We start from the raw sequence: 118,456 nt of genomic DNA, 5'->3' as shown, positions 1-118,456 counted from the left end.
CAAAGCATTGTGCAGCAGTCTCCTGCCTGTGCTGGTGACAAGTCCTCTGCAGTGAACAGCCATGTCACAGGTGGAGGTGTGAGTGTGCCATGTGAGCTGCTGTCCTGCCTGTCTGCAGGGACCTGGGTCTGAGCACTGCACCTCAGTGCCACCTGAGCCAACAGGAGCATGTTTAGCCCATGGATGAGCCCTGAGGGCTCAGGAATGCATGGGGGGTTGGTGCATGGCCAGGCTGAATGAGCCAGTGGATTGCTGCTACAGGCTTTGCCTGGGTGAGCAGAGGAGGCAGCACTATTTATTTCATTTGAATAATACATGGCTAATAAGTTAAATAAGAGAAGGCAGAGTGAGCTTTCCGGTTAAGCCAAAAGGTTTGATGCTTGTTTCCTGGGCATTTGGAGTCTCTGGGAAGCTTTGAAGTGGTCCTAATGAACTTGCCAGTGTAGATAATGTAAAATCTTTAATAATTCATTTATCAGGCAGAGCTATGATATATGTTATTAAATGTTCAAAGAGATGAAAATGTCCTTTCTAAGTGGTTGTTTGACCTCAAATAAAATGATGGAAATTGTGATGCAAAGAATTTTATGGGAGCACTTCAATCTACCTTGCTTTGGATTAAATTCTCCTAATTAGGCTATCTTTTATGTCCTTAAATTGCTGCTTTTGCATCAGATAACAAAAGAGAGGGGTAAGGGAGAAAGACCTGAAGAGAAGCAACCAAAATTCCCAGAGACCAACATCACCAAATAACAGCCATTAACTGTTGTAATCTTGATCTGTATCAAGTGATCAAGGCCAGGAAATAAGCCATAAAAGAACTTGCTTTATCTTATCAACCCTCCTATACCCATTATACCTTTATTGTGGTTGTAACTTCCATTTCCTTCACCTTCTTCTTTTGGGGCACCTGTGATATTTAGACTCCTGCTTTGCAATGTAATCACCAAAAATGCCCCCTGCCCATCTCGAGCATCCCGCAGCCTTTTGATGGCAGATGCTGTTTGACACCTTGGTGAGATTTTGGTGACAGAAGTGACCCAGCAACCAGTCTGTGACCAGGATTTTTTTTTTCCCTTCAAAGTAATGCAGATTTTTGTGGGAGACAGCAATGGAAACTGGGGATTTGTAGGAGGGGGCTGAGCATCTACACAGCTCTCACCAAGGGCAGGGGATGCCAGTGGTGTCTGCCAGTGGCTTGGGACATCTCCTGGCCACAGGACAGATGAAAGGGTGCTCTCAGCCCTGCTCCCCTGACACAGAAGCTGGTGCCACCAGCACCACTGGGCTCTTTGCCATGGCCCCACAGTGCCACAGCCTCAGCACTGTTTCCACGCTGGGAAACACAGCAGGAGACACACAGGGGGTTGGAGGTGAAGTGTGGGATCATTTCCTCCCTGCCAACACAGGTCCAAAACACATTTTTACAAGGTTGCACACATGACTGAGCAGTCCCTCCCATCAGTGTGTGAGTGCTGGGATTGCCTGGACAATAACCCAGCCTCTTGTGTTTGTGTTTCCAGGGACTGTCCTGCAAACTGTCATGTGAAAGTTTTACTCACAACAACCCAAGTGAGCATCTCAGTGCTGGCTGGGCAGGGTCACATTCTCCCAGCCCAGGGGCACACCTATGTCCATGTGAGGGACAGCAAGTCCAGTTTTGTTCCTATTTCTACCCTAGAAAATTACCTAACAACAATTAGTGCCAGTGTTTTGGTTGTATATAACAGCAGTGCTGTAATGTGCCAAGACAAGGAAGGGCCTGAGAACAGCAAAAAATTGTTTGTATTTTTAGCTCTCAGCTCTGAGTTAAATGAAGGTTTCAAACATGTGGCATGAGTCCTCTTGGATCATGTTTAAAATAAATTTTGTATGTTTGGAAACAGTGAAACAAGAAACTGCAACAACAAATGTTGTGTTTGGGGGAAAAGATAGCAGGGAGAGAAGAAACAAGCCTATCTGGAGATCCTATCTTCGTTTTCCTTGGGAGGACAATTTATCTGGCCAGCACTGGAAGTTGATCATGGTTGGGTGGTTCCCAGCAGCCACATTTGGAAAGGAAAGGGAGGCAGCAGTAGGCCAGGTAGATATCTGAGTACTTCCACGTCTGCTCTTTAAGTGAAATCCCAGATGTTCAGGCTCTGCCTGCAAACCTTTAATGACTCAGATGAAAACGAAATGTTTGCTGCATTCTCTGCCTGGCTCCACTTCAACACCACAGTGCACACACATCCCCTGTCACCTGCACTTGCCTCTTTGCAAATGGCCCAGATTTGAGCCTTGTGGCTATTTCCAGGACTCCTTAGTTTTCCCTTGTCCATTCTAGCAGGAAAAGAGATGGGAAAAGCTAGATCTAATGTATGCAAAAGACACCACAGTGGTCACTGGTGCAGCACTGGTGATAAATGCTTTAGGAGACCCTTTGTTCAGCCTGCATGAAACTCCATTCTGCCAAGGAATTATGTCCTGATGAATTGCATATATTTATGGATATATACCATGTCTAAATTTTAAAATCATGCTCATTGCACAACAGAGACTTTATCCAGTTCCTGTGATGCCATTCTTCCTCAAAGTCTTCACTAGCACAAACATTAACAGGCCCCAGTGACCTGCCTGTATTTTGGCCTGACACCTGGGAAATATTTTTATTACACAAGGTTTCCTTATCTGCTCCAGCTATAAAACTAATGGAGCCAGGTGTCTGCTAGATCCTGTCTGCTTGGGAGGCAAATGAAAGCCCTCCTGTGAGCTCCTGCCATGGATTGGGATAGCAGCACTCCTCCCAGTGTTAACACCAGTTTAGCATCTGAGATTGCCAGGGGATTTTGTTTCTAATTAATATGTGCAGGGTAATAGACATTTATTTGTGTAAATAAATATATAAAAGGGCCACATTTTACAAGCCCAGTTCCCACCCAAAGTCACTGCTTTTGTGAGCAAGGCCCACTCACCTGCTGAAAAATCCCTTGAGCCTGAATGTGTTGAAATAATTTGGTGTCCCAAGCTGTATAATATATTAAATGAATCACAGCACAAGAAACAGATGTTTATTCCAGTGAGTGCAGGAGTCCAGACAAAAAGTATTAGGTTACTGTCTGTCTCAGATAACAGTACAAAGCAGAGAAAAGTTGGGATTAAATATCCTACATGTGTTCAGTGGAGAAACTTTAAAGCTTAAAAATGTAGCCCAGGTTCTGTGCCTGGCCTTATGGGACCAAACCTGCAGTTGCCATGAGGCATTCCTCATTCCCAGGCTGTGGTCAGCACCTGGGCACAAACCTGGCTGCTGGCACATGCCCTGCACATTACACCAAACTGAGGCTTAGCTGCTTTACTGTGGGGTCTGGCCCTGTTCCTTAACTCTCATGCCCAAGGCACAGTGATCCATAGCTGGTATCTGTGAGAGATTTGGGACATCTGAGACCCCACCTAGGACATTTCAACTCTTTAGACACTGCTGTCCTGAGATCTAACTGCAGAACTGGGCTTTTCAAATTAGCTGTTTTCCTTAAAATAAAGGCTCATTATATTTGATTAGTTGGTTTTGTCTGTTAAACCAAAACTCTAGATTAGGAGTGATAAAACCTGGGCTGATTTTTTTTTCCCCAAATGAAGCATGAAATATGAGGCACTCCAGAGAAATCTGGGGGCCAGGGTATCTCTGTCAGACTGGCCCCTTGACTCTTAGCAACTTCATACAGGGAATGTTTGCTCAAAACTCTGAACAGGAGAAAGAAGGAACCCAAGAAAGCAAATGAGGTAACTTTTCTCTCTGTAGAAAGATCATGCATATCCAGGGATGCTCCTTGCCTGAAACTTTTGTGCCCTGCACTGATTCTTTTATCATCAGCATTACCCACATGAGTCCTGTTTGGGGTCATTTCTAAAGACCTGAGGGTCCAGGCTGTGCTCTGTGCTTGGGGACCCTGAGGGATCTCAGCCTTTGGCCCCACAGCAAGGCAGCCAGTGCAAAGCAGTGTGACCAGGTCTCCAGCAGCTCCTGCCACCAGCAACCACTGTCCTTCAGCTGGCAGCAACTGCAGAAAATGAAAAGCACCATTTCTATATTATAAAATCTGTTTAAACAAACAGACCTTTGCTCAGAGAGAGCTTTGCCTCCTCCCACATCCCACCAATTGCTGTATCACAGGCAGTGGTTCCTGGCTGCAGAACCTAAGCTTCACTCATAAAGGAGGAAAGACCTGCTGCTTCTTTTCTGTTCCTGTTTGCATCCCTCGCCACACTTGAAATGAGCTGTATCCTGAGTTATTCTTGTACAAGCCTTCCCATTGTTCACGTCACGGGTTATGGATTCTGTCCCTTGGAAGAAATATGAGCCATGTTATGGAAAAGTGAGAATGGTGTTGAGTCTGCACGAGATACTCATGGATGTGACATACAGGAAAAGGATGAGTGCTTTGCTCTGTCCTCATGAATGAAGCCACAGGAAGGAGATGTGACAGGGCACTGGGCGAGCTGCTGAGAAATTTCCATGGTTTGTGACTCTGCACTGGCTCAATTTGCATCCTCATCCTGCATTTTCATTGACTGAAAGCGTTCCTCATAAAGGGCTCCTGTGGCACAAACAGTCTTGTCTCTGCTAAAAGGTTTTTTAAATACCTAGCACCAGTCATTCAGACTTAATTTGCAGAAGACTTGGAGTAGAGGAGACTGAAGGGTGTCTTCATAGCAGGCTACAGCTTCCTCACAGCAGGCAGGAGATGGGCAGGTGCTGATCTCTCTTGGGTGACCAGCAATAGGACAGGAATGAAGCTGTGCCAGGGGAAGTTCAGACTGGACATTAGGAAAAGGTTCTTTACTGAGAGGGTGTTGATCTCTGAAACCAGCTCTGCCAGAGTTCAAGCATCTAGAGGATGCTCTCAGTCATAGGGCTTATCTGTAGGTAATACTGTGAGGAGCAGGGAATCAGACTCAGTGATCCTCATGGGTCTCTTCCAGCTTGAGATATTATATGATCTTATGACAGTCATTGGTCCCTTGCCCAACTTTCCACACTACACTGCTCCTATATTGTCATCAGCACTGCCAGCTGAACATTTGCAAGGATGGGAGAAAACACTTTGTGCTGGTAGAGACCAAAAGTGCCTCTCTGCTGGCTGCAGTCTCCTCCCCAGGATGCTATTACCACAAGGTGTATTTTGCTGGAACAGGGGAAAAAATCCAAAACACCACAGCCAAAGGCCTGATTCAGGCAGGTGCTGAGCATCACCAGTCTGAAGCACTGTCCCTGGGATCTATTGGCATTTTTCTCCCCTCTCCCAGCCCTGGCATGGTCACCAACACGGGCTGTGCTGCCCATGCCGAGCTCCTGCAGGCTGCTATCATGAGCACAAAGGAAGGAGAAGGCAAAACAAGCACAGCCAGGAATCGCATAATATTGCTGCAGCCCTGCCAGGAAACAGACTGTAGAAGTTCCTGTATTTAAAAGCCAGGAGATGAGTTTTATTGTTAGGAGTTGTTATAGCAACCGGAGGTGCTGGAGAGTAATACATGCTCGGCGCGTTGCAACAGACTCTGACAAGTTCAAGACTGTTGCCTTGCTGCTAAATCTTGTTGCCAAGGCAATGCAACACAAGGCAAGAGCCTAGAGAAATTAATACTGCTGACAGCTCATGCCAGCAGGCCCGGGCTGATTAAAAGGGAACTTTTAAAATTGATGTTAAGTTAAAAAGCACAGCAGCAGAAAGGAAACGGGAGCACAGATATGGAGGAGAGCATCCAGAGGAGGAGCAATGGGTTAATATCAAGCAATAGGTAAAGGAAAGCATTTGATTAAAAAACAATGTGGCTGAACAGGATGTCTTAGCTTGTGATGCAAGAAATGTGCTGCATTTTTGGAGAGAGTAAAAACAAATTCACTAAATCCTCACTTTTTATATTTGTTTAGCCTGGGCAGTGCTGCTGTAATTTGAATGGGAACTTTGTCTTTTTCCCAACAGTGTTGACAGCAAAAATAATTTTCTCAGTAAATTTGTTTAGTGGCATGAATGTTGTTGCTGCTGTAGTAAAAACCATGAAGTAGCTCAGTCAACTTTGAATTTTATGTTCATTTCCAGCCTTTTAAAATGCTTCATGGCAAAAGGTTAGCTGGAAAAGAGATGAAGCTGCAAGCTGATTATTCTCTCCTGTCTATGATTCACTGTTAATGCTGACAGTATACCCTGAATTGAAGGAAGAATATTACCCCAAGGACCACAGAGTCAAAATAAATGATCAGTGCTGAAGAAGTTAGGTAATTACGTTAATTTCAACTACACATACAATATTTTTACATTGCTATGGGATACTAGGGCTCTAAAATTCAAGTACTGCAGAAGTACCTCAGATACACAATGATCTCAGATGAACCTGTTGACTTGTCAATTGATTTGTGAATAAAAGCAAAACATTTCTTGGACAAATACCATAGCAATATTCTGTTCCACTCCCACTTATGCCCCCCATATTTTACATTTCCATGAATTATCAATAGCTAAAAATGACCTCATGTTTTCCTATTCAATGACTGCTCCATCATGTGCAACTTTCAGTACAGTAGTACTTCACCTGAGCAAATGCCCTGTGTGGGAATTTGTTCTTCTGGCACCTGCTGTGGATCATGGAAAAGTCAGGTCTGCAAGTACTTTCTATTATATTAAAATGGGAAACTAAGACATGGGAAGTGGTTTGCCAATTGTGCTGGAAATTTTTGTGTGTGCATTCCTTGGCAGAGCCATCTCTATTGACCTTCATAAAAGTCAGGGGTTTTAATTAACTGGCAAATATTTTTGTACTATTTTGAAGTTCTTAAGCTGTGGGCCAGGAAGCAGGCAGGTGACTGGTCATATGCTTGTAGCCATCATTTGGTTTTCAGCAGCTAAATTATATTCAAAAAATCTGGCAATGTGTTACTTGCACCCCTACTACTGTTACTGGCATTGTTCCACAATTGCTGTAGCTAGCTGTGAGATATTATACAATCAGAAAGAAGGGAAAAACTGGTTCAGGCAATTGTGAAAGGAACATGGCATTGCCCCAGAGGATGTTTTTGTTTGGAGACTGTCCATTAGATAACAAAACATGAGAGTCCATGATCTGGGCATTTGCATTTTTTTTTAAATTTTAATAAGAAAGCAAAAAGAAACTCTTTTTTTAGTCTCAGTTTAATTTCTCTGCTGATAATTCCACATGTGGTGTTATTTCTTAATATATTCAGGAGAAGGTTTTGAAGCCCTCCAGAATATCCTTCCTTTTTCTGAAGGGAAGCCTACACAGAAGTCAGGCTAGCAAAAAGGCAAAACCATATGGGCCGGTCACACAGCAGCACCAACATTTAGCTGAACTGCAGGACCCCGGAGCACTTCCAAGACCTGGCTCTCCTATCTGCAAGTCCCATCTGCCCCTAGAGCCTGTGACAATGGGATCCTTCTTGGAAGCTTTCTGGACCATGTTTACCAGTCTGAATGTGTTCTGTGATGCCTCCTCCAGGACAGATGGGACACACAGGGGAAGCTCAGACCCCTCCAGAAAGAGCCAGGGCTGAAAAGCACTACAGCTAAATGCACCTTGGCACAGCTCTAAAACATGGATGTACAACCCAAGGGCATCCCCCTCTGCTTCCTTCTGCCTCCTGTGCCCCTTCCCTGCTGTGCTCTTGCTGGAGAGCCACCCCCAGAGAGCAGGGAGGCAGTGTGGAGCTGGGACAGTGTGTCATCGAGATAGCTACTGATAGCAGAGCAGACAGAGCTATTTCCAGAATGATTAATACTATTAGCACATGCTGAAGCTTTAGGCTAAACATAAGCTTCAGAGGAATGGATTTTGATGTAAAAAGTGAATAAATGAGACAACTGTCAGAACAATGAGTGGTGAACCAAGTAAAGATTCTTAGTGTAGGAGATGCAAAGCACTGCCTGCTGGCCTGTTTTCACTGAACCTGCTGGTAAAATTCCCCCTGCCCTTCAGGCTGGAGAAACAGCTCAGCAATGGCATGTGGCACAGAGGTAACCCAGCCAGCAGGCACCAAGGCTGCTCCCACAACTCATTAGCTGCATGGCATTTGAGCAGAGGCACGGCCATGGTGACACCCTGGGATCCAAGGCACCGATCCTCCCCCAGCCCAGAGCATGCTCCACTGCCCCTGGAGCCTGTTTGAAGATCTTTGTGCTGCCCTTTACTGTACATACCTTGAGTGCTTGCAGGAGTACCAGTGTGAGGGCTCATCTGTCACTGAATAAAAAGCACGTCTCAAAAGGGCCATCTGACTTATGCTGTCTTCTCATAATCCCTATTCCAGAGGTCTCAAATGCCATAATTGAAAACCTGCTGTTCATCCCCTGAAAGTCAGGTTTAACTTATTGTAAGCAGCTCCCAGAAGGACAGTATTTTGCATAATCAGTTACAGGGTATACATGTAGCATCTTTCTGTTTTTCTTCTCCTGACACTTTCCTCACAGAAGAGCAAGCATATAAAATATAGGCATAGCTGTGCAATGTCCTCTTCCCCACTTCCTTTTATTCACCCCAATCATCAAGTCTACTTCTTTTCTTATGGTTATAACATTGTATGTACAGTTCTTAGTTTCACTTGGAAAATTTATTCTTATTTTTCTGACATAAGACATCTTGAGAATAGATGTCTTGAATGAATTCACCAAAATCAGGTGGGTTTCTTACTTTAGATCCATGTCTGCAAAGAAGTCACATGCTCAGGGCGTTTCTCTGGAGTAGCTAATTCAGCTTGGGCCCAGCCACATGATCCCCCTTTCCAGCCTTGCCTTATGGCCTCTGAGGAATGCTGCATTGGCTGCGAGGGAATTGCTAGGTCTTGGCAAGACACATTAATATCTTTGCAAAGACTTGTTAGGGACCAAGACTTCAGCCTCCAACTATTTCCTCTGATAAAGCAGAGTATTCACAGCAGCTCGTTAGTCTTGAATCACCAGATTGACTTTGAGAGAAATTAAAGTTCCTCAGAAACCAGAGGAGCTCTGTAAGTAAAGCTAGCTGGTGTTGCCAGCAGGCTTCAAAACAGAAGCATAGTATTGGATCCAGTCAGAAAAATCAGTGGCTCAGGACACTTTAGTCAAGGGTTGGGAAAATGATCACCCAGGTAGAAGAAAGGTTATGAATTATGGCCATACCTGCTGTAATGGGATTTGAAAGACCAGCTATCAGCACATGGAAAATTTTGACATGGGCATTCAAATTTGATGTTTTCTCCTGAAGATCTGCCCATGTTCATACACCAAGTTTGTAGCAACAGCAGAATTATAGTCTTGTTTTATTACAGCAGTTGTTTTGAGTTTTTTTTAAACACTCAGTGTATCTTTCCATTAGCATCCAACATTACACTGATAATCCTTGAAAGCACCAGAGCATAAGTATCATATCTGCAGCTGGATCTCTCTGCTAGGAAGTTCGTTACACAGCATGGAAAGAATTTTTGCTATCTCATTTTGAATCATTGATAACAATATCACAAGTGAAGGGAATGTATTGTTCATCCATGAGATTGTAAGGGATCACTCCCACAGTCCCAGCACATTTCTGTCCCAAGCAGCCACTTGCAAGGCAGAGAGGCAACATCTGAGTTACACATTTTGCAATCCAAGAGCAGTTTTCCTAAAGCGTGGGGGGCACAACACTGGTGCAAGGGACAGAAGGTGTATGACAAAAGGTCCCTCCATGCCAGCTTCCAAAAGCACTTGTATCATTGAGCTGAGCTTCACAGTCAGAGAACATTAAAGGAGCCTGAGAGCTGGCCCCTAGCAGCAGCAGCCAGCTCTAGCAGCTGGAGTGCTCCATCTGAGGAAGGGTAGCTATCAGTCAGATGCTCAGAAAATCCCAGCTGACTCAGGGCCCCATTTCTCGGCTCTGTGCTGGCCTCTTTACACCTCTGGTGTTGGAAAAGGAAGTGGAACAGCCGGTTCTCATGTATAGGTTCAGCAGCTTTGAAAAGCCCCCCGTTGTAGAAAAGCGCAGCAGAGCTGCGAGGTCTGGAGCTGGTTTCCTATCTGAAAGCCAGGCAGGATGCCTGATCTGTAGCTGCAGTTCAGCTTGACAGAGGGCCAACTCCAACACCGCTGTTCTCATCTGCTTCAGTGTCAGATGAACACTTGTGTGCCATTTTCCAATCCAGCATCAGACAAGCCTAAACCAAAGAAAAACGTTCCCCCAGCTTTCTGTAGAGTGGTGGCATGAATTGCTGTCTTGTTCAGTGACATTTTCTGGCACCCATCTGGCACTGGGATCCAAATCAGGGCCCCAATTTAGCAGCTATTCAGTGACTGTCCCATTCCAGCTTCCCTTGCCCTAGTTAGACACATGTTTAAAGAACTCGTACGGCCATGCTTATGCCCTGAGAATAAAACATCCCAGCAGAAGGGCAGAGAACCAGCTTGATCAACCACACACAGTGAGATGTGTTCAATCCAACTAATGAGTAATCCTGTGTCTCCCTACAACAAACACACAAGACAACTCACTGTCCTGCTTGGCAAGAGAGTGTTATTGCCTCTTGGGGAACAAGCCTTCTTCCTGGTCAAAGATTATCCTTGTGGAATAAATAATCAAACCAAACTAATGATGCATGTGTGTGTATATATATATATACATATATATATATATGTGCAACTTGTCATATGAATCCATGTGAAATATATATATATAAGTATATGCATATGTATACATATATTTCACATGGATTCATATGACATGTTGGATATACTTATGTCAGTCCATCTGATGGGGTAGAAACCAATGGGGAAGTTGTAACTGCATGGAAGGAATGGGAATTTTCTGGTGAGCCTCAGCATGGCAGAGACTGTTCTCAGAGGTCGTAAAAGACTTCTGCAGCCTGCTAATTATACACTACCCAAATCTTATTACAAACAAGTAATAAGTACAGGCACGTTTGTTGGTTTTGCTAATGACATTAATGTCCTTTTTGATGATTTGCAGAGCTCCAGGAGGCCAGAGACAATTTGTACTGATGTACCTCTCACTCTGGTGAGGTCTAGGAAACTCTGGATGTTTGATAGTTTTTCACCATCTATCTTTAGACAATCCAAGGTCTGTTTTCTTGCACAGGAGTTTGAGCTGCTTCATCTGCTGTATAACACACACATTCAGAACTCTAATTAGACAGTGGATCTGTGTATTATTTTCTGGTATGTAAGTGATGCTATGTAGAATTACACATTCTTCTTAAAGGGAATTTGTGCTTTTACTTCTCCACAGTTTCCTTATCTCCCTCAGCTGTGACACTGAAGTCTACTCTGTAAATTAATTTATCTTTCCCCTGTGGAGTACTAGAGAGTTCAGATATCCCTGTTAAAACCACAGACTTTGCAATTTAGGGTAAATCATCACAGGGTAAGAGACAGACTTGGAACTGGTTAGTACACATTTTAAAGAATTACCAGGATTTGCTGGGCAAAGAGAAGCAAAGGTTTTTGTCTTTTCTCTCTATCCACATACTTGTGTGACTGATTTGTTTTGGGTTTCCAGTGTCTGTTTGCACAGACCTGATCGCTGGTCCCACTGCCCTTCTCCACTTCCTGTCTGAGAACAAATGGAGACAGTCAGCAGCAGCAATCTCACATCCTTTCTATGAAAACCACCAAACACAGCTTGTCCCACCAGGGAAATCAGTGCTTTAAGAATGTGAGTAATCCACTGACTTCATAGGAATATCTCAGGATGGTTTTTTCAGCCTGCTCCATGGCTGCAGTGACAGAAGGACACTGCCCTGAGCTCACTCTGGCAGCTGCAGGCTGGTGCCAGGAGCTCTCTGTGGGCACTGCTGGCCTGTGCTGCAATTTGGGGAGCCCTGCTGTGCTGGGGCAGCGAGCTCCTGCCCCCAGCTTTCGATCCAGCCATTCCTAGCATTACACATCCCTGGGAATACACTCAGAAACTACAGATGAGGTCATTCCCAAGAGTCTGCTTAGGTATTTGGGGCCCTTGACACTGAGAGGAGCTAAAATCTTATGCTCTATGAATGGTTTTTAAAGGGAAAGTGGAACTCTTTTTATAGTACATTAGCTGTTTGCTAATCTTGAATGGGTAAATTATTAACTCCTCCACAATTTGTTTATCCTCGTTGTTAGATACTGCACTAATACACATTCTTTTATCTTACTGGCCTCCTAAGGAGCTTTGGGAGTGACAGTTACTTATCAAAATCCAAAATAAAACATTATTCATGGATTAATATTGTTTAAGCATATTAACAAATCTGAGGCTGACTTCATTGCCTTGCTGTCCTTTCAAGTGATCCATCAAATATGAAAAGCAACAGTTGCCCCAAACAGCTCTGAATTTGACTTGATGCTCTAAACTTCTAAACATTTGTCCAGGAAATTACACCACACGCTCCTTTGTGGGCTCTGAGATAACACAAAAAGCACAGCATGCCAAGATACCTCAACACTGAGGATGGGGGACTCTATCTTTGTCCTATATTCAATTTGTCTTGGGGTAATGAAGAAGAAAGTGGAGCTCCAGGGTAGTTACAGAGAACCTTTTTCAGACTTACTGAGTCAACATGCACATCTATCAGTGTGCCATGACCTTGGGCTCTCACACTTGCACACTCCTCTCTCCCAGCTGGTGTGTGTCTGGTGACAGCACACCCATGTCAGAGATGGCACTTGAGGTTCCAGGCACCATTCATGAGCTGACAAAGAATCCCCACCTTGTTGTTCAACCAACACAAACCTTTTGCCTGGGTGTAGATGGTGCTGAGCCAATAAATGTGGGTTTAGTGATGCAAAGAAATGTGCTGTGCTCCAAATGCATCATCAGAATCACAGATTAGCAATGTCTTTTTAAAAATGTGCTCCGAACATGAGTTTCTCCTTCCAAAAATAACTTTTATTTTGTTCATATTAGAAGAGCAGGATGTTCTTTCCTGTCCTGAAGGGATAAGGAGGAAATGAGAACTATGGGGTTCTTATATGGTATGAGCTACTATTCTTCTGGACTAGTGCTGTGACTCTTGATTTTTTTTCTCCCCAGCCTTAGCATTTTATTCCCCATGGACCTAATTTTGCATTCATTCATGCTGATGTTACTCCAGTGAAGCTCTCTGATATCAAAGGCATTCCTCCATGTTTACAACCTCTCTCATCCTAAGGCAAAAGACATTAGAAGGGAGGCAACCTACTGAAGACAGTGCATGCTAAATGTCCCCATTCCCTTTTCGAATTAGATAAAGTCAGTTGAGAGACATGAGTGGGGGCAGAAAGCATCCTTTCCTGTACTCTGTGTTCAAGGAAAGAGACAGCAGTTTGGAGGAAATGTGAACGTAATGGACTGTGCATTTGTATCCCATTGTACCGAGGTCTGACAGGAAACACTTGGGGCTTGATTCAGGAAAAAGTAAATCCTATCCCTTTATAACACTCTCATAACCCTGGTTATCCTGCAGTATCTGACTACATCCCTGTCTTTAATGTATATATTCTCACAGCTCTCTCCAGAAGACCAGAAGGAAATCTGGTCACTGGGGATCAGGGGAGGCATGGGAAGAGATTTTACAACATTTTCCATCCGATGGCCTTCCTGAGTGACAGCAAAAGGCCAGCAGCTCTTCGCTTTTAAACCAAAGGGACTCCTGAGCAGCTGCCACCATAAGCAGTTCCTTACATGAGGAAAGCTGCAAATATCAAACTTTGGATAATTTCTGAGCAGCCTCTGCCAAACCCATGAGAGCTGTGTGTTGCCATTGGCCTTTGCTGTAATGTGTTGATGGTTGCAGTGAGTTCCCACCACATGTGCAGAGCCAGAGACTCCTCAGCAGGCACTGCAGAATCCCTTGGTTGGAGGTTCACCCTGCAGCAACATGGAAGAGGCTCCAGCTCCCAGCATTCTGCAGCTCTGTTCCTCAGGCAGCCTGCTGGGCTCTGTGGGATCTGTGCTGCTCCCAGGAAATGCTTTATCTGCTCCCAAGGGAGCCTCCCTCCCCTGTGAGCAGGGTCAGGGAGCTGTACAGCCCTTTGTCTGCGGGGAACATGCAGTACCACCAGTGTTTGGCATTCTGTGTACAGCTCACGGAGCTGCAAAGGCTGAAAAAGAAACCAACCCCCACACGTGACCCAGAAGAGATGGATTGAGGACATAATGCCCTTGATTGAAAAGGGAGGCACCCAGGAAACCTTGTGGTATATTTATTTATTTTTTAACTAGAGCTAAAGTAATTTGGCATGTGTGTCCCCTGAGCTGCTTCCTAAACCACAGCTGCATGAGGAATTATCCAGCTCTTAGCTGAAGTAACTTCTCAAAAAACCCCAAACATGTAGGTCATTAAAGGGCTAATACAAAAATGTTGATGAATCTCTGAGCAGTGCTCTGATTATCTCTCTGTGGGGATGAAGGACTCATTAACATGAGCTCCATGCCACTCCCTCGTCCTTTCTCTGAGTTTGGCATAGAGCAAGGAAACAAATGTTTGTGGTTTGGCCAAGTTTCTAATGAGTAGCTCAGCTAGGTCCACTGATGAGACACGTGGCTTTAGGGAAGGTGAAAAGGCTGCCCTAGCATGTAAAGTGGCAAAGAGTGGCAAAGCATTTCTGCCACACTGGGTTCCCCAAAAGGAAATACTTGACTTCTTGTGTGGATTTTTTTCAATGTATTTAGCAAGAAATGTACAGAAACAGAGAGGGTTTCCTTGACATGGCAAACAGAGAGAAACAGTGTGAGGTCCAGAGATGGTAACAAAGGCAGGTGGATGTCTGAGGGGTCACTCTCCAAAAGTTGCTGTTGCAGCTTGCTGTGTGTTTGGTTTCACTTGTTAAGGGGGGGATTTAATGTTAAGATACAGTCCAACCCCAAAAGAACAGTCCTGCCTGTTCAGTCATCTGTCCTCCCTGCTCTGGATGTGACCTGTCCCACCCCACAGCAGGATGGATGCACAGGCAGAGGTGTCCATTTGCTGCATCACCTGCAGGAGATGCAGCACAGAGATGTGCCTAACTAGAGTGGCCCACACCACTGAGTCTCTAGAAGCACCTGGCAGCTCTTTTGAAGGAGGGAGCAGAAGTTCCAGAACTAATGGGAGAAGTCTCTTCCATGCAGGAGAGTTTCTCCTTGATCATGCTTGTAATCCATTTATAGCCTGAATCATCAGTACATGTCAGCTTCATAATCCTTCCGAGACTAAAGTAGAACTCATCTACATGCCCAGGAGAAGAAAACTCACTCTACAATAAACCTGCTGGGATAAGCAACTGCTGCCTCTGAAATTCAAATATCAGGGTGTGTGATCAATGTCACACAGCACCTTAGCACGCCTGAGACATCAAGTCTGTCCCCTGCTGCTGCAGACAATGCATTGTATAATGACTTTAATAAACTACAGCTTAAAAGCAGTGAGATTTCCATTCCAAATACCCCCCTTGGAAAAGGCAGTATTTGATTGCTCTAATGGTTAACAACTCTCTTCTGGTTTCCAGCTGAAATTTGTGTGTGGCCAGCTCCTATTCAATCACTCATGTGCCTGCATCTTCTCTAGCTAAGCAGTTGTCTGGGCCAGAGCTCAGAATTCAAGGCAAATCCCAATCCACTGATTTCAAAACCACACCTAAAGTTTCTAATTTATTGGCCTCTTCAGATTCAAGGTTTATTAAAACACAATACAGCTGTAAATTTTTTTCCAAAAGGAAATAAAAATGAGGGGATGAACATGGATGGAACAGCCCTACTAATTCCATGAGTGTTAAACTGAATTAGGCAAATTGGAGAAAGCCAATTGCTCCAGCCTTCACAGCACACTCCACATGTAGTTACATATTCTTCCTGTGCCCAAGATAAGTTTTAATTTCCAACAGCCACCAGTATTAAAAGTCCTGTATTAAATAACAGATGCTGTGCTACCTCATCCCCTTATTAGTGGCTGGTACCTGCAGGTTCCCGTGGTGATGGAGCAGTCAGGTGGAGCCATCTCAGTGCTGGGCACACATTTGCAAAGTTAAAACGTGTTCTGCACCTTTTCCATATTCAAATCAGACACCCCATGGCTGGACAGTTTGGTGCCTCAGGCATTTTTTTCTCCAAGGACCTCTCTAGCTCCCAAGGGCCCTCGCTGACTTTGCAGTGATGGTCCTGAAGCTCCTACACTGATGTGGTGGCAGCAGACGGCTGGGCTGGAGCTTCTCTGGGACTCCATCAGAAGAGGTCCTGGCACACAGGGTCTTCATGCAGCCCTGCTCCAGCCCTGCTGCTTTCCCCATCACCACAGTCCTCCAGGGGCTCTTTAAAAACGAGCAGTACCCAGAATTAAAAGGTTTTGTCCTCCGAACCTACATGGAGTTAGTTAATGTGTAATTTTGCACCTGAAAACAGCAGTGCTGATTTCAAAGAGACCTTCCAAGACTTTTAAGCATAATTTACAAAGTTTCTTCTTTATCGTGCTTGTAACTCACTCCTAGCCTGGATCATGGGGACTTGTTGAACTTGAGGACTTCTGTGTCTTAGAAATAAATTAAAACATAATTAAAATACAGAGGGATTTTTTTTGTTTGTTCTGTTTTATTTTTTGTTTTGTTTTTTGCATAAAAAGGAGAACTATCACCCAGTGCTTCCGTGGCTTCAAACGTCTGATCAAAGCCGCTCAAATGCAACAAAACCAGCCCTGAAACCGAGAAACCAAGTAACTTTGGGTGGGGAACCAAGAACAGGGATGATTTCAGCCGCAAAGCGGAACAACTACAGAAAGCCAAGAAAACAAAAAACAGGGAGTAAAAAAAAAAAAAAAAAAGCGAAAGAAAGGACAGTGTTTGCCAATATGACTTTAGATTTTGTGCAGCTTTTTTTAGCCAGGGTTGCTCTCGGCAAAAGAGCTTTCTCCTGAGCAGCACGAGCCATCTGGAGAAGCCGTCTGCCGCCTTTCAGCCCCAACAACTGTTTGAATTTCTCACAATTTCACTTCCAGCCCAGGGTTTAGTTGTTGTTGTTCGTTCAGGGGGCGTGGGCTCTTCATTCATTTTTCCCGCACACACCTCCCCGTGTGCCCCAGCCCCCGGAGCCGCTCTCCGGCCCCTCGGGAGCGATGCTCAGCCCCGCACTGCAGGTACGGCGGGGGCGCGGGGCGGGCCGCAACAATGGAGGGCAGCCGGGGCGGAGGACGCTGGCGGTGCCGCCGCCCCTCGGCCAAGCTGGAAGCCGTGGAAGGGCGAGGGAAGGCGGCCGAGATTCCAACTTGGCCGAGGGGCGGCCGGGGAAGGGCGGCGGGCGAGCCCCCGCGCGCTGCCAGATAGTGATCCTCGTCGGGCGGGCGGGCGCGGGAGGAGGAGCCCAGGTGTCCCTTCCTGCCACATAGTGCGCCGCCCCTTTCCCCGCCCGCCGCCGGTGGTGCTGGCGCTCCCGCCGCCGGGCGCGGGGATGGACTGCAGCACAAAGGCGCGGGCCCGCTGAGGTAACGCTGCCCGGGCTGCGGGCACCGGCGCGGGGGCGGCGGGGCGGCGCGGATCTCCCTTCCCGCCCAGCGCGGGGCCGGGGCCGGCCCGGAGCCGCGCTCGGGGAAGGGGGGCGGCGGCGGCCGGAGGCCCCGAGCGCTCCCCGCGCTGCCGCGGCCGCCCCGGGGCTGCGGGGGGAGCGCGGGGCCGCGGCCGGCGGCGGGATGGGGCGGTGCGGGGGCACGGCGGGGCCGAGGGGGGCTCGCCCGCGGGGCTGCGCCAGCTCTCCGCCCAGGGAGATGCTGCAGCGCTGCCGCTCTGCCTCGGCGCTGGGCTGAGGAGGAGGACGGGGCTTTAAATAATGCGCCTCCGCTCCGAAACTCCGCTAATCAAATAAAACCTTGGGAGTGAGCGTTGTAACCGCGGGCTGTCCTTGCTCCACCGCAAGGCTCCGCGCTCCCTACGCCTCCCGGAAAACTTCTTCAAATCCACATGATTTGGGGTTTTTATATTGGCGCGCAGCTCCACCTTGGCCGCGGGTCGCGGTGCGGGGAGCCCGGGGCTGCGCTGCCCGGTGCGGGCTCCGGCATTCCGGTCACGGCAGCGCGGAGCCACCGGCGTGACCGGCATCAGCCCGCGCCGCTCGCTGCTGCGGGCTCGCCCTGGCCACCCAGCCCCCTGCCCTGCTCCCAGCTTGGAATTATCTCCATTCTGTGCCTCTCTTAGGGTGCAGGAAATTCAAGATTGCTGCCTTGAACTTTAGGCTCCAGAAAGGAGGATTTACGATGGGCCTTTTGGGAGTTTGTTCCTCGGTGTTGGTCAGTTTTCATCTCGCATTGAAAAGCTTATTTAGGAATTCAGAGCGGAGTTTTCAGTCGGTGTTCACTGCAGACTTCAGGGCAGACAGTGTCTGCATGGCTGAACGATGGGATTTTGGCAGGGAAGCCTTGGAGTGGCTCTGTAAGGAGGGTAGAGCATGACTCAAAAGCAGCAGCACAGTCGTGGAGGTGGGTTGCCTCTGTTTCTGTCTCAGCATCGTTATGTTACAGGCAGGTTGAGCCTGAATCTGCTGGTTTTCATTCACATGTCCTGGACTCGTGTCTGGAGGGTAGTGATGTGATACCAAGTGGAGGGAAAATGTGTAGGCATGTGCCTCATCTGTGTAGTTCCACTATGTGGAGGAGTTTAGTTTAAAAAAAAACAAACCGATAAAATCAATGGCAATGAATATCTGGGCCAAAAAATGAATGGCCAAGGGTTATAAAAGCATGAATGTATGGAATTGCTGAATTGTGTGGGAGAAGTTGCTGCTTAAATGAGCTTTGGTACCAGAGGAATGAAGCTGACAAATCTAACCTCAGCCTTTCAAAGAGCGCTTCGGTGTGCCTGGGGCAGCTGTCTCGCTTACCTTCTGGTCCAGTTGCTGATGACTGGAGTGAAGCACAGGTGTGGCAGAGGCACGGCTGTGATCTGCTGGGAGGGGATGGTGGTGGCTTTTGGGGGGAGTGGTGCAAGACGGGGCAGGTTCTGCCTGTGTCTGCTTTGACAGCAGTTCTGCTGTGAAAAACTCCCTTTTGCCTCCCTGCCAGGGTTTGCCGTGTACCAGGGAGTTCTCAGGGCTGCACACCCGGTCACTCCAGTGGCCTTGCTGGCTGGAAACTGTGTGAACAAATTGTACAAACCTCCTTGGTGGCATCCAGTCCTTGCAGGGAAAGAAAGTGTCAGCCCAGGGGACAGCCTGAGCTCTTGGGCTGTTATCAGACAAGCTCCTCAATGCTGATTTGAGTAAGAAGTGTGTGTATTTCTCAATGAAACAAAATGATAATTGTGTAACTAATAGAGTATACCAGTTTTAAGTTTAGATGTTGTCATGTTAATGCTTTTAGTGTTAGTTGCATTATTTCCCAGAATATATTATTACTTGAGTTTAATTTTTGCTGGAAGAATGTGAAGTCCCAGGCAGGAAGGGGTGGGCTGCTTAGGGGTTGAGTGTTTAATGACAGAGGTTAGTGCACGATGATGATGATGATTAAGCACGTCCTTAAATCCTGACCAATAGATGGAGTGCTGCTATGCTTTAGGATATCTGGGGATTTAATGGTCCCTTGGTTAAATCAGTCATTATCCTTGACTCTTGCCTGAGGATTGTGGCAGCTGACATTATTTAAGGGAAAGGTGATTTTAGGGTGGTGCATTCAAGCTGCCATGTACCTCACAATCATCTAACCAAAGAGAAGGTCCAGGGGATGCCTCTGACCCCGCAGGCTTTGCAGTGCTTGCAGGGAGGTTGGACTGGAGCGATCTGGGGGAACGGGTCAGTTTCACTGCCTTGGCCAGCAAGGTGTACTGCAGCCCTTGCAGTGCCCCTGTGCTGGTTATGAAATGAGCTGGGACAGGGCTGGCTGAGCCCAGCTGGGCTCGGTGGAGCTGTGCTGGAACGGTCCCTGTTGCATGTGATGTTAGAGGTGACATTGCACGCAGGGGCCGCCTGCTTTTGTTCAGCTCCACTTGCTAGAGGCCAAATGACCTGGCATAAGACTCTGTTTGCTGTGAAGATCATGAGAAATTAACATGTAAGAGTGAAAATCGTGAGAAATTAACATGTAAGAGGCGAGAAATGAAAACTTGTTTTAAGAAAGGCCGGCATTAGTTTGTTTCCCTTTGTAAGGGAATGTTTTACGGATCAAGAACTGAACTGAAAGAAGGCAAAAGGCTGCTGGTTTTTCCCTTGTTGAAATCATCATTGCCAGTTAAAACTGCAGTGCTGTCCTTGCTGTGCTGGGGATGGTGCTGGAATGATAATGCCTAACAAAAACAATTTTAATTTAGGGGAATAACTTGCTTCACTTTGAGATGGTGCATAAAATTGCCTTTTTGCTAGCGCTTTTTAAACTGGACATGAATTCTAGTTTCTTTTAAAAATGTCCTGTAACTTTAGCAGCCATAGTAACCTCTGGCTATTATTTCCCTTGTAAATCAATTTTGCATTTTCATAGTGCTGCTGCTTCAAAAACCGAGTTGGTCATTGTTTTGGTATTGACTTAGAAGAATGCAATCTATATTGTTTCATGGCATTGCTTCCCCTTACATCACAGGCTTTTCTTCAAGCTGTGTTTTGAAATGCCTCTTGCCATATGAGAGATGGTGGTGTGGCTTCTGGTAGGATTCTTGGGGGTTAGTTGTCTTTTGTGCAGTGTTTTTTGGCAGATGATGATGAATAAAAACTACTTGACCCTTGGGGAACAAGCAGTAACTTACTCATTGTGTGTTAATATTAGTTCTGTTTGCCCACAGAGAATACTCTGCTTCTATACTAACTCTGAGTCACTTGACATGTGGGAAAACACTTTTGTTTCTTTTCTGTATTCAAGATAATGCATGTCATTGTACATCATCACAAATGGGATTTTGAGGTATTTCATTTAAAGATACCCTAGCAAGTACATGGCTTTTCTGCAGATAATTTGTGATCCGGATTATTAATTAAGAGAAACAAATTTTAATTGGTTAGATAAGAAAGTATGTTCAGTTATGGCATGCTCTTAATCTGGGCTGGTGGCAGAGGGATGGCAGTTCAAAACTGTAGAGTAAACTGGAAAATGTTGGCTACTAAAAACTTGACATTTTCTACAGATTCATTGAGAAGTTGGATGGTGGGAGAAGGCTTGAGAGCATCACACCTCAGTGGGAGGGTGATGGCTCCCGGTGTTTTATTGCCCCCTGGATCTTTACAGTCTGGTGAATGTGATGTAGGAATTTGTTTATTTAGGACTCTGGGAGCATATTAAACGTCGTTTGTGTCTTGTGGTGGTAATGTCAATTCTGCTCGACAAGGATGCAATCAGCTGTTACAAAGTGCTAATTAGGGAAATATTCTAATAGCTTCATTCATTGTTCTCGTCTGTTAAACTGTTGTGGTCTTGGCTAGGGAGAAACTCTTTTCTTGCCTTGTATTGTCTGGCATATTAAAATCCAAGTGACATCAAAGCAGGAGGCAGCTTCGTGTGAGTCAGCAGGCTGAGGTGAAATCCGTAAATCACAGGCTGGTGTGAGAGCTGGGGCTTGCTTTGTAGCCCTTCACGTTGTGTTTTCTTGACCCACAGCAGCTGACAGCTGGTAAATCCCTTCTCCCCTGTGCAGTTGGAATCTCCTGAAGTTATTCTGCAGCTGAAGTACGTGGCAGCCCTGAGCAGCACGGAGCTGACAGCAGCACGCTGCTGTTCCCATTGCTGCCCTGAACGTTACCTGGCGTTACTGCAGCGCTTCAGCCAGGAGCTGAACTCTGCTCTGCTGGCCAAAGAGGATTCATTGAACTGCTTTGGAAATCTCTGCTTGTTGTCTTCATCTATACCTGTAATAACTGATCTCAAACTTTTTTTTTTTTAATGCATATATTCAAGTGTTAAATGATATGGGAGTTTTGTGGTTTTGCTTTTGTTTGAGTTTTTTTTTTCCTTGTATCCCTGTGCATATGATCCATCGCTATTACACTAAACACAGCCTAGGTCAGAGGCCAGGTGGACCTGCATATTCTGTTTGCAAATGCACAGTAAATGGAAGGATACCTGCATGTGTCCTGTAGTAAATACAGTGCAAAATAGGAAAGCTGAATTGATGGGTAAAGCTCACTTAACTATTCAATACAGTCAAAACAAGGGAGGAAAAATCTAATTATAAATATATATTATATTCCCCCCCTACAAATGTAGACCAGCTTTTTTTTTTTTTTTTTTTTGGACAGCTCTAGAAGCCTTGGCAGAATGCTGTGGGAGCAGTTTGGTACTGAGGTTGTCTGTGTGATTAAAATAAATAGTTTCTAGAGCAATGTAAATTATAAATTGGCTGGGTTCAAAGGGATTGCTGGTATTAATGTAAGTCATTTCATATAATCCAGTATCCCAGTACTGTCTTAACAACCCATATGATGTTTTAGTCTTTATGGATGTATATACAAAAAACCTCTGTATTTATAAAGAGCATCACTAAGGCCACAAAGTCAAGTATTTGAAAGCTGGATAGTGCTCTCCAAAGAAAATATCCTCGATTTAAAAATTAAATTACAGCATTGGAAAGTACACTTAGGAGCCCTGATGTCAGGAAGAGAGAAGTGTTTTGGCTCAGATGCTTCAGATCTAGCAGACACTTAGCAGAGGCAACCTTCAGCCTAACGTGAAAAATTAGGTGAAATTGAAAATAGAATTTTGGGACGGAAACAGTGGACAATACTAGGCAGTGCATCCAGCTCTGTCTAGAACTGAATACAATAACTTGAAAGTACTGACCTCACAAGTACCTCTGTTTTTTTCCTGACTCAGATACGCAACCATTTGTAGGAGTGTTAATGAATTGCATAACAATTTCTCTAGGCTCCTGGTCAATGCTAAAACAGGGGTAAAACAGAATTTAAGCAAGCTGCCTTTTAATATTATTTGAACTACACACCAGGCAGCATACCATATTTGCTGTGTGTCCTAAACCACCAAAACCTAACTTAAATTTTTTTTTCTTGGAACATACAGACTTTATACAGTATTTGAAGGTGTGTCCTGTGGAAGGTCAGATCAAGTTTTTTCAAATTATTATTTTCAGCTGTATTGACTACAGTTCTTTGAAGATGCAGAGATTTAGGGTGTAAGAACTTGTGTATGAATACAATACCTGGCATGCCTATGCTACATTAGCTTGTGTAGCTCTCCTGATACAGCATTGCTGCAATAAATTAATACTAGTTCAATATATATTTCTGTTACTGTGTTTAAATTGTGATAGTACCCACAACAAGCTCATCATCCTGTTTCAGATCTTGATTGCAGATGAAGCTTTGCACTAAATACCTGGTTAGGGGATAATTGTCCTCGTAGTGTTCACAGTTAATCTGTACAATTTCTGGCTTTCAGTTGCAACTGTCTTTAAATGCTTAAATATGTCTAAACATATAGGCAAAGGCAAAATGCTTCTGGTAACCCAAATGTTTTTGGACCCAGCCATCAGGGTAGAAGGCAAAGATGTTCATGGTCTTTAATTCACTCACTAAAGAGAAGCTTTTCCCCCCTAGAGCAAACTGTGTCTTTTCAGGCCAAAGTCTTTGTAACTTTCTTATTCCTAAAGTTACTGAGGTTGTAAAAGCACTTGTGGGTATGTGTTAAAATTTTTTCCCCCTTTCCCACCAGTGGGCATAATACTGAATACAAATGAGATTTCTTACTGATGTGCTGATTGGAATGGGTTGGCTGTGCAGAGCTGTTTGACACGTAGCTGAGTTGGCATTCAAAGGACACGTGCATGTTCTGTGTTAAATGGCTTAAGGACTGGAGTGACACAGTTGGAGAGCTTGGCAGATACCTCTGTGTGTGCATGATTTGGAACAAAAAACTCCATCTTCCAAGACAAACTGTCCGAAGTGGACCTCACAGTCAAAATTTCATAAATATTTTTATCGCAGAGATTTAATTCTGAGCATCTTAAGAAGAAAAGAGGACTTGTGATCATGTTTTAATAATGGCTAGTACAATGTTTTGTAGAGCCCAGTATGTCTGTAACCAGCAAAGCTCTCTTTAGGTGTTTGTTTTGTTCCTTATCAACCTGATCAAAATTATGGGTCTGTATGGAGCAGGAAAAAAATGCAGAAGAAATTGCAAATACATTGAAATTTATGGTGTTTCAAAATAAATAAATGAAGCCAACACAAAAGCAGAACCCAAACCAAGTGGTCTGGCAGTCAGGTTTCCCCCTCCGTTTTTTTGCTCTGTTTCAGACTTTGTTTAAATACTTCTGCAGTATGCAGAGAGATTGAATACATCTGTGTAGTGCTAGCATGAGAGAGTCTGTGCTCAAAAACAGGTTAGTTAAAAAAAAAAAGAAAATCTTGAAATGAATCTAGGTAGCTTCCTAGTTAAAACATATCAAATAACATAAAGTATGTGAACTCAAGACAACTCAGTTTAACTGTATAAAACATTCAAGCTGTAAAGCATCAGGAGTTTTTTTTATAGGTGCCTGGATAATTTGCCCTGAGGTGGCAGGGGAGCAGATTGCGTTGGTTCCCTTTTTACATCAGAGGTTTTCCTGTGAACCAAGAACTTGGGGAGAAACTGAAATACTGCTTCCTCTTTAAAGGGTTGTTGCTCTTTGTGTGTGTTTGCTAAAACTTAGATATTTTTAAAGATCTGTGCCCCTAGTTTTAACATGTCCTAAGACAGCTCCTGGATAAGGGCTGGATTTCAAAGACTGCTTAGTTCTTCTCAAGCACCGCACCATTCAAAATAGAAACTTGCTGTCTTGTCAGCAGGAAGTGTTCTTTTTTCCTTGCCATTCCTAACATGAGTGTTTTATTGCATGTCAATGCTTCTAATCAAATCAAGTGGCACTTAATGTATTGCCTGTGTCCTTCAGAGTATCTTAAGTCCCCAGTTGTCTGGATCAAGGCACTGTCTCTCAAGCAATGGACCCAAAGTGGCCAATGGAGGCTGTCAAGTTTGGTTATTATTTCTTCTGTACCAGAGAGGTGTCATCCAGCAAGGGTGGTCAACACTTCAGCCCAGTGCTTTGGGGAATCTTTGCCTGGATGTGGAGATTTCCATCTGAGGAGAGGTTTGGCAAACCCACAGGACAGACCTCAGGGTGAGATGGAGGGAGAGCTCTCAATGGGGGTGAGAGGTTGGAGCGCTCAGCTTCGCACACAGGGCCAGCAGGAGCCCAGGCTCCTCCAGTGCTCCCAGTGCCAGCAGCCTCCTCTGCCTGCTCCTCTCCTAGAGCTGCAGGAACAGACAGCCTAGGCCATGTGTGTCAGCAGAGCCATGTGTGCATGGTGCCTTTCCAAGGACCTCGAGTGCTGTGTGGCGCTTGCCACCGAGCTTGGGTCAGTGAACTGTTTCACAGGAACCCATACCCCAGACCAAAGTATATTGGTCTTATTGTCCCAATACTTGTCTTAGGAGATTCTATCTCTCCACTGGAAAAATTATCAGTTTCCTTGTTGAAAAGGGTTGGAATTATCCCCTTTATGGGAACAATATTTAAAAATTAAAACAAAAAACTCCCACATGTATAGCTTCCTTTCCTATTAATATTAGCTACTATATTGCATAAAACTAATTTATGTGCAATGTTGATTAAAAAGAATTGGCTAATGGTGTGAGTAAGAATAAAAGTTTATTTATAGCCTGGGCTAGCCTTTAACAAGAGAAAATAGCTTGAGGTATAGCATGTAACACTAGTGTCTGGCTACTATCAAACATGCTGCAAATATATAGATATATAGCAACAGATATTGTGGGCAGTAAATTTATCTTTGTAGTAGAAACCTGATGTTGTTGCTATTCCCAGGGGCTAAGTTGAATTACATTATTACCGAGGCTGAGCTAACAGAGCTTTGCTTATAGCATACATACAGACAAGGCGGTTCTTCACAGAGAGGTGACCTCTGCTGTATTTTGGTTTCAGATTTCACAGAGACCCATTTCAAAGTTTTTTGCTTCAGTCCACACCCTGCTGGTAGCTAGCTATAAAACTCTCTTTGAAGTAAGTAAAAAAAAAAAAAAAATCTGTCCTTTATTACTTTAATAAAGTCAGATAAAGGTCATTTGTTTACTCATTTTGTGATATACACTGCTGCCACTGTTCCTTGTCAATACAAGTGACACTTGAAAGATGGAACTAAAGCTACAAAATTACTGGCTGCAGTGTGCAAATGCATAGTGTAAGTAATTATCTTTTTTATGGGTCTTTTGTTTATTAGTTAACTTGAAGAATGTGCACAAGCATATATTTGTGCTAGAGAAGCTATTATGGTTGACATGGCATAATGTAGTGTACTCCCTCCAAGGTTATTCCACCCTCTCTCTAAACTTTTTTTGTGTTTCTCTCTCTCTCCAAAACCAATTTAAAGAGCCAAATTAAAGCCCTGTAATCCTATTTAAGAGCTCTGTTGAATAAGAAGTCTGCATGTCACTGTTCCAATAAATATAATCACCTCTTTAGTGCAGTCACTCCTCTGTAGGACAGATTTCCATCAGATTGAAATATTTGGGTTGAACATTACAACCAAGCTGAAGGGGATATCCTGCTCTTCCCTCCTGGCCCTGTGGCCCTGCCTCATCCTCTCTTGTGTAAGCCCTGCTGCTTGCTGAACTTGTGCAATTTGCTGTGGATTGCAGCAGAAGAGCTCCTCTCCCCCCTCTGACTGCATCAACTCTCTTTAATAAGTTGAATTAACTCAAGAGAGGGTAGAGTGAGCGCTGGGTGTGTACAAGGTGTCAAAGGCAATGGGGAGGAGCAGGGAAAAGGGGGAGTGAGAAGATGGGGCACTGTGAGTGCTGGGCTCCAGGTAGATTGCAGCCCCTTGATCCTGGTGTGGTGATGCTCTGCAGCACTGGGAGGTGTCAGTGAGCACTGCAAGGTAGGAGAGCAAGAGTGATCAAATGATTTCTCTGGGCTTTGAGATAAAATGCAGCAGGCCCCAGATTGAGAGGTTCCCCATTACCCTCGCAGTGCTCTCAGAGTCTGAGGGAGAACAGTCATGTTTAAAGGGAGATTCTGGGATAAATGCAATGTTTTGGCAAAACTACATAATTTCAAAAATATTTTAATTAAAATAATCTCTGCATGCTGGGCATATCCCAGCTCTGTGTGGCTGCCAGTGGGTGACAATCCTCTGTGGTGTGCTGCTTTTGAGCACTTGGTGTTGCTTTCCACAGCAGCCTTCCCTTGCCTCCAGAGCCTGCAGTATCCATGCATAGCACAAGATGCACAAATAAATTTTCTATAGTAAAACTCAAAGGTTTGCAGTACTGAGTGGTGCATATCATTGCTGCTCTTACTTTTTCTTTATTTCATAAGTTATATAAAAGAAGTAGAGGCTAAATACTGCCATAGGAGGACTTTATTACATCAAGCAGGCCACACTGTCTATATGTATAGAACAAATTCTTTGGTGAGAGGGAAGGGTGGGGCTGCTCTTGGTTTTAGTAATGAACTTCTGCATAGGTTTACAAGATAACTTTAAATATAAAGAATTCAGAGTTCCATGGAAGAAAATGTATACAAATAAGTTGCTTAGCATATCTCAGTGAGCCGCCCAAAATGCTAATTCTAGCTTGCAGCCTCTTAGGTGCCTTTCACAATGGCATTGCCTCTCTTCTCTTTGCATCCAGGTTCTCATCAGTTAAAGAATGTGTAAGAAAACCTGGCAGAAGAATTGTTTTAGGAGTGTAATGTTGAGTCCCTAGCAGCAGAAAGCTCTTTGCTGCTGGAGTTGACTGAAATTGTTCCAGGGCATCTCTGTGCAGGTGGTGGTGATAGAAGCTCTCAGTGTGAGCAGCTGTCCTGCAGATAGCTCTTTATTGTTCCCACTGCCAGGTCCTCCCAGCTTTCTCCTGCACCTCTCTTTTCCTTTTTTCTCTTCTTCTAGCTGCAGAGAAGGATTGTCTTCCAAAATTTGCATTTGCTCTGTTTCGTATGATATGCAGGCTCCAGTGTAGAGACTTAAGGAGTCTTATCAAAGTAATACTGGCTCAGTCAGAGTAAAGATGCTTTAGTTAAATAGACTATGGCTGTGTTTAAAAATAACTGTTCTAGCTGTGTCAGCGTGTTGGACAACCTGATACTGACTTCAACAGAAAGAGCTTCTGAAAATTACTTTGCCTGTTGCAGTATTGCCCCAGTGTGAACTTGGTTTCTGTTGGTAGCATTTCAGTGTTAGATAAACCAAAACAGAGCCCCTGAATTTTACAAGTGAGCAGCCAAATGGCTTCAGAGAGAGCTTGTTGTAGTGGGCACCTTTTGAATGTACAATCAGGAGTTGCAGCAGTATTTTTCTTGTTCACGTTGTGAAAATAGCAGTGCCTGGGTTTTGGGTGCAAACACCACCCTCATTTAAGCTCAGTTAGTTTTGGGTTCTCAGCTGTTTGTAGTAAAAAGGTGGTGTGTGTATTTTCCAGCCCAAGATCTGTGTGTGACTCCATGCTTGCACACATGTAGCCTGTTGCTTTCTTGTCATAGTGTGGTGTGTGGAGGGGCTTTCTACTAATTCCTGTGCAATTGTCTCATTTTGCCCCAGCCCTGGTGTGTCTCTGACTTCTGCTGCCTTTCTGAAGACTCATTTAAAGCACTGATGTTCTTAAAAACTCTGGGAGAACTTTTAATGAGAACTTTTTGAAAATGCTTTGTGTATCTGATGTTTATTCTGTGTTTTACAGTTCTTGTCATGTGTGGGTTTTCTGTCCTTTTTTTTTCTTGGCAAGGAAGACAGTATTACATTCTTGTATCAAGAGGAAGAGTATTAAGCCTACTCATAAAAAGAAGATTTATTATCAAATGTAGTTTTTCATTTTGTCCATTGGAAATTATGTTTTTTTCCAACTCTAACCATACCCAGATTACTGGCTTCATTCATGCAGTTGTATCAAGTTTGGATGCTGTCTTTGTTAAATTATGGCTCCTGAGGGTTTTCTGTTACAGAGGTTTCTTCAGTCAGGGGAAATGAGGGTATAATAAAGAGGATTCAAGGACCGGACACAATGATTCCATATAACTGAAACAAACAATGCCAGATTTGGCTGATGTTGGATTTTCCATCAAACTTTTTTATTGGCGTTCATTCATTTTACTTTAAGCAGAGTTTAAAATTGAGGCAGTTTGAGTGCCTGAAGGAACTGAGGGACCAATAGCAGATGATTTGGGCAATACTTTTTTAATCGCTATATCCTATCATTGTGCATTTATTTTGAATTCTGGCTTACTCAGGAAGTTGCCTTGATTCAAATGCCATTAGAGCAGTAAATCCAACAGGAGACATCCAGATTCATTGAAAGGACTATCACTAAAGCCAGTGTAACAGACCTGACTGTGCCTGGGCTTTCTGAAGCACTGATTCCAAGCATTGAGCTCGTGCTCAGTGAGAAGCAGTGCTGTTTTCTGGCAGAGTGAGTACCTGACCTTCACTTCTGTAGCCTCTCACTTGCTGCAACTCCCTTAGCTGTTATTGGTAGTATATTTTGTGTTTTACCACACTTATAAAATGTTATTAACTGTAATGTGCTAGAATAGGGATAAAATAATCAGAGTGCGCTTCATGATGCAAGCAAAATTGCTGTGAGATTTTATAAATAAATGACTGCCAGCCAGAAATACAGTGTGAAGCAAGAGCACAGGGTATGCTGGTAGCTCTCTCTCTTTCTCATGTTCAGCACTGCCAGAAGGGGAATGATGCTGAATCTGTTTTTCACTGCCTCTGCTATGCCAGAACATTGAATTTTCGGGGTAGAGAGTGTGCACTACTGCAGTTTTCTGCAGATAGTTCTAAAGGAGAGAGAGGAGGAGAAAAAAGTAGTATTAGTTTGATATTTACAAGCTAAGAGGTACTACATTAAGCTGAAGTTGAAACTGTAGCTGTTGTTTAAATGTCTTTTTAATTATTTTAGAACGCTTTGGGGCGTTTTTCCTATTTATTTCTGTGTCTTTGCTCATTGGTGAAATCAGATGCATTGGTTGATACCCAGTACACAAAACTCTTTCCTCTTCCCATCTTTTTCTGCGTCTGCTCTTCAATGTGCCTTATCCAATTCTTTATTCACAGAAATCTAGGAGAAGCTTTCCTAATGCTCTTTCTCTCATTAGAGAAATAATAATGGCATCAATAATGAACAATGGTTCAATGGCATAACTTTAAGTTCTGTTCCTGCATCTTTTCTGTCTTTAGTGGCTTAGAAGTAAAAATGGTAAAAATGAAAGCCCTTGCAGTGACCTAACATGTAGCACTTTGGAAGATGAAAACTAAATTCAAAAAGCTGTATGTGATTTGAGATTAGCACTTGCAGTGCATCAGCCCTGTGCATTATGGTCAAATTCATTGGACACACTGTTTTTAGACTTTTTATGCAATATGTGGTAAAGGAGGATTCTGCTTGATGAAAGAAAGAAGGCAAGCTGACAGAAGGAGTAAAACTACATATTGCCCCAAGGATAAAATTTTAGAAATATTTCTCTGGATTCCAGCAATGGGCATTACATAAGAAAAATGTCTGCCCTGAAGTGCCTAAGTTATTGAAGCATTTGTAAAAATAGGATTTGTCTGTCCAGAAATTTATTCCCATGTCTACTTCTGACCAGAGGTGACACGAGTGTGGATGCTTTGTAAAGTCCCACTCATCTACAGGAACCTGTGGGTTTTGAGGCTGCAATGTTGTGTAACTCAGTGTGAAAGACATAAAAGGTTGCAGCTGATATCTTCAAATTATTTATTTACCTTGCAGTTGGGTGAAATTAAGTTTCCTGAGAGGTCTGAGTGATGTTATTTACAGTAAGATAATCTGATCTTGTAGTTGTTTGTTCTTTGTGGTGAACTGAGCTAGCACAAATGACCAAAAGTGTGCAATTGTGCAGCTCTCTAATGAGAGGGCTCTCTTTGGTGTATTTGGTAGATCAGCATTGAGGAGTGGTGGCTGTAAAAGCAGAAAGGAGAGCTGTCATCACTGTGAGATGCAGAGACTTCCTTGTAGCATCTTGTGGGGAGGAATTTGCGCTGGACTCAGACCCACACTCAGACCCAGGATGTTCTCTTGAGCCTCAGCTCTTTCTTTGGCTCAGTCCTTCAGGGAGCAGAAAGGCAGGAGGTATTCACAGCACTGTTTGTGGCCAGCCAAGGCCTTCCCCTTAATCACATTCCTGCTTTGAACTGCTGTTTGGAGAACACTCTGAGGATGCTGGAAGCCTTAAAACAAGGCAGACTCCAGTCAGGCTTGGCTGGCTAATTGAGGTGCCCCAGCAGAGCAGTGAATAGCACACTGGGGTTGTTATTCCTGCATACAGATTCTTGGTACCAGGGACCTGGGTCTGTGGCTCCTCTCAGCTCTGTGCAAATAACACCCAGATAACAACTCTGTTAATTCTCAGCTCGTTATTCAGATTGCTGTTATATTTAAATATTCTGTCTGCATTTTGGCTTAATCTCTGAGAGGAATTGGGCTGTGAGGTTTTTTTTCTTTAAAACTTCTTAACACAAGCTGTGTAAGTGCTGCAATATGTTATTTTTCTCCTTTTAAGATGTTTTATCCCATACTGATGTGACAGCTGTTCATGTTCACCCATCTTGGCCACAGTTAAACCCTTCATGTGAAGTAGTTGGCAACTAGTAGATGAATGAAGGTTTTGCCATTGATTCATTAGTGTGTCCAGAAACCACCTGTAAGGTTTTGGGTTCTCAAGCAATTCCATTTATTTGTCCTGTCTCTGAAGAAAATAAACAAATACGCACACATCCTCATTTGTTTCTCCTATCCCCATCCATAGGTAGGCTTCTCAAACTGGGGTTTCTTTTATGTTTAAAGAAAAGACTTTGCTAGCAAGACTCCTGTTACAAATAGCAGGTGAGTGCACCTACACATCAGGGCTCTCTTTTTAAGTGAGGCTGTGGCAGCTGAAGTTGGGGGGTAATTTTTGAATGCTCTGCAGTTCGACTGCATGGTGGGCAGAGCCTCTCACCTCCATCACACCCACAGACCAAAGCAGCTGGAAACCCTTGGGGCAGAGCAGAGCTGAGCTCAGGGCCTGGGCCCTTCAGCAGCCTCTCACTGAAGGAACCTTTCCTTGAGGAGCAGGAACAAGTGCTCTGCTCACCTCTGGGCTCAGAGTTTATTTATCCACCCTCCCCAGAGCTTCCTCTCTGAGCAAGGTGGAACCACACTTTAAATCATCCTGATTCCCCCACTAAAAACAGCGTTTCTACAGCCATGCGTATATATTTAATCCTGCTGAAAATGATTCTCAAAACAGATGTTTAAAGCTCTTCTTAAAGGTCGTTTGGGACATTTTAAATAGTTGTGTAAAATTCCAGTTGTCCTGTTGTCCTGCCTCCAGAAGCAATGTACCTGTTGATTAGAAATTGGCTGGTCATGAGAGGATTTTAAAATTTCACCTTCATTCGCATCATCTGACACAGAATTTCTTAGATGAAAATAGGACTTTCCCCTGTTTTGATTTTTATTTTTTGACTTTTTCATTATTTCATAGGACCTTTTTAATACCTTGCTTGGAAAAGATAATCTAGATTAATCAAATATATGAGCTTTAGCAATAAATGTAGGTGCTCCTGCGTGGTGCTGTTCTCTGAAGGAGTTACTTATCTTTTGATTAGAACTTTAAAAAATAAAAGGGGTTGCTCTCTTTTCAACTGTTGGTTCTCAGTGATGTCACTGAGAACTAACCCAGTTTTTCAAGTATTTTTGTCCTTCAATAAATTCATTGTTAAGGGAACAGTCTCAGTAGCCACTGAACATTTTGGAGGATTTTCTACTTTAACTTCATATGCTCATGGATGTGGAGTGAGAGTAATGATTATAAAGAGAGACAATTTTTCTTAAGCATTGGATTCTCTGTTCGTATGAATAAGAACTTGTCTGATCTAATTCAGGAGTGTGTTTGTTAAGAGGACTGTTCTTAATTAATTCAATACTTGGATATCAAATATGGTGAAAATCTCTTGGGTTCAGGTGTGGAATGATGCAGTCAGTCTTTCTGTACTGTTTCTCTTCTGTTTTGAAAAGGGTTTGAGCTTTATTCTAATTTGTTTGAGGCTCTAGATAGGATTTTATAAACCAGCAAGCATGAAAGAGTGGAGTTCTTATTCAGACTTTACTGATTTTGAATTTAAAACTTTTCTGTTGTTTCTGTTCTTTTGCTTGGTTCCTCAGGGTTTTATCAGAATTATAAAACCTTCTATATCCTAAGCAATCCTATAGTACACCAATTAAATCTTTATTTTATATTTTAATTGCCTTAGTGAGAGTTCTCTAAATTTGTAAGAGATTTCAAGGATGATAATATTAATCAAAAACTTTGGTATGTTTCAGCTGACTTTTCATTTTCTTTACTTAAGTAAACACTACAAATAATTGCTTAGAGTGTCCATGGTTTCCACAGCTCTGCAAGCAGAGTTGTAGTAACTATTTTTGCACTTTGAAAATTAAATTACAAGTCAGGTGCAGAGCTAACTAAGTATTATTTGTAGCAAGGAAACCCAGTCTAGACTTGGTTGTAACCTGCATCCTTGCCTTCTCACAGCTGGTAATGCAGTGAGCTGCTGCAGAGCAGTTTCCTCAGTACATGATCAGGGTTTTTGGTTTTTTTAACAGTGTGCTTGAATTATATTTTGGTGGGTTTGTGAAAGGAGAGGGGATACAACTTTTTTAGTTCTAGGAAACATTTTCTTTTTGAGTTAGGAGACCTAGAGAAAACATAGAAAATGAGTGAAATTCACGTAGAGAGAATTTTTCCTTAAACACTGGGTTCAGGATGTAGGCCACATCTGTAATCATGTTTTTAGAAATGAGTCCATATTAAATGGATTCTCTGCCAACAACATCTGGTTGCAGTTTATGTACGTGTTTTCTTTCATAGAGAAAGCAAACCATATGACATAACCCCAGCCAGATAAAATGATTGTTTATAATACTTTGTTTATTTATATAGCACCACAAGATGAAATACATCTTCATCTGAAAAACCTTGCAGCAGATTACCAAGGTGAGCAGATGACATCTGCATTTCCAGATGGCTGGTTTGGGGCACTGTGTTGTGTGGTTTTTAAGCCCTGCTTAAAGGCATATAAAATTAGAGGCTGAATTTGGTAATTGAATGGGGGCTAATAATTCCAGGTGCCTTCATGGGGAATGTCCCACATCCTGTAGAGGGGCTGTGATGCTGGAAGTGCTCCTGATGCATTGCATGGGGTCAGAAGGAGCATTACTGTGCAGTGACAAACCTTCACAGACACAATGCCTTTAGGACTGGTAGTAACCCTCTGGTAGTGGCCGCTGCTCTGAGTAAAATTTGAGAGCAGTGATTTTTATTAAAATGGGCAGCCCTGCAGTTGCTGTGCTGAGCATGAATTGCTCAGACTAATTTCAGCAGGCTGATCTTAACTGGGCTCTTAGAAGTGGTTTCTTTGCTTACAAAATGAGCTGTCTGTGGGACTGGTAGTGGTCCAGCCTGGACTCATCTCTTGGGCTCTGCTTGGAAACAAGCCACAAGATAAGAACTGGAAATACCTTGCAGACATCAGAGGTGTGATATCTTGTATTAAAGAGTGCTGGGCTGTGATGCCCTGGGATCAGGGGGAGCTCCCAGTGGGTTTCAGCTGCTGAAATCCCAAACAGCACATCTCCTGAGCACCTGCCTGCCCAGGTATTGAAGGGTGTCACCTGCGTCTTTGTCACATGAAAGTTGAGCCACCTGCAGCTGTAGAAGAAGCTGTAGAAGAAGCTGTGTTTAACTGAGCATGGATGGTACTGTACTCCTGAATCTGAGATATTTGGAAGGAGCAATTTCCACGTAGGCCAGCAATTATTTCAGAAATAGCTTCATGTATCAAAAGCTCGATGGGAGCTTTTCTACCCTGCCAGACTTTGTGTGTCAGTGAGGGACATACTGGGGAGGGAGGCAAATGTCATCTGCTGCAGGGTTTATTTCTTCCCTGAACAGATTTTTATCGAATGTGCACAAGGAAAGAGCATTTTGACAATTTGTACCCAGATAAAGTATCCTTGTGTGCTTGATGATCTCGACTGAGATCCAGAGTGTCTTTCATTTTGCATTTCTTAACTGATTATTCATACACTAAAGCTGCTTAGAATATGCAGTACTCAACAAGTAATAATTTATTTGACTCTTTGTTGCAACTGATTAACTTTTCTGTTAACAGCATAACTTCTTCTTTTGAGCCAGTCAAAAAAATGACAGTGGTTTTGAATGGATTTTTCTTGCATTACCCAAACAAACCAGAAATTTAAATATTGTGGCTATTAGACCTTTTAAAATTAGGCACCCTAATTAACAGAGCTAAACATGACTTAATTACTTAATGTAATTAACAGAATATCTATTACCTTTTTAGTTGCTAAGCTAAAAGGTTTTTACTCGAGTACAAGCTTTTGCTGTGCATGATGACCCTTTAAAGGCTTTTGGGCCTCTGTCCAGCTGGCAGCTTGGCATTGCTGAGCAGATGTGGCTGCTCTCTGGAGAGCTGATCTCTCCTGCTTAGCTTTATTAATTCCTGACATTCATATTGATCTGTGGGTCCAAACAAAAGTAAAGAGTCTCAGGTGGAAGTGGCATAGTGTGTAGCTTCCTGTTGGCCTTTTCCTGCTATTTTCAGGATATATTGCGGTATTTTTAGTCTTAGCAGCTCTTATTTTTATTGTATGTGCATGTGCATGTTTCACTGTTTCTTGGCTTCATACTCTGTTCTTGGTGATTCATAGAGCATCAAAATGCACAGAAATCATGTTCTCAGCACTTTGGAAGACCTCTCCAAATAATTCTGCATGCTGGTTGTTCACAGGAAGCAAGTGGGCGTGCTGGAAGAGCATTCAAGTTTCCCGAAAGTGCTCATGATCACTGAGGGACTGCTGTGCAGCTCCCTTCTGAGAAGCATTCTTCACTTCTTCCAATTATTTAATAATTAAAATACTGAGGTTGGGAGGAAGTCCATTTTGCTGTAATAAGGACAGGTGGTGTTGAAAAAGCAGTTGAAAATGTGTGCTGGTGGACTGAAGTTTGGTTTTTCCTGAGATGTACTTTATATCCATAAAAAGCAAACAATAGCAAGTTTGACAAAAAAACTCAAATAGCAAGTGACAGATTTTTCTTAGTGTGGGGAGAGTTGTAGTCAGATGTTCTGTGCATGGAAAGTCTTTGTGGGTCACCCATCAGTGTATTATTATCACAGTAGTAAAATGAAGATTTTTTCAAACGTTTATCAAATTCAAGAGGAAATTTGAGGAGTTTCTGAATAAGAAGTGTGACCAGAGTTTGCACGTTGGAGGCACTGATCACAGGTGGTTGCAGGCTGGTTCTGGAGGTCACAGTGGAGCATGCCAGCGGGCTGTGGATTTCCCCCCTGAACCACACTCTGTCACAAATAAACATGGTTTTTAGGATTACTTGCAGCAAAGGCTCTGCACTAGCACACACTGCTGACTTCATCCCAAGAAACACAGCACCAGCCAATTGCTGATAGAGCTCGTGAAAAACATTTGTTTAAATACTTACTGAAAACAGATGTTTGGGAGTTTTGTTGGGGTATATTAAAGTCTTCTGAAAAAAATTTAAATCCTGTACTGTAATTATAGTAGCTGATAGTTTATACCTTTCCAATCCTTGGTCTCTGAGGCCATGCTTTGATAATTTCTCCAAGGGAAGCACTTGCTGGTCAGAAAGTGGATTCAGATTGAGACCACCCAATAGTCACAGAGTAGAAGTCACGGCAATATGTGTGTTTTCATTTAGTATAAACATTTTTAACTTAATGACTTCCTGTTTCTAAGGATGAGAATAATCTTGCCTAAAAAAGGAGGAGGAGGAATATTAAAACAGGAAACTTGCATGCATGACTGTCGTTTGCTAGCAAGCCTATAGGCTGATGCAAGCTTAGGAGAAAGCTCATGAGATGTTTTGATAATTGCAACTTGCAATTCCTAAGGTATTTGTCAAATAGTTATGGTTGTTTTCATACAAACACACAAACTTGTGCATTTTGCCAACAGAAATGGACCAAGTAACAAGAGTTTGTTGAATGGAACAGCAAGTGAGGGATGAGTTCATGTCAGGAAGACAGAAAGGGAGAATACAGACAGTGCTTTAAGTAGTGTCTTAATAAATGTTACACTGCATAGGAGTTCTGTTTAAGTAGGTAACAAGTCCCTGTTTACATTTTGAAACCTGTTCTGGATAGGCAGATATTGCTATAAAAGAGTAAAAAGAAAAGCTTAGCTAAAACCTAACAATTAGACTTGAATCGTTTAAACATTCAACAAATTCAAGCTGAAGGTGTCTGTCCTAGTTTTGTTAACTTTCCTAACTGAATTTGATGTACAAGTTCTCAATGTGACTGCCTTGAAAGTGCCTGGTTTTTTCCTGAGTTTGGCAGTTTCAGCAAGTGGAAAAAATTGAGTTGCAGAGATAGGTAAAGGCTTGTGTAAGTTGGCTGAGGTGCACATACTCAGGGAATCTTACAATTCTGTAGTATTGTTTTATTTTAGACCTGGGTGTGGATTAATTCTGCTGGCCTTCAATGCAGTCTTGCATTGCCATTTAATGGAGTGTTCTGGTTGATCAGCACATGTTCCCTTCCCTCCTTTAAAGCAATTTTTGTTGAAGGGATCCAGGTGTGTGCAATAAAGGCTTTAGCCTAAGCTGAGGATCTTGTTAGAAATGCAGCTACTGAGAGGTGACTTTGAAGTTCTGCATTTATTTTCCTGTATTGTTACTTTCATAGATTTTCTTCATACCTTAAAACTAATAAAACCACAACATGAAATTTAGTATCTTGTGTTTTATCTGTAAGTGGCAAAAGGTGCTGGAAAGCAAAGCTGGGTGGCAAGTGAAGACTGCTGCACCCTACAGACTTTCTTGTTGCACTTGGACCTTTCAGTCACTGTTAGCCATAGTCACCACTGAAATTCCTAATTTTTAATTTCCAGCCTCAATTCCTTAAGCTGTGGAACTGTTGCATTAAAAGCCTAATCTCCCTTTACTGACATTGTCAATTGCTGAAATTTGTCTTAACAGCATGGGCAGTGGTACAATGAATTTTTTAGTACCAGGCAAAGAGGACAGCAGTGGTTTCCACTGCCTCCCTGGCATGTCCAACCTGGGCATTCACATCTATTCAGTTTTAGCCCTTCCTTTGGTAGGTCACTTGATTTCTGCATGGTTGGCTTGCTGTGTTAGGGAGAAGTAGGCTGAAATGCAGAAAACCCTACCTCCTAAACATGCCTGGAGTGTGTGCTAGGACTCATTTCCACAGCAGGGATTTGGAGGTTGGCTGCTTGCTCTGGATGTGGCTTTCTTCCTCTCTCCTAAGCTGGTATGTGCTCCTCAGCACAGAAGCTTTTGAGTACAGCCACGCTTTGTGGATGTTTTGGAAACAAAACCAATCACACTTTGCTTGAATGGAAGTAAAGCATCAAACAAGGGTTTTTTGCTTTTAGTGTTTCTAGCAGGGCAGTAAGAGGCAGCGTCCGTTTGGTAAGGAAAGGTTTTGAGATTCAAAAGGCAAAAAATACTTCATTATATATATATATATATATATATATATATATATATATATATATAAATCCCACTGAATACAGAAGGGTAATCTTAAGAAAGTGTGTTCTTGCCAAACAGAAGATCAAAGTTTCTTGATGTTTCCACATTGTGTTTACAGCTAAAACCATTGTTCTGATTTGCATTCAGAATGATGCATGTGACAGGCCATTATCTGGATCATTCAGTGTGTGTAATTAGGCATTTCATTTCTTTTCATTTCAGAGTATCTGTGCAGATTTTAAAAATTTGAAGTAAAAATTATCTCTGTGCTTTGATACAGCATTTGCATAATTAATTTGAGAGGCTGGTCAGAAGGATTTATTTTGAAGCTTTTGTGCCTAAAATAGGTTCCATTGATTTATGGACAGAGATGAGTATTGATGTGTGTTCTGCAGTGGAATAGCATAGTGGAAATAATACCCCAGCCTGGGGCAATGTATTTGGGATTTCAGGGCTGAGTGTCACCTCTGGCCATCAGGCAAACCGTTTTAGAAGTAGACTCTTGACACTGAGGTTTTGAGGCGCATTAATGTTTTCTTTCTGAAAAGGAAAGCTGTGCAAAAAGAATTGTCACTGCCCAAACTGACCCAGCAAACCAAGGAGAGTTCCCTCTCAGGTTGAAATTAGCCTCACTCAAACACCTGTGTTGAAGCTGCTTTAGAAACATTCTATTTTCAATTCACCATCTAGTTTTCACTGAATGTAGAGGGGACCTGGATTTATATTGAAATGTGAGTTTAAGATCATTTAAAAAAACAAACAACAAACCCTGTGTATACTCAGAGAGAAATTGTGTTGTGAGAATGATGGATAACAAGAGTTGTTTTCCTTCTTGCGAACAGGTACACGTGTGCACCCTCTGTTGCTAAGCAGTGAGTTATGTGCCTGGTTGATAGGAGGAATGTTTCATTTCAGAGTGCACCACAAACCTCAGAACTTTTAAATTCTCCAAGGAATTCTGATTATTTTGGCCTGGAGGATCTCATCATCTGTAGTTCTCTGGTGTAGCTGCCCTTCTTGCCTGTCTGCATCCTGAGTGCAATCCCTGCACACGGGGTGCAGCCCCAGCTGGGAGAGCATCCAGAGCATCCCTGTGCCATCAGGTTGGAGGGATACTCCCCAAAGCCCAGTGCTCATCACAGCAGGGAAACCTGCCTGGCATTCGTGGTGTGGAAACCTCTCTTGAAAATCAGCACCTTTTATCTGACCCACTTGGAGTTCTTGGACAGAAAAGTTTTCTGCCTCACTAGTTAAAGATTTGTTTTTCCTCTGAAAGAGGAACCACGAGATGTGGGCAGTCAGATTTTCTAAAAGTCACAGCAGAGCCTGTGCATGCCTGAAGGAGCAGACTATATTCAGTGCCAGCTGTATTATTTTTAGTGTCTCTTTCTGCACTGCAGTTGGGAGGAGTAGGCTGGCAGTGGCTGTGAGCTGCTGTGCATCCTGCTTACACCTCTGTGCTCTCCTCAAAGGGATGAGTGCCTCACCAGTGAGCCTGCCACTTAAATTGCTGGTTCAGGATGCCAAAGGTCCAATCCCTTAATCAGTTTGGAGTTTTGCTTCATGTGCCTTCTGCAGCTGATGCTGTGTTTGCTACAGAAGCAGCACAAACACAGAAATTTTGTCCCTTGGATTCTGCCCTGTTTCCTTAGAAACTAATTTCATACCATAGCTGCAGACTGAGCATCAAGTCACTTTTTGTTCTCTCTGTTAGAAAGATGTAAAACCAAATTGAGGCAGACTAAGTGCAAATATATTACTCCTCACTTCTTGGCAGATTCTTCTCTTCTTTGCAGCAAATATTGTCCTACTAATAATTTTTCAACTTGGATGCTCTAGAGAACAGGGCCCATTAGGCTGTGATTGCTACTCCTTTGATTAAAGCTGTGAGGAGTTGTCACTGCTGGAAGTAAACCTTATTTTTAGTAGTTTGCATAAAACGTTCAGCTTGTGTCTCAAGAAAAAGACGTTCAGGGTTGCCTGAATGTTTACTGTCCATGTCTTCAAAAAGAAAAAATATTGCAAATTTGGGGGAAAATTTGAACAGTTTGAAATGGAGGGGGAGAAGTCCTTTTTAGTAGAGGTATTGCTCAAATGATAACAGATTTCCTGGGGTTTTGTTTCTGATAAGTAATTTGGCTGTGCTTCCCTAAAGCAGAGATATGCTGCATCTTCACAGCACCTCAGCTACTTTCAATCACAAACTCCTTATTTGCTCTGCTGGTCTTTTGAGTTTTGGAGTTGAGGAGGGAAAAAACTGGGAAGGGACAATGTTGAATCATTCTAGAAACTGGCATCTTGAAAAGAAAGCAAGCAGAATGTGGTAATGTTTGGGTGAGTTATTTCAGTAGTTAGTTTTTCATGTGGGCATATTCATTACATTTTTAATGCATTGTTACCGCTCTGCTGTGTATTTCTCTAATGAACTTACTGTGGCTGTGGTGTGCAGCCTACCATACATCTGTAATTGAACTTCTACTCCTTGGTGTATTCCAGAAGAGCTGCTGAAGAGACAAGATACTCGACATGATCATGAAAAGTCATAATGCCACTGAAGGGTCACTTTGTTGCACTAAATTCAGAGGTTCAGCTTGAAAATAAACAACAGTAGATAGTTCTCTTTAAGCAAACACCCCTCTAGAAATGTGTTTTTCTTCCTAGTAAGTATTTTCTAATTTATGTTACATTGCCATTTTCCCCTTATACAGGTATTAAATTAGTTCATTAAACTGAATTAATATTTGAAATTAGTCAGATGTTTGGGTCAGGCATCAAAAAGCATTGGAGCTCTTCACTTCCTAGTTAAAAAGCTGAATGTCAAGCATCACTCATTGCTTTCATTAATTTTCTGTGTAACTAAGACACCAATCTGGCTTTCATTTAAACTTGATGCAGATTTCTGGTGCATGTCAACTGGAGCAGAGTAAACCTGCAAAATAGCTTTTAATGATAAGCTGTAGTTATAGACTACCTTTGATCAAAAGAGATAGTGTGCCCTGAAAAATAGGGTTATAAAATACTAAAAGGCAGACTTATACTGCAGCTCAGATAAAATAAAAAATAGGTGGGGTTTAGGACATGTGGTTGAAAGTAAAACCAGTTTGAAGCAGTTTCTTGTCTTCTGCAGTTTGTGCTTTTTCTTCAAGTTTCCTCAGCACACTGGATCAGCAGTGTTGGGAGAGGGGTCACAGCACTGATAGTTTGATGAAAATGCAATTTTAAAAATTGCATGCTCCTCTGTCCTGTAGGAGCCAAGATGCAGCAGTCACTGCCAGAGGGAGGAATACCATTAAAATGGATACAAGTTCAAAAGTAAATGTTTGTCCATGTTCCTCTTAAAATTTGTCTCTGATCTTAGCTTGGCAATAGTTCATTTTATTTGCAAAGCTGTCACTTTTACTGTCTAAATAAACACTTTGGTACAATTGCTTCTATCCTAATCCATCATTCATGAACTTTCATGCTGTTTGTAAGGGCTTTTGTGAAGACAGGGTGAAAACTGAGGGGAAAAATAGTAATTTCTATTTTTAATTTTTTTTTAAAGGCAGCACTAGGAAATTATAAGCAAAGAAGTTGTATGACATTAGTAGAGCTCATGAGGGAAATTGAGTGAGATCCCCAGAGAGATCAGTAATTTTTTTTGAAAAAAATAAGAACTTAAAAGATAACTGTGGAGACAAGACAGAAAGATAGTAAGGAGATTTTCTTCGTTCATGAGCAAGTTTGACTTTCTTCTTAGTAATGTAAATACAGTCCAGATGGCTGGAAAGTACAGGATGCTCCCAGGGGTTAGGGTGGAGGTTGGCTGAATTAAGCTTTGCAGAAGTCAAAAGTGAACAAGTGAGATACAGAGTTTAAAAAAATAAAACTGTAGTTGGTTTTGATCCTTTCTCAGGTTTGGGGGCTGAATTGACTGTTTCATGAACATAATTAAGTAAAAGAATATAAGAGGCAATGTTTCTGTTCATAATGTCATTATGAAGTAGGGCGAATACTGATGAAAAACTATTTTTCTTTCACCAGTGGAGTTGGTCAGTTTGTAAACAAATCATAACCTCAACTTCCAAATACAGCTTGTTCTAATAAATAAGGGGCTTGGTCTTTCAGAGAAGAGGAAAAGTGTTTCAAGACCTTCATGTACATTATTAGCTTTGCAGCAATAAGTTGGTGTCATGGATCCACCTATGGCTTTATCCATAAGTTAATACTGGAAGAAAATAATATCATACATTTGAAGTTTATGTTGTGAAACATCTTCTGATCATCTGTTGTCAAGCCAAGATTACTTGTGGTGGTTTTGTCCTGCCATGATGCAACTGGGCTAATTGCCCCACTAATCACCATGGGGAGTGTGGGGAAAATCCTCTCCAGCCCCCTCAAACTTCAGCTGCAGGTCTTCACTTTTATTTCCACCATTCTCTTCCTGTTTTCAGGCACAGTATGAGAGGAGGTTTGTCAGCCTCAGACAGAGCTGCCCGGTGCCAGTAACCCTGCTGGGAATGCTCAGAAGTACACTTCAGCTGCAGAGCTGAAAGACAAAACTCTATGTGAGTGCAGGTTAAGAGGTGCTGTGGGCTTGATGGCTGGCAAAATAAAACCAAAATAGCATTAAAGGAAAAGGTGAGAATAGAAAGGAATCAGTGTCTGCTCAGGTGGTTGAAGCATCAATTTAGCAAGAATCCCTTCTTAGTAAAAACATCCTTAATGGACATTTTTAGCATTGACATGACAAAGGCATCTTGCAAAAAGAATTGCTGAGAAATTAAACATAGGGTAAGAATGTGCTAGGTCTTGCTTTTACTTCATGGGAGAAAACACATGGAAAGAGTCCATATGAATCTTGCCTTGCTTTGTACCCTTAGGCAGACCACTACTGCTAAACCAGTGTTTTAAGTGTGAATATTTAAGTGAGAAGGGAGTCTCAAAGTACCTGCACATACCTGAGCGAGTTGGGAAGTTGGTTTTGTGTCCTTGTGTGGGAATGGAACCCAAGGGAGCGCAGAAGTCTTGCTCCATGAAGTGCCCATTCCTTTCTTGAAGCTTTGAGGCTGTGTTGGGTCCCTTGGGCAGAGCAGGAGGTAGATGGTCTGTGTACAGCACCAAGAAGTTGCTTCCAGTTGAGCATTTGAGGTGGTGGCCAGCACAATATGTCTGGGCAGCTCTCATGCCAGGAGTTCACAGGGCAGGGGAAGAGGGGGAATGGGCTGGTGGTGCTGAAAACAGAGTCAGAGGTAGCATGACAGAAGGGACTTGCAGTGGGTGCAGGGTAGGATTTCTTACAACCATTGGTAGTCTTGGTGTTCTGGAAGGGGTATGTATTGGTAGGAGTGGGATCCTGCAGACCACAAGGAAGGAATGATTGGAGCAGATGGTTTCTGGTGAGAAACCAAAAGCAGCTTTGGAAATGACCATTATACATTTGTAGGTGGGGGCAGAGGACAGAAGTGAGACTGCAGTAAAAGCTAATGGGTTGAAGTTAACACTGAGAGATTGGTAGAAAATGAGAGATTTTGTCTCAGGGAGAAGAAAGCAGGAAACCTGTGTTAACAAAAGGTGAGAAAGGAGTCATGCCAGGCCTTCACATTTTCTTTTCTTTTTATAAATGAATGTAAGATAGTTTTTCTTTCAGGAGAGACTTAAAATATGAGAAGTCTGAATACAAGAATATATGTGGAGTGAGACAAAAAGGAAGCAAAGAGGGGGGGAAAAATGGTTCAGGAGCATTAAATAGCAGCTGAAAAATGCCAAGTGTCTTTTTCTTCACAATTGCCCAAACCTTGGACATGGCTTGAAAATTATTTTACTTAAGTGGATTTGGTGTATTTTCATTTTTTGTAAGGCAGGCTAAAGGAGCACTGTCTGCCTCCTCTAGACAGGCATTTTGGAGCTGCAGTTAGCACTTGTGTTTTGTCTGGTTTGACACAGCCATTACTGGAGGAGATGCAGTGTATTCCAGTATATTAACACACACCTTCTCTCATGCCAGTCTCAGCAGGGACCTCATTCATTTGAAGGGAGCAAGGGGAGCAGAAGTACATAATGCAGAAACTACGTCCCTGAGGCCAGTTAGAAGGTCTATTGCAAAACTGTACCCAGCAGTCAGATAAGGCCATTCAGATGATTTCTGACAGTGTCATTTCCCATTGCTTAGGCTGTATTTATGTGAAAACTTAGTAGTGCCGTACTTAAAATACCCCACCTGAAACTAATTTTATTCTTGCTGAGAAGCAGTCATTAAGACAGATACCAGACAGCAACTCTATTCTTTACAACACCAAACTGTTGAGCACTGGACCTTTGTTAGTGGGGTTTATCAGATGACAAAGGTAAAATTAAATAGTCAGTATTAATATAAGCAGTAACCCATAAGGTAAGTTAGAGTAAGTTAGAATTAACCCATAAGGTAAGTTAGAATTAACACCTTTGTTTTCAAATGTATTTATTTCAGCCAGAAGTCATAATTAAAGCTTTTCAGTTACTCTTCAATAGCTTTAATTTGTAATATTTTTCTAAAATCAGTCTCTGCTTCCTTATCAGCACCAAAGCTTCTAGTGATTGTAGTGCTAATTCAACTTGAGTATGAATGTTACATAAATTTTGCCTAGTAGTTTCTTGCCATTCTGAACATGCATCTTGGTGCAGTGACTGTAGGAAAAATTAGAAATGAACTGTGCATTTTAATGAAAACCAGCAAATAATTTCTTGCATCACTTGGTATTACTATGTTCTAATTATGGTGATTGTGGTGTGCTGTAAGTGCTGCCTTGCTTTACAGTCTGCAGAGTCTGGGTAGTACTCTAGCAACACCAGGGAGATTAAATTGAAAAGGTTTTGGTGCATATTTTTTTCTTAGGATGTTGACAGCAATAAAAATAAAAGATAGGTTTTGAGTTCTCTTCTAAATCTCAGCACACTTTGTTGTATCAACTGAAGTGGGGTTTTGTTATCTAGTTAAGATAAAAACTGGAAAAATAAATTTTACTCTACTATTATAATTAAACCAAGCTGTTTCTTTGTATAATTTATGTTTAGAGCTTCAGAATGGTCCAAACAGGAGGGGAGGTTTCACATGTTTGTAGCATCAGAAAAGATTAATTCTCCAAGACAGCAGTGTGCTGTGATGAATGGTCAGGTTTTGAGAGTTGAGTGGGCATCCCTTTGAAAGAAAACATCAAGAGATGCAGTAATTTAAATAAAGCCTAACTTGAAAATTTTAGCTACTGGTTTAGCAACTCCTGGTAAATGGTTTTGTATGTGAAAATATTATGGGATGTAGTGGCTGTTTTATCATTGATGATCTATGGAAGTGCAGTATTGACATGTTTCATTTATGATGGTGACCTCTTCCTCTGTGGAGCCATTGGAACCAGTGTGTTGTCAAAGCCTCGTGGCCCTGTTTGGGACACTAGAGCCATATTCATTCTCCTTTTAGAAGAGCATGGAGGATTTTCCTGTGTTCCCTCTTGAAAGGAGAATTCCAAAATTTGAAATCCTGTAAGAGTGGTTTCCTTGACTACAAGAATAATAATCTCTCTGCCATGGATTGTAAACACTTCCACACTAGCAAAGTCTTTTTATGTCTCTATCTGAAGTTAAGACATTTGTCTGTCTTTTCTACCATCCAAAATTCTTGACTTGTTTGGCAAACTAACTCCATAAAGCTTTGTCTTTCACTGGCTTTGTTTGTTTTGGTTTTTCCTTTTGAAAACAATTTGGTCTCTTTGTAGCACATTCCAGTTTTGTTCTCCTTTCATGACTTGTTCCTCTTGCTTTCCTTCAGCCTGAATTGAGAGAATTAAGTGCAGTTGTAGCTCTGATTAAAATCTTGCCTTAATTGAGTTGCAAATTTGCAATGACATATATTGGTCAGGGTGCTGATGTAGCACCTTTCCCATTCCTAGTGCCTTCCTGAATTCTGACAATAATGTATTTCCAGTTGCCTATGTTCATTTATCCTATATTTCTCCCTTCGCAGCATGAAGTTCAGCACAGAGTGTAAATTGCTTTCTCCATGATAGTGACTTGTTAATTATCTGTCAGGAAAATTAGGTCTCTTTGTAAGTCCTGTCTTGCCTTTCCCTTGAGGCACTTGCTCCCTCTGCTCTCCTTGTGCAGTTTCTGGTAGAATGTCAGTTCTGAGCACCATTTCTGTACAGGTACACAAACATTTCCAGCTTCCTTTGGAGGGATTCATTATGTCAGTTGACGTTGCTCAAATAATCCTAAATGAAGAAGGCAGTGAGGAAATCTATCCATTAGATTTATATGGGATGTCTTCTAAGGTACAAAGAGTAGCATTGCTTTTCCTGTCACTAACTCAGTTGAGTATCAGCCCACGTTTTTGTGCCTCTTCTGCCTTTCTGTCAGGGAATGCTGTGGGAATGTGTCTTGTTACTGATATGCTGAATTATGGTTGGGGATAGGGGTCTGTTTTGGGTTGACAGGGATGCTAACAGTATTTGAGGGAAATTTGACAATTAAGTAGAAGATTACAGTTTTGTTAATCAAAGGTGCTAAATAATTAGGCAGAAATTCTCTCTGGAGCCCCTAGGAAATATGTTTTTTTAAGTTTCTCAGGTTCTGATTTATGGTAAAGATGTCTTGTGGCCCTGGTATGACAGTTCTGTATTCTATTATATCATCTGTTTTGTATGCTGAGTGCTGAGAATGGAAAAGATGGAAACATGGTTAGATTGTCAGTTGTTTCCAATGAAGAATCTCTGTTTGGTGGAACTGTTTGCATTCCTGTGGTCAGCAGTATAAGGAAATACCATGTTATGAAAAATTCCCAATTGTTTCCTTAAGGGCTCTTAGAGTTGCACAATCTTTTGATGGTTTTGTTTGTTAGAAAAAAAAAAAAAGAAAGAACTTAGTTGCCAGCTCTTCAGTTTGGAACTCAAAATTCTCTTAAATATTTACTAGAGTTTTGCTTTTATACTCAAGGTTTGGATTCAAACCAGAAGCGTATTTTCCTAATGCACACTGATCAGCCATTATAATATGAGTAGCTGAGGAAGATTATCATTTCATTCCAGGGCATGTTTCTTTGGGATATCCCAACAGTTCCTGGACTATCCATCATTGTGATTACTCATAGTTTCTGGATGCAGCTCTAAAACATTACTTCTTTAAGAGAGGCAGAGGTAGCTCTCAAGTAACCAAGTGGCTTTTGCACTTTAATTCTCAAGATAAATGGCATTTCTGACACAAAAATTCTTTTGTCCTACAGGCTAAAGCCCACATTTAGCATTTAATTTGTACTTGCATTTTCAATATCCTGTTAGGATTTGTGTAGTATGTCTGATTTCTGACATATGCAGCTATTCAAATGTATTGAAAATTTTCCAAAGCTGTTCATGTTCAATATCTGTCTCACTGCTGTCATCTCTTAGTTAAAATCCATTTCTCCTCCCAGTTTATTCATCCAATAATGTATATTGCTGTTTTCCCTGATCTGAGAGGTGACTCTGAGTATATTCTTTAATGTGTGACTGTTACTCCTTCCCAGATTTTCTTTTTCCCATTCTTGCTATGATCTGCGTCCTTTGTTACTGATTATATAATTTTATTTTGGGCATGGAGTCATTTAACTGATGAACAAGAGCTGAGAATGTGACCTAAACAATGCAAAGTGCAGTGAAGACATTTCCTGACCAGTGCCTGTGTCAAAGTTTCTTGCTCATACTCCAGGAGTGGGTAGAATGGGGGATGAAGGACTCTGATGGATTAAGCAGAGGGAATTAAGTCATGGCACTGAATGGCAGAGTAGTTTGATAATTGTCACATATTTTTGTTGTTGTTTTAATAATGAGAATTTTGAAGTGGGTAGGGATGAATAGCTTGTGAAAGTGCATTGAGTGGTAATAGGGAGAAGGGATGTGAAGTAGAAGAAAAAGATTGTTACAAAGAGCTTGTGACAAAGGACGGGAAGAAGTTTGCTCAATAGCATTTTACGTTTGCAGTGTCACAGTTTCTGGCTTTGTCCTACAGTACCCCATTCTGTTGAGAGCTGTAGGATCTCCAGCCTGTGCGGTGGCCCGAGGTGGGGACAGAGCTGGGCAAGCTGCCCATTGCTGTCCTGGGGCTGTGCTGGGCAGGAGCAGGGCTGTGACACACTCGGGAGACTGAAGTGGTGTCCAGCGCCTCAGATATGGGCACCTCTGTGTTCTGCAAAGCACTGCTACTAGACCTGAAGCTGGAAAATTGGAAAGACTGAAATTTTCCTGTCTGAGAGTGGTCTGTCAATGCCCTCTGGAAACAGTAGCTGCTAGCCTGGATGAGAGTCTCTTCTTGCTTGTGACGGCTGCGCTTAAAATAACACATCAGGAGCTTGCGTAAAAATAGAGTTCCCTTATCTCTAACAGTGTGAAGTAGATGAAAAATAAACTGCACTCATGCCAAGAATAAACAGTCACGTTAGAGTGTTTAAATTCCTGATGCTGTGGAGTACTCACGCTCTAGCATGGCATTTTGGTGCCAATGAATCTCTTCTACTTTCCCAGTCACTGCATTGCTTTGTGTGCTCTGCCAGGGAGCAGTTGACAGGGCAGAAAAATGAGCAAATATGCCCAAGCCCCACAGAGAGCACCTAGGTAGAGAATTCTGTCCCCTAAATCTCCCCTACATCTGTATTCCTGTCAGGTCTAAAAGTAGATGAAATAGTCTTGTGGCTGTTTACCTGTATTACACCTGTAATACTCTGTATAAGTACGTTGTTCATTGCTAAATCCAAACTTTCTGAGCAAGGCATTGACTTTATATAAGTAAATAATTCAGAGAAAATAGACAATTTGAACAATACCAAGATGCAATAACATCTTATTTTTACTTCTCTTGGAATTTTATTTTTTGCTTTAGAGTATCTTGCAATTATAGTGTCTTCCAGTAATTTTGTATAATTCTACTTGCATTATTTTTGTGCACATTCGTTTTTTTGAAAGTCAGTTCTTTACTCCTGAAATTCATAGAGCACGTTGAATAATCCAGCTTTTAGTGCTGATGGGAAATGGGATAACCAGGCTGCTGAAGTGTTGAAACTGGTGAAGTATTTGTAGTGTGATATGCTGAGAAAACCTAAGCAGTAGTGCTTGAGGAGAGAATGGTTGAAAGAGTCTGTTGCAACCTGATGAATTCAAATAGGGTAACAAGTTGGTGAGAGGTACCAGCCTTGCCTCATGGTAGGCTGAGCCCAGTGTTTTCACAATGCATAAAATGTCTAATTTGCAATGTGCAGATCTTAGAAAATGTAGCATATGTTTTGTATGCATGCATGAAAGGAAGGAGTCTGGCCCCTGTCCCCAGGAAATAACTTTTTTTTTCTTGGTGGAATGGCTGAGGGAAAAAGGAAGGTGCTAGAAATAATTTGACAGGTTTGACTTAAGATAACTTGTGCTCAAAGCCTGTGATGACAGAAGATGATAGAAGTAAACAATTGCTATTTTATTTACTCCTTTTACATTAATGTTAGAAGGTGAATGCAGGAGGAAAACCCATTCCTGCTCGGGGGTGGGAAAGGGTCAGAGCAGGGCGGTTGTCCCTGTAGGAGCTCTGGGCACTGGTAGAGTTCAAAGGGAGGTGTTGTGTTCCTGTGCTCTGCTCCTGCCCCACCTCAGCCCTGCTCTGGGGTTCAGCTTCCTCAGGGCTGCCAGAGCAGTTGTGGATTGTGGCTGTTATGCTCTGCTTTAAAAATGCAGCAGGTAGTCTGGATTTTGTAAGTTGTAACCTGAGATTTCCAGCTAGGCACTCTTAAATGAGACTTCCCTTTGAGATTTTGTTGTATGAAAAATGCATTATGTGATAACAAACTAAAATTTAATTCAGTGAAAAATTCTGAAAAGGGGTTCAAGATGCTAAATATACAGTATACAGTATATTCCAGTTATGTTGAGAAGCCTACCACAAGTCAGTCATGTCTTTTTTCTGTTTTCCAGGTCAACTGTATTACTGGAGAGGAGGAGAGCTGTGGAAAAACTCAAGGTACCTAAAACATTTTACTGCCTGAATTCTTGCTGTGTTCTAGCGTAACAATATTAAGGGGGAAGAGGGAACTGAATCAGTGAACTGCCACTTTTAAAATGTTTTCATTAAAAACCACAGACAAAAACCCCCATCACAATAATCTCATTAATGTTGTGCAAAGTACTTTGTGGGATGAAGTTTTACCTTAGCTTTGGTGTGTGTACAAGAGTCTGAACAAAGCTGCATAATACTTGCTGTAAATACATAATAGAACTGCACAGTCATAAGGGTATTGAGGTGTCCTGCAAGTTCCAGTCCCACTGAGGTGGATATTCCCTTTTTGTACAGTGGGGTACAGGCACCAGCTGATGATAAATATCATCAAAGATGAATGAGTATGGTGATTGCAGCTTTGACTTTCTTCAGGGCAATTAGCAGACTTAGCCAACAGCAGTTAACTGCTCCTAAAGATGTACAGCTAAATATGTACAGCTCTAAAGATGCAAAAGGAGTGGTATGAAGATGGCAGAACCCGACAGCAGCCTGGATTCTACAAGCTCAACTTGGGATTCTTTTATACATTTTTTAGACACTTATGTTAATATCTTACAAGTGTATCTGTGGTATAGATAACATATATTGTGTTGTAGTCTTTATAATAATAGGCAGCAAGCACTCTTGCAGTGGAATATTTTAGGGATTTGAGTGCCTAATCTCTTATCTGAAGTATTTTTTTGTCTAGCGCTCTTTTATCTAGCTCCCCAGGTCTTTATTAAAATAAGACAGGGTTATAACTTGCATTTTCATGTCTGTTATGTAACTAAAAGACTATATTAAAATAATCCTGTTGCTAGCACTTGGATAGGGTTCTTTTGAAAGATTTTTCTTAGTTGGAGAAAGTTTTTCTCCTTTCTTTGCTGTGAAGTATTATCTGTGAGATGTTACATGTACCTTGCAAATGGAATGCTATGAGGCAGAAGCAAGAAAGAAGTCAAAATATTATCACTTCATAAAAATGGAAAGACAATGGCTTTTGGTAATAAAAGCTGATTTTATACTTCTGTGCACTTCAAACTGAGAGGAGCTGAGCTGCCTTCTTCCACTAAGAGTGCACCAACTTGTTACTTGTGAGTAGTGATGTAGTGACCTCTGGTCCTGTCTGTCCTGTGGATGCTAAGTGTGTGTTGTTTGTAGCTGTGTTGGTTGCTTGTGCCACACATGCAAAAGCAGTTTGCTACAGATGAGAATAGAGTTTATATGGAATTAATTTCTCAAATTTCTACTATAAATACAGCTTTCAGAGATGAGTTACATTGAGTCTTTGTGATTGATGGAAAAAATAATGGACATTTTCTTTTTGTTTGAAGAGTGTGAGAATTTAAAAGAAAGGGCAGTGCAACTTATGGTCCTGGTAAAAACAAAATGTGTTCAGTTCTTAACCTGCTGGTGGTAGTTATGCTTACATTGCACATGCTACAAAAGTACTCATGTCTGTTATTTAGACAGAATTGAAAATGCAGGAGAGCAAAACCTGTCTGCTGTCCAAGAGCAAAAACAACAGTGTTGTTGTCACAGATGTGTTCATCAATAATACCCTTCATTTCAAGAAACTGGATAATGTCTTGGTCCTTTCACTTTTGCTTTAAGATGATTCAGATCATTGGTTCCACCTTGAAACTGAGGCCTTCTGTGATGCTTGGGGTATTTAAAATACAAAATGTTTTCCTGGGATCTTGGGAGAGTGCTAGACATGGAGCCCCAGTGTGGCTGCATTCCCTGCAGTCTTGGACTGGCTTCTGCAGGCTCCTGGTAAGATGAGAAGCTGGCAAAAGGCATAAAAAGGAATTAATGTGTAGCTGGAAAAAAGATACAAGGGACTCTTAAACATTTTATCTGGCGTCTCCAGTGCTGAAGGAGAGGTTTCTATCTCTTTGCTCATTTTAGACAAGGGATTTTACTCTTGACGGTTTTTTGCCCCACACTGTGCAGAACCTGTCAAATCCTTTTCCTGACACTTTCTCCCCCATCAGTCCCTCAAAAAGACTTCAAAAGAGATTTTACCCAATTGCAAAAGGAACCAGGCATGGCCTTTCTAACTCACCCTGCATTTGAAGCATTGATAAGTAACATGTGGCTGGCTCCAAACTGCTGACTTTCCCAGCCATTTAAAAAAACACAGAGTATGGTTTTAAAACAAACTACAGGATTGTTCTCCCTTCTTTGCAATTGCCTTTGTGTAATGTGCCCCAAGAGGTTTGATTCTTTTCTGTCTGAAGCAGTGAGAATTCACTACTGTCTTTCTGATTAACACATATTGAAAAGAAATGTCAAATTTTAAAAACTTTTCCATATGGGATGTGTTTCTTTATTCATAATCTGTGTCACGCTCTTTAAGTTGTAACTTTCTTTTATTTAATGCCTTTGGATCATCACTATTTCGAGGTGCCCTAGCAGAAAGAAAAATATTATTTTTAGAACTTGATATTGAGTAAGAGGAGCCTGGAATAAAAATCTACTGTCTTGCATAATTGTTTAAAGCTGCTATGGAGTTTGCCAAAGGTAGAGACTGACAGTTCTTTTCCATAAAATGTGGTTGGGGCTTCATGTTTAAAGACAGGGTATGCCTGAGGACAGCCCTGATCCTTTTAATAAGAGTTAAGCTCGTTTGAAAGGCGAGGCTGAAGATGAAGAAGAATGTAACCTGGGGAGTTTTGAGCTTATTCAATAACTCCAATCTGATGCATCTCATTATAATGATGGGATAATGTGGTAAAACAATGGCCTTTTTATTTCCTGCTCTAAGGAACAATCTAAATGTAAACTATACAAAAATACAGTAAGATGCAAGACTAAAGGGAATCTGTCTTCCAGTCTATCACCTGAATTGATTTTTCTTTTAAAAATAATAATAAAACCCCAAGCCCTTCCTGAAATACAGACAGTGTAGCTGTATTACCCATAACCATTTCACTTGGTCAAATAAGCTTCAACATTGTCTCTTACCTGTTGGGAAAGCCGCACTCTCTCCATGGTTTGTGTGAGGAGAGCTCAGATCCTGAACTATTGAAACGTTCAAAGGGTTTGTTGGGGCTGTTTTTGAAAACATCTCACAGAACTCTTAAGATTCAGCAAGTGGTAAAGTTGATATTTCTTTTTTAAGGTCTCTCTCTCTCTCTTGGATATGAAGCATATTTCCAAGCTGCAGGTGGCATTACTCATTTAGACTGTTAAAATCCCCTTGCACATAGGACTGAGGAAGAGGTCAAGGTAGGGCAGAGCAGGACAGTTGCCAAAGTATTTTTGCATGTTACCAGCGTGGAGTTGACTAAATCTTTTGTCTGTGCCCTGCTGAAGTGTCAGCCTTTAGTGTCCCATTCCTGCCACCTGCACACACCCTGTTTTCCAGCTCTGCTGAAGGTCATGTTCCTAACTAGGCTGCTGTGGTGTTGATGGTTTTGAGCCCCTGGGCTTTCTAATCCTTGAGAGAGGTTAGATGTGTCTGTGGGACTATTTTAAGCATGCTCTTGAGTGCTTTCCTCCCACCCTGCCCAGCATCTTTCAACATTCCCTCTCCATTCTCCAAACAGCCCTCACCCTTCCAGCCCATCAGGGAGGAATTGAGATGAACATTGCCTCAAAATCCCTTCAGGCATGATGCTTCCTAGGGTCAAGCAAGGGAAAGTGTTTAATAAGTGTTTACTCCTGAATGTATTCATGCAGATGTGGAAAGATTGTGTTCTCCATCTTCTGTCTCAGCTACCAGCCCTGATGGAACAGTATTTAATCATCCCGAAAGTCTGGGGTCCTCTGGTTAAATGTAAATTTATTGGCCTCTCTGAGCCCCATTGTCAGTGAACTTCCTGATTTTGGTCAGTTTTTTAATTGGTGCTGTTTAAGTTGCCCAGATGTGGCTCTTCAAATGTCAGTGACTATAGATAATCCTGTCTGCATGAATGATGAAACAGAATATGTGACACAAGTATATTTCTGCCTTAAATGCCTGTTTCCAGTAAAAAGAAGTTGTCTTGCAGTCTGATAACAAAGACAAAATTAAACACAAATTTGGGCTTATGCACATTTCATACAATTATGTAATCTGATGCTTTTTTTCTCCAGAGAATCAATTTAAAGCTTTTTTTATTCCTAGTGTGAGAAGTTTCAATGCATAGAAGTCTGAGTCTTTGCTTTTATCTCATTAAATATTTGTAGTTGCAGACAGTAATATTTGTTCATGCTGTTTCTGCAATCTGTGTTTTTCTTGTTCAGATTGAAAGGTAACCACATTAATTGTGAAGAGGATTTACATTTAAAGTCCTGCATTGGTTGGACTTTTCTTTCCTGTTGAGATGAAGAAACTCTCTGGAACTCAGTTCCTGTTTACTTGGCTGTCTCAACCTTGTCCTGTATGGATGTGACAATGGTGTTTTATCTCCTCCACTTCTCCAGCTTTCCCTGCTGCTGGTAGTGCTCATGCTGAACTGACCTGTTCACTGTGACCAGTTCACCAAAGCACTGGAGCTCTGCCCAGATACTCATAACAAATGAAATAAAATATGGGATATATATTGTGCAAGTTAAAGTAATCAAAGAGAATTAAAAAAAAAAATAAAGGAGATCATGTTCAACATTTCTGTAGTTGTTGCCTTTCTCCTGAAAAAACACTTGCTTTGTGTGTAACTCCTGTTGCTTTTAGTACATATGTGAAAGAGCTATGGGGTTGTTGGTTGTGTTTTTAATCATTATTTTAAAAGCACGATAATTTTCAGCATAGATTGTTGTTACAAAACAGAACCTGATTTTCTGTAACCTCAGCACCAAGTGATGATTGTCTTGTCTCAAAAGAGCCAAACCTAAAGTTTCTTCTGGCATAAGCAGACTAAATTTTAGCACTTGTACTGCTTCTCTCACTGTAATGGAAAGCTGGTGTAGCTTAGAAGTTGAGGATGAGGAAGATTAATAAATAAAACAGGAAGACATCACCCTAGGATACTTCCACAATTGCTCCTCTTGGATGATCCAAAGCAGTAAGGAAGGCTTATCCAAATTCCTGCAGCCTTTTAAATGCGAATTGGGTGCTTGAAGCAAAGATCCCATTTCCTCCTCGGGCATGCTGCTAATCCCTGAGTTTGTGCAGAATTTCTGTAGCTGTTACTTCTGCTGAGGATTTAGGAAAAAGACATTCAGGCTTTCCAAGACAGCACAGCTTTCGAAGGCTTTATTTCACTTTTGTTAAAATACTGAATTGTTGGTGCTGCTTTTTTTTCCCCTTTTGTCTTTTGCTTTTTGTTCCCCTTGAGTGCCTGGAACATGTTGAAGAGTGTTGGATTGCTCTTTGCCATTTTCCCTTTCCGAGGTCCCTTTCATGGAAACAGTTTGCTGGCAGCAGATAAGTGTCTGTATCTCATTCCCAGTCAAATTCCTCAGTCCATGTGATAAAGAGTTCCATGGGAGGCAGGAGGAGGAAGAGGACAGCATTCATGTGAAGTCTGATTTCAGAAGGGGCAGAGGAGCTTGGTGGGCACCTCCAGAGGAATTGTAGGGAGTTGCTGGGCATGGGAGAGAAGCATTGGAGCTCTGGTGAGCACCACACACAAACATTTCCAGCTGACACAAGAAGGCTGTTAAAAGTTAGTGATACAGATTGTTTTATCACATCCTGTTAATTATAAATTAATGAAGAACAGCTCTGCAAAGAGGAGCTGATGTAACTCTTCAGTTGCTTGTGACATGGTGATCAGATTTTCAGCTCTTTCTCTATGATGATGGAATTAAAGCTGGAGATGCTATTCAAAGTTGCAGACTGGTATATTTTAAGTGATCAGGCTTATAACTACAGGAGAACAGATCTACCTTAAAATTAAATATTGTTTCCAAAAGATAAACTAATTCTATTTTGCTAGCATTACAGCTATTAATGAAATGCCTTTAATTGTGTCTCTCTACATCTACCACATTGTACGTAATTTTTTTTTAATTGCTCCTTGGCGTAAGAATAAATCTGTTCCTGATGACTTAAAACTGCTGAATCTTTGTAAAGCATAAAAAACCCAAATATGGCTAGATGGGTATTAGCTCACCATTGTGTGTTTACTGTGGAGATTGTTGGATTTTATCAGGTCTGGCTTTATTAATCAGCTGTGTAGAGTGAATGAGGAATATGTGTTTTAAAGCTGGATTTTTTTTTTCTAAAGTAGTTATAAACCTTGAAACTCTCCCACTCAGTACCAATTTAACTTCAGCAGTAGCCTGTGGGTTTGTGATTTTCCCCCTTCACTTAATGAGCTGTATTCAGAGATTATAATGTCCTTAGCAAATGTTGATATTTAGAAAGTCAGTTTTTTGCTTCCCCTCTGCTAATCTGGATTTGTATAACTTCCTGACAGTTCAGTTGCAGTAACATGAAGTTTTTCTCTGCCTGCTAATGACCAATGACTCTTCATGGAGAAGAGTCTATTAAAAGTGGAAGTTCAAGTTTAAGGCTTGGTTTTTTTGTATGTCAGGTTAAAACAAACTCAGTCAAGTTCTTTGCAGCTGATGCTCCTTTAATTCTGCCGCTCCTGCAGAGCTTAGGCTGCTAACTGAGACTTGCCAACACTCAAGTCTCTGCTGGTTATCAGGGTGGAGTGCTAGGAGCTGTGATTTGTGGTGTGTCATTTAGGCTGAGGGGAGTCTTGGTTGAAGGGGAATGGGGTAAAAAAAATCTCTAACAAAGCATGAAAGTCTGATTCTTTTATGCTCCACATTCAGGAACAGTTATTGCCCAGTGTCTACACCTTAACATAGAAATAAGGAGGGTTTCATGTCAAGAAGTTCAGTTTGAAGCTTATCTACACCATTAATTGGAGTAACCTATAATTATCTTAATTCTAAATTCAATTTTATCTTGTTTTTTGGACTAACAGTAGTGCAGCTACACAAATTGGTGAGTGAGTTGCTGAATGAAATGTGAAATATGTTTATTCTCCATGGAAATGGAGCACTTACACTTCACATAGACTGTTACTTTAGATTGAGTTAATTCTTCTAATAAACTGAAGCAGTCAATCCCTCAAATATTGCAATTAAACAATGATAAAACAAATTCATCTGCATTCTGTTTGCAGTGTTTGTGTATGTGTTCTTAAAAATTTTTTTGAAAAATTGTAACACACAATACAAACAGGGTTACACTACATTGAACATCGCCTTGATGTTTGGGGCAGCAACCTGCTACCATGAAGGTATGGAAGGAAGCAATTTTGTGTTTCCAAAGCATGTGGGTACAATTCTGAAGCTTGTTGAAGGCAATGACTTCAGAAAGCACCAGTGTTGCTCTCAGTACGTTTGTGTCTGGGATAGCAGAGCTGTTCTTCCCTGGCTCCCAGAATTGTGTGTGTCTGATTCAAGTTCAGGGGTCTGAGCAGTGCAATTTCCCTGCCAGCCTCCTGCCTTTGCTAGTCATAAAAATGAACATGCTTGTTATAAGGAGGTTAAAGTCTGCAGGTAGTAAAGTGGCTTTTAAAAGAATGAATGAGAAGTTGGATAAAATATATACCCATCTACTGAAGACTTCAAACTTTTTGTTGTTGCTACTTTTTATTTTTAAGAGGCAAGGAGGGGTTTATAGCAGGGTTTAGGAATCTCTAAGCAACAAGGAACCATCTTTAAAGTTGAAGTTTTTGCTGAAGAAAATAGAAGGGGGAAAAAGACTCTCTCACAAATTAAATTTTAAAGTATAACAAGTCTGGCCAAAAGATATTCTGAGAAACAATTTGCTAAAGATACCAGAGCCAGCAATAAATCCTTTAAATTGAATCACTTCAAGTACATCAGGAATGAACATCCTGCCAGACAGACTGGAGAGCTGATAGATGACTGAAGAATAGAAGAAATACATGGTGAACATAGGGCACAGTAAAAAAGCGAAATGGTTTTTATCCAAGATTTTTTCCTGACAGATTTTAGGGCAGAAACTTCACTTTGCAGGTCATATTTTGAGAATTGGTTTCAAATTGAAATGTTTGTTTAAAAGATTTTTAGAACATAGAAAAACAATGTGTCAAATTGCCAGGAGTAGATACCATTTACCCAAGAGAGCTTACAGTAACCACCAGTGACAACACTGATCTGGCAACTGTGATCTGTTGCTTAAAATGGCTGTGAGATCAGAGCAGGAAGATAGACAAACACAATTTCAATGTATTAAAAGCATTCCAGGAATAGCCAGGGTACCACAGACCTGCAGGTCTGTACAGGCAAGTTGGTGTGTTTCATTAGGAACAAAGACCACAAAATTGGTAAACACATGGGCAAATGCGTGGGCAAGAACTTATCTCAGGATTTGAGGGAAGTGCTCATGTGCATTTCAGACAGATGGCCTTTAACCTCAGGGTGGGACATGCAGTTATTTAGGTCTTGTTTTCCTCCTCTTCAGCTTGCAGAGTCGAAGTTGCTGTTGGTGTGAAATGCAAAAAAAAACCCCAATCATTTGCTCTGTAATTGTATAACTTTTTGAAAAATGTACTTGCTTAACAGCCAGGAACAGAATACTATACCATAATGCAACTTTGTGATAAATTAGATGGATCTCAATAAATAACTGGATTATATGAAACAGTGGACTGAAATTAACTGTGCTGCCTCAAGGACACTTAATGACACATATGTAATAAAAATCTTTGACTGCTGATGTACGTTAATTTAGATGTGAATGTTTGTTTAATATTGGTCAGGTTCTGACCACAAGATGTAGGTGAAGCTTACTTTGTGGTATGTGTGGCATTGTCTGTAAGCAGACTCCTATGAAATCTGCCAAGTCTGAATTTTCTCCTGTCTTTGTATGTGATTGATGCACATCACACTGAATGTTTCTGACTCTTTCTTACAATACTGATAACACACATTTCTTGGTAAGAAGATAAAAAATAAATAAGGTAAAGTGTCATATTGGCATCATACCAGGCTTTAGGAAAAAAATATTTTTTGGACTAAAAGCAGCTTCAAGCTTTTTTACGGCTAGAGCTCTTTAAGGTACTTAAAGATGGTGAAATAGCTTTAAAGTGAAACAGATTTACTAGAGCAGCCCTCTTCAGCATCTGTCAGCTTCATACCAGGTTTGTACCAAAGAATTACAAAATGACCGAAGGTTACCAGAAAGATAAAGTTACTTCCATGGAAATTTTTTCTTTCACCAAATCTCTCCTTTAGGCTTTGGGAGTATACACTGTAGATAAAATTATGCTATTCTCTTTGAAGCATAAAACATGAAGTTTGCATCATTGCTATTTTGCACATTGTGTCATATGGAAGAAAGCATATGTTTGTAGGTGGGTACTGATAAGCTTCTATGATTTAGAAAAGTATTCAAAAATCTTCTCATCTTCACCATAACTTAGTGTTGCATGTTTGTCATGCATCATGCCAATTCAGCCCTGGCTCATCTAACTGTCATGTAAGGAGGAGAGCATAAATCAGCTTTTACAAAATACATTTCAGTGCAGTGCATTCAATACATTTCACTGCAATAAACTCCTTATTGCCATGAATACAGCAAGGTGCTTGTAGAGGGCTGATGGATGCGAGGGGTTTGTTGTTGCCTTTGCTCCACTTTCAACATGAACCATTAAAGGATTTCTACTATATAGGAGTGCTTTGTTTATTTACATGTCACGCTAACACTGAGATGTAGCAACTGTATTATCACACTGATGTCAAGAAGTGTGAGTTGTGCTGTGCAATTGCTAACTTTTTGGCTCATTTTTCTTTCTTTGAGATGCACATTAGCTTCAAGCACTTACTGAGAATGAGAGATAAAGCTTTGTTATTACTTTAAAAATCATTTATGGAACTTGTTAAATACTATTTCCTATTAAGCTTTTTTGCTTTTTAGTAGTCTTCACAGGTGAACATTTTTGTAATCCATAATTTTTATTATTATTTTTCCAAAAATTTTGTTTTGATTGCAAACCAAATAAAATGTATCTGCTAGCTTTCCTCTGTTCCTCTTTCCTTCACTTTTCCTTCTGTTCTATTCCCTACATGTTGAGATTTTATTCCTTCTTATTTTTTTGAGGAATTGGTAATATATTTTTACTTAATGATTGCTATATTGGCAGCTCTTGCACTTGGTATTCTGAAACCTTGTTTGTTCCTGGTCACAGTTTCTCACAGCATATTTTAGTCTACACTCACACTGGTGCCAGATCTTGGGATGTGATTGGCACTGAGTTTCTCCTTTTATGCTGTGTTGTATCTCACTGCTGAGAATTAGTCTGTAATATGTGGTATTGACTTGGGCAATGTAAAAAAAGACCTCTGGTCGTGAGGTGAATAGAAAAGCATATTACCTGTTGTGCACGTTAATTGCAAGAATTTAATGAATTGGTTCTATATCTGCCACTTGGATTTTTTCCCCCTGGGCTAATAAAATAGTTAGGTGATCTCTTACATTACTGATAACACACATTCATTCTGCCTTGCCTGTAGCTTGTCAGTGTTTCAGAGCAGCACGTGCCTTGCGTAACTCGAGATCTCTGCAATATCAGTGCCTGCTTGTGGATTGTGTGCCTCTGTTGGAACTGCTCTAAGTCTATGGCGCAGCCAATGAAGTCCAGATAATTACTCACTTCATGCCAGAGAGAGCTTAGTTAGACAGTGAATTCAAGTGCTATGTAATTATCTGAAGTTAGGCAGAAAGAATTGCACTCTAGGACCTAATGGTTTCACAAATACACATGCTGAACATGAAGATGTTAAATTTCAGTACTCAGTAGATAATATAGATGATAATGAAAACTGTTACTTTAGGCCTTAGGAATTTTTCTTTCGAACTGGGAACTTTTAGACATTGAGCAACTTTGTTCCTGATTCACATCTCAGAGAGAGAACTTTAGTCATCCCAAGTGACTCACAAATTATTTAACTGTGAAGTATGAACTTCTCTTGCAAGTTCAGATGGTGCTATTTATCCTTGACTATTATGTGATGTAAGCATTTCTAGGCACAATCAAACAACTTCCACATTTCAATAATTATACCAGCAAATGTGATATGTGTTCATATTCAGCCTCAGTAAAACAATTTGCATGTATTACAGCTGGACATGAAAATTAGGGACTTTCTAAACCCCTTTTACATTCTTTTGGTGTGAAATATTTTGCTGTGTATCAATTCTGAGAGGTGTGCACAGCTAAACCTCACTACTACTCATCTGTAAGTCTGGTTTGGGACATAAGTGGTATGTGGGCTTAGAACCCTCTCTGCATCTGAATTTTAGCCTTGGTGACTAAAATTTATCTCCAGCTTGAAGCATCATGCCTAAATTTAAATGGTAAATCCTTACAAGCCAAAGAATTGTGGTTTATTTCTGGGACAGATATTTCATACTTTTAAAGAGTACATAGATCTTGGATTGGTTTGCTTCACAAGAGAGAATTTTGCTCTGAAGAAGTAGGAAACAGAAGAGACTAGTCAGTGAAGAGTTTTGTTTAGTTAGCCAGTTGGCATATGTGCACTTGCAAGATTCACTTGAATGATTTCTATTTGTAGTGCTCAGCTGAGGTCTACTGATGCAGTGAAACTTACTGTTATCACTTTCAGCATCTATCAGTATTTTCACAGCCTTCTATCAAAATATTGCTGAAAACTGAGCCTGAGAAACAAATTTGAAATCAATAACTAACACCCATTCTAGTTACTGTGGCTGGGGGAGGAGGAATTTTTAAGCTACATAATTTTTTAAGGCATCTGCAGCTCTATCACCATTCCTTTCTTTACTGAGATATCTTCCATTTTGAGGTAAGTTTAAAAAACCCTTTAATCCTTCTGGGATTTTTAAAGACTTCCCCATATTCTGCTGTTTAAAAATACTTTTGTCTTGTATTGTCCAATAATTTGAATAAGTAGGAATTTAAGAAATAAAATTATTTGCATTGCTGAACTTCATGTGAAAAGAACTAATGGTCTTGGGAAGGTGGCCTATGTACCTTGGAGGTCTTGGCATTGCTTAGTGTGATGTGATTGACTGATCACCTCCAGAAACTTTCTGTGCATCTTTCTAAACCTAAGCCAGGTTTGCTGTGGCAGACAATAAACAACATAGGAATCATCCCCCCATGGATTTGCCCAATGTTGAGTAGCTAAAAATGAAATTATGGGAAGAATGATGAGTGCTGTTCTTGCTTTCCAGCAGCAGTGGAAATGTTCATGCAGCAATATAGTGAGATTCCATGAAGTCTAAATTGTGCTATGCTTCTGATTTAAAAATGTACTGCTTCTGTTTAGCCTTTATTGAGTCATTGGTTCCAAGAGAGAAAAAAGGGATGGTATTTTAAGCTGTTTGTACAAATTTATATCTTCCAGTCAACCACAGAGTTTGGATTTACTTTCCTTGAGAAGCTGTAAATTACTGAAAGTTCTCTGCTTTTCTATTTTCCAAATTTTAACACTGCATGTTTGTATCATGGTTTTGGAGATTATACCAAGCTTCCAGAAGCATTGCTCTAAACTTTAGAGATCCTTTCTTGAAAAGGTAATGTTTAAATATTTCATCAATCTTGTTAGCTAGAAGGATATTTTTCTACCATTTGTTTTATCACTGTATGAACATTTCACAGTTTTATTTCTGCTGAATGTTTTTCTTTCCACACATTGGGGCACAAGCGTGTAGTTTTAGCAGACTCAGTTTATTCAGCAAAACACACAAGCTGGTATTTCACTGCTTTTTTGTGAAGGGAATAGCCCTGTGATAGTTACTTCTTACCATAGGCACTGGTCTTGAAAATGGTCAAGTGAAAATACTTTCTTATTAGTGTCATTCTTTTGAATACCTGTACAGTTTTGAGAGAATAGATTGCTCCATCCTATGACTTGCTGCTACCAAAAATCAAAGGAGCCATTTTTTACTGGTGGTGTTGAAGCTGAAGAAAAAATGCCAGTAATACATATTAGAAGTGTTCTGCTGTTTGTGGCTTTATGCAGCAAAAAGGAATCAATTTGTAATTTTTATATGAGGACTGGCTTAGATTAATGGAGGAAAAAAATACATGTTGTTTTGAGTTTTTAAATTATTAAAAATATTAGAGGAAAAAATGAGCTGTTCATGTAAACTAGTGAGTTTGAGTGGGCAGAAATTTCCAGGGCTGTAACAGGGTGAAGTTTGTTGATGGTACCAATAGCATCCCCTTTTTATATACTCTGTGCCTTTCCTGAAATCCCAAGGGTGGCATGAGGAGATTTCATTCACAGGAAAGACTCTAAAGGACTGAATTCTACCTTAAGTTCTGGGGCCTCAGGGCTGCAAGCATTGGTGGGATTACTTACTAATCAGTCTTACTCTAGAATGGATGGAGCCAAGTCTCTATTGCAACTTTGCTGGGAAAGCATGATCCCAAGTGACAGTAACAGCTTTTGTGAAGTGCCCCCAGATGTACCTGTCTGACATCAGCCAGCATAAAAACACCTTGGCAGAGCTGACACAGACGTGCAGGTTTCTGAGCTCATCCCACCTTGTCTCTGCCAGTGATGGTTGTGCCCTGCAGGCTGAGCCTGGCTTTGCTGGCCTCCCTCTGCCCCAGATAACTTTATCCCCATAGCACAGATACTCAGTCTGGATTTCATTTCTTCCCCTGCAGCTCCGTGCGCATTCCTGGCGTGTTACCGGCAGCCCACATCTCCGAAAGGGCCGTATCAGCTTTCAGTGGCCCAAGCTCAGAGGGGAAACAGCCCAGTTCCTCCGTGCACAAACAGCTGGGCAGTTGTGGATGGAATTAATTGCTGATATGCACTGGGCTGTGTTTTTCTTCTCTTGTCATTTCCTTTGCAGCTGTGAAAGGCAAGGTTTTAAGGCTTTGAAAACAGAGCAGACCTTTTCAGTGGGAGTAATGTAAGAGTACTGAAATATATGTGTAGATTAGGATTTGCATAAGAAGTAAAATCTCTCCTAAGGTGTAGCAACCAGCACTGTTGACATCAGTATTCAAATTTCAGGTGCACCTTGTGAAATTAATTTCTAACTTTGGATTTCCAGCTTGAGGAAAAAATCTGGCTGAGGAGATTTGGATTCTGAAAGCAGTAATCATTGCTTTCTGAGCATAGGAGTCTGAAGTTGAGCGTTGAAAGCAATCTTTTATGAAAATTGTTGTCTTCCATGCATACTCTTAGAGCTAATTTATAAAATGTACTGATGCTGCTTTAGCCAAATGTGAAAGAGTCAAGTTGCTGAAAGCCATGTTCCAGCCCAGCAGTTATGGGAAATTTATCACGGGGTTGGAAAATACATATGTTATCAACAGGGCTGCATGTCTGCCTCGAGGCTTCACCCAGCCCATAACAATCCAAAAACAAACCACCCATCACAAATGAAAAAATGCTGTCAAAAGTAGGTTCTAAGCCCTAATGCTGTCAGAAGCTGCAGCATGCTGGGCTTAGTTGTAAAATCAGTGGAAAAATGTGTGGTACCTGTTGTTGAAGATAATATTTTGTGAGCTTCCAGTATGAAAGTATAACAGTTATTTTTCCCCTTGTTTATTAAACTGTTTTAAATGCACTTTTGTTTTATGGAATTGTTACACCTCCCCCGCTAGTAGGCTTATGCTGCCATGCAGTTTACTCAGGGGAAGATCTCTAAGCTCTTTTGCCAAAATAATTACAACTCTTGTAAGTATTTTACTAGTACACAGTATTTGCATACCATATATTTATAGATAGTCTCATACCTGGAATGAATTGTTTAAACAAATGCTTGAAAAAGATTTTGTTGTTTTAAGACCCTGGTCTTAATAACTAAATAAATGAAGTTGTACAAATATGCTGAAAATGTCCCCATCAGCTTGGGTTGTGTAACTCCTTGTATCTTAAGATGAGTATTTCAAAGGTCCCACTGAAACCAGGGCCATTATTTGTGGTAAATACTGTGCAGAGTGAGGAAGGGTTGACAGACCAAGATCTTAAATAAATAAATAAATAGAAATTGCACAACTCTTGAAAGGAGCCAAACTTTCAGTCTCAGCACCCACATCAGCCAAACTCTTGCAGAGACTGCTGCAGAGAGCTGTGGGATTGTACTTCCAGCAAATACAGAGGAGTGCATCCTTACATCCTAGTTTTTCAGCCTTCCATGCAAGGGATTTCCGCTGTGACCTTTTCTGTTGTGGCGAAGAGCACGCAAGGGGACAGCAACCCAAGTCTGGCTCACATGGTATGCAGGAAGTTCAGCTGTAGTAATTTGATTGTAAATCTGAGCCTGAGAGTCAGTAACTCAAATCATGGCTGTTACTTCAAAGAACGAAGGTTGCCTCCTTGAAGGGCTTTTAGTTTTTATAGCTATACAAAAGTTAACTATTACATAAGTTGTATGTTGTACATATCCATATATATGTTCATATCTTATTATAAATACACATGTATCATAGGCACCCTGTTCCATATCTGTCATGCTAAGTACTTTTTTGGCAGGTAGTAGATGTTATGGAAACAATTAAAATTCCTGTGCAACACTGGATTACTTATTTGTTTGGAAGAGTGGGTGGTGTTTTAGGGAGGGGAAAAAGGCAGATCTCTGCTTCAAAACCAAAGAGTAAAAGCATTCTGGAGTGGTTTTGCCAGAAGGTCTTTTTGTCAATTTGTGTTTGGACAGAAAGGTCTGAGTATCAATAATAGAGTTATGGGGTTTGCACTCTGGTGTATGTTGTTAGTAAATATTTAAGGAATTATAGAGCTACAGTTGTTTTTGTGGCCAGTAACCAACTGGTGATCCTTTCAAAGCAATAAACAGTGTATGAGAACAGTGTTCTTAATTACCCCGGCATGTAAGAAGTTGTTAAAGGTTAGAGACTGGTTGTTCTCTGCTCTGCATTCACTTTAATCTAGTGCCTGTCTGACTGTGAGATTAAGAGTGGCAAAAAAAATTCAGCCAGTTTTAAGGAGCTCACAGAGGAGCTGGGCAATTTAATTCATCTGACAGTGAGTATCTCGATCCAGACTGTCTGCACTGTGTTTTCCTGTGGGTTACGTGACAGGTTGGTGGCGTGATTTGCTTTGCAAACCTGTAAATGAGTTCATGTTTGTGAATCTTTCAGCTGTGGTTTCTTTCTCCACCCTTTTCTCATGAATAAACTTGAAAAATATTTAGGACAAGATTTCTCTGGACTCGCCAGGTCTGATGGTATCTTTTTCAACTGTGGTCTTTGTATATATGTACTTCTAAAACAATTGGGAGGTGTGGTGCAGTGTGCTTCCTTGGAGGGAGGCACTGTTAGTAGAGATTACTGATCTATGAGAAGAGTCAGCTACAGAAAATGCTGAAACTAACACTGCCTGGGAGGAGTCTGTGGCTTTGGTTTTTAACTCCCTTTGAGTTTTGCCAGTAACTTGGAGCAGGGAAATGTTTGGTCAGCTGTGGTGTAACACTGAAAAGATTCTTGTCCTGACAACTACATTTATCAATATAGTAATAAGTGCAGTGTCTTAAACAACCACCTGACCTACTACATGAAGAAATTGTATGCAGTCAATAAATATTTCAGATGGTTCTGTGTGTGACTGACAAGCCATAGTTGACTAATGAAATACAGGATTTGGCAGTGCTAAAGCTCGAGACATCGTTGAGTGAACTTTGTGTAAGAGTGGGTTCATTCAATAAAAAATAAAAGGAGCATTTAAAGAGCCTTTTATTCCTGTCATAAAGATGCTTTGTGCTATTGCAGTTGTGTGTTTGACAGAATGGATGGGGATGGATGCTGCAGATAGTTGTCTTGTAATTTGAGTGTCTCCTATTTGACACCAGCATGATTTTTATCTTCAGTGTTGTGACATGACTGGTGAGTTACAGTTTCTCTGTTTGAATGGAGTTTCCTACTGTAGTTAGTATCATGTATCCATAAATCAGTCTGTTAGCATTGGTCATTCTGTATATTATGGGATGGATTGGGTTTGTTGGTTTTTTGTTTTGGTTTTTTTTTTTTAGGAAATGAGATCTGATTTTGCTTCTGCTTAAGCCAAGGAGAACACCAGACTCAGTAGGACTGGCCTCAGAGTTTTGAGTGTTTATAGGCAGCTAAAGTGAACACAGCCACATGGGGCACAGGGCTGATTGCACTGTGCTGCAGTACCATGGGTCCCTGTACCTTTGAGGTTTTAAGTCTGTGAAATAAAATGAATCACTTATATTTTGGTTTGTGGTTGAGTTTGGTTTGGAGTTGTTTTTTTAATTGCTGTTGGTTTGGAGGTTTTTTATAGGTAGGTAATCTGGATATGTTTGAACACATGGCTCTCTAAAACAGCTCATTACTGGTCACAGGGTTACAGCAATTGTAAAGAGATGTAGTTCCCCATCTCTCTTTACTGTATCAAAGTAGTTCAGCTTCTGTGAGTATGTGTGCTAATGAGTTTTTATCATGTGTGTGAGTAGTAGCAGACTAGATATTCTCCCATATTAGTCATTGCAGTGTGATAGATAATAGAGAAGTCTGTTCTCATTTAAAGCTATAGCAGAGTGCATGAGGAAGCCTTCATTATTGTATGCTGCAATTGTATTGGATTTCTTAAATTACATCAGATTCTTTCATTACACCAGAATCAGAGAGATTCTTATGGTAAAGGCATGACCAACTAGTTTTAAGTAGTCTATTAAATTCAGTTTTCTAGTATCCAAAAGCATACATGCACCCTGGTCAAAGAAAAAAAAACAAGAGCTAAGTACCCAAGTATTTTAAAATATATAAACTGGGGAGAAAGGATGAACAAAAAGCTTCTAACTTTCAGTAGATTAATCATGCTTTCAACATCTGGAACGAAGGTTTTTCTTAAGCATAGTTTTGAGATACACAATATTAATCCCAAAGCTTTGTGAGGGCGAGCAGAGCTTAGCCTAGGAGGCAGATACTAAGTTCTGGCATTAGTTTTTTTGCATTGTTTCCACATTCTGGCACTCCACTCCATTTCCTCGCCTCACTGAGCACTGAAAGGGACATAAATTGACATAACTAGATTTTTGTGACTGGGGCAAGGGAAGCAGCCTGAAAGATAAACTTTAACCTGTCATCCTGTCAACAAATTTGCATTGTTAGAAAAGTAAGAATTTATATACTGTGGAGTCAAGAATAGTATGTAGGGACAATGCATTAAGAAAGTCCATATCTGAAGTTAATTTATTTCAGCCTAAAAATAGAATTTAAACATCCCACTGTCTGATTTGTTTTTCCATTAAAAAATCTACGTTTCCCTTTTTCTGTCATAAAAAAAGCTTTGAGTACTCTCACTGCCTAAAGCAAGGAAGTCTGAATTATGACAAAAGTTAATGGGAAAGTAATGGAAGGATTTGGCCTGTCCCTGTAGTTTTGGGACTGCTAACTTCTTTTAGCAGTCTATACTGTGTCTTGAGAATGCTGCAGTTCAGTTATGCAACCTTGGGAAGTTTCTCTTCCACTGAATGCACTGTTCCTTTATTAAGGCTAATGGGAGTCATGTGTTTGTGTCAGTGGGACAGCAGACCCTTAAAAATCTTTCTGGTAGATTTGGTGGAAACAGAGCTCACGTTCGTTATTGCTGTTCTGGGCAGTTGGATGTCTCATTAGCGGAATGTTAATGAGGTTCAGCGAACTTCATTACTGGACGAGAGGATGTGGTGAAAATATAAAACGAGTGACTTTTCAATCTTACAATTTCCTGTATTGTTGGATTAATTTCTGCCTGTTGTGTCCTTTCTCCCGTCCCAGTACTTACACGTTGTGTACCTGGAGTCTGGTGGATGTGATGCTGGGGGTGCTTCAGCCCTGGTGCCGGGGCTCTCTGCCCTGAGCCCACGCTGTGGCTCCTCTCTCCTGTGAAACTTACAGCAGTGACCCATAGATTGTCAATCCTTTTGCAACCTCAGGTAGGAAGCAGATTATAAATATCCAGCAGTTAGGAGCCAGATTTTAGCCGCGGGACTGTCACTGCAGTATCTTTCCTGAGTGCAGGGAGAGCTAACATGGCTTTGCCCAGCCCTGTGGAGAAGGCAATGGCGAGACCCACACCATCCCTTCACTGAGCAGATGTTCCTGCAAACCCCCACTAACAAAAACAAACCCACCAGGTCCCTGCCGAGCTGCAGGATGGGCTGGCCCCATGTGAGGCCGAGCCCTTGGCTGGCAGCGGGAATTCGCTTACCCTCGGAAAACGCGGCCTTTCGTTTTATCTCGCTGAGGCGGCCGCAGGGGAACAATGGGTTATTAGAGCATTGGAACAACACGGGCTTTGAGTGACCCCCGCGGTCCTGTGTTCTGCAGGCGAGGCTAAAAGCAGAGATTGGCTGCCCTCAGAGTTAATTTGGCAGCTGCTGCCTTGGGGCCTGGGCTGGCGGTGGGTGTGAGGTGAGGGTGGCCATGAGGGAGCAGGGAGAACTTCCCCTCAGGGCCCTCTCTGGGAAAGGGAAAGAAGTAAACACAAAAACAGAGAGCTGGCAAAGTTGAAAGTGTTCAGTTTGTTTTCTCTTTCTAGTATAAAATCTGTTTTCCTTCATTCTTCAGCTTTTAAGACAAAACCGTTACATTGCTGGTTTTTGCCGCTGGCAGTAAAAGTAGCTGGAAATGGCTGAATGGCAGGTGAAGAGTCCGGTCACAAGCAGAAAGGTGCTGACCTCCCCAGTTCTACATGGAATGGCACAGTCAGGCTTTCCCATCCCATGCAGGGTCCAAAGACTTTGATCTTAGATGTGGCCTTTGGAGGTGTCATCCTCCCTGAGGGTCATCCCCCTGAAGTTGTGCACATCGATGAGCAATTAGGTAGATTATGTCATTGATATCTCAGAAGTTAGATCCCAGGATCACAGAACAGACTGAGTTGGAAGGGACACACAAAAATCAAGTTCAATTCTTAGCCCTGCAAAGAAACATCCCCCAGAATCACACAATGTGCCCGAGAGCATTGTCCAAGCATTTCTTGAACTCTGTCAGACTTGGTGCTCTTACCACTGCCCTGGGGAGCTATTCCAGTGCCCAACCATCCTCTGGCTGAATAAGCTTTTTCTAATGTCTATTTTGCTGTACCAAACATTTGTTTTTTCAGAGTAAGGATGTAAGGCAATGTTTTAGCCTACAGACCAAGGTGTGTTCCAGGTATGCATGCTGCTGGTCTTGAAGGTGCACTTTTATTAGAAGCGCTCATATTTCAATGCTGGTAAAACATGTAGAGCTACAGAGTGGACATGAATTTTTAGAAAATCCAGAAGGCACACAACAGCCAGATGTTTGCCAGTAGCAATACTCCTCTTTTGTAAAGCAGAAACCCGTTTTTTAGTTCCTCAGCTTTCACTTACACACATACCCCTAACAACAACAAAAAAAGAAACCACCTCTCCTGATGACACTTCACTGTCCTGAGTAGAATTTTCCTGCCTCCAGGGCTGAAAGATGAGCCCCTCCAGTGAGTTATTTGTAGGTCAGCTGGTTTTCCCATGATGAGAAATAACAAGGTGATGAAACTAGTTTTATATTCTGGACTGGTGTACCTATTGCATGCTGAGGTTTTATGTGTATTTTTTAATGTGTTTTTCTCAAAGCACATAATAATGAAGAATTGTGGCATCCCCTTCCTGGGTAGCTATCTACTCAATATGCAAATGTATTCCCAATGCCCTGCTGGAAGCTTCCCAGTCAGTCCTCACAGAACAGTTCCTGCACTGCATCTGAGAGTCCAGAACCAAAGACTTTGCTGTCAGTATGGTGAAGGCAAAACGGGCTCTCCATGAAGGAGGAAATATTTAATAGTTATGATGTGCGCTTTTTTTTTTTTTTTTTTTTTTTTTCTTTTCTTTTTTTATCAGTTGGGGAAAAACAAGCGGTGGCAGCAGCTGTGCCATGTGAGCAAGTGTGTCATGAGCCTGCTGGGCAAGGCATAGTGAAGGGCATTATTCCTCTGGGAGGTTGGCACTGGCCATGGCCCTCCAGAGTTGCCACAAAGGATTTTCTGTTCGACATCTAATGCAACAAGCACATTCGTATGTTTGCAGAGGGTTTCCATGGAAACCGTGTAAACTGTGATGCTGGCAGACAGAGGCAAAGGTTATACTATTGTAGAGGCCCTTTTGTATTCCCTTTAAATGTTTCAGAGCAGCTATATTTCTTAACTGATATTCTGAGCCTGTGCAGCAATTCGTTCAGATTTTTGGTTTGGTCTTTTGTTTTTCCTCCTTCTCCCCCTTGTATTTTTCATGGTTGTACTGAGGAGGTCAGATGAGATGTAAGAATAACAACAAAAATGTGGGGGGGTTTTTTTGGGTTTTTTTTTTTGTGGTTTTTTTTTTTTTTTTTTTACATGGGATCACTTGAGTGTCATTATTTGAATTGACTTATCTTTCTGTTAGTGGTAATGATGCAATTGGAAATGGAAGGAGAGGGCACAAAAACAAATTCAACCCCTAGCAGTACATTTCTCATTTTTGTCAAGTGCTTTTATTGCTCAGGTAGAACTAACTTGGGTCATTGCTCACTGGCACCTGGAAAATTTTTAATGCTGGTCTCCTCTCAGAACAATGAACTTAAGCTATTTATAGATAGCAGTTTTAACACTGGCTAGCCTTTAGTATGCTATGAGGGTACATGCTGTTTTTAAATTTAACCTACAGATTTAAATTTCCAAACATACCTATTCCTTTGTTCATGTTTCAGAAGTACTCCCACCTTTGGCACAAACAGTACTTATTAAGAAGAAAGAAAATTATTGACTCTTCTATATCCAGGTTCCCCTTTCATAGTCCATGTTTGCAAAATTATGCTTGTTCACAACTTCAGCTTAATTATCATGGGAGGTTATTTTAAATGACTGGATCTGTGTCTGGGCTCATGCTGCAGGTCAGAGAGAGGTCCAGGTACTGCTTGTTCACGTGCTGCTCTATGAAAGTGAGATCTTACCTGATCTTGCTGTGCATGTATTCATTCCTGCCACTTAACTTTTGAACCTATTGCTTACTTTAAGCCAAATGTTGTACTAAGGTAAAAACATCATTTGCTTGTGCTTTACAGAAGCTGATATCTGATTAAAGATGTACGATTTTGATGCTGAGTACCTGAAGCACAAGTTGCTCAGTCCATCTGATTATAGGGCACTGACTAAAAGAAAGTCCAGGTTAAATGTAGAGAATTAACTGAACTCAATCACAAGTTTGCAGAATCAAGAGATAATTAAAATTCTCGGTTTTAAAGACTAAAACGTATTTCCTGCAAAAGGGGCAAAAACCTTTCAGGTGTATAAAATATTGCAATCTTAAATAGAAAAGTAACATTAAGGCATTGGGTTTCTGAACTTGTGAAAGTGCTGTCATAATTACACAAGGCAGCACTTACTTTTTGTGGATACAAGAATGAAACAGCCAGCTTGGAGAACTTACTGTTGTGGGAGACAGTTTCTAACAGAGAATGAAAATGGAATGTGCTGTTAGCTCAGGATGGCTGCTGATTTACTTTAGGACAGCCAGGCATGCCCACAACCTGCTGCACCATGCCAGGAGTGGCCAGGAAAGGATAGCTTTGTTTGTTTACTTATTTCTCATGTTTTGCTATTTATATATCAGATGTATAATTATTAAAGGCTTCATATCCAGTGCCTCGTGAATGTGGCATTTAAAAATAACTTCAAAAAAATAAACCATCCATTTTAGTCTTCCAGAAACCACTGATCTCCCGGTCCAGTATCACACAAACCATATGTTAAATATGACATGAAAATGAACACAGGATAGATGTAATGAAAACCTTTCTTCAAGTTTCATCCAGCATAATTGTATAATTGCACTCTCTGAGGGACGGGGGTTGTGTGCCAGGTAGGAGTGTTTCTCATTATGAATTCCACTTTCCTGAGTTTGAAGCCAGAAGTTTCAAGAAAAAGTCTGTTCATATAACACAAAACTTTGCATGCTTTCATCACATCATACTGACTGCTTTTCAGTACAAACTTTGATTAGTTTTGATAATTTATCACAGAGAGAGAACATGTACTGATGAGGTAGGCCAAAATCAAAATTCCTTAGCAATTTGCCAGAGAATTAAAAAGAGCAAAATTATAAACCCACAGCAACCCCCAAATGGTATCTTACATGCTTGTTTCAATGCACACTGGAAGCATCACTCAGTAATTAAAATAAAAATAGAAATCCAGCTATCTCCCTGCCCAAAATGCTGCAATAAATTAGCAAGTTAGAGGAACACATCTTATAGGAAAGAAATAAATTTAAGTACTGCCAAACTCTAAAAGCAGCACCTACTCCTGTTCTTCCAGAAACCTTTGAGATCAAACTTCCAAAACCAGATCAGTCCTGCAGATTCCCTTTTTCCTCTTTGGATTAAGAAATGAGTTCCAAAAAAAAAGATGTGGTTGCTCCTCATCCCCACTGTGGTTAAGGCAGAGCTCAGAGCTCTGGCTGCCCTGGGTCGGTGCTGTCCTCCACAGCATTCCAGCACGTCTGTGGGAGCTGTCATGAAGGAGCCCTTGGCAAGCATCTAATCACCTACTATTCAGCACTGTATTAATCAAGTTTTGTGGTATTTTTTGGGCATGTTCTTGCATGGAGATCTTTAATTCTTTGAACAGTATTAGGTCTTCACAGATGTTTATAAAAAAACTCACAAAGCACCCAAAACAAAAGTGAAAAAAAAACCTGAAAAACCTAGAAAAGATGTTACTTACTTTTATTCATCCAGTAGATGGACTCTCCATAGCCTCAGACATTTTTTAGTATCATCAATAATTTTCTTATGGTGTAAGGTGAAATGCTGTTTACCTAGGATCATTGCCATTAGTTATTCAAATATTGAGGGAAAAAAAGCATCACCAAAGCTCAGAAGATAATGTCATTTTTCTAAAAATCACTAATTGACTTTTAAATTTGTTGCTTTTAATTCTTAATATTAGAGTTGAGGAAAGAATTTACCTCTACATTTCAGGCTCTGAATTCAGCCCATGGATGAGGTGTCAGATACTTCCACGCAGTACACAGGTTTATTTGCAAACAAGCCAATAGCATTTTCGGGCCAGGTTTACTTATGGGCTTTGGAAATTCAAATAAAAATACTCAAGTATTTAGTTAACTAGAAGACAGATCCATCTAATATATTTGTTGGCTTCAGAATATTCTTGAAATTACAAACAACAAAAAAAGCCAGTAGAAGGCAAAATTGGAAGAATTGTTTGGGGAAGGATTTGAGGGAGAGTCTTTAGTGCTGCATGTGACTGATCAAAGACTGCACGTGCCTGCAAAATTATAGCAGAGTCTTTGCAACTGGAATTCTGAGCTACTGATGCTGCAGCTTCTTCAAGTCCCTGGTTAGAGGAGAAAGTAGGAAGCTTTTCTTCATTCTTCACTTGCATTACAATGCTGTAGTACAAAGTGAGTGTCTACTGAAGCAGTCTGGGGTGGATGGCTGCTTGTACCACCTTGGCTGAAGTTCTCTTCTCAGTACATTGGACCATCTCCTCTTTAGACATGAAATATTCATGCTTCATGCAACTGAGATCAAAGGAGAGGACGGTTTGAGTCTCTAGGACAAGTGTTCAGTGTCAGCTGGTGTTCCATTCTAAGAACAATCACAGATGTGTGCAAGTCCCCATGATTTTGTGTAGCATGCCAGGATGCATCCATACTCTGTAGTACCAGAGTAGTTAGCTGTGGAGTGTCTTTTATTTTATCCAAGTTTCCAGGGCTTACAAGTGATGATGGAGGAGGAGAATTATGGGATAACAGTGCATAATTGCTTGCTTGTACTGGAAAATAATAGTAACCTAATTATGAAATATTTATGTATTCTGCTTTTGACTTTTAAAATACTGCTCTTACTATTGGGCTTGATGCTGACTCACCCTACCCCTCACTGTTTGTCTTACCAAAGCTTTTGTTAGTAAATCTTCAGCACTTGTTCAGAGATGTGCTGGCTGCTGCTCTGGGCACATCTGCTTCTCTGTTCAGTGCTGTGGTTAAGTCCAAAGTGACCTTCTGCCATTAGCTGGGCTTGCTTGAAATTCAGGGGAATAGTTTTCCATTCCTGAAGGTGTAGAAGACCTTCGGCTCTCTAAATTCAATTTGCTTTTCTAATTCCATGAGCAAAAGGTGGCAGAGACAAGAAGGAGGTCAAATTCAGGCCAAGTCAATTGAGATTGATGTGCATATTTGTATAGGTTAAACTTTGAATGCATGCGAAACTTTCTGCATGTGCTAGTTGGGTAGTTTGTGAGGGGGTTTAATTATTTTTAAGCAAGCTGAAGACAATATTAACCATGTGACTATACACAGAAGAAGGGTTTCTCACTGCTGTAAATCCTAGGGATTTCCCTGGGAAGGATAATTAAAGCAACATGCTGTGAACGTAGCTAATAAAGTAGTTGCCTTTTGAACTTTTGAGTAGGTCAGGCAGGTCCTTGTGGCCCTGCTCTGCTCCACACTTTCCCCTGCTCTCCTCCCCAGATTTTTTTTAACCCTCTTTCCTTTGTGTAACCACTGTAGACTCAAGCTTCATGGAGAGATGTGCTTAGCACAATTAGGGAATGGTATTTTCAGAGGTGGGGGACTGAAACGTGCACTGGGAGGGGCAGGATTGCCTCAAGACAGCCAGGAAAACATGAAAAATTGTAGCATAAGGTATGTGTAACTTAAGTCCTCTAAAGATGATAATTTTTTAAGTATTAGGGATGCAGCTATAGCCTCCATCAAATTCTGTGTGTTTGTTCACTTTTCCCTTGTTATGTTTTGACAGTCACAAACATTTGTTTATAAATGGACCAAGGAGAGGAAAAAATGTCCCATATGCTAAAGCAAGACTAATTTTGGTAATGGAGAAAAAAGAAAGTCTTGGAGCCTTGAATGGGGTGAGAGAAGACACTCTCAGCATAATCTGTGAATAGTGATTTACAGTTTTTTGTCCCTTGTGCCATCTCATGGCTGATATAAGCTGTTAGTCCTATTAACAGAGCCTTCATTCTACAGCTCAATTTGAACTTGCCTTTTTAAAGCGTTTATTAAAATAAGGGGATATAGTTCTTTCCTCACAATGCCTAAGGTTTTTTCACTTGCTCATGGCCAGTCAGTGGCAATGTGCCTGCTGCACAGTCAGGCCTGGGCTTGGCTGGCATCATTTGTCTCACACTTTCATCAATCCCTAAAATTATTATCTGTAAATTCTAGTTAAAAACCTTAAGACAACCATAACATTACACTAAGCCTCTTGTTCATATGTGAAATCAATATACGTAGTTGTGTTGTTTTATCTAAAATATTTTGAGTTTTTAACTACAGCTATCATAAATCAGCTTTTTGAAATGCCCTTGTTTTCTGTTTAATGTGAGAATGGTATATAAGTCAGTAAAATGTTCAAATTCCTTTTTTGAGAGGCTAGCCAGTTTATTTTGACATGGTCAAGCTGCTATTGGTGTATTAATGCGATTATGTTGTTGCTCTTCATATAAAATTTATGGCAAAGTGATTCAGAGATCCCAAGATGAACTGGGGAGAGTTGTGCAGGGTGTGGTGCATAATATTAATAAAGATACAATTTGTCCTGAAGAGTGTATGATCGAAGACCTGGCACAATTTCATCTTTTCTTCAAGTTTCCAGTTACAGTTGTCCTACTGAGATTAGCTGCTGGCCGGGTTTCCCAGTGCTCTCTTGTGAGTTATGGAGGGCGTTGTGCTGCAATTCTGTATGGTCAGTGCATGGTGGTGGTCTTAAACAGGGTCTACACTGAGCTGTCAGTGGTGCTAAAGGTCAAGATTTGCTGTGAAGAGAGAGGAACTCCAGGGGTTTGGGCTATAAAAAGGTTTAGCTGTGTGCTGCCATACACAAGATTGGTTGTTGGTGTAAATATTTGTAAAATCCAGCAGTTGCCTCATGTCGATCATCTGGGTTGCCCACTGTCACAGCCTCTGACCCTCCAGCGAAACCCAGGAGGCAACTGCTTTGGCCATGACATTTCTCAGGATAATCAAACTGCCATAAATCACCAAGACTTTTCATGTGCCCTGGGATTGATAAGAGGTTTCCCTGCTCTCCAATGTCACACATTGTACCAGTGATCCAGGACGGCTCCTGCAGGTTGCTGGGAGTAGTCCTTGTTACTCCAAATGGCTCTATCCAGGTTGATGCGAATCAATGGATTTCAAAATAAGTATTTACATAACAGACTTCTTTCTTCTATTTCATAACCTTATGTAGATTTTTATATAAAGCAGAATTGTTTTCCCCTGCATCTGTGCAGGTCAGGAACAGCCCAATAAAAAAGTCACCAGAGGAAGCTGGAGAGTTTGCAAGGGAGGGAGAGGGAGAGGAAGAGTGTTGTGAAATATGGAAAGCTGGGACTGCCATCAGCTTTTCCAGTGAAGTTTTCTTTTCACAGAGAAGTTCTTATTTTATACTGTGGAGGAGCCCATGTTTCATGTTTTCCAGGTGACACAGGGACATTGTTCAGCCATTGTCTCTGTGTGTGGGCTGTGTGTGTGCCTACTTTCACAGCTTAATACGGATAAGTGCTACCAGAATGTAATCTTTGAATTTAGCTCTCTGTTGTCTGCTAACTCGTGAAATATTTTTAGGTGACTTAAGTACAAGTGATTATGTAGATAAGCAGGGGTAAGTCTTTAAAAATAAAGTGCTTTTCATTGTCACCTGTGTGAATTGTTTCACCAACAAACTCTGTATTCCTCCTCTGCTACTTTTCAGTGACTAGTTTGCATGTGTGACCGGGTTTGTTCTGACTTGCATGTTTTGTGCACAGAACATGATAATCTCAAAATGTTCATAATGTCTGCACAATCTTAACAGTTTTTGTGTAAAGCAAGAAAACATTTCATGGAGCAGAGCAAAGAAACCATTATACTGCTGATTGCTCAAGTGTCATGCAATGCAGTGATGGCAACATCCTGGTTATGTACCGCCTCTCCTTGGCACAAGAGGTTCCACATGGGCAGGGTGGATGTTGGATCTGAACTCCCAGGGTTGAGCTTCTGAGACTGGCATTGTCTTTTATCATACTGACTCTCAGAAAAGGATGACAGCATAATTTGCTTATCAAGGGTTCCCTCCCTTTTTTCACATGAAAAACTCATGCAGCAGTGAAGGAAATAGTTTGGGTCTACGGGTTAAGCATGCAAGTTCATTTATGAGACTCCACACATGCAAATAGCATTTATGGCCATGTGGTAGAGCATATTGGATACATCAAACCAGCATTCTGGGCTCCGGAAGTTTTTTCCCCACTTGTGCTGAAAAATGTTGGCAGGCCAGGCTGCAAATGTGGAGGTGCAGGCTGCACCTGCTACAGGCTGAGTGCATTATAAGGAACCTTCCTTAACAGAGAAAAAACATCGCCCCTGCAGTTAAAGGTAAAGCTGCAGGTCTCAAATTCACATGTTCTGTGTGGCTGTCAGCGACCCACTTAGTTCTCACTTCTTGACAATAAAGTGTCTCTGGCTCTGTTCCAGTTTACACTGAGTAAAGTGTGAGTTGCACAGCTTGACCATTTGTGTTGACTTTAACATTGCATGACGTAACTGGGAAAAAAATAATGCTTTAGATTTAGCACAGCAACACAAAAACAAGGTTCAAATGCGCTCAAATGCTTATTTCTTTGGAAAAAATATATCTTGATGCCATACAGTCTCTTTAATGTGGTGTCTGAAAAGAGATGATCATTTTATTACCTTGCTCTGTTTAAAAGCAGAAGGACTTAAATGTGCAATGCTGGATTAGACTATTTGATTAGTAACCAGTTTGGGCTGCAGTATGACAAATTGTTTATGGCTGCATTGCTACTGGAAGCAATGGTGTTTGACACTCCTGTATCATCATTATCTTTATTTCAAAACAAGCATTTGTGTAGATATGCAGCTAACTGGCAGGGTAACTGATAGAGCTGAAAATTAATCCATTTAAAAAAAAAAAAACAAGCTAACTTAAAAAAACCCTTACAGGCATTTGCTGGTATGAAACTGAAGATGTGATAAAGGGGAAAAGATTGAATGGCTGGGCAGGCTGGGAGAAGATATGGCTATTTTAAAATGCAAATTAATTTGTGTCAATTTGATGGTGTCATTTGGCTTGAGTACTAGTGTAAGGAATTCCTGTATATTAGTAAAATCAGTTAATAAAATTTTGAACAAATACTACCTATCTAGTTATTTCCAGTTCTACAAATTGAGTTTAGGAAATAATAGCATCTGAACACACATCTTACTCACCTGAACAATGTGTAAAGTAAGAAAATCCCAAATCCATTGTAAGATAAAAAGAAAAATGAACTTTTTCAACTTGGATATTTATGGTATTTGATGTCCCCATCAGGTGAATTTCAGAATTAATTTAATTTTGAGGTGCTTATCCAAATTATGTTTTTTGCCTTAAAAGAGTTGCAGTTATTCATTTGTGTGTCATTACTAAAATATGTAGGAGGGAGGACGAACAGTTAACTTTCTAGTGCCAGAAAATAACATTGGTGACCCTCTTGTCAGTCCACATTCCCCTACATATTTCCCCATCCCTCTGAACCGTTCCCCCATATTCCTGAAGCGTGTGTGCTGCTGCCAGCTGACGTAGGCAGCTGACGGTGTTTGCTAAAGCCAAGTCTTTGATTCAGACTGGAACCTGTTTCATGGGGAGGCTGGAACTGAGATCAAGAGACGCCCAGTTTGCTTCCAACAAGTCTCCTGGCAGACAAGATATTGGAGGGGGGGTGTTGGGGAGAGAGAGCAGACTGTTCCTTAAAAACAAGCAGGCGAGAGATCGCAGGGGCAGAGCAGCTCAACGTGCTCCTGAGAGGAGCTGCTCCGATGAGGGGCAGCCCAGACCCCAAATCAGCCACAGCAGTTAATGATGCTGTGCACACACTGCTGGCTTGCAGTGCTGGGAACTCTCAGTAAGATGGATTGCACTGCATAGAGAAAATGGAGATGTCTGAAACCAGCCAGAAAAGATCAGCATAAAAGGTAGGTTAATGTTCTGTTGCTAGGTGATCTAATAATTTGGTCCTTTCACTGTTATTCTGTCTGGTGGTATTTATTTTTATATACATTCAGTGCATTATGAAAGATATAAATATATCAAGTCAGTGCTTTCTGGGGGGTTCTTTCTCAATATAAATTTTCCTTTCATTTGGTCTCCTGCACTTTTTTTTACTTTAGTACTTCTTGTTTCTCTGACCTCATTATTATTTTTGTGATTTGACATTGAAAATAGTTATTGCAACAAAAGCAACACAGCAGGTTAACTAGATTTTACAGAGTGTCAGATGGGGATGCTCAGGATGTAATGTTGCAACCTAAAATCAACAGTTCCAAGTTCCTGGAAAAAAAAATTGAAGCTTTCATTAAATGAGACTAACTCCTAAGTAGAGAGATAAACAGCTTCCTGGCAGAGGGGGCATGTTCTACTTTCTCTGTAGCCCAGTTACGGGTTTGAAATACAGAGCAGGATATGGAAGCCAAACCCATGAGCTATATAAGGCATCAAAGCACTGGAGGACACGACCTGTTTTCTTTTGTATCAGAATTGAGTTCAGCATGAACCAGGAGGGCAGAGCTCGGAGGGGGAAGTGGTGTTAGATTAACAAGTTACGTTGTAGCAAGACCTTGTGAGCCCTTTTGTTTTACAGGTCCTTACAAGTATTTTCAGTGGAGATGAGGGTTCTGTGCAACAAAAATTTATCCATTTTGAATTTCAGTTCTTAGTTAGGCTAAATTGGAGCAGTTGAACCAAGTGTGAGAAAACTGTGAGCCGAAGTGTGGGCTCTTCTTTAACTTTGAATCTCTTTTTAGTGTGTCAGCATGTGCATGTTAGGTCAAAATGTGGGCTAAAATGTGTGCCTCAGCAGGCCAGGCGTGATGGCTCTCACCAGGATACAATCACATCTGAGTTTATATTTGATTTTTGTGTATGTTTCTCTGTTCTGACCAGTCTAGATACAGTGTCTTGTTGCTGTAGGGTCTCTCATTTCTACCTGTGCCTCAGTCTCTGCAATTAGTCTGGAGCATGCATAAGTAATGTTAGCTAGTACTGTTTAGGAAGGTGGTAGCTCACTTTCTTTGATTCATAAACAGCATTGGAGGGGGTGGAAGCCAAAAGTAGCCTTGCAGCAAAGCCGATTTCTTCTCTAGGCACAAGTATCACACGCATACAATGTAAAAAAAAAAAAAAAAAAACAAAAGTGGAGGAGAGGATCCTCTATCACAATTCATAGATATTGAGATCTGGATTTCCTGTAAATACTTTTGTCTTAATGCTGGTTCTATGCTGAGAAGGAGATATTAATTTTTTGATCCCCTAAAGCTGCTGGTATTTTTAACAAATATCCTCCTCCTTAAAAAAAAATCAGTAGAAGATGCAAATAAATAATAAAAGAATGGTTGATTTGTTTGAAAATTTTCCAGGAAACAGTAGGGGTTATATGAGAGTCAGCCTGGGCCCAACAGAGCGGGCATTGAACCAGACCTAATAAGAACAACTGGACCCAACACCCATATTATGTTCAGTAATGAAGGAGTTTTGTACTACAAGGACTTCAGTGTTGTAATCTTAATGGCTAGAGGTAACAAACCAGGCTGAAAGCAAAGAGGAAAAACTAAAGTCCAAGGCAATTAGAAAAATCTCTTTCGTGGATTTTGGGTATTGCCAGTCACATTTGTGCAATTTTTACAGATGAATGGGCTTTTCTGTGACTGTAAGAATGAATTGTAAAGTAATGGACTTGAACTAATTATGTCCTATAAACCTATAATAATAACAATAAATGTGTTTTGAAGTTCAGACATGCGTGTAGTTGATCCAGCCAACTGAGTCGATGAGCAGCTGAGCAAGTCTCCTACTTGGGGTTAACAGGTCAGGTTTTAGGCAAATAAATGGTCAGATAAGACAACTCCAGGGAAGGAGGAAAAGAGCAGGAGGCACAGCTGGTCACCAGTTCAAGCAAGGTTCTTGCTATCTGGCTTTCTAGACTGGTTTTAGTTATCTGCAAGTGATGGAAGGTGTCTGTTCTGGCTCAAATGGGGGTTCTTATCCCAACACAGATGGAGAGCAGTGAAGGCCGACAGGTCTGGTCTTGAGTTTTTCTTACCTTGTGGCATTTAGGCAGTGATTTCATGGTCTTATGTTTTCTCCTGATGCTTTTTTTCTTTTTCTTCTTAAACCTCACCATTTTTTGGCAAGGGGGAAAGGGAAGGTACACACAGGGCAGTGGAGCAGAGACATAATACACAGTTACATTTATAAGGGTATTTTTCCTAAGTGGTGGTCAGATCCCCAGACACCATCCCAAAAGTTAAGTCTTTAGAAAAACTTAAACTCCTTTCATACTTCTAGCAGATTTTTCCCAAACTCTCACTTCCTTGAAGCAAACTCCGTTTGCTTCCCAATATCCCCAAACTGATCCCACATCCCAGGCTTTCCAGAGGTCAGTCAGCAAATACTGAATGAACTCCTTCTGCACCCGAGCAGCACATGCAAAACTCACCAATATGTTTCCTCAGCCTCTGGAATGAAGCCATCAGAGTTCATGGAGCTTGTCTCCAGGATGTGAATTATACATCCCAGAACATGGTATGTTCATCCAGCATGCCAGGTACCTCCTGGGAGCTCTGTGTGTGCAGCTGGATAATGTTGCATCCCAGATGATGTTTTCTTTTTCTCTCTCTCTGTGGGAAAAAAAAATGGCAGGAAGAGCAAAACCAATTAAACCTATAGGAACTGTTGTGTTTTATCTCAATCCCAAATTTTATCATAATCTGTAGTATAAAAGAAAGTCACAGACATAGTTTTCTTGGCTCTTACCTGCTAATGCTTTCCCAGCTCTGTCACTGGTTTCTGTCTGGGGTTTCATACTTGGTGGCAGGGCTGCAGTGCCCCAGGATTTCATCCTTGTGCTCTCCTTTGCACTGTCAGCAAAGCTATTTGGGAATCAGTGTGGGAAACTGGCTGAAAACCAGTTTACATCCTCAGTCATCATGGTGTGGCTGAGCAGCAGAGGGTGTTACAAGGACTGAAAGGACTTGCTGCAGGCAGGAGGAGGGCTTGGGCTGCTGAAGCTGGGATTTCCACCTGGGAAATATGTGAGATTACAGTGGAGGCAGTCTGGATGCTTCACGTTGGCTCACTGTTCACAGAATGTCCCAAATGGTAATTGCAGTGCCACAAACGAGGGTGGGTGAACTGTGCCACAGAGCAAGGACACTTTGATCCACTGATACCAGAATGTCAAACCACACTGTTGAACACTGCTTGACTTGAGCTTTTTTCCTCTGAAGATGTGAATTTGCATACCAAATATTTTTTTCATGCAAATATTTTTATATTAAATGTATTATTGACTGTAGATATTTGCATGTTAAAATGTATTTTCATAATAAACTTATCTTGTCCTTCAAATCCTGCTTCTCTTTGTTCCTCAAACCTGAGAAAGTGTCCCTCTTCAGTAGCTTTTGAGGAATGGTGTTCCTGAGTGTGCTTTTGAGCCTGATTCTTTGTATGAAAATTCAGGTGTCTACTTCTTTCCTTTTGATCCAGTTTTGTTTGTGTTTAAAAATGCTTATCAGGTTTCTTAATGAGATTTTTAAGCTTTCTACCAAGACATGAAAGTGTTTTTATTGGTGTTTTTTTTTTCTTTTCCTAATGTAATGAGCTTCAGTGAGAATCTTTGCATACAATTGCACACAAAAGGAGATAAGCTAAAGCTCAGCTGTTTGCTGTGGATGTGGCCTCAGTGCTGTGTAAGCCAACATACAACCTCTGCAGTTCCCTCAATGTCTCCAAGTGCTTTGTGAAAGACCAGGCACCAGCTGGAGCTCAGTGGAAATTCCCTGGTGGTCCTTGAGTCCTGAAGCATTATCTTTAAGCTGTGGTTATGAGATGCTTTGAAAGTGCTGTAATTGAGGAATTTCTTCATTCAAGCTGGGAGATGAGCTCTGGGCAGATATTAAACAGGCCTTCTCTTCTGGGTGTTTACTTGAACAGCTCTGGAAGGAGAGCTGTATAAAAACCTTGGGAGGTGGTGAGTGTAGTGTGAAATTACAGAGGGAAGTTTGTCATAAAATGTACAATGGTCATTTCAAATGTCACTCCTAACTGTATGCTTTTTGGTTTTTATTTTACTTCAAATAAAGATGATTGTGCACTATCAGAGAACTTACTAATGGTTTTTAATCATTTTTCTAGACTCTTTCCTAAATTTTCTCATTGTGATAGTTACTCACTTGTTCTCCTTTCATTTTAGATGATCTGCAGAGACGCAAAGGGACATTAGTTGTGTCCAGACTTGGAAGTTCCATGCACTGGCCTCCTTTGAACTAACATTTTTCCCTGCTTTCCTTTTGTTTCAGGGGAAGCCCTCCCTGCACAGTGTTGAAGCATGAGTGCTGATGCCAGCCAGGTGATCACCACTCCTCCCCCTGCCACGATGCCTCACAAGGAGCGGTACTTTGATCGCATCAATGAGAATGACCCCGAGTACATCCGGGAGAGGAACATGTCCCCCGACCTCAGACAGGACTTCAATATGATGGAGCAGAGGAAGAGGGTCACCCAGATACTGCAGAGCCCTGTGAGTGCCACTAATGGGGAGTAAAATGGAAAGGGTGTTGTAAAAAAAGAAGTTTGTGTCACAGCTAGATGGAGTATCTCTGGACCATCTTCTAAGAAAAGTTGCTAAATAGATTATCCGGCATTTTGTTGGTGTGGTGTTTTGTCTGTGGGCAAGCAGCCTTTATAGTGTTGTTTTTTTCTCCTGATACTTTTATATTCTTGCATTGCATTGCAAGAATTGGTTCATTACATTGTTACAGAAAGATGTGGCTGGCTGCAGGGTTCCTAATTAAAACTTAGGGACGGGGAAGAGAGTGAAGGAGTCACTGGTCAAATAGGAACAAATTAGGGCATTACGTGGTGTTCTGCTTTCTGGGTTTGAATATTAACCTATCATTTGCATCAGGAATGCTTTAATTAACATTTATAATTGGGTTGAGTTTATTTAAAAGCTAGACTATGTTCTTTTTATGTCCTTGAGGGTGATCATACCCCTACTTAGCCACGTTAGTGCTCATCTACTGGTTGTGTAAGTTCAGTACTTGTGTAGACTACATATAAAAGTATTCAATCTATTGAACCACATTTGCAGTACTTTTAATTTATATTTTAATACCTGTATTCTTTGAGTTTAACCTGATGAATACATTGGAAAGCAATGCTGTTGCTTTGAGTATTTTGAAGCCATAGGGAGTGAGTAAGGCCTGTGGAATGATCCTTTAGGGGTATCCATGTGTAATGTGAGTATTGAGGATAATGGGACTGGAAAGGGGCTAAGCAGCTTTACAGATCCTTCTGTCTTAAGTTCTTCTGTAAATTGGGGTGCTTCTGTAATTTTTTTTGAAGCTTTTCCATATGTAAAGAGATTGCAAAAAGCTGTTAGTAATCACCCTATTATAGTCATCCATGAATAACAGGATTGTTTGCTAAAGTGTTGTCCTGGAGCGTCTCTTGGATCTGTGTGTTGCTTTGAGTATAACGTGAACCTGTTGACTAAGGAATTTATTATTTTTCAAGTCAATTTGTGCAAGCTTGGGTTTGCAGCCAGGCTCTTTTATAAGGAAAATACTCTAAGGAGGTACTGCATAATGTTTTAATTATGACCATTTTATGTTAAATACTCAACTATAAAATGTGATCAGAGTCATTCCTGTTAAAATACTCACATTATGAGTAGCCAGGACTCACAGAAAGACTAAATCTTTAGCCTAACAGATAAAAATAAGTTGGAGAGATCATTTAGTTTTGTATGTGATGGTGGTTTTTTGGTCCTTTTGATGACAGTATTGAATCTGATGAGTGTAACTATTTCATTAACGTTTTGTGGCATCTTTTGCCAAGTCTGCCAGATGTAATTGAAGTCCCTTTGCTGCAGCCTCTGTAGTGTTTTTTTATAGTAGATGCAATGTCAGCATCCAGATTTTTAGGAAGGGGTGTGAAGAGGTGTGTGAACCCCTGAGTTTAGGCTGCTGTTTTAACAGAAGGTTGTGGGACAGAGAGCTGCTGGGCTGCTGTCAGTGTCCTGCTGCAAGAGAAGTTGAGCCCAGCACTTTTTGGAAAGTGACTGTTCAGAGCTGCCAATAAGTTGCAAGTTTTTGTTGTGTAAGGGAACAGTTGTCCAAATAAACCAGGGGCCTGCTGCCTGCTTGGCTTAGAGAGAAATGGGAACGTGGGAGCTGAGTGTGGGATCAGGCATGAAGAGAAGTTGTCTGAGCTCCCACTTCCCCTCAAGTATCTCCTTTTATCCTCCCTTTTCCTGATACAGAAAATTTAGAGGAACTCTGCAGTGATTTCTCACGCAAGGAAATGAAAGCATTTTTATACAGTATCTGTGAGTAAATGTCCATCAAGGGAATTTCAGCATTTATTTGGGGTGGAAGGTGCAGTGTGCCAGGCTCCAGGCTCCAGCTGCTGTGTGCCATACTGTCCCTGGGACTCAGGACTGAAAACATTTACCTTGTTTTCTTGAATTTAAAGTTTATCACACAATGGCCAGAAAGTATTGTTCCTGTTACCAGTCTGTGTAACACAGGTTCAGGATTGAATTGATGAGCATTGTCCATAGTGTTTTTGTTCTATAGCTGCAGAATTACATTGTGTTAGATATTTTCATGGAACTTTGTTGCTTTTCTGGATTACTCCACTTGACAGAGAGAATATAATTGTAAGGTGTTTAGAAGAGGAGAAATTATGAGATATAGTTGTCAGGTGTTGAGAAGAAAAGAAATTATGAGATGCAGTTTAAGGAAGAGCTTGCTTTGCTGGTGAATCTTCACCCAGCCTTACATCTATAAATGCATGTCTTCACCAAGCCTTGATAAATGCATTCAGATCAAAGAAATAGTCAATGACTCCTCTTCTGGCAAGTATTAGTAAATGTGAAGTGTATGTAGCAAGGACAGCAGCTGTCTTAAAAGTACACAAGCATGTTGTGGTGGTGATATATTGAGGTGAGCTCTTAAGATGCACTTTCTGTGAGCAGAGGTGCAAAACTAAAGGATTAATCACTGTCACATAGTAGGAAGCTTCGGTACTAATTTAATCTAGTTTTATTAACAAGGTTTTTTTTTATTTCTTTCAAGTGGGAAAGTCTAAATCCTTTAGAAATACAATAAATTAGAGAGTATATTTCAGGAACCACAGTCTATATTACTCAGTGCATGTTGTTGTAAGGGCTACAGGCCTGACCAGACACCTTCAGACATCAAGCTGCTGCATCTCTCTGATGTACTGTTTGGTGCCCATACTAGTGTGCCATCTGACTATTCCTCTCTGATGTGCAATTTCCCTTTCCTAAATTAAATAATTTAAAAGCTACTGAAAAGCTATTTCCATTACCTCTGATGTTTGCTAATGTCTTGGAGTCTGTTCATATTAAACCTTAAACAAATCATAGCTGTTTTCTGACCATTGCCCATGGAGAATGTCCTGACATTATCAGTGAGTTCTCAGATGTGTTTGCCTAATGCTGCATGTAGCCCCTGTAGAATCTGATAAACTGAACATGTTTGCTCTTCTGTGGCTGTTAGAAAGGTGGAAAGAAATTAAAATCAGCTGGCCCTGAGCAGCCTGATAGCATCCAGAAGTACTGCTGGCCAATCTTAGCATAAAGCCATTTAGGTTTATTTAGTAACATCTTCAGTTTCAGAGGATTCAGGTAGCATGTTGTTATTTTTAAAGAAAGGTACTGCATTTATACAGTGGGCTAGTTTTATTGCTTATTGGGTTCAAGATAATTGCCCTATAATATACCCAAAATCTGAAAAGATAGGATGGTTGTTTTGGGATTTATTTTATATTTTCCAACTTAACTCTGCAATTAAAAACAGTTTTGTCTGTATGCTAAACAGTCATATGTTGCTTGTTACACAGAGTTACTGTGTTTTTCACAGAACAAAAATATATTTGCTGTACCATCAAACTCCTTACTTCACTTATGGTACACAAGTCCTTCTGGCCTTTATTTCCTTCTAGCATTTCTCTGATGCTGTCACCATAGCAACCAGAAACTCTTAAAGCACTTTTTAAAAAAAAGGGCAGTGGTTGTGCAAATATGATGTTTATGAAAACTGAGCAGCCAGTTCAGCACTGAGGAGCTGAGTGAACATAAAAATGGGGAGAAGATCCCCACAGCCATGGTGAAGCAGGGAAGGTGTTGGATGTTTCTGCAGGCAGGCAGCAGTGTCACACTGCTTCCAGCACAGTGACACCATGTGAAACAACTGTCCACCCAGCAGAAAAGCTTCTACAGGCTTCAGCTAGCAGGACAATGTGTGTAACCCAATGGGAAATTAGGATCAGGGCTTAGGCTGCACTGAGGAGTACCTTCCATCCCTTTATATTGATGTATTGAAAGGAAAGCTACAGGTGAGGGTGGAAATAGGAGAGGATGCATTCCTGTACAAAAGATGTCCTTATATATGAGATACATGTTTTTTTTAATATATATATATATATATATTTGTTCATTATTTTTACTAATGGAAGAAGAAGTTGTGTCTGGAGCAATGAGTGGAACAGCTGTTTTATGTAAACATAAAAATGCCCAGTTACTAAAATTTAAATGTGCAGTTTATGTTTTTAATTTACCGGTGAAGTTTTGTGTGGCTTCTTGAGACCCATTGGATGTGCACTGGCTATTTTTACATATAAAACATAGCTATTTGGAGCTTGGGAATTTTTTTTTCTAAAGTTGAGCTCTGTGTTGGCAGGATCCCATCAGGCTTTACTTTAATTTAGTGCTGGATTTAGAGAGTGTCTACCAACCCACTGTGACTCTGCAGGGAATTCAGGGCCACTCTGGCTTGGTACTGCCATTGCAGGAAGGCTCAGGTGAAACTATCCAGACTGAAAAATTTGGGGGGGTTGTACTGAGGTTAAGAATGTACTTCTGTGCTGTGCCTCCCTTCCTGCCTTGCACATGCACACCCCCCTGCCTCCCACACTTGCCGGTCTTGCCCAAAAAAAACATGGGGAGATAACTATACAGCTTAGCAACTCTTCTATTCAGAGGTCTGCCTTAGCATGCAGTATGCAGGCAGATTTTTCTCCTCAAAAACAAGCAATCTCACCCACACTTGAATTTTTTTCCTGGATATGTTATTTTCAAACCATCAGGACAGAGATGAAGGATGATTTAGTTTATTTTTTTCCCCCAGCTATTGCTGTTGTTTAGCTTACTTTAGTTTGTATCGAGTGAACATCCAGTATTTTTGCAATACCACTCCCTTTTGGGGCAGTTTATTTTCTTAAAAATATAAAAGTCCTTTCAGTTCCTCATATGTTTTGGCTTTTACTGCTCTTTTCTCAGAAGTTCAAAAGCCTTTCACATCCTTCAGAAGCCTCACCCATTGGCCACAAAGAACACACAACCTTTTGCATCACCTGAGGACCTCCTCACTGGGCAGTCCTCTCACCTGCAGCTCCCTGCTCTGGCTTTTGTCTTCTCTGACATCTTCCCAATATCCTGCTGGGAAGTCATGACTCTCCTCCCATGCCAATAGCTTATTTAGTTGCATGCTTTCATCATACAACCTGTGCAGCATTTTGTTCACCCAGAGGCGAGAGCTCAGTTGATATGTCATTGAAGACATACTACAAAATGTCCCTTAAAGATCCCCTGTGCACTGTGACAACATTTTAACTGAGAGGGAGTTTGTGGTCAGGGTAACATTGTCTCAAATCAAGGCCATGCACTGGATCTCTGTGGGGACCCAAGAAATCCCCATGCCCAGCTATCATTCTATCATTCATTTCTGTAGCTGTGGTGAGCACTGTAAATTCACACCAAAGTCCTCCACCACAACTGCAGGTTGTGAGAATTTCCCTTCTTTCTATCAAACTGGGTTCCCTTCACTCCACTCTATTTCCATATTGCTCCTTTCCACTTAGTTTGACCTGTATTTTTTTGTCATTAGATATAAATGCCACCAGATGAACAATACCTGGAAAACCTTGGAAAGCCATGACTGGTGACTTTTCTCCTTGGCTGCATCCAGAACACCCTGCAAGAGCTCTGCCATCCCTCCTAGTGCATCCTCACCATGTGTGCTCCCACCCTTCCAAGTCCTGCACTTACTGAAAATCCCACTTAATTATGCCCAGAAATGAGTGAGACCCCTAACAAGCTGAAATTTGATTTTGTCTAGCATTTTACATTTCATTGTACATTCCAGTTACATTCATTACATTTCATTTACATTCCATTTGGCAGGATGTATGGTATGGCTTTGCTCCACGAGAGAACACGAGGGAGGGACCAGACCCCCATGCAGAGCAGCAGTTGTGTGAGTGGCTGCCTCTGGGTTGGTGGGGATGGGCTTGGCAGAGGAGTTGAGTGCTTCAGGTTTGGCTGTAATCATGGGGTATCTCTAGGCTGCTTATCATAGGAGTGAACACTCTGCTGCAGCTCATGGAGGAAAGCCAGTGTGCACCAGGTTAGAGGAGCTGGAAAAACTGGCACAGGCTGAGCTCTGTGTGGGGAGCGCCTTGCTGTCAGCCCAGTCACTAAATCCAGCCCAGGTACCCTCACCCTTCAGTGCAAGCAAAGAGATTACTATAACTTCAGCTAATTCCCCATATTTATGACTGAGGCTGCTTCTTTTTGTCTTAACCCAGAAGCCCCATCCCCCTTGTTCTCTTTCACAGCATTGACAAACACTTTTTGTGACTCTTATCTTCTCCCCGCCAGCCTTCGCTCCCTGGCGGTTTTTTTGTGGCCAGCTCCACCCTTTTCCACTGAGGGCTCTGGCTGTTTGTATCTAAACTTCAGTCTTGAAAGAGCCTCTAAGGAGCTGTGCTGGCTGTTTCATTGAAGGTCTTCCTCTCACATGCAGCCGTGTTTACAGCACAGGAACCAAAATTAACATCTCTTCACTCTCGAGGACAAAATACCAGTTAAGTTTTGAAACTTTTCTTCAGTGGTGGAGATTTGGCTTAGAGACTCTGTGTGGGTATGTTTAGATAAGTTGAATTATGCCCTTTTTAAAAATGGATTTAAGATATTAGAAACTCTGATCAAAATCGGCAAAAGCGAAAATAGTTGAATGAGTTTTTGGTTCATTTGGCAGTTTTAAGTCTAACGGCAGTGCTGCTGTTAAAGGTAGAGACCTCACATGTATTTTTTAGCTACTTTCCTGTAGAATGATGTGAAACTGATTAGTCATTACTGTTATTAGTCCTAATGTGAGCACGTGCTTTCCCCTCTTAAAGGTTTGCAGTGGTGTGGAGTATTTGTAGATGACTTGTATACCATTATTATTTGTTTATTTTATTTCTACTTCTTTTGGGTGGATACATGTGGTCAACAAAATCAGTGGTCAACAAAAAAGAAACAGCATAGGTAGTCAAAATACTTACAAGCCTTTGTACTTCTTAACATCCTTAGAGAGCTGCCTAGCAAGATGAAGAGACTAATACAAAGCTTTTTCATAACATCATTATTCTGCACTATGTATGTGTGAATCCATGTAAAATAAGTTATTCTAGCAAGTTAATTATTCTAGTTCTTCCTGAAAAATACTAGTTGTCAACTGGTACATGCAAATGTTGCTTTGATTCTTAAAAGCCCAAATTTACACTGTCACCTCACAGTTAGACTGTACTTCTGAAAGAAAATGGAAGTAAATGAGTCAGAACTGAGCTTGTTAACTTCACTCTTGACTTTCAGCCGATCTAAGTTGAGAGATTTTTCCATCTAAACTGCCTGAACCTATGATGTGTATTTGGAAGATGATTGCAAATAGTTCTGGAGAAGTAATTTTATGATATTAGAAAGACCTTGACCTAATCATCCTACTAATGACTCCATCAAGAAAAGCTGTGTCTGTTCTGCAGGCTGTACAGTACCATGTAAGGCTGTCTAAGCTGGTGTAAAAAAGCTGATTACAGTTTTGGAAAGAGTGGAATTCTGGAAGCAGTTTTAGGAACAGGCTGAGCTGCCCTGTTCATTTTTACTGGTGAGTGGTGGGGAAATTCATGTCTCAGAGCAAGCTGGTGGAGTGGCACTCAGAAGGTGGGTGAGATGGAAGCAGAGCAGCAGCCTGCACTCTGCCAAGGTCAGGCTACTCTCTTGGGTGACTAAAGTAAAAGCCCCACTCAGCATCCTCGTGGTTGTGCGCCTTGTCTGAAATGTCACTGTTCCTCCTTCCCAGCAGCTGTCAGGGGCCCAGTTCTCACACCATGGGATATTTCCTATCCACCTTCAGGCTGATGCTTGAAGTGCTGCTTCAGCACAAACAGGGGGGACCCAGGTGCTTGGCTGGGCAGGTGAGGTCCCTGAAGACAGAAGGATGTTTGTGCAAACAGGAAATGATTCCCAGCTGTGAGGGGTGGGTTAGCCTGGCTGCACCCTTGCTGTGTGCAGGCACAGGCAGGTGTTGAGTCCAGCTGTGCTGGCAGGACCAAGGGCAGCCAAGAAGTGCTGTGCTGCTCACTTTGGGGTTTGTACCCCACTGCAGAAAGTCACTGCTCTTAGTGTCTCATGTCTAAAGTTGTCATGGTTTCAAACAAACAAACAAACCAATGCACACGTACCCAAAAAGCCTACTAAATCCCTGAAACTTTCTCTTGATTGAGCAATGCTGAGCATACAGCTGAATAACATAATTTTTCATTCATCTGACACTACAGTTTTTCCTTGGTCAGCTTTCTCTTGTCAAATACTACATCTGAAATTACCTTTCTGCTTGAAAAATATCTGCTTTGTGCCAGAGCAGCATGTTTGTCATCTTTTTGAAAACATCTCTCTCCAGTATGACTTGTATGACTTTTGCTTGATCACTTGTGGGCAGTGTAATGCCACACATATATAAATATATTACAATCTCATGAATTAAAGCAAAACCAAACAATTTGGTCTCCAGGCTCTAGTTAGGTTTTTAGATGCAGGCTCCTGCTGCTCTGGTCAGATCCCAGAATCAGAGCCCTGCAAGCTGGTGGTTTTACAGAAATCAGTCTTGTACAGTGAAATAAATATCCAATAAATATCATTCATTTAATGGCTCTTATTAAAGGTAAATTGTTGACCACAAGAAGGTGGTGCCCTTCATAGGAGCCCACTGGGATAATCAGAAATGGAGGAAGGTTGTGTTAGCACATGTGTTACATAAGGATATACAGTTCCAAGTTTCAGAAGTCTGTAGCAGTGGATGAAATGTAGTGGAATATTCATAGATACCCATGTGGCAGGCTGAAGGCTGCTAGCAAACATCATTATGCACTGGCCTGTGGATAAATTGCATACCTGACTTTGTGCACTTCATCCATTTTCTCACCTGCTTTACAACTCATCCCAAATCTCCATATTTGCTACTTTCCTGCCTCTTACCTATCTTCTCTTATTTCTAAAACTTTAAGTTTTTAAGGGAAACTGCTTGCTTGGTTTAACAGAGCTGTTGATACAACACTAAATCCTCATTTGTAGTAGTCTCAGCAAATGTGTAGCATACTACTGCTAGCATTAAGGTGTTAAGCTCAGAAGAAGGAAAATAGCATGACCAAAAAGCAGAAGAATTAAAAATACAATATGCAATAACTTAAAAAAATTTCTTTCAAAAATTTCCCAAAATATATTACATTACCTTTTTTTCTGCTATGGAAGTAACATTAATTGTACAGGTTAAAAAAAAACTCCAGAAATCTGAATATGACTAATAAGAGTTTACTATTAATGTTTTTGCAGATCTTTTTATTAGTCCTTGTTGGAGTGAAGGAGGAATAATTTAATATAATGCAGAAAACTGGGCAGCCTAGTCCAGTTCTCTGCTACCCTTGATCTAAAGTTCTTCCTCATGTTGAGCTGGAGTTTTGCACATTTCAGTTTATGGCCATTGCTCCCTGTCCTCCACTTCTCTCCCCCAGTTAGGTTTTTTTCCTCTCTCAGTTCTGTAGTTTTTCCTTTACTTTTCCTCATCTGCTCCTTTCTCCTGCTGCATAGACCATACCAACAGCAGCCACAAAAGAGAAAAATCTGACTTTGCTTGTTCATCTTCAGGCTGGTGAGAGGTTCTTCAGCTGTTGGGGGGGTGCCACGTGAATATTCTGGACTGCACTGAGAGATCTGTGCAGCAGATCCATTCAGAGCCAGTCAGGGGGAATTTTTAGAGGCTTTACTTTGGAAAATCTAGCAAGTCTCAGGTACAAACATGATCCTGACTAATTATTCTAAGGAGAGCATGGATATCTGAAAAGTTGGTAATTAGGAGTCCTGGAGATTCAACTGTGCAGCTGAGGAGGCTGTATCAAGCAGAGTCTTGAGCATGTCTTTGTGGGGTTCAGTAGCACTCTCTCCTACAAATCAAAACCTGTTGGTGAACAGACACCAGGGATTGGTGGATTTTGCCCAGCAGAGTGGGTGTTTTGAAGGACTGAATTAAAATTCAGTGAAGAAATTACATTTGTCATACAGAACTGTTTTCTGTCTTTAATTGAGAGCGAGTGCTCTGCCAAGGAAGGCAAACTGAAAGGAGCAATTACTTACAGGGAATAGTCTGGAGTTATAATGGGAGCCAGCTGCGTGGTAAAGACACCAAATGTCTTTTTGGAAGGAACCAGGAGTGTTCACAATCCACCTCAGCTCGTGTTATGTGCAGCTTTGGGTACTGCAAGGTTGGGGAAAAGCTGCATGATGCTGCCAAGAAGTAATGAGAGGGCTAGAAAATGTAACCTGTAAGTTTGAAGGAACAGAATTTATTGAGTCTAGGAACGTCAGGACTGTAGTGGTCCTAGGACAGGGGTTTGTTGTAGATAGGGAATAATCTGTTTATCATCTCAAAAGAACAGGCTTTGTCCACAGTGCATAGTATATTAAATTTAATAATACTATGAAAACTTTTTCATTATATATTCTGCAAGAGTTTATCTCTTGGGCTTGCAATCACTTTATTCAGAAAAAGAAGGAAGGGTTTTTCCCTTTGGGGACGGAAAAATAGAGAGGAGATAGCATTCCTTCTAGTTTTTGCATGTCTGTGATATTACTTGAGCGTGGATAAGCTCCAGTTTTCCAGTTGTTTATAACTTTATCAAATTTGAATGGGTTTTCAGAGGGATTATATTATAAAAAAATATTCAGCACAGAAAGCAACACATCCTGATCGAATTTCAAGTATCTCTTCCAAAATATGGACAATAATTACTGATAAAAATGAGTTCAATAATTAAAAAAAAATACATTTTATCTTGTTGTGTACTGGGAAATAGTAAATCCTCTGTGACCAAACTCCTCCTTTCTGCCCCACAAATTGCCAGTACCTAGCATGCAAAGTTTAGGTCAGATGATTAAGTCTGGCAAAGTTAAAACAGCTAAAAACAAATTCTGTGGGGAAGTTTCATGTAACATTAATAAGAGGCAAAACTAGCAGCCCCACCTATAATAGAAATAAGGTTATCAAGGCTGGGTTTCCTTGATGTTTTTCAAATGTTTCTACAGGCTTTTAGAGAAGATCTGGAATGCCTTATTCAAGAACAGATGAAGAAGGGCAATAACCCCACTGGACTGCTTGCATTACAGCAGATTGCTGAGTACATTACAGGGAGCACTTTTACAGGTTTTTCCTCATCTTCACTCAGTAAGTGAATTATACATAAACTGCTTTTTTTTTTTTTTTTTTTTTTTTTTTTTTTTTAAATTGTTACCAGGGCTTAGGAGTGCTGGAATCTCCTCTTTCCTTGAATAAAAATTCTGTCAGAGCTTGCTTCAGCTGTGAAGTAGTACAGATGGTGGCCTTAACTTGCCTTTTTAGGCTTCATTCTCTCAAATTCTTTGACTTGTATAATGATATCCAAAATGTTTGGAATCCTCAAACTCAGTTATTCTATAATTTGTTAATAAAAGTTGAACTGACATAGGGAACAAAATGTTGTGCTCTGTTTCTGTTAGGAGTTCAACATGAATATAAACTGAGATGTGAAATACATTACCATTTAGTTTCTTTATTTTTCTACTCTTGCATATAGATTGTTGCTAAAAAAATCCCAAGAACTCTGAGGTGGGGAGAATCCCCTGGCAAACTGAATTATCAGATAAACAGCTCCCACAGTTAAGAACAGCTCCTAGTCTGCGCTCTACTTGTAAAGATGTCACTGGGATCTCGCAGTTAACACCCAAGTTCTTTCCAAGTCATGAAGCACTGAGACATTCAAGTCAATTTAAGTTCTGTGGGTGGACATCATATGGGAGCTTACAAGCCTGAAGTACAGTGGCAGCTGTCAGCATTCATCATCTTTGGAGATTTGGTCCCAAAATGGTACTTCAGGGTTTATTTAACAAAACGAGTGGAAGAGAACAGAGAGCCCAAATAGCCTCGTGTTCACGTCTCTGGTTGGTTACTGAGACTCTGAGTCCCACTGTTGTCTCTGCTGTGTTTGCCAGGGACAATGGGGACAGATCTCAAAGTGCACACTTCTTTTCCTGAAAACCAAAATGACTTTTAGCTCTTTTGATCTTAACTTTCCCTCTGAACAAAGGTTGTGAGCTTTCAGAAGGCTGTTGTGCATTTGTGAAGGGGAGAGGGGTATGTTTGTGTAGTCACAAGTCAAAGACAGAAATTGATGTTGATGATTTCTCTGTTAAGAGGTGATACCTTCTGTCTAAGGGTTTGAGAACTCTTGCACTAATCCTAATTTCTTCATTAGGGCTGAATTGAAGTGCTAAGACTTGAGATATCTCTTCAAATTAGTTTTGCTAGTGTTAGAAGTCTACAAGGAATCTGCTCCTGTAACAAAAACAAACCTCAAAGTTTAAAGTAGTAAAGAAGTATAAAAATACTTCATTAGTGACAAATGTCTTAGAGCCCAGTACCAGTCCTGTGTAGGATATTGATTCAGGAGACAGCTCAGGAAAACCTTTATCCAGTCTCATAAATGCTGGTACTGCTTTGCTAGCCATTTAAATACACTGCATCTGGAAGATCATGGCATAGCTGGAAATACATTTAATTGTCCAACTGGCCATCATCTGTTTTTGTCTGTTTTTCAGGCCATGGAATGATTACACCCATCAATGACCTACCTGGGGTAGACACCTCCTCATTTGTTAAGGGAGAAAAACTCACTCGTTGCAAGTTAGCCAGTTTGTACAGATTGGCTGACTTGTTTGGGTGGGCACATTTGCCAAATACCTATATCACAGTAAGTATTTCAGAGAAAAAAAACTTACTTAGAATCTCACCTATTCATTCAAATTATTTTTCCCTCTGAATAATGTAAATTAGATCAGTAATCCATTTCCTGTCTCCTTTGCAGGTAAGAGTAAGCAAAGAACATGACCACATTCTAATTATTCCAAGAGGGCTGTCTTTTTCTGAAGCTTCAGCTTCTAATTTGGTATGTGATTCACCTGCTGTAATAACCAACAAGGCTCATCCTGTTTTCTAAAATACTTTTGTGGCTGCTTAAATGGACTTCTGTAATTATGCTGTTGTTTGGGGTTTTTTAATATTTACCCACCAGATGAAAAGCTGATTAACTGCATAGATAATAGCAGCCTTTGTTGCCAGTATTTCTTCTTGGGTTTAGTTTTACTTTCTGTTTCTTTGTCTCCAGCTTCCATGTGGAGCAGCAAAGTTTTGTGTTCCTGTCTGATGAAACTCAGCTACACCTCAGTGTAGCCTTTTATAACCTGGGAGTGTGGCAACACATGTGAAATGACTCTGTAGGAGTAGTGTTATCAGAATCACCTCTTACCTTTGGAAGTGAGCTGATAAAGTCAAATATCTTCCCCAGGCCCAGTAAATGAGCTGGGTGAAGTTACAGGCTGGTATTTAGGCAGTGGTAGCTGCTAAATCACACATCTTTTGGTGTAGAACCTGCCATATGCTCTTCATGTCAGTGCATATCTGTAAAGAGACTGACTCAAGGTGAAAGGGATATACCAAAATGAGGTTGATACTATTACAGCAAATAGAGAACCAAAATACCGTGACACATGACCCTGTAGATTTTTGTTGATCCAGGAATTACTATTTTAATGTTCCAATGAATCCTTGTGCACTGAATATTCTTACTGGAAATTTCTCAGGCTCTGAGTTATCTTCATATTTAAAATGTAGGAAATGTTAATGGAATGCATTTTTGAAAGTCAGAAACAAGGAAAGGTCAGCTAGGCTGGAGTAGAATATATGTTGTATCAGGGTCTGATCCTTACTTCTTCCATGTCTGAGCTTCCAGCAGCTGTCAAGGGCAAGTAGAGCAGGGTGGTTTATTGACACACACATTCATGGCTGCTCTCCTACTTTTTGTGCTCTGAGCCTTGAGTGTGTGTGGGGAAATTTGGTGCTAAATAAGAAAGGAAGGCTATTTTCTAGATAACTGAAGTTGCCACAACCTTTCTGAGTGTCATTTGTCTGTTTACCTTTTTCAGGTCAAGGTGAACATCCTAGGAGATGTCGTGGACCAGGGAAGCACAGCTCTCAGTATTGACAGTGTGGGCTTCAGTCCGCACGTGGCCATCTACTCCACCCGCCCCGACGTCAGATGTGTCATACACATCCACACCCCTGCCACAGCTGCTGTAAGTCTTCCTTGGCCACAGAATGACAGAAAACACCTTTGCCTTGTGAACTTAGGGCATATTTCTCCTCACAGTAGTTTCATTTTGGTTTTAATATCAACTCTGCCCAGCCCTCTCTCATAAAAGCATGAGAGAGGGCTAGGCCACCACAGTGGAATGGCATCAGAATAAATTGATGCTCAGAGATTATTATACTGAGGTTGAGGAGGTTGTAAAGCAAATAGTTTACATAGGCTTCATTTATAGCATCCTAGATAATATAATGTGCTGTATAAATCATCTTCATTTGCATTATGCAGCTCCATTTTTAAGTGGTTTGATTAGTTGTTACACTCAGTTTGGATTTACCTCAGTATTTAAATGTTATAGTTAACATAAACTTTAAATTGTCTGGATAATAATGCTAAAAATATAAGCAGGCCTGAAAGAATTGGTTTGAAATAACTAAATTCTTACTATTTTATCTTGAAATGTATATATGTATATACATATATACACATTTCTTGGCTACAGACAAATTATAAAGGAATGAATAATTTCTTTTATACTAGCTTTTTGAAGTAATAAATGTGAGAAAGAAGGATAAACCATTAAGTAAGATGAGAATTAAGCATGAATAAAATTCACAAAAATTTCCTCCAATAAATATGTGCCTAGACTTGGTGACAGCATCTCTGTCATCCTATTGCAAATTAGACTGGTGGAGGGATTGTTTCTAAGCTCTCCCTATGGAGTTTGTCTCTTTTCTAACAAAGTACACCCTGCAAAGGCTTGGGTGGTTGAGATGTGAGTTTTAAAAGTTCCATTTTTCCCTAGTTACCAGCATTTCATTTTCATGAAACAGGTTTCTTCTATGAAGTGTGGCATCCTTCCCATATCCCAAGAGGCTCTGATTCTGGGTGATGTTGCTTATTACAACTACCAGGGATCTCTTGATGAACAGGAAGAGAGAATTCAGCTTCAAAAAGTTCTTGGACCCAGTTGCAAGGTATTCAACTTCATTTGTGCTCTCCCTAAACAATTTTCATGTCCTGCTCCACTTTCTACCATTTAACATTAGTGTCTTCATTTACTAGGTATTAGTTTTGAGAAACCATGGTGTGGTAACACTAGGAGAGACACTGGAAGAAGCATTCCACTATATTTTCAATGTGCAACTGGCCTGTGAAACACAGGTGAGTGAGAATTTATCTGTGTTTCATTTCAAACACTTATGCTGCAGAGTTACAGATTGTACCCCAGATGGGAATTCCTCTTCCATCACACAGTTTTGGAGTTGTGGAATATATACAGTAATCCTGTATACCTGGTCAAAGAGAGACTGGAGTGATCAGGGAATCACCGAGGGAATGGCACAAATACTCACTCTAGGAACACTGACACAGTCTCAGTGGTGTTACACTCCAAAGGGTACAGAAGGTTTTGTTCCATGCTGTGCAGAGTGAGCCTCATGCAGGGAATCTGTCAGATGATAGATTTGCTGGTACTCACTGCATGGGGAAGTGGGACTTAAGATCCAGCTCCTTTACTGAGGCTGAATGTTGTTACAAGAAAAGAAGCTTCTTCTGTGATCTCAGACTTGTGAAACCAAATTAAAAGAAGGTCTTTAGAGCAATGCTAGTGGGTGGCATATTTAAAAATAACTTGAATCACAAATTCAGTGTTTCCATTCTGTCTAACTTTAGCTGGTTAGGTATCCTGATATTACCTATTATATGTGAAGAGAGACCACTGAAAGTGTTCTCACCTTTCATAAGTTTTAGGCTCGTCCCCAGAAACTTCATCACTTTGTTCTTATTCCCCAGTGATCCTGTCCTCCCTAAAAGGCATTTGGATGTGCAAATGGCAGATTCCCATTCCTCTCCTTCCTTGCCCTACCATTCATTTTGAGTTCAGACACTCTTTCATTTTGAAACAGTGAGAAAAATGAAAAATTTTTAATCTTGTGATGCAGAAAGATGTTTGTAAGGTACTCTGAAAGCAAGTGTTTCAGTCTACCCCTTTTAAAGTGCAATTAATAGCAGATGATATAATGTTTTCTGTAGCAGTCACTTGCTGTGTATTTTAATGCAATTTTTGGACAGTAGAAAAACAGCCTGAGAAGTAACCACAGCATGTATTTAAGCAACTTCTTGCTGCAAATTCAAAAAAGCAGAGAATACAAAAGTTTTTTCACAAATACACTCATTGATGTGTCCAGGTTCATGCATTGGCTGGAGCAGGTGGGATAGACAATCTCCTACTACTGGATCTGCAGAAGTTCAAGCCTTCCACACACGCCGTGGCAGCAATGGGAGGAGGTGGAGTTAATATGGCTTCACAACAAAAATGGAAAGTTGGGGAGCAAGAATTTGAAGCACTCATGAGGATGCTGGACAACCTGGTGAGAGCACGTTGCTGGTGCTGTAGTCCTGTAAGGTTTTGAGTGTAGGATTAGCTTTTGTAAAGCAAATAATTTTTTAGTCATACTGTTTCTGACAGCAGTATCCTGTCTTAATAAGATTTATAATGCTTTGAGCTTCAGTTTTGTCCCACCATCTTACAAATATGTAGTGCGTTTTACTTAATAATAAAAATCTTTAATTTTTTAAACATTCTTTTCTTATTTTTCCCCTCCACAGGGATACAGAACTGGCTATGCCTATAGGCAACCATTAGTCAGGGAAAAACCCAGACATAAGAGTGATGTTGAGATCCCAGCCACTGTGACTGCCTTTTCCTTTGAAGATGATTCAGTCCCACTTTCCCCACTGAAATTCCTTGCACAGAGGCAACAGAGAGAGAAGACAAGATGGCTGAACTCTCCGAACACATACTTGAAAGTGAATGTGCCTGAGGAGTCCTGGAATGGGGAAACCAGTCCCAGGACTAAGATCACGGTAGGTTGATGTGTTGGACAGTCTCTTTGGTTTTACCCTACTTGAAAGTAAGTTATGCATGGTTTATATGATGAAATCTTGACTAGGATTAGCAAATAAGTTTATTGAGCATATTAAAATAGGCTTTTCAGAGCCTTAATGACATTGGTGCTAAGGGTCTCCTCTCTTTAAGGAGAGAGGGGTTGACTGCAAGAGTAACACTTTATGATAAAATTTAACGATTATTTTCACAGTTCTAACCATCTCTTCTTATTCCTGAAGTAGAAAACAGTTTTTCTACCACTTCTTCTTGTGCTATTAGTTATCCACCAAATATAGATAGGCTTTAAGTCAACCGTGGGTTGTTCTTCTTTCTTATGAGGGAGACACAAGCTCTAATTCATTTCTTGCTGTCCTCTTTCTATTTGTGAGCCTACTGAAAACAGCTTTTGAAAGGTCTGTTCGTGCTACAGGCTTTCAATGATGATGAAGATTTTCCCCCCCCTGCAGCTCAGCAAGATGCTTACACTTCTTTTCCTGCCTGCAGAGAGGTGGCCCTCGTGGGACTGCAGAGCGTGTTAATGCTCCTCAGCTGCTCCCAGTACAACTGTAAAAGCATCAGCTCCTCCTGCTGGCAGGCTGGCAGGTTTCTAAACTTGAGCTGGGGAAAAAAACCCTCAGAACCCTGCCTGAGAAGGGAAAAAAACTGTAGTCAATGTGTGGTCAGCAGAGATGGAAGCTGGTTGCTGGTTGCTCTGGATCTACATGTCAGTTACTAGAAAGTGTGATCCTTTCTAAATACAGCATCATTAATACACAGCTAACACTGGATTTTTCAGGAATATATGTCAGTATTTACAAAAAGTAGTCATGTTCAAGGCAACTTAAATCCTCTTGGGCAAACACACAAACCTGTAAAGGAATTGGGGTTATTTTTTTAGGTGTCATGTGGAATTGAAAATAAAGTCAGAAAGTCCTTTCTTGATATCTCTTCTTTAACAGAAAAACAACATAGAGAATTGTTCCTTTCTACCATACTGGGTATTTTAGCTTCTGTCTTTTTTTTTTCCCTTTTTAAGTGGATGAAAGCTGATGACTCCTCTAAGACTAGTGGAGGAACGCCAATCAAAATTGAAGATCCAAACCAATTTGTTCCTCTAAACACAAACCCAAGTGAAGTGTTGGAAAAGAGAAATAAGGTAAAATGAACTGAAAATTGTAACATTTCCAAATAAAATTATGTGTTCAAGTAATGATTCAGCAGAGCTGTAAAATAACATTTTCAAATGTTTTGATTTTATTAAGAAGGTTCTTACACGATATGTGATTTTTGGCACCAAAAACATGTATTTAAATGTGTGATATACATAAAATCTGTAGATACATATGCAATATTTATATATTTAAATCTTGAGTGTAATAGTCTGATGAAAGATGAGTGTTAACTCTGGAAATGATAGATTGGGAATGGTAGTCCCTGTTATTTAGCATTTTATTTAGTAGATAATTAGGTGTCAACACCAGCAGAATTGCTGTGCATCATCTGCAGCATGATTCAATCTCAGACTCTAATCTTGTTCTGTTCTGTTTTAATTTGCCTAGTGCTTGTTAAGCTGGAATTTCTAATGGCAGTAAAAAAAAAAAAGAAAATGAGAGATTATTGTTGGATCTCTCTGTAAACAGAAATATCTCTCTGCCTTTCCCTTCCAGCATGAAAGACACTGATTATCAGACTGGCCAAATACTCCACCCTCAGCATAACTATATTAACAGATATTCAGGACACTTTTCATTGGATTGCATATCTTTTTCTTTCTTGGAAAGCACTGTATCAGTGTCCTTGGGGACTGAAGTGGAGTTAGAAGGAGCCACTCCCTTCCTCAGAACTGGAAAGGCACCCTCTAATCATCCAGAGATTAATAAGACAAGTCCAAGGCAATGATTTTTAAATTCATGCATGTCACTGGCTCACAGAGAGTTTATTACTAATTCTCTGCTGTAGGATTTTCTTAATATGATCTATATTGGTATTTATATCTATCTGTCAATCTCTTAAGCTCTGACAATTAGAAGCTAGGGCTGTTAGTTTAGGGAAAACAATCAACTATTCACAGAAGGAAAAACTTTACCAACCTTTGTGACCACAGAGTTTCCTCCAGTAGCTGAACATGCATCCTTTATGAGGGGGAGAGGACAGCTCAGGGGCTGTTCCTGGGAGCTTATTTCTAAATGTTGGCTTGCATGAAGTGCAAGAACTGGGACTGGGGTAAATATTTGTGAGTACTGAAAGAGCCAAACAACATATGCTGTGTATTCAGAGGTGGAAGAAGAGTTCTTCATTTTTAGGTGCAGCAGCACACAGCTTGACTCTCCAGCCATCCACTGCTGCCTGTGTTAGTGGCTTTGCAAAGCTGATTGGCATAGGGTTTGTGAAAGAGAAATATCTTCTTCTAACCTGGTTTGTTTTCTCTCTATAGATAAGGGAGCAAAACCGATATGACCTAAAGACAGCAGGACCTCAGTCTCAGCTGCTCGCAGGGATTGTAGTGGATAAAAAGCCAAGTTCAGTGAGTACAACATAATTAACTAATTTACAGCTGTTCAGGTTATTTGGCTGCCTGTCTTTCAAATGTCAGCTTGGGCCATTTTTGTTCTGAATGTTTTGTTAGAACTGATTATTTTAATTCCAGTTGTTGAGGTGTGATACATCTTATTCATGTTTCATTTTAAAGGTTTAAAAAGTTACTTTCAAATTAAGATGTGCGTGTTAAGTTTGCCACCATTAATGTTAATGAAGTAGGATCCTTGTCTAAGCTCATTTAAGTGAGAGAGGAAGAACTTTGGAATGCATAGGGCCAAAAATAGCCTTCACTAGTCTGTGGAAGTGATGCTAAAGATAACAATTGAGTCCAAGAAGTAGCTGAGTTAAAAAGGTGGGATGTGACAATGTGAAAGGCAGCGTTCATTAGAAACAGGCTTCTTATTGGGAGAGAGGGTTTCCACTTTCTTACCTGGCCATATTAATCTTTTCTTGAATAGAATATATTCCAAACACTATAGATATCCCTAGTAAGATTATCCAAAATACTGTGGTGAATCGGAATTCTAGAGTTTCCAGCTACCCAACAGTTAGTACATCTGTGTTTTAATTCTGTATTCCCTGCCAAAACTTTGTCATCAAACTTTGGCCAAAAAAAAAAATACCTGAACTTTTGCTTGTTGCTTCATATTTTTTAACTGTTAAATTCTGTGGCTTTCTCTTCCCAGCCAGTGCAGTTTGATGATGAGCACGCGCCGCCAGCACCGCCCAACCCGTTCAGCCACCTCACCGAAAAGGAACTGGAAGAGTACAAGAAAACCATTGAGCGCAAGCAGCAGGGCTTGGAAGGTCAGCAGTGTGGTTTGAGTTGCTGGGGTTTACATTTTAATAATAAGCCTGAAAATATCTATTGTAAAAAATGTGTACATGGTAATTATTAGCATATACTGCTGGCAACTAGCTTAGGGCTAATCATTCCTTGAGGTGGTAGAATTCTTTTGTTGAATGTGGTTCGTTCTTTTATTTTAGTTAGTGCTGAAATTAAAGCATTAAAGGTTTGCAGAGAAATGGGGTTGACTAAAGCACAATTAACCATAATGAATTTTTGTGTCAGAATCATAGAATAACTTAAGGTGGAAGAGTCCACAAAGGTCATCTTAATCCAGCTCCTCCTCAGAGCTGATACCAAAGTTAGATCAAGTATCCAAGTCTGTGCCCAACTGAGCAAAAGTTTACTGAGATGTTTGGCCCTGGCTTCTCTAATTTTACTTCTGTTCTCTCAGTGTGCAAGTCTCATCTACTTTCACTTTTCATATCTTCTTCCAATACTACTGTTCCATAGAGAATTACTAATTCAGAGTTGATTTTAATTTTTAACAATAGCACTTACTGTGAATTCTTCTTCACTAATACTGTGTAATAAAACAACTTTGTCACACTCAGGACATAGTGTAATTGCTTACTGTACCAGCAGACTGTGACAAGATAAAACCATGGGGCTTGGAATGCAGTCCTGCCACCTTTTTTAATGCTTTCTAATAAGGAACTAATATATACCAATTTTTATCAGATAAAACAAATCAATAATTCTTCAGAGTTTCAGTTGTTTATTGTAATTTTGTGTTGTTGTCAGCATGAGCAACACAAAGCTGTAGCAGACCTGTAAATCTTGTAGCATTAACACTGACACTCTTGCTTGATTTTCACTTTTGCTTGGCTACTAACTCACATCTTGTCCTGCAGATGCTGAACAGGAATTATTCTCAGATGACGGTTCATCTGTGTCACAAATTCAGTCACAAACTCAATCCCCGCAAAATGTCCCAGAAAGATTAGAAGGTATTCCATGCAATTTCTGTTTGATGCCAAGGGCTCCAATAACCCAAGTCCTCGACTCTTCTGCTGCACTTTTACACTTGCATGAAGTCAACTGAGTCAAAAGGAGCCCTCTTTTGAAAAGTTTGGGTGGTATTCTGTCCAGAAAACTATTTTTTCCCAATTTTTTCTAATACAATATTCTCATAAACAGAAAACAACTCAGGGCGTGCTGAAACTTAGATATTAACCAGGTGGAGCAAACAGATATTATATTTGATTTTACTAAAAATGTTTTTTTTAGTAAAAAAAACTTTGCCTAAGACTTTTCTAGAAGTCTGAGTAGGCGTTTTAAAAGGCACGTTCTCCAATACCTTCTATATGGATTGGCTGTGTTTTCATAAATCAGTCTCTTGCAGGAACATGTAATTCTCACTGTGCTTGAGGCTGTGTATGCTGTGTAGACTGTATTTGTACATACTCTATACAGCTTGAGCTGTGTATGCACCTGGCAGAGATAAGGTTAAATTTTTCAGCCCATTTTCCCTTAATGACATTTTGACTGTGTTGTCTGCTTACAGCAACTAAGATTGTGGATAAAGGGGAAAAAACCACATCTAAGCACTTTGGGTTTCATTCTTTGGATCACAGTCCAGACTCTCAGGCTGTGTCTCAACACTGGGTTTTTTTGCATGAAAGTGTACATAAATAATTGCAGAATCATTTGCTCTTTCAGAAAATCATGAGGATTTCTACACCCAGAATGCCAACCTAATATCTGTGGAGATGCCAGTTGTGGTGGTGAACGGGAAGGAAGATGCACATGACGTGGAAGAGGATCTCACCAGGAGGGTCAGTCAGTTGAGTACTGTGGAGAGTGTGGAGATTACCATTAAAGGCTCTGAAAAGATAGAAGAGGCTCTGTCCCCTGAAGGGTCACCTTCCAAATCCCCTTCAAAGAAAAAGAAGAAATTCCGCACCCCATCCTTCCTGAAAAAGAGTAAAAAGAAGGAGAAGGTGGAAGCATAAGTGCAGTTCTGTGGTGAGGAGACATTGCACATTTTAAACCTTTAAGTTGACCATTAACAGCGTAGTGTTAGGGGTGTGCAGTAAACTGGACTTTTAACCTAAACAAGTAGAAACTGGAAGAGGTTTTGCTTTAAAGAAACCAAACAAAGAGACACAAGAAAACCTTTCATGTTAATTGCAAATTAATTCATCTCTCACTTAGCTGTGTCCAAAATTGCTATGAGGGTTGGAAACATTGATTAGTTTCATGTAGAACTACACTGGCAGGTGCTCAATTACCATCATAGCAAGGTCAAATGCCATCACAGTATGCAGCAGCCAGTTCTGCTCAGAGTATTTTGCAGACCTGAAAATTTTCAGTACAGTTAAAGTCTTTATTAAAGTTGCTGTTGAGTGATCATATGACTTTTTAAAACTGCTGTCTCATTTGGAAACCAGATCATACATTTTTGTATTGTGGTTTTTGACCATATATTTTATGTTTCTGTACCCCTATTTGAGTGGGTACGTATTAACAGCACACCTTTACATCTTTTTTAAGATTAGCTCATATAGAAATAATATACACTGGCACATAATACCAGGGGAAAAACTGTGTAAGAGAAAGTTTATTTGGAATTATACAAAATGTCTAAAGATTTCCATTATTCAATAACTTTTTTGCCAAATATTTCATTTTAGTGAAATATAATTTTTGAAGACTTCTTTTTTATTCTATCAGTTGGGGCGGGGGAAACCCTTATTTTTCAAGAAGGGGGATTTTATACACTTAACATTGATAATTTAGTTTAACTGACAAAACAAAAAGAAGATTTTATATGTTCAAATGTTTGTATACCATTCAGTATAAAGGTATTATAAGCATGTGAACCAAGCATTTAATAGTTAGAGTGTATTTAAGAATGCTTGGTTTAGAGTATACTTAAATATAATTCAGGAATCCAGGGACTTCAAAATCAAAGGATAAAAGCATATAAAATTGAACTGGATTCATGTTTAAAAATTATTTGTGGGTTGTTCTTTTTCTCTCTCATGGTATTGCTAATGAATGAAGAAAAATAATCTCTTAACATAACCAAATGAAGGAAACAAAAATGTTAAAAGGGAAAGTGAAATAGTAGGGAAATAGGAGGAGACAAAGAAAGTAAAAGTTCGGTGATTATTTTTTTTAAATATATGATACGGATTGCGGGATATTTTTATTAAATCAGCAGAGTGACATTTCCATATTAGATGTTTTAAATAATTTGTATGGATTCATGCAGAGTGCAACACTTTGGGTTTTTTTCTTCAGTTTCATTCAAGTTGTAAAAGGGTCTCGTGAATCTGTGTTGTCCTTTGGATGAACCCAGAGCAAATCAGCGCCTAGTGCCATGGGTAAGGGTGGTACTGCCACTTACTCATTTTTACTTGTGTTGTCATTTTAGTACTTTTACTGTATTGTAAATACAAACTAAACATAGAGATTAACATAGGGGTTTCTTCGCTGTGTCAAATGTCTGTAAATCAGTCATCCAATAGGAAGTACATCTTTTAAGATCCATGTGATTCCCAAATTACCGGTTGAAATATTATACAATATATAATTGTTAAATATGGCTGGAGAGTGGTTTGGCATGCAAAAATGTTGATTATAGCATGTTTGGGGGCTGGTTAGCTTTGACCGTGTAAGTGTGATAATGCAATGTTGGAATGGATCCTGGAAACAATTTTCTAGCTGTCACTAAATACTGGAATCAGTGTTTTTAATCATAGTGGAAACTTTCAGTTGCTTACTTTGTTTTTTTATGTTCTACATTATTTGTGTTGTATTACAACATATGTAGAAACAGTAACCTGTGAACTACGCTTTTCATAACTTTTTTAAAAATATATCTAAATGAATGCAATGTGCATAAATATTTTTTAAAATGCAACCGTGAACTATTTGCACCTTTTGCTAATGCCTCTATTTACTTGCTTTGGCATAAAGAATGAGCCAGCCAACTCTTGTGTCCTGTGGAAAATATATAAATGTTATCTGAAATTGCTCATAGATGTAATGCTAATTAATGTTAAATCACAAATAAACAGTATTTTAAATAGATGGATTTCATATAGCAGCCTTTTGTTTATGCACTTACATCTCTTGCTTTTAGAGAAGATGCTTTGATTTTGCACGTTGCTTCTCAAGAATGTATTCTGGAGAGGACTTCTTGCTTGTGCTTATCCTGAGAACTCTGCAAGAAAATGACCTGATCTTGTGTTGAACAGCTTTTGTCTCTGTCACAGGTGCTGGAAAGAGGACAGGCCCTTGGTAAAAAGCAGGGCACTGCCAGGCAGTTGTTCTGAGCCCAGGGGGGTCAGTTCTTGCCCATCCTGGGCTGCCTCCTGCTCTGCAGTACCATGGCATCACAGGTGACATGAGGGGCTGGGGTGGTTTTAGTGCTGAGTAAGTACAGAGCAAGAAAATAGCTCAAAGAAATTGCCCTTTTTAATTATTAGTAAAACAAAGGTTTCCTTATAGAAAAAGCTTAATGCAAAGTTATTTGAAGGTATCTGTGTCACGCCCTGCCAACATATGGTGTATGTTGGAGCCTGTGAAGCTGCAGGAGTTGCGGTGTTTTGTTTTTGTAGCTGTATCAACTCTGTGAAATGTCTTTAAGGACTGCACAATGTTTATTTTCCTTGTTCTTCCACAAATCAGCCTTTTGTTTCTGTTTACAAGAAAGGCAAAATTCAGTCCTCTGAGTCTGGTGACAGTTTGATGAACTTGGTCCCTATGTCGTAGAATAATTTTGGTTTAGCATTTTAAATAAATCTTGACCAAGATTTTAGTATTTTTCTGACTATAATTTGTCTGCAGAACCATCTACAATCTTTTTAGTGCTGCACTAATGTGTAAGTAAACACTGTATCCACCCAGAGGAGTGTCCACTGTAAGGCCAAGGGCATACATAATTTACTTCTTCAGGTTCTTTTTATTCCCATGAGTCTACAAACCACATCAGACCCTTCATTTTCACTTAAATCTTACTCCTTCACAGTGTTACTTGAAGGATCTGAGATTCTGCAAGCCACAGCATGGAAATAAAGTAGAAATAAAGGATGCCTGTTTGTATAATAAACATTATAATAAGGCATAATAAACATTAAAACTTAAGTTTTGGGAAGTAGGAGCCCTTGGACAGATAAGCTTCAAAATGGATCATTAATATGATAGGAAATAATTATTGTCATTAGACTGCTTAACCCAAGAGAGAGCAATAGAGAGAAGCAGTGTTTACTGTGAGGAATTGCATGCAAGCTACCAAGCAAGAACATTAAAAAGGATTGATAAAGCTGTACATCCAGGTGATGGCCTGTTGTTGTCTTTCACAGACTTCCAGCTGTTCTGGAGATAAGTGTTACATGGCAAAGCAGATTTTGCAGAATCTGCAGAATGAGCTGTGTCAGGCTTTAGATGGCACAAGGAGACAGAATAATGTCATGGTTAGGGCTCTAATAGACCATTTTGACTCATATTTTCCTGCCTTGCCAGTTGAGACCATTACACACTGTTGAGCACATGGCAGAAATTGCTGTCATCTCTGGGGCAGGTAGTTGATGATTTTCTCTTTTCTGCATATCTAGTTTGCAAAACTGTTGAGTTTTCACTATTTGAGCCCATGGAAACTTCTCAAAACAGGATATGCTGTGGTGTATCCAAGGGCAGTGAGAAAGGGCCCAGTGTCCCATGCTGTGCACGTGGGTCTGATGGAAACTTCTGACGTGAGCACCGATGTTCTCTCCCTTCCTTTCTGCGCGCTGGCAGGGAAGCACATCCCTCACCCATGGGGCTGCTGTGTGGGTTGGTGTTTGTCCTTTCAAAGACCCAGGGTGTTCCCAGAGGTGCAGGGCTCTGGAAGGCCGTGGCCAGGAGCTGCCTAGCTGTGTGTGTGTGTGTGGGCAGCTGGAGCGGGGCCAGCCTGGCCGTGGGCATTGCCATGGGCGCAGCAGCACACTGGGAGCACCAGGACAGCATCCAGTGAGGGTGGGCACTTCTGGCTTGCTGCCTGTCCCACAGCCTGCAGGAACTGCTCTGCCAGAGACTTGCAGCTGGGCCAAACTTGCACAGACTCCTGGGGGAACAGTAGAAAGCCCATCCTCAATATAAACATTGCTCAGCCCTTCGCCACAGTTTCTAATCTCAATTGCAAAGCTAGAAATAATTTAAGTTTCCAAGAGAAAAGATTGACAGATTACAATATGAAAAAAACTTGTATTTTTGTACAGCCTTGTCCTTTGGAAGTGTTGGGGTGTGACAGCTGTACTTTTTACATGTGCCAGCAGTACATGCAGTTTTCACGTGGAGCAGCACACAGCATGGACAGCTTCAGTCAAGTTTGATCAACTTAAACGCAAACTAAACAAAGCCTGATGACGGGAACTGGAGGTTGAACAAGAGTTCACACTCTGAAATTGTGGCTGAGAGTTCCAAAGTCAAGCAGAGCCTCTGGGAGGTTGAGAATTCAAGCGGCCTTTAGGTGGCATCAGACCCTCGCGTTTGCTGCCTTTGTTCCCTCCCCGCAGTCGCAAAGCCACCGACAAAGCGCTTTCAAAGAAGGTATTTTTGGTGGAGATTTTGTGGCTTTATTCCAGTTCCAGTGCAGAGAGATGAAAGCAGACATCTGGCTGCCGGACTCATTTTCTATATTGATTCATTTCAAAATCCAGCAATGGAGCAGGCTTTGTCAGGGAGGCAAGGCTCCTCCTCTCCCCTCCATCCTTTTGCAACCAGCTAAGAATGTTGAAGTTTTTTTGAACTTGTTAACTCACTCCACTAAGCAGAATAATATCCATTTGTTCAGCATTTTCTCTCTATCAACCTTACCCACAGGCCAGAGAGTTCTCAGTGGTTCTGAAGGGTGGGGCAGAAGTCACAGGAGACCCAGTGGAAGAGCCCTGGTGCCAAAGGTCCCCGCACCCTTCTGTCTCACCTGCTCCCACATCCTGAATTCCAGGTGCGTTTCCTTTCACATTTGCAGTGGTAACTCAATACAACTGCGTGTCTCTGGACTCTGCTGGAGCTTTTGCAAATTTTTAATTTGCAAATGTTATTTGTAAAAACAAAACTTGTGCCCTGGGTTATCAGGATAGTGAGTGGTTGAACTCTATAAGGAGCAAGTGAAATTCTCTGGGGTGGTGACGTGTTCCTGGGCATGGTCCTGACCGCTCCCAGCCCTGGCTGACATTGCCAGCTGGTGCTGGCTGTGACCTTTGGCATGTCAGCTGCTGGCTGCTCTCTGACCTCCCAGGCACAGCTCTCATCCCTCTCCTCCCAAAGGTACAGAAAGTTCAAACATCCGCTCAAGTGAGCTGCTTAACTTAATGGCCTGGCTTTTACAGAAAGGCTGAGCACTTAGCCATGCCAGAGAGAGCTGCAGAGGAGCAAGTTGTTGAGCCCTCAGCTTCATGCAGTGAGAGCCAAGTAATCCCTGAACTACAGGGGAAATGCAGCCCCCAACATGAGCATTTTGAGCTGTGCTTGAGGACCTTGCAGGGGCTGAATTTCTCATTGGAATCCTGTCAGCCCAGGCCCTTCCCTCTCCTCCATGCCCTCACTGGGGTGGAAAAGGAGAGGTTGCTGCAGATGGCTGAATTTCTGTGTCCAGGCTGTTGAGAGCAGCTAACTGATCCCTAATAAACATGCCATGGGCAGGGTCTCTGAGTGTTAATGGCAGTGTGGGGACCTGCCTGAGCTTGTCTCTTGAGCTGGTGTTTGGCACAGCGGCACTAAAGCTCAGGGACACTTCAGGTCCCTGCACAACGGCCATGTGGGGCAGACATGTACCCAGACAGGTGCTGAGCACCTCAGAGGTGCTCCAAGGGACCAAAGCCACCTCATCTCCTAAGTTGTACCTTTGCTGGGTGCCAAAAAGGACCTACAGAAAACTCTGAACACACTGCAGCAGCTGCAGTTTATACACAGTGCTTTGCCCTTGGATGTTGGACACTTTCAGCCCCAATCCTTCTTTAAGTGGATGGACAAGACAGAAGCTGGCTGTTAAATCCACTCAGCAGAATGGGAATGTGGGACAATAGCTCCCTTTCCTGAACAGGAACTACCAATTTCTTATTCCAGTGAGTATAAGCATCCTCCCCTTTCTAGCAGGCAGAGGTGCAGTGTTTTCAATAGTTACTCTTTCCATCTGGCTAGACAGCTCTCTCAAACACCAATACCTATAATTACATATATTATGTATATTTGTATATACATATTACACATGCTAATTATATCTACAGAGGCATTAAAACATTTACCCCGCTTGACTTCAGTTTTATTTTAAAGTTGGCAGCATCCAACCAACATTAGGAATATGCTGTATAAGTAAGTAGAGTTTATTTAGATTTATTCAACAGTGTTTACAACTAATAAGTAACCACATCCATTTAAGTCCTGATCTCCTGGCTGGCATGTCATTTACATGTGATCATTCACCTTCAGCTGGAGCAGCTGGTTCTTCCTGGATTTATTTAATGGAGCTAACTTCACAAATGACCTGGAAGAAGCACATTGGGCAGAATTTGCTCTGCCACTGTCAATCTAATGGGAGAATATTTGGGCATTGGAGTAGTTTTCTTATAAACAGATATTTTGGAATGTCTTGCTCCAGTTGGCTTGGTTTCTGCCTTTCCAGTTCCAGTATGGGCATATTCCCATAAGAAGAGGAGGTCTGGCAAGCAGGAAGCATTCCCCAGTGTCAGCCCATGCCCAGGACATGAATTAAATAGCTTGTGCTGCATGAAGCCAGACAGGCTCTTGGAGCAACAAGAGCACATGTGCAAGTGCCACTTTTGGCAGCTGCCTTTAATTTGATAGATGCAGTTATGAATTGATTTTAGGATTTTGGGATTTAGACAATGCAATTCCTCCAGTCATAAAGGAATGACAGCACCTCTTAGCTCCTGTGTTAACCAAAGTGCTGTGGCCAGGGGCTGGGATGGCTATTTCCATGGCTAGCTCCAGTGGTGGGAAGGATGCTCCTCCCTGCCAGCCAGGGGCTGTTGGATGCCCTGTGCTGCACTTTGGGCAGCAGGGACAGCGCCAAGTTACTGATGGCTCCCTTCATCCCTTTCCTCCCCTGTTGGTTCAGTGTCCATTTCCTGTCTCTGAGCTACCTTGCCAGTCTCATTGGTGCCTGTGCCACCCCAGTTCACTCAGCTGTGGCTGCCAGAGTGCATTTAACATGGCAAGGGAGTGTAACTGAGCTTCTCTAAACATCACTTAGGCAGAGAGGTGAAAGGCCCCTTGGGTGGTAACAGGTGAACAGGAGCTGCTCCAACAGCACCAAACCTCTGCCCATTCCTGCCTCCTGTCCAACACCTGGGAAACAGCACCAGGGTGGGATTTGCCACCAGCCATGGCTCACCTCTACTGTGCTGGCAGACAAGACAAAAGTCACCAGAAGTGAGGATATGTAGAGGGATAGGATGTATGAAAATAGTGCAGAAGGTAATCTCACACCTGAGGAGTTGCAGCTGTGCTGATCACCAAAGATTAGGAACAGGCCTGCCCTTAATGGGCCACAGCTGTGTCCAATAAGGATGAGTGCTACAAAAGAGTGGCTTAGCTGGGTGAGGAGAGAGATGGAGTTTGTTGGCTGTCCTGTGAAGATGGTGGAGTCAGTGCTGGGAGGAGCTGCATGTGATAAATCACTGAGAAGGTATGGGAGCTTTGCAATAGGATGGTAACAAGGATGTGCAGTAAGTCACCAGCAGCTCCCAGAGAGCTGATGAGCAGGAGTGAGGTTTGCTGTTACATCACCTGCTCCCAAACATGTTCAGGAGCACTGCTGCACAGGAACAGGACCTACCCCAAACCTCCCCACTGATGGGTGCTCCCACCCACCCCCCAGAGAAACATGCACTGGGGTGCTGTGCAGCCCTTTGCCATTGCCCACATAGAGAATTTGGTGTGGTGGAGCCTTGGAGGAAGCCAGGAAACATCCCATGCCTGCCCTGCCTGCCAAGGGTGCAGCTCTGGAATGGCAGTGGGGCCACACTCTGGGCACCCCCTGAGCCCTTGGCCAGGCTCTCCAGCCAGCCCATCCTGCTCAGCTGGGGGCTGACAGACACAGACTCCTCTTCCCTCTCTTGGTGGGATAAAAACCACCCACCCTATTGTTCACAGCCATCCTCTCAGAGTTTATAAATAAACCCCGTTTCCCTGCTGTCTTTGTGCTTTCCCATTTTGACGCAGCCTTGATTTCCTCCTGTTCCAGAGGCCTTCAAACAAACAGCTCCTTTTTTTGTTGTTGGTTTGCTTCCTCCCAGCCTGTGCTGGAGCAGACACCAGTGCCTGTGCCTGGTGCCAGGATGCCGAGTGCTGGGACAGGGTTATCTGCCAGCTTCCCATAAATTGCCCCATCTTGTAGGTGTGGGTGTTAATGTGCAACTTGGTGGCAAAGCAGCTGGTTTTATTGCATGTGCAGCATGTTAGCAGTGGGAGGAGGATGCTGAGCAGTCTGGGGATGGGACATGGGAGCCTGGTGCAGTCCCAAACAAGTCTTCCCTCTATAGGGTGAGGCAGAGCAGTCAGGCTCCTTCAAATCCAAGCATGAAGTGGGTGAGCCAAAGGATTCACTGCTGCCCAGAGAGCATCACACCTCCACTAGCCTAAAAATACTGGAGTGTTTAATTTGAGGTGATTCCCCAATTAATTTTAATGGTGATACTTAATTTCTAGGCATTTTAAAGCACACTTCTTGCTGGCAGTTTGCAACCCTATAACAGCAATTCTGGTTACCAGCATCTTTTGGGTAAATATTTAAGGAACACTAAAATCCACCCATGGTCTATATAACTGCCCTTCTCTCTGTATCAATATTGGGGATTGCTCATGTAATACGTGCTCTATTACATGTGGTCATAAAAGCAGGTCTGTGGCCTGGGCCAGAACAAGGAAGGGCGTGTTTTGCTTTTTCAGCACTTGCATTGCAAGGGCAGGCTAATTTTTAACTCTCTCCTAATATTCACAGCATCTGAGTGAAACCAGTCCACTGACTGGAGCCTGGGGTAGAAGCAGAGCTGGAGAGAGCAGGGATGCTCTGAGCATCATGGTGCTGCAGGGTGAGATATGGGAATGAATGAAGCTTTCCCTTTTTGTTCCTTTTCGACCACTTCTGCTGAAACCAACCTGCTGAGAAACACTGAGGGCTAGCAGAGGTGTTATGATGGCCCTTGTTAAAAAAAACTGTTGGGTTTTAATATCCAGCAGGGTCATTCCCAAGCAGAAGTGAAGCTGCCATCTCCCCTGTCTTAACTGCTAAGGTTAAAAAAGAGCAGAGAGAGAAGTCTTAAAATATCTTGACACCTGAAATTCAGGAAGAAGAAAAAGACAGGCCAGGAAAAGGGATGTGCTGAGCTGTAGCAGCACGTGGGCAGCCCCTGTGCTGGCACAGGCAGCCCAGCCCTGCTGGCGGTGTGGGTGCTCATGACTTCACCCCGGCTGGCCGCACTGCAGGCGGGTGTCTCCAGCTGTTTGACATTCCCCTTCCTCCTCCCAAGGCCGAGACGTCTGTCTGTCCACATCCCGCCCATGTCTGGAGCCAGCAGCTCCAAAGGGGAGCAGAAGGAGCCGGCGGAGCTTCCCCACTCCGCTGCCTTTGTGTGCAAACCGGGTTTATCTGTATTGTTTGGCCAGCGCCAGCAAATTACAGCCTGCCTAATGCGTCGTTAGGGAGAGGCAATTAAATACCAACCCAACGAGTATTGCGGCCAGCGTGACTGGCGAGAAACAGCTGCAACCTGCATGGCAGCTGGGACAGACGGGTGGAAAACACCAACCTCTCTATTTGTGTCTTTATTGTGCCTTTGCTCTACCCTCTGCCGTGTCTGGCCGGGTGAAACCTGTGCAGGGCAGGGTTAGGCAGGGATTGTGCCTGGATCCGGTGAGTTTTCTCTGGTTTGACTCCAGCCCAGTGGCTGGTGGTGCCCATCCTGTGTGGTGCTGGGTCAGGTCACCAGAGGTCACAGGACTTTGCTTTTGCCCTGCAGAGCATTCCTCCAGCTGCTTTGCAGCCCTGTGGGCTGTTCTTGCAGGCACATCCTGTACATCCCTCTAGGATTTAGGGCTCCAGCTCAGTTTCCCATCAAATCAACCCTGCTTTTCTATGGCATCTTCTTCAGTGCCCTTGTGCCCGAGCTCCTGACACTGAGCTTCTGTCAGTGCCACCCCACCTGCAGCCTCCTGTGCTGTCCCCAGGTGAGATTTTCTGTCCCCTTCCTGCTTCACCTGCCATGATCAACAGCACATTCACATCTCTGTCCCTCAGCCTCCAGTGCTGAATCACCCCAAGTGTTTTGTACACCCCCAATCTTGTTGCTAATCCTGGACACCCTAATGAATCATTTTTTCTCCCCAGATGCTGTGAGCACTCATGGGGAAGGAGCCATTTTGCTGTGGCCTGGAGTGTTTTCTTAGTGTTATACAAATAAACAGGGGTGGGTTTGAACCAGGACCTCTGGAATCAACTTCCTGCAGGTGCTGAGGGAATTTCTGGGTAGATTTAGAGGGCTACCCTTGCAAACAGCATCTTTAGGAATCACTGAAGTGATGTTCATGGCGAAGTGCTCTGGCACCGGGAGCAGGCAATGAGAAAATCATCACTAGAGTCTCGAGAGAGCCAAGGATTTAAGCTGGCTGTGTGGACCAAGTCATCTGCCACCAAGCCCAGGCATCTGAAATGCAGAGCAGATAATCTGTGCTGCTTGCTGTTACCAGCTGTCTGAGAGCCAACAGTCCCAGGTTTATAGAGGGTTTGTGAGCCCTAAACAAAGGGTGCACAGGGGGTTTCCAGGAAGGGGAATACCCATGACAGGGCAGCGCATCAGCAACAGAGAACAACCATGTTCCTGCCAAAGCCATTGCCCACAGTCAGCTGCTGATTTAAGCAAGGGTATCTGCCACGTTGGCCCTATCAGGAACCCACAGTCACTCTTTCCTGCCCTGCACATTGGTTTGGGGCGTTTTATGTGGTTTTACTCTGCAAGTTGTTTGCTCTTTGGGGGATCCTACAGAATCTGAGTCCTGGGGGTAACAACAGACACAGGGTTAAAAGTGCAATGAACGGGTCATGCTGATTATTGTCTTTACAACCTGAGATTTTTCTAGGCCAGGCAGTGCAACAGATCAAATGTCTTCTCCAGACAGGTGTCTGACAGCACAGTCAGAGTCATCCTCAGTGGAATCAGAGCAGGTGGGGATTAGGGAATGAATTGCAAAGTGAGTAATGCACTGGCCA

At 41.4% G+C, this 118,456-nt stretch overlaps 1 protein-coding gene across 3 annotated transcripts; it reads left to right on the top strand.

Annotated features, from left to right (window-relative positions):
* Positions 1 to 17,300: 17,300 nt before the first annotated feature.
* ADD3 (adducin 3) lies at positions 17,301 to 109,278 on the top strand. Of its 3 annotated transcripts, XM_059477627.1 has the most exons (16): positions 17,301 to 17,422; positions 50,417 to 50,462; positions 84,742 to 84,962; positions 95,871 to 96,009; positions 97,419 to 97,570; positions 97,685 to 97,765; positions 98,802 to 98,951; positions 99,796 to 99,939; positions 100,028 to 100,126; positions 101,152 to 101,334; positions 101,573 to 101,830; positions 102,889 to 103,008; positions 104,287 to 104,376; positions 105,077 to 105,197; positions 106,092 to 106,187; positions 106,900 to 109,278. In XM_059477627.1, exons 3-16 carry the CDS (start codon positions 84,771 to 84,773, stop codon positions 107,190 to 107,192), a joined length of 2,118 nt encoding a protein of 705 aa, XP_059333610.1. In that variant the 5' UTR covers positions 17,301 to 17,422; positions 50,417 to 50,462; positions 84,742 to 84,770; the 3' UTR covers positions 107,193 to 109,278. The 3 variants fall into 3 exon arrangements, with proteins under 3 accessions (XP_059333610.1, XP_059333612.1, XP_059333611.1); XM_059477629.1 differs by lacking the exon at positions 106,092 to 106,187; XM_059477628.1 differs by lacking the exons at positions 17,301 to 17,422; positions 50,417 to 50,462 and adding an exon at positions 80,169 to 80,361.
* The last annotated feature ends 9,178 nt before the right edge of the window (positions 109,279 to 118,456 follow it).

The sequence above is a fragment of the Ammospiza nelsoni genome, chromosome 8, assembly GCF_027579445.1.
Source record: "Ammospiza nelsoni isolate bAmmNel1 chromosome 8, bAmmNel1.pri, whole genome shotgun sequence".
Taxonomy (NCBI): Eukaryota; Metazoa; Chordata; class Aves; order Passeriformes; family Passerellidae; genus Ammospiza; species Ammospiza nelsoni.
Note: the sequence above shows the minus strand (reverse complement) of the source record. Positions and strands in the feature narration are given on the sequence as shown.

Coding starts and splice junctions, on each gene's coding strand:
- ADD3 (XM_059477627.1), top strand. CDS start 84,771: ATGAGTGCTGATGCCAGCCAGGTGATCACCACTCCTCCCCCTGCCACG. Junction 103,009..104,286: donor TGTTGGAAAAGAGAAATAAG/GTAAAATGAACT, acceptor TTCTCTCTATAG/ATAAGGGAGCAAAACCGATA. Junction 104,377..105,076: donor TGGATAAAAAGCCAAGTTCA/GTGAGTACAACA, acceptor TTCTCTTCCCAG/CCAGTGCAGTTTGATGATGA.